The sequence below is a fragment of the Dama dama genome, chromosome 20 (genome assembly GCF_033118175.1).
Source record: "Dama dama isolate Ldn47 chromosome 20, ASM3311817v1, whole genome shotgun sequence".
In the NCBI taxonomy this organism is placed as follows: Eukaryota; Metazoa; Chordata; class Mammalia; order Artiodactyla; family Cervidae; genus Dama; species Dama dama.
The window spans coordinates 28,212,840-28,357,018 of NC_083700.1; the positions used below are offsets into that span (position 1 = coordinate 28,212,840).

Below are 144,179 nucleotides of genomic sequence, written 5' to 3' on the forward strand. Positions count from 1 at the left end.
ATATTAACAACGGCAATGTAAACTGACAAGAAAATTGTTATCAAAATTTTTAAAAATAATGCCCACTAACTCAGTGACTCTGCATCTTAAAATTTATATGACAGAAACTTGAAAGGTATGCCAACTCTCTGTATGCCTCATTTTTAACAGGAAACAATGGATACAAACTAAATAAAAATTGGACACTGGCTAATAAGTTATAATCATTTATATAATGGAAGACTTTGTGGCCTTTAAAATTATACAGTAAAGAATATTTAATAACAGGAAAATGCTTATGACATTATTGACAGAAAAAAGTAGGTCACAAAACATTACCCATGAAATAAAAGTTGTCTTCTCTGGGTGGTAGGAGTGCATCGAATTTTTACGTTAAATTTTTTTCCCATTGATTTTTTTTTTTTTACAATTAACATACTTAAATTTTTATAATCAGAGAAAAGATATAAATACAATTCAGTATTTAGAGTAGAGATTGCTCAGGGAGAGTATACAAAGTGAAAAGGGAAAAGGGCAAAGAATAGAACTCATGTGAACAACTAGATACAAATGACTAGTAATATTTGCTTGTTCTCAAAACACTAAGACCTGTTAATCAGCCTTAAGTGTGGTCCACATATTGTAACTGAATTTGCTTCCTGTTCGTTCACCTAAGGCTCCCTTGAGTTTCAATGATTTAATCACAGATGACACTCCGACCAGATCACACTCTTTATGAGTACACCTATAGACAGAAAGAATCCTCAAGAATCATTCTCCCTATGACCCAGAGAATGGTGCAAGCAGCGTTTCTCTCCCCGGCTCCCTTGTGGAGCTCTAGGTGGGAAACACACACTTCCCAATTACTTCACTTTCCCACTTACTTTTCTCCCACACTTACCCTTCCAAGCTGCTTCCAAAAGGGAAAGAGAGCAGATCTGGGGTCCAAGGCTAGAAGAAATGGATTTTATAGTCCTTCCTCTCCTCCCACCGGAAGCTCCTGTCTCCTCCCCAACCTGGGATTCCTCAGGAAAGTGGGAGGGGATAAGGGGAAGGGAGCTTCCAGATATTCAAGGAAGATACAGAAAAAGGAAATGGTCTTACAAAAGTCTTATTTCCTCATTTACATGATTAGGTGGCAAATGAACTGGGCCAGGTTGAAAATATGTTTTCTTGAAACATTTAATATAAATTTCATTTTGGAAAAAAAAAAAAATATGGCACCATGAGAGTTCACTTTCTTTAAAACATTTTTTGGGAATTTGGGGGCAGTCCAGATGTTGGTTACGACCTTGTGCTTCTTCTCCAGAGGGTGCGGGTTCGATCCCTGGTCAGGAACTAAGATCCCACAAGCCTCACAGCGTGGCCAAAAAAGTAAAATAAGACATGTTTTAAAAGGTGCGTATTAAATCCTTGTTCAAAAACCTTTGGCAGTTTCTAGGTAGTAGAATTTACTGAAGCTCTCCTATTTGGCAGCTGGAGTTTTATATACACATTACTCAATAATCAGCACAGGGACATATGATATCTTAATATTTCATGTTAAAGAAGAGGAAAAGAAAATTTTAAAAAATCTGATTCTAAAGCTGTATTATTGCAATACTGTGAAGATTTCAGAGGGTCCTTAAAATGTCTTTTGGGAGCATGTTGAACTACTCCAAAGTCATTAAGTTATCAAACAAAGAATTTTAAAGAGGAATATGAAAAAAAAAAAAAAAGATGGCGGTCCTGGTCTTTGCACAGGACTTTGAAATGTGGCTAATCTGATAAAGGGAAAGAGTAGTTACAAGAGGAAATGTTTAGGTGTCCCTTTGCTGATAGCAGCAAGCTTACTCTCCTCAGATAACAGGCTTTATTTAACCTGTTAGTTGTTGGCATAATTAACCACTATCAAATGAAACCACTTGAAGCCACTATCAAAAGTCTCAGCCTGAGACCTCACCTCTCAAGAATCTCTTCACTGAAAAAGAAATCCATTTCAGTCACCAGCCAGCTTCCCAACTTGGATCCCAGAAGGTCTCTCAGTTTTACTAAGTCCTTCTCAACTTGCTGGACTTAAATCCCACCAATTAGGCCGAAGACTCTGGGAAGACGGACAGCTTAGGAAACCCACCACTATGATCTTTGACAGCTCCAAGCTTATGAAAATGCCTGGTACACAGTAGGTACTCGGTGAATTTTTCTTGAATTTATTTGGTGGAAAGGTAGCTTAATAGTTGCTCTAAAGTGAATAATGAAAGTAATCCCAAAGACTATTCAGAACGGAGAATTTTTCCATCTTCTCTATGAGATAACTGGATTTGATCCATTAATGAGCCATACGAATCTTAATGAGCTTCTCAATCCATATTTTTGACTGACAATTATATTCCTTTATTGATTTAATTCTGGAAAGGAAAAAAAAACCTTAATGGTTCTAAAATACAGGGAGAATCATTAATTAGAATCCTTTAAATATTCTGCCTCCTCAAAGAGCCTAATCAAAATGTCTGGGCCTTGGCAAAATGCAATCTAGACCTAACAGTGCCTCTTACCAGCTGTGACCTTGAGAAAGTTACATAATGCCCCTAAACTTTGTTGTTGTCATCAACAGAGCAAGAAGTATACACCTACCTAATAGAATTGTTGTGAGAATTTTAAGACATAATCATAGACTGCATAGACACGGTGACATGATGTATGGTAGTCAGTGTATAGTAGTTATAAACACCACCATTGTTATCATCAAACAGTACATGGAAAATACAAGGTCTGCTAAAATTTAAGAACCCCTTTAGAACTGTAGTGGTATAGCTTAGTCACTTAAGAAGTGACTTCTGCAGTCAGATAATCCAGGTTTTGCCAACAATTAGTTCTCTGACCTGGGGTCCTTAACTAGGGCCTCAGTTTTCTCATCTATAAAATGGGATCCACAGTATACATTTCGTAGTTTTCTTCTGAAGATTGTATATACCAAGAAATATAAACTGTTTAGAATAATGCTCAATACATGTTCTCTTTTAACCCAGCACCAAGAATAAGACACAGCACACAGTAGGCACTCTAAATATTTTAGGAATAAATTATTTTCCCCTGTTACTTTTCCTCTTGAATATAAGAAACTAGTTAAGGAAATCTTTTGATATTTTGTGCACATCTTCCTAGGGTAATCTTGAAGCTATCTGGGGTGGTTTGAACGTAAACATGCAAAGCCTAGATGGTCACTCTTCACTGGATGTCATTTTATGACACCTTTGTCAACAAAACTTGTTAATGATTCTATACCTCTGCTTAACTTGGGCATTTTGTTCCACAAGACAAAACAACACTACCTTTGTTCTGTTTTTTTCCCCCAAATTCTCTCCTGTTGTCCAGGTCTTCAACTTTTTACCTAGTCTATCTTAATCAGTTAAATCCTTATCAAGCCTCATCTCTCTCCTGATGGACTGGATTGGGAAGATAATAAATTCTTTTACTGTTGGAAATGCATCTGCTATGTTCTGACTTTTGATATTGGCAAATCAATCATTATAGAATTCTATAGCTCAACAGCATCTGATTGCATTTTCTGGCCTTGAATTCAAGATAGTTTGGAACCTACTTAGCAATAATAAATAGTTTCTGCACATGGCAGAATGGAGAAGTAAATACAACTAGTCTAACTACCCAGCTTTCCCCTTGGGCTTTACTCTGAGATGTTTTCAGGTATTTTTGCATTCCTCTGATAAATTAAGGGAAACATAGACAACACCTGAGAGCCAGCTTCTGAATCACCTAGCAAACAGGAAAATCAAGACATTGACCCAATTCCTAATAACTTTTTTCTTAATGGGCTGAGCCCTCAAATGCCTGGAATCGAATTGACAGCATTTCTGAAACTTTTACACTTTGTTTCCATTAGATGAGTTATATTAGGAGAGCTAAATATTATACATTGATGGTTATACCAAAAACTTCCCCAAAGAATATCCTCTGGGAGAGGCCTCAGTGAGAAGAAAAGAATCACTAAATTGATTTATCCTACAACTCAGTAGGATGAATGGTGTTTTAGTAACAGGTATATAAATACATGGTCGGGGTGGGAAGGAGGCCTAAGAGGGAGAGGGTATATGTATAGTTACACAGGATTCATGTTGTTGTAAAGCAGAAACTAATACAATATGGTAAAGCAATTATATTCCAATAAATAAATACATGGATAAGATCATTATTTAATAATTAATCCTTCTTTGCTTACTTCTATTTTCAGGGTAGACATTTTAGACCTTGTTAAAAAGGGATCATTTCTCTCTTGAACATACTCTAATCCCAACTTTAACTTTGCTCACAGTGGTGATTTAGGTAATAGGAAGGTTAATGTGGAATGAAGGTTGTTTTTTTTTTTAAAGTAACCTATAAGTAGCTTTCTCAGAACTAAACACTCTACAGACCTTCTTTTCAAACTGACCTTGGGGAAGAATATCCTGTTTGAGAACATTAGCTGATAGGTCAGTTAAGCCAGTCTTGAATCCCTTGTGTCTAGGTATTCACTCATTTAAAAATTTAATGAATGCCTACCATGTCCCCAATACTGTGCTAGTTCTTAGAGGTACTAAGATGAGTAAGATACAGCCTCTTTGGTTGCTTATGAGTTCAGTGTAGTGACAGAACTCATAGTAAAGAGTGGTGAGGAATCCATGTATTTCTTAAAAAATACCTGACTGTTTGGGATGGACATGTACAAACTGCTATTATCAAAATGGATAACCAACAAGGACTAAGTGTGTAGCACATGAAATCTGTTCGATGTTATGTGGCAGCCTGGATGGGAGTGGAGTTTGGGGGAGAAGGGATACATGTATATATATATGGCTGAGTCCCTCTGCGGTTCACTGGAAACTATCACAACATTGTTAATCCGCTATGTGTGCTAAGTCGCTTCAGCCACATCCAACTCTTTGTGACCCTATGGACCATAACCCACCAGGCTCCTCTGCCCATGGAATTCTCCAGGCAAGAATACTGAGAGGGTTGCCATGCCTTCCTCCAGATCTTCCCAACCCAGGGATCAAACCCACATCTCTTACATCTCCTGTGCTGGCAGGCAGGTTCTTTACCACTATTGCCACCTGGGCTATAATCGGCTATACTCCAATATAAAAAAAAAAAGTACCCGAATGCTTAATAACACTGGGTCCAGTGCTACGGATGAACATTTAGTAGGAAAAAAGACAGACATGTACCCTGTTTTCATACAGCTCATGGCTTAATAGGGAAGACATCATCATTTATTAGATTACTCAATAAATACTATATATGGAAAAGTACAAGATGCTCAAGAATATACAACAAAGGTAGAGATAACAACTGTTTTTGATAAGAAAACTACTGGAAGTTAAGACACAGCAACAAATAAAACTCAGAGACAAAGTCTTAGTAGGCTTAAATTCTTTTGTAAGCACTTTATTCTTTTAAACAATAACTGGGAGACTTCAGGTTTAGCCAACTGTGTCTATAAACTCATTAATAAATGTAGATTTGCGGCTGTTGCCCATGGTCTGAGTCCAGCTTATCTTGATGATGACTAGGTTTTCCCATAAAAGTTACAAGTATACACTGATGATGCCAGCAGGTCCTGTCCACTTAGAAAACCTCAGTGACATGCACTTAAGACACCCGTAACAAGCTGACTGCTGGCCCCCAAAGATATTCACATGCTAATCAGAACCTGTGAATGTTACCTTTTATGGCAAAAGGGACTTTGCAGATAAGGATCTTGAAATGGAGAGATGAGTTGGAATCATCTGGGAGGGTCTGATGTAGCCACAGAGGTACTAATAAGAAGGGGGCAGATCAGAGCAAGTAGAAGGCCATGTTAGACAACAGGAGCAGAGACTGGGGTGCTGTGGCCAGGCCTAAGGAATGCTGCACTGTCTAGAAGTTGCAGGAGACAAAGGAACGGATTTCCCCCTGAAAACTCAGGGGGAAAAACAGCCCTGCTGACATCTTCATTTTAACCCCTTAAAACTCACTCTGTCGTCTGACTCCCAAACATGTAATAGAATAAATCTGTGTTGTCTAAAGTTTGTGATATTTTGTTACAGCAGCAATCGGAAACTAATACAGCATCCAATTACTTATGTAAACTAAAAAGGATCTTGGGGGCTTCCCTGCTGGCTCAGTGGTCAAGAATCTGCTGGCCAATGCAGGAGATACCAGTTCCATCCCTGATTTGGGAAGATTCCACATGCCATGGAGCCGACTAGCCCGTGGGCCACAACTACTGAGCCTGTCCTCTAGAGTTGGGGAGCCGTAACTACTGAGGCTATGTGCTGCCCCTACGAAGCCTGTGTGCCCGAGACCCTGCACTCCCCATCAAGAGAAGCCACTACAATGAGAGGCTCGGGCATTGCAACTAGAATGTAGCACCTGCTCGCCACAACCAGAGAAAAGTCCACGCAGTGACAAAGACCCAGCACAGACAAATAAATTAAAAAAAATTTTTTTCTTAAAGGAGTCTTGGGAATCTTTATGGAAAAGTTAGTTTGATTGACATTTCCTAACCATCAGTGTATTCTGCTGCTATTCTACCTGTAGAAGCAAAATACTCTTTGTCTTCTCTCTTGGTTATAGTACACATTCAGAGAAAACTACAGTGGAAAACATGATGATAATACATAGTATGGGAAGAATTTTATTTGAAAGTGAATCGCTGCTGTTACAGTCCCTCCTCTGTTACATTCATACACACATAACTGGATCCAGCTACACAACTAAATGGATGCATGCCACCTGCTATAGCAAATAGGAAAGCAAACATCCTATACATGGTGAAATGTACCTATAATAATTAAAGTGGCTCTAGGAAGCAAATGCATCTATTGCATCATCACCAGCAAGCATATCATAGCTTCTACAATTTAAAAACCATAATCTGGTGTGACAAATATTTACCAACTCTCAAATGTTTCCCAGTGCTGAACAGTTTACCTCTGTGGATCCAGTCCTCAACCTGTGCTGGGCCTAGGAGGCTGACCTGTGCAGACTGTATCAGTGGGCTTCCTTCTGCATACTGCCTTCTCTTCTGTGGTTTCTGGAAGCTCTACCCACATACTGGTAAATCATTCATTTATTATTAAATTCACCTCCAAGTTGAGTGTGCATCTTTACCTATCTTACACAGTCATTTCACCCAGTTATATTTTGAAGCAAAGTAATTCCATCAGAATCTAGTCTATTCAAAATCAATTGTTCTGCAAGGTCCAGACTGAAGTTATTTTAATATTCATTTGGCTACATCTGCCCCTGATGTTTTTCAATAAATAGCTAATCTCTTCTAAGATTTATATTACAGAGCTCTAGGGTCTCGGTTGAGAAGTGGTCTAAATGTTTTCCAGAGATGCAAAGCTCTTTTCCAAGAGAAATTCAGATGTAGAGGGAAGGGGGATAACTCTTCATTTGGGTAGGGATAATGGTGAGACTTGTATTTCTGCAACAGAACAACAACAGTCTTGACTGCAAAGTATGGCCTAAAAAGCATTTGGATCTCTTTAACTGGCAAATTCTCCTGTCACTCACTAAAGAATTTAACCATGAAATAACTTTGATCTAGAAAAGATTAGCTAACATTTGATTCAACATTGAACATCCATCCACCTCTGTGCATGGAAGTCCCAGGTTTAATTCCATTTCCTGAATATAAAATGGTATCCATACATTTCCCTACTGAAGGTATTTAATTCCATTGTTTCATTACAACTATAATGGACATCTCTGTACATGTCTACTTGCAGACAAGCACACTAGGCAAGTACTAAGGTAAATATGAAAGGTATTATGTTTCACTTCTTGTAACTGCATGCTTTTATTTGCTTATGAATTGTGAAATCATTTTTGTGTGTCTTCACCAATATTCATTTTAAAGTAAAATATAATAGCATAGAAAATACAATGCAATGCATCTAGTAATGGTATTATTGTATAAAAAATTATTGGTGATATATATGTACATATGGATATGGATATGTAGGTTTGTGTACTATGTGTGGCACGGTGTGAAACAATTTTCTTCAAAATATCTGAAAACTCTTCTATGACACATTAATAGATATAGAAGTAGAATTTCTGTTGTGTCACAGAACGTTTACATTTTTCAACCTCACTGGCTATTGACAATCAAGTTGATAAGTAAATTTATACTTCTATCAGAATGTAGAAAAATTCCTTCTTCTGTGTATCTTTAAAATGTTGTTTTAGAACTCTTCTTTTCTTCCAATCTAATGGATTTTGAATAACTTAACATTGTTTCAATTTGCATTTCTCTGATCCTCTAGTGAGGCTATAAATTACCTAAAAATACATTTTATAAGCTTCCTCCTTATTTTTCTTTCTGATCGTCACTAATTCCTTCTACATTCTGGATACTGATCTTTGTCTTTTACAGAAGTTGCCAATATTCTTTTCCTAATCTATTGCTTTGCTTTTAATTTTGTGGTATGTCTAGTCATATAGAAAGAAGTTTTAAATTTAGATGTAGTGAAACATATCAACCTATCTTCTTAAAAATGATTTGTGATTTTTACTGTCTGAAAAATCCATCTATCCCTCAAGGTCATAAGAACATTCTCTTATATCATTTTATAATTTTTTTTTAAAGTTTTGCCTTTTTCCATTAAGTTCTTCAACACATTTGGAACTTTTTTTATGGTGTGTAGAAAGGGTATAATTTTATTTTATTTTTTGATATGGAAACCCAATAGTTGCCACAACAATAATTGTTCAGTTTTTTCCCCACTGAGTTGTTATACCATCTTCAAAAAATACCAAACCCGTTATATATCCTTTGCCTTGTTCTGAGATTTCTATTATGTTTTACTGATCTGCTTATCTATTGTTACACTCATACCATAGCTTCAAAAAGTTTTAATATCTGGGAAGTCAAGTCTCTTGCTTGTCTTATGTTTTTGGGATTGTTGTATTTTTGAATCTTTATTTTTCCTTAACCAGAGTTATTTTTCCAGGTTCTGTGTTTAAAAAAAAAAAATAAAATCTTATTAAGGTTCTAATATGTGTTGCCCCTGACTGTCAACATCTCTGCTGAAACTGCCTCAGCAAAACCAAATGCCTCCATCTTTGTAGACCCCAGTAGGAAAAAATGATCCACCACAAGTACGGTCTCCACCCCACTCCCACATTCCCAATTCCATCTGAATCTGAGTGACGGAAACTTCATTGCACCTAGAAGCCTAGCTGCAAAGGGTGTTTGGGAAATGTACATCTTAGCTTTAAAGCCTCTGCAGGACAAGAAGACAGAGAAGAACCATGGATTTTTATATTCTAGTAGGTCATGACATTGGTTTAGTGGATCACAAATGGCATTTTAAAAAACAAAATGGGACAGAATATAAGCTATCTTAAGAACAAACATGTTTCATGAAAGTTTTATATACATATTTTAAAATTTTAAACATTTTCATCTAGTAGGTATTTGTAAGGCAAGAAGAAAGAAATAGAAACAGAGATTAGAAAGAGGCGGAAGAAGAAGGACGAGAAAGAATCCATTTCTTATTGTGGTCATTATCAATAAAGTCTGAAGGCCAAAGTTCTGGGAAAGTGACAAGATCTTATGTCCCAATTAACCTTATGTACTACAATACCCCTTATCCTGTGAAGGAAGTTCCCTTTTATTACTTGTCTGCTAGTAGCTTTTATTTTAAATAGGTGTTGAATTTTGTCAGGTAATCTTCATGTATCTATTGAGATGGGCTTCCCTGGTGGCTCAGATGGTAAGGAATCTGCCTGCAATGTGAGAGACCTGGGTTCAATCCCTGGGATGGGAAAATTCCCTGGAGGAGGACATGGCAACCCACTCCAGTATTCGTGCCTGGAGAATCCCATGGACAGAGGAGCCTGGCGGGCTTCAGTCCATGGGGTTGCAAAGAGTCGGACAAAACTGAGCAACTAAGCACATCCACTGAAATAACCATAAGGTCTTTCCCTCTAATATACTACACAGATAAATTTTCTAACCATGCCCTATCTTTGCATTTTTCTCCCTCTAGATATATTTTTATAGTTATCTTCTGCATCCACCAACTCCCTAAACATGCTACAGCCCCTGTCCCACACACCACCCATAGTTTCTAACATATTCTATATTTGCTCAATTTGTCAAAGATGCTACTGTATACACTCTGACATATTCTGTAAGAACAAAAGAAAAAGCCTATGTTTTACAATTCTCTATCATATTCACAAGAAGCCAAAAAAGCTGCATTTTATTTACTGAAAAAAAAAAAAATCCTTTCTAGATATCCAATTTAAGAATTAATGATCTAATAAAAAATTGTAATGGAGGAGTCACTTCTATTAGAAAGCTGCATTTTAATTCTGGTTTAGTAGAGAGAATTATTGCAATGTTTTTGTTAAGAATATAAATCTATGAGAAGTATCTTTATCAGTTTGACCTCTACAAAAATACTTGTCCAGATCACAATTACTTGGGCAGTGTCCCAGGAAAATTTATTTGCTTCTTACTTATTGTATTTGTGTTTATTTCTTTATTTTTAGATACTAAAGAATGTCTGTTATCACTTGAAATCAGCCAAATGACAAATACTGCATTTTCAATGGGCAGTGGTTTTTAATTCACTGATCAAAAAACTATAGCACAGTTTCTTTCAAGACATCTGTGTGGTGCTTAAGTTCTGGACAAGCTGTTGATAAGACCTTAGATCCTGGAAGCCCTGGGATTTCTCATGTGTCTTACATTTTTCTTGTTGCTTTTTTGGAGAAAAGAAATTTACTTTTGAATACAATAAAGACATTTAAAAGAAAACCTTTTACACATCATCTGAGCAAACAACATATGTTACCTATAAATTAAGAGTTTTCCAATAATTTAATCAACACAAATGTACTCATGTGCACAATCTCCACAATCACTATTTTTCCACAGTTAACAGCAAAAGGAAACAAAATTTGTTTTTACAAAAGGCAAATTATTAAACTTTGCCAAAAGACCATCAAGAAAGAAACACCAAAGAAATTTAGCGACACATCTGACATGAGCAGCTGGTAGTCCAGCCTTAGCAACATGTATTCAAACTGTATTTCCTTCCCACCTTCTTCTATCCTAGAGTTGGAAGAAGAGAATACCCAGGGACAGAACTAATGGAGTCCTTATTTATCTAGTCAGAGGCAGAGGGAACCCCAGTGCCAACAAAAAAGATGGATTACCAGTTAGTCTTCAAAGAGAACAAAGCCACAGCACCGGCTGTCTCTGGGTATTGAGTCTATGAGTAATACATTTTTTTAACTTCTAATTTCCACATTTTTTGATAATGGGGTTATTACTCTTATAATGCAAAGAGGCTGACAACCAGCCAAGAATCACCTACATGTTAGCTTGTTGTTTTACGTTTAACTTCACAACAAAGAGCTTCGAAGTGTCCTTGTAAGTTCTTCCTTTCTTCTTCTCTTGACGGTGGGCAGGGTCTCCATCTCCCAGAGAAAGATGCCAAGATTCCACAGCTTGGGGCTTTGGGTCAGGTTTGCCTGTGATGGACAAAAACGATACTACAGGAGTTCTACAACTTCCTTGACGGCTGGAAACAGCAATACATGTTGTGTTCTGGGCACAGCGGAGAGAAATAAACAGCAGTAGAGATGCTTATTATTTATAAAGAACCCCATACATAAGGGCATAAAGGATATAAAACACTTTAACAAATACATAGGTTCAGGCTAGTAGAGTACAAACCAAGAGGTAAATGGAAGAAGACAGGAGAGGGTTGGAGCCAATTCGAGGTGAGTCCTCCAAGATTTCCAGAAACAGACACAGTGATGACTTCTATTTCTAATGAAATTTCTTTTTCTCCAAGAGATTAGCAGAAATGGAAATTCTGAAAACACAGAAACGGTCCCAGTTGGGAAACTGACCTAAAGCAACGCTGTCCAAGCTTGTTGACTCCAAGATAACACTTCTTTTTGACATAACACTCGAGTTTCACAGGAAACACTTCCAGCACATGATTTAAGGAAACAGAGTATGACAGATTTTATTTGAAAGCTGGTAGTACTTAATGAAAACCAACATTTCCTAGGAAATTCCTGTGACTTCCATTCTAGCTAAACTCAACAGGCTGGGGCTGACCTAGGACTAAAGGAGTTCAAGCCCTTAAAGGTTGCCCAAGTCCCTCCTTGCACAACACTAAAGACAAAACAAACATAACATTGTGAAAGATAATTTTCTTTTCTTCCTTATTAAAAACAACATCTTTTTTCTCCCCTTTAAGCATCCAAGGGCTCAAAAGAAGGGCTCGACATGTCACTTTTTAACTGCCCTTCCCCTTTATAAAATGTCATCATTTACTGGGCATGTCTGGAAGTTTTGCTGGTACTAGAATCTGAGATGGAAATTTGAGTATCAGAGGGAGCTGCTGGGGGTTTGGAGGGGGTGCAGCCACACCTCGGACTCTGAAGTTACTTTGGTGCAGCTGGATTTTTCTAGTGGGTCATCTGTCAGACTAACACAAGGAGCTGGAACCAATCACTGGACCAGGGACCAAGCTGAGGGCCCAGATTTCATCTCCTGGGCTGAAGCTGGAGGGCCTCAGGTCATACAAATGATTTCTCAATGCTTTTCTTCTGGCACAAAAATGAATGCAATGCTAACATCAACTTGCCTCCAAAGATTCCTAGTGAGGAGCAACCGCTAGAGGGGCAGATGTCAACTCTGGTACACAGATTCCATCTTAATGGTGAGAAGAAATTTTACATATTTGCCTTTAGGTCACAATGAAGTTGAAAGGCAACGTAATCAAACTTCTAGAAACAACTGAGCTTACCACTCTGGCATGCAGAATTGAGCAATCTGGCCAAAGGTCATGATTCTGCACTATACCTCAATTGTAGGCAAGTAATAATAGCTTTTTACTCAAGGCAGTGATGTCCGGTTCATGGAAATCTCTTCTCCAACTTCCTTGCTGCCTATAAAACATCAGGCCATACAGAGTACCTTCTGTTTGTTCAAGCCTTTCTTTCCACAGCTCTCTGCAATTTCCCAGGAGCACCTGCCTTCAACAGAGGCACAGAAAATGATCCTCTGCTTCTGAGGAGGAACCTGAGGGTTCCTCACTTGATCATCTGAGTCTCTTCATCTGCATCATAAAACTCTTCCTCTTCGTCACTCTCGCTCCCTAAAGGGCTCTCCTTGTCCACAGACTAAAGCAGGAGAGAAGAAAAGGGCAGGGAAATGGTGTCATGACATTTCTAAAACAAATTACTGTCTAGCATTCAACTGACAAAGGTACTCTGATGACACTTATTCCCCTAAGAATTAGTCCCTAAAGTGTTCTAAGAAAGCTAATGAATCATCTTTATTTCCCCGAAAATCAGCTGCAATTAGATTCCACCTTTGTTTTCCAGCATTTTTGCTCAGTTCCATTACCCTAACCAGGTGGCTTTCCAGGTGGCTCAGTGGTAAAGAATTCGCCTGCCAATGTAGGAGATGCAGCTTGGATCCCTGGGTTGGGAAAATCCCCTGGAGAAGGAAATGGCAACCAACTCCAGTATTCTTGCCTGAGAAATCCCAGTATTCTTGCCTGAGAAACAGAGGAGCCTGGAGGGCTACAGCCGTGGAGCTGCAAAGTCTGTGTGACTGAGCACACACACATTACTCTAACCAGACATTCTTTCTTTTTATTCCCCCCAAAACTGTCATCATGTAGTAAACCAGAATGATTTAGAACAATTGTGTCATACCTGAGGGGGATCCAAGGTCTGCAAAGATAATGCTTCCTCCCCTAGCCTCCGATATGAGTATACCTGAAGGTCAGAAAATGTCTCCAGCAATGGGCTGTTAAGGGTTTCTGGCAATAATAAACTCAGGAGGCCTGAGGTCAGCCCTGTGGCTCCAAAGACAATGAAGGGTAAAGACCATTGCACATACTTCTATGGGGGCAGGGAGTGGAATGAAAACAAACAAAAACTCAGTGTTAGTTTCCTAGCAGATGACATCAGCAGTCTCATGACTGAGGACCTGCCCCGTTTACTGTCCAGGCCCTGCTTTCCCACTAGAATATACCACGCAGCCCTCCTCTTCCCACAGAGAATTACCGGGGGAAACTAGAGCCAGTCCTCAGGCACAGAGACGCAACCGGGCAGACAAAAAGGACTTCTGGTGTCCAGCAGAAGCAGCAGAGGGTCTTATGCTCAGGGTGGGGGGTGTGGGGTGGGGGCAATGCAGACACATGGCCAGGGCGCATGCTGAGCCAGACACTCAGCTTCCACTTCAGTCGAGTGGCCTGTGACACGGGGATCTCCACGTGCAGGCAACACTGCAAATGAACTTTTAAAGTTCCCAACCCTGGAACTGGCCAAACAGTCTCATACACGAGTGCTGATTCCCTAAGCACCAGAACTGAGAGGCTCAGGGGTCAAAGGTGTAAACACCCTTAAATATTCAGGACTGATTTCCTTTAGGATGGACTGGTTGGATCTCCCTGCTGTTCAATGGACAAGAGTTTGAGTAAACTCCGGGAGTTGGGGATGGACAGGGAAGCCTGGCATGCTGCAGTCCATGGGGTCGCAAAGAGTTGGACACGACTGAGAGTCTGAACTGAACTGAACACCCTGAAAAGGAAGAGAAAAGCCTAGAGAAACCTACGCAGATGGTTTCGATATGCTAGCAGGCTGATCCAAAAGACATTCTCAGGAAAATTTATATACAAACATATCATTTCAAAGATAACATCATGCTCCTTGCAGGACTTGGCGCCAGGAACTGATTATCATCCTGAACTGATTATCATTCCTGAATTCCTGCATGGGAACCACCTAGTTTTGTCATCTCTGGTTTGGGCTTCCAAATTCTGTGGCTAGTTAGAATGTCTGCTCTGGTCATCTTTTCCTGATTTTTCAAAGGTGATGACATAATGCGGGAGGAGAGGGAGGCATGGGGAGGAGAAGAGGGGGACTCCAGCCCTCTGCATGCTAACATGAGTGACTGAACCAAGGGGAACACTCGCCTCTTCTCAACTTAGCGGGACTCAGGGGAAACACCATGTTGGGTTTTATAACATTCTAGGACAGCCATCCAAAATTGGGCGTCTTTAATGATAAACACCTAATGTTGGACACATTTTGCAGAATGGAACTAGTAAGACCCGTAAGAAGGGTCTTGTGATCTAAAATTGAGTGTGAAACATGGAGAGATGTTTCAGGGAAGACTTAATTCTTACTTCATGTTGGATCTGTTTCTTTGACTTGCTTTTCATTGCTTTTGTCATTGTAATCATACATAATGGCCTGAGAACCTTGGGCTTCTCAGGTGGCGCTAGCCTTAAGGAACCTGCCTGCCAATGCAGGAGATGTAAGAGACACAGGTTCAATCCCTGAGTCAGGGAGATCCCCTGGAGAAGGAAATGGCTACTCACTCCAGTGTTCTTGCCTGGAGAAATCTAAGGACAGAGAAGCCTGGCGGGCTACAGTCCACAGGGTTGCAAAGAGTCAGACAGGACTGAAGCGACTTGGCATGCATGCAGCACACAAAGAACCTTGCTCGAGGGTGAAAATGCCTTCACTCAACTCACAGAAAGATAATCTGACCCTGCCCACCTGTGAACTGCTGCAAGGAAGAAGAGATTAGCACATCCCATCTCCAGGCTGGCCATTCTGGGAGATATTTGCAAGATTAATGGCCTTTTTATTTTATTTCTTCGTCTCCCCCGACTCTGTGTTCCATGAAAGAACCTAGCATTCAGACCCTGACAAGATGGTTCTATTGAGACATTAGTGGTTAATCGGCCTGTCACTCAGCAAGCAGAGAGAGCTCTGACTCAGTGACAGAGATACTCATTAAAAGGAAGTGTATCCTGCTTCCTCAAGAAAAGAAAAGGCCACAATGGCACTTCAGAAACATCCTATTCTAGGGCATCGTGAATGAATCGTAGGGTGAGTGATGGCATCTAGGGTGAATCATAGCCTGAGTGATGAGTGGCTGTCTGTAGAACAGGCTCACAGCCTCACGTCAAACCTAGTCACGTTTCCGCAAGTCTTGGCTGGGAAAGTCCTAGAGGAGACCAACAGAGACGTGCCCGGGGGGCTCCATGGGATCTTTCGCAGAACATGCACATTTGAAGATGGGATGGAATTTACACTATTCATATCTCCCTTTCACACATTTCTCTTGTAACCTGCTTTTCCAAGTGGTATGCTGTGTTGTCCTCATTATTTAATACAGGGTACCAATGCCTAGCACATAAGGTTATGGTGAAGACTGCATGAGATGATGTATGTAAGAGGCTTAGCACAGAGCCCAGCACACAACAGAAACTTAGGAAATGCTTGCTAATCTGCTAACTTACAAATAGGGACAGGAAGGTTCAGGCTGGCATCAGCTGACTGCAATGAACACAGTCAATCCCTGGGAAGGGTCCATCTGCACTGACAGACCCTTAATCTAAAAGGCACAGGGTTCACATCTGCATCAGGCTGATCTTCAATGGCAGCTGTCTGCTGCCTCTTTCTACTCAAGAGCACAAACATTGACAAAGCAGAGAATCAAGAAAAACAAAACTAGGGGGTACAAACCAACCAGTGAGGGGATGAAGGGAGCAATGATCCCACCAACTCGGGAGAACATGGAGCAAGTTCCAAGCCCAACATTCCTGGAAGGTATAAGAAAAAAAGAAAAATCAGTAAGTTCTAGGGGGACAGTTTTAAGGCTCTAAGAGATAGTGGGCTCAGAATAACAAATGCCAAGCTGGAAGTACAGGATACTATAAGCAATACTGCCCATTAGAACTTTCTACGATGCTGAAAATGTCCTGTAAGTTCCCTGTCCAACATGGAAGCCCCCAGACACATGCAGCTACTTGATGCTCAATGTGAGTAAAAATGAGGAACCGAACTTTTAATTAATTTAAACTTACATAGCCACATGCAAGATTGGACAGTGCAGCTATAGAGGCTGGTGAAAAAGTAAGCATGTGAATATTTCTTGTTAAATGTTCTCATGTTTTAGGTCTCCTATTAGTTCAAATAGTCAAAGAAAAGCCAGGGCTTTATGGTCTGAAAAAGTCTGTCCATTCTTTTAAACTCAACTAATTAGCTACAGAAGGATCAGGCATATAAATAGGAATTGGCTGAACATATGTTCTCAGGAAACCAAGAACACCTTGGTTACCTTTTTGGGAGTGTGGGTATCAAGGAGAGGGGAGGAAATGAAAAGGATAATGATTATAAGTAGCGTGATCATACAGCACCCTGTTATCCCAGCTGAATTGTTAACAAGTCCACTTTCACTCTAAAAAGTGTCCCAGTTTAGAACCAAATGGCCATCCTAGTTTTATAGGCAATAGCCAGAGAAAGCAGTTTCTGGGAATAACCAGCGAATGACAAGCCAATTGCGGACGATCTGATCTCTTACTGGGAAAAAGATAGACAGAACCATTGGGCTTCTTGCATGGATGAATGAAACAGAAGGATCCATTTGGAATGATCCTCAAAAAAGACTGGGAAAATGCTAAATGGGGAACCAAGACCCAGCACACAGAGCCAGTTCTGCAAAGACTAAGCTGCATCTCTTCCCTTCAAATTAGGTTTGGTTTCTTGTTTCCAAACTTATTTTATGAGGGGAAACTTGGAAAGAAATATGTTGAGGCTTTTCTCGGTTTGTTTTTGAATATGTTATTTTTGATATAAGCACGTCCTTCTCATTAAAAATTACTTTTAACATGTAAGTATAATGTTCACTTATAACTATAAAGGATTATCTTTTTTGAAACATGTATATTTTGTGCCGAAATACAGACTCTATGCTAACAGGGACCTTGTTCTCTGGTCCACTGTGTGTCTGACACAGGAGGGAGGGGTGTCTGAGTAACTCAAGTGACTGAAATAAAAGCAACTTACGAGCACCATTTGGGCGATGGGATACCCTTAGTGCAGAGTCATTCTCTCACAAGATGGACAGGGGATTCAGCCAAAGATAAAGCAACATTTTCCTCAGCTAATAGGGCAAGACTGAGGCTCCACAGGCCCTGGGTTCATGATTGCTTACTGTGTTGCTGCTGGCCCACACTGGCTGTGCTCTAGAAGTGAGGACCACGCCTCTGTCAATGCAAAAATCTACAACAAAATGCAGGAAATGGGAAGGAGGAGGCTGAGTGCAAGGCATACCTGATGACTGTGGGGTATAGCTCCGAGGTGTAGATATATACAATGTTGAAGGCAGCGCTGATGGTCAGCTTTCCTAGCAGGGACAAGGAATGGCTGTTCACCACGGCAAACACACCTGTGTCTGAGGAAGACAAGGGCCATACCTGTGAGGTCCTTGGGAGAAAACTCCCTCTGAATGACACATTTAATTCTGAAGGAGTAAGAGACGTTCATGGTGATCTCAAGCAGCAAAGAGGTCATATAACTGGACACACATGCTAGAGGTTTAGTCATCACAAACAGCACACACACAAAATTTCTCAGCATTTTGGCCAGCCCCAGGAAATCTTTCACAGTGGCTATCATGAGGGGTGATTAAACCTGCACAACCTAAATGTCCATTGACAGATGAATGGATAAAGAAGATATATGTGTGTGTGTGTGTGTATTTACATATACAATGGAATATTAACTTGTTGTAAAAAAATGCCTTTGCAGCAATATGGGTGGGCCTAGAGACGATCATACTAAGTCAGACAAAGACAAATACCATATGATGTCACTTATATGTGGAATCTAAAATATGACACAAATGAACATACCTATGAAAGAAAAACAGGCTGACATATACAGAGAACAGACGTGTGGTTTCCAAGGATGGGGTTGGGGGGAGGGAAAAATTGGGAGTTTGGGATTGTGTATGTGCTCAGTCTCTCAGCTGTGTTAGGGATTAGCAGATGCAGACAATTATATAGAAGATGGATAAACAACAAGGTCCTACTCTATAGCACAGGGAACTATATTCAATATCCTGTGATAAACCATAATGGAAAAGAATATGAAAAAGAATATATATGTATAACTGAGTCACTTTGCTATACAGCAGAAATTAACACAACATTGTAAATCAACTATATGTTATTTAAATAAAAAAAAAACTGCACTCATTCCTGAAGGACAGAGCTCCCTGAAAATGTCTGTACTGGAGTCAAGTAAGCTTCACAGAAGTCGTAAGTTCCACCTATCTACAGGTATTACCTGCCTCTCCTTTCTTCCCAACCTCATTCAACAATCAATGATGTAAAAGGCTGATCAGCATGACAAGCCCTGATACATGAGAGGAGTAAGTTCCCCCAAACTCCTATCTTCAGTTTGTATTCCTTGGCGTTCCACTGCAAAGCTAAGGAATAATCCCACTAAACTATTACCAGAAGATATACATTAACGTTCCTTAAAGAACAAGATTCTAAATATGGAACTACTTTTCATCCTTCCTCCTCCCCAACTTCTTACTTGGATTACTAATCAATAATGATATTTGAGTTTCCTAATGTAATTTTTTTTTAAACACAGAATGCAAAAATACAGTTTATGCCAGTTCATTTCCCTATCAAAAATGCTATCAATTGTCCAGTGGTTCTTTCTTTTTATTAATGCTATCTTCTCTGGGATCTTACAATGTAATTATTCTTCAAAAATATTTAACCTCTTCCCTTCAGCAACCCACTAGCCTCCAGCTTCAACACTTTTCTCCTTCTACAAAAATACCAAAAATTCTCACTGCCTTCACTGCACTTTCGCTCACTTCGCAATCAAACATCTCCAATGAATGACTGACCCTCCCTTTCCTTAAATGCATCTGCCTGTGACCCACTACAGTGTGCCTTCTAATACCATCCTCTCCTGAAACTCCTATTCTTGAAGGTCAGCAGCAATGTCCTGATCACCAAAGTAATTGCTTCTCATTCTCCTTGACATTTCTGCGTAATAGAACATGCCTGTCCCTTCCTTGGGACTGCATACGTGGCTCATCAAAACCGCTCTTCCCTTAAATAACTCAAACGCAATATCCTCTCCTGCCCTGACTTTCATGGTCCCTGTTCCCCAACCCCCACAACTGCCATGTTTCAGACACTCTTGTAGTTGCTTACTTTTCCATTTTGCCTGCCCCAAATATATTTTGACTTCTCTGAGGCTAAGGCTTTGTTTGTATCTGTTTCCTTCATGGCACCTCCCATAGTCTGATGCACAGAGGTGCTCACTAAATATTTAATAAATGGATAAGTGTAAAGACTATGACAGGGATTAATCTAAGTGAAGAGCATCTGTGTTCATGCTCTCTCAACATCTGAAGAGGGAGGCACATAATACACCCCATTCCAAAATACAAGTTTCACATTCCCAGTTTGACTATGAAATAAATCTTCATCTACTTTAAAGATGGCGTTCTAAAGATGATGTTCTGAATGCAGTGGCCCAGACACTGCCAAACTCGACCATCTGGGGCCTGCTTCTCTTCTGCCAGGCTATTTGGAAGACTATGTCAGCGATTTTAAGTACTGAATATATTATTTCAAGCCATGAGGTGCTTGCTTCTGGAAAAAGAATCATGTTCAAGGTACAGGACTGGACTTTGATATCTAAAAAATTCAAGTAAACCAATAATGAGGGCAAATTAAATTCATCAGTAATTTTTCAGGAAACTGGGCGAGTCAGGAAGTGGTCTTGAGTGGCACTGAAGCAAACAGAAATGTGCACATTTGCTTGATTGCAAATGATCTTTGGGACTGTTTTCAACCCACACAGGATGGCATCTTTCAGAACAGTGCTGGAGACACTCTACAACATCTTTAAAACAGGTTAGGGAATTGTCATCCTGAAAATTAAATTCAAATAATATGTCTGTTGCAGAAGGCGACATCTAAATACCCACAAGATCCCAAGCTGGAAGACGTCTCCCTGGCAAGGTTCAGGACACTTTCAGCCATGGTCCATCTGGGGAGCCCGGCTCCAGCCACATAACCACAGAGTGCTCCCATCAGCCTGACACCTCATCTGCTGCTTGAAACTTCCCCCCTATGTTCCTGCCAATGGAGTCTGCAGTGGCCACTTGAGTGTGGGGAAGCTCACTTTCCCCAAGGTAGCCCATGTCAATTTGAGACAGCTCTAATTACTACAAAATGATTTCTTAGCCTTTTCCCTGTGGAGCTGCTGGGCTGTTGGTCATCATGAGTCAATGATGAGGTAGGCTTTGCAGCCACTGGGCTGGTTCCCTGGATTTCTGACCTTGGTTCTTTATCCGAAAATGAAATCATACATTATTGGCTATTTATGAATGTGACTGTTGAGAAAAAAGAGTGTTTTAAAAGGAAAAATTAAGCTCAATTATCTTTGTGAGGGGAAAAAACAGAGAATTCTCAAAACATTTATATCCTTCAAAGTAATGAACTTAAAAGGCTTTAAGTTGATTCCAATGATATAGCTACTAAGGATGTCACTTTCAGAACTAGTTATCTGAAGTTTTCTCAGAGTCCGTTGGGGTCACCAGAATACATATCTCAGCATATTATAGTCACATTGCACTGACCCAAACAGTAAAAGTTCAACTTTATCATCCACTTCATTCACTGGGTGATTACAGTAAATTTCTACTATTTGCGAATATGCTAAAAATCTATTTTGAGAATATATTAAAAATCTATCAGAGAGCTCCAATGCTTCTGAGATTCATCCATGACCCTGCATGTATCAGAAGGCTGTAGTTTCTTCCTTTGTTGTTGGTGAGTAATTCATTGTATGGATATAACACAATTGGTTTACCCATTCCTCAGCTGGGGTGCATTTGGGAACTATTATAGACTATGAACATTTTAATCAAAGTTCTTTCGTGGATCTATGCTTCTGGTTCTACTGGGTATATAGGAAGTCCTATACATTCACTCTTATGCCAATACCACACTTACTGGTTTTTGTTTTTTTTTTCTTTTCCTTGTTTTTAGGCCACACTCTGGTTTGTGGGATCTTAGTTCCCCAACCAGGGTTTGAACCCTGGCTACTGAAGAGAAAGTGCTAAATCTTAACCACTGGACCACCAGGGAATCCCCCATGTTGTCTTGATTAATACAAGTTTGTAATAAGTTTCAAAATCAGGTAGGATAAAATCCTCCAACTTAATTTTTCTTGATAAAAAATTATTTTGGATATAATTTGCATTTCCATAGCAATTTTAGTATTAACTTGTCAATATGTACCAACAAAAAGAAGCCTGATAAAAATTTTACTCGGATTCTGCTGAAGATAGATTGATGTAGGGAGAACTTGACATCTTACACAGTATTTCCTGATCCTTGAGTACAGTAAACTCTTCATTTATTTTATTATTACCATTACCAGCAATTCATTTATTTAGTCTTCTTTAATTTCTCTCAATGTTTTATATTTTATAGTTTTATATAGGTCTTATACAAATTTTAAAAATTTTATTTCTAAATATTTAATATTTTTTATTTTTTCAAAATGGCATTGTTTTTGTTTCAATTTTTTTTTTTTATTGCTGCTGCTAAGTTGCTTCAGTCGTGTCCGACTCTGTGCGACCCCATAGACGGCAGCCCACCAGGCTCCCCCGTCCCTGGGATTCTCCAGGCAAGAACACTGGAGTGGGTTGCCATTTCCTTCTCCAATGCATGAAAGTGAAAAGTGAAAGTGAAGTCGCTCAGTGGTGTCCGACTCTTAGCGACCCCATGGACTGCAGCCTACCAGGCTCCTCCGTCCATGGGATTTTCCAGGCAAGAGTACTGGAGTGGGGTGCCAGTGCCTTCTCCATGTTTACTGCTAATATACAGAAATAAAACTGCACCAAAGACTGCTAAATTCATTTATTTATTCTAATAGATTTTTTTTCTAGGATTTTCTATGAAGACAATCATGTAGTCTTATGAATAAAGACAATTTTACTTCTTTCTTTTCAATTTGAATCCCCCTAATTTCTTTTTAATTGCCTCACTGTATTCACTAGCAATTTCCGTAATTTCAGTAAAATGCTCCAGAGAAGTGGCAATCCTTGACTGTTCCCTGACCTTAGGGAACAATAATTTAGCTTTTTACCATTAAGTGTGATGTTAGCTATAGGTTTTCTTTTATCAGGCTAAGGAAACTTCTAGTTTCTGTGTTTTTTCCCTTGCATTTGCACCATACTATTGTCTTTTTATTCATGTTTTAAAATCTTTAATTGGAGGATAATTGCTTTACAATGCTGTGTTGGTTTCTGTCTTACATCAACATAAATCAGCCATAGTATACATACGTCCCTTCCCTCCTGAGCCTCTCTCCCACGCCCCCATCCCACCCCATCCCACCCTTCTAGGTTGATTGCCACAGAGCACCATGTTGAGCTCCCTGCTTCATATGGCAAATTTCCACTCCAGTACTCCTGCCTGGAGAATCCCCAAGGACAGTGGAGCCTGGCAGGCTACAATCCATGGGGTGGCAAAGAGTCGGACACGACTGAGCACCTAAGCACAGCATGGCACCTTTTTACATGCGGTAATGTCTACATGTCAATGCTACCCTCTCAGTATGTGCCACCCTCTCTTTCCCCTGCTATGTCCACAAGTCTGTTCTCTATGTTTGTGTCTCTATTGCTGCCCTCAAATAGGTTCATCAGTACCATTTTTTCTAGATTCCACATATAAGCATTAATATATGATTTTTTTTCTCTTTTTGACTTACTTTATTCTGTATGACAGGATCTAGTTACATCCACCTCACTAGAGCTGACTCAAATTTGTCCCATGTTATGGCTGAGTAATATTCCATTGTATGTATGTACCACAACTTCTTTATCCATTCATTTGTTGATGGACATCTAGGTTGCTTTCATGTCCTGGCTATTGTAAATAGTGCTGCAGTGAACACTGGGCCTGGAGGAAGCACAAGCTGGAATCAAGATTGCCGGGAGAAATATCAATAACCTCAGATATGCAGATGACACCACCCTTATGGCAGAAAGTGAGGAAGAACTAAAGAGCCTCTTGATGAAAGTGAAAGAGGGGAGTGAAAAAGTTGGCTTAAAGCTCAACATTCAGAAAACTAAGATCATGGCATCTGGTCCCATCACTTCATGGCAGATAGATGGGGAAACAGTGGAAACAGTGGCTGACTTTATTTTTCTGGGCTCCAAAATCATTGCAGATGGTGACTGCAGCCATGAAATTAAAGGACGCTTACTCCTTGGAAGGAAAGTTATGACCAACCTAGACAGCATATTAAAAAGCAGAGACATTACTTTGCCAACAAAGGTCCATCTAGTCAAGGCTACGGTTTTTCCAGTGGTCATGTATGGATGTGAGAGTTGGTGAACTGTGGTGTTGGAGAAGACTCTTGAGAGTCCCTTGGACTGCAAGGAGATCCAACCAGTCCATCCTAAAGGAGATCAGTCCTGGGTGTTCATTGGAAGGACTGGTGTTGAAGCTGAAACTCCAAAACTTTGGTCACCTGATGCGAAGAGCTGACTCATTGGAAAAGACCCTGATGCTGGGAAAGATTGAGGGCAGGAGGAGAAGGGGATGATGGAGGATGCGATTGTTGGATGGCATCACCGGCTTGATGGACATGGGTTTGGGTGGACTCCGGGAGTTGGTGATGGACAGGGAGGCCTGGCGTGCTGTGGTTCATGGGGTCGCAAAGAGTTAGACATGACTGAGCGACTGGACTGAACTGAACTGAACAGTGGGGTACATGTGTCTTTTAGAATTGTGGTTTTTTCAGGGTATATGTCCAGCAGTGGGATTGCTGGGTCATACAGTAGTTTTATTCCTAGTTTTTTAAAGAAATCTCCATACTGTTCTCCATTGTGGGTTTATCAATTAACATTCCCACCAACTATTCAAGAGGGTTTCCATTTGTCCACATCCTCTCAGTATTCATTGTTTATAGATTTTTTTGATGATGGCCATTTTGACCAGTGTGAGGTGATACCTCATGGTAGTTCTGATTTGCATTTCTCTAATAATAAATGATGTTGAGCATTTTTTTAATGTATTTATGAGCCATCTGTATGACTTCTTTGGAGAAATGTCTGTTTAGGTCCTCTGCCCATTTTTTGATTGGGTTGTTTGTTTTTCTGATATTAAGCTGCATGAGCTGCTTGTACATTTTGGAGATTAATCCTTTGTCAGTTGCTTCATTTGCAATTATCTTTTCCCATTCTGAGAGCTGTCTTTTCATCTTGTTTATGGTTTCCTTTGTTGTACAAAGGCTTTTATGTTTAAGTAGGTCCCATTTGTTTATTTTTGTTTTTATTTCCATATTGTAAAGAATGGGTGTTGAAGTCTGACAAGTGCTTTTCCTACTTGCATTGAAAGGATCATATGGTTTGTTTTTCCTTTTGGTCTTTTGATATGGTGAATAACACTGATGAGCTTTTGAATGTTAAGCCAACATTGCATTTGTGGGATAAGTCCTACTTGATCATAATGCATAACCCTTTTTATTTATTGCTGAATTGAATTTGCCAATATTTAGGTAATGATTCTTGTATCTACATTAATGAGAGATACTGATCTGTAGTTTTCTTACGTCTTTGGTTTTAGTATTAGGGTAATTGCTGGCCTCACACACTGGGCTGGAAGAGTATTCTTTTTTTTATTTTCTGAAAGAATGTGTAGAATTATATTATCTCTTCCTTATGTGTTTCATAATTTACCAGTGTTTTTAATTATGTGTTTCATAATTCCAGCCATCTGGGCCTGGAATTCTCTTTGTGGAAATGTTTTAAACTACCAATTAGATATCTTTACTGGATAAAGTAGCTATTCAGCTTATCTTTATTTCTGTATAATTTGGTAGTTTGCATCTTTCAAGTAATTTATCCATTTTGCCTAAGTTGAACTTATTGGCATAAAATGTTTATAATATCTCCTTATAAAAGCCTACAATTTCTATAGTGATATTCCTCTTTCATTCCTGATATTGGTAATTTATGTCCTCTTTCTTTTTCCTTTATTAGTTTCAGTTCAGTTCAGTCACTCAGTCATGTCCGACTCTTTGCGACCCCATGAACCACAGCACGCCAGGCCTCCCTGTCCATCACCAACTCCTGGAATCCACCCAAACCCATGTCCATCAAGTTGGTGATGCCATCCAACAATCTCATCCTCCATCGTCCCCTTCTCCTCCTTCCTTCAATCTTTCCCAGCATCAGGGTCTTTTCCAATGAGTCAGCTCTTCGCATCAGGTGGCCAAATTATTGGAGTTTCAACTTCAACATCAGTCCTTCCAATGAACACCCAGGACTGATCTCCTTTAGGATGGACTGGTTGGATCTCCTTGCAGTCCAAGGGACTCTCAAGAGTCTTCTCCAACACCACAGTTCAAAAGCATCAATTCTTCGGCACTCAGCTTTCTTTATAGTCCAACTCTCACATCCATACATGACCACTGGAAAAACCGTAGCCTTGACTAGATGGACCTTTGTTGGCAAAGTAATGTCTCTGCTTTTTAATATGCTATCTAGGTTGGTCATAACTTTCCTTCCAAGGAGTAAGCGTCTTTTAATTTCATGGCTGCAATCACCATCTGCAATGATTTTGGAGCCCAGAAAAATAAAGTCAGTCACTGTTTCCACTGTTTCCCCATCTATCTGCCATGAAGTGATGGGACCAGATGCCATGATCTTAGTTTTCTGAATGTTGAGCTTTAAGCCAACATTTTCATTCTCCTCTTTCACTTTCATCAAGAGGCTCTTTAGTTCCTCTTTACTTTCTGCCATAAGGGTGGTGTCATCTGCATATCTGAGGTTATTGATATTTCTCCCGGCAATCTTGATTCCAGCTTGTGCTTCCTCCAGCCCAGTGTTTCTCATGATGTACTCTGCATATAAGTTAAATAAGCAGGGTGACAATATACAGCCTTGACGTACTCCTTTTCCTATTTGGAACCAGTCTGTTGTTCCATGTTCAGTTCTAACTGTTTCTTCCTGACCTGCACACAGGTTTCTCAAGAGGCAGGTCAGGTGCTCTGGTATTCCCATCTCTTTCAGAATTTTCCACAGTTTATTGTGATCCATGCAGTCAAAGGCTTTGGCACAGTCAATAAAGCAGAAATAGATGTTTAGCTAAAGGTTTATTGATTTTATTTATCTCAAAAAAACAGCTTTTGGTTTCATTGGTTTTTCTCTATTATTCTCCTGTTTATATTTTATTGATTTTTACTTTTATATTTATTATTTCTTTCCTTTTGCTTTCTTTGTGTTTAATTTTTCAGTCTTTTTTTTTTTTTTTTAACTTGCCTGCTATTTTCTTAAGGGAGATGCTTAGATAACTGATTTGAAAACTTCCTTTTAAAAAATTTATTATTTTTGGCTGTGCTGGGTCTTCACTGCTCATGTGCACTTCCCTACTTGCAGTGAGCTGGGATAACTCTTGGCTGGAGCATGGGCCGTAGGCACGCCAAGCTTTAGCTAGTTGTGGCACACGGGCTTAGTACCCCCGTGGTACGTGGGATCCTCTTGAACCAGGGATTGATCCCATGCCTTCTGCATTGGCAGGCAGAATCTTAACCACTGCACCATGAGGGAAGTCCCCTCTGATACATTTTTTAACTACACTAATTTCCCTCCAAACACTGCTTTACTGCACCCCACAAACTCGATACACTGTACTTTGATTGTTTATTTTAAAATATTTTCTAATTTCCTTTGTGATTTCTTCTTTGAGCCATGTTTTTTTTTGAAGAATAGTTTTTAAAATCCAGGGATCTGAGGATTTCCTGATATCTTTCTACTACTGACTTCTAGTTTAATTCCCCTTTGGTCAAAGAACTCATTTTTGTAAGAGTTCAATCCTTTTAAATTTACTGAAACTTGTTTCATGGCCCAGAACATCGTCTCTCTTGGTACTTGTTCTGGGTGCACTTCAGACAGAATGCACGTTCTGCCGTTTTAGGGATGTGTGTTTGACAAATGTCAGTTAGTTCATGTTGGCTGTTTAAGTCTCCATATCCTAATTCTTTTCTGTCTACTTTTTCTATCAGTCATTGAGTCATTACAAATATCCAATTGTAATGTTGGATTTGTCTATTTCTCCCCCCAGTTCTGTCCATTTTGCTTCCTGAACTTTGATTCTGTTATCAGATGCACACACAATCAGGACTGTAACATCTTTCTGATGAACTGACCACTTTTTCCACTAAGCATTTACAGTTCTCATCAAATCTGGAAAGTAGTCGACCATAATTTTTGCAAGTATCTTTTCTTTTTTTTTCTAACTTTCTCCTTCTTAGGTTCCAATTGCATACATGTTGGGTTTGGTGTTGTCCTATAACTTTTATTTCATTGTGGAGTGTATTTTGCTATGATTTCCTCACTGATTTTTTTAAAAATTTAATTAGTTTATTTTTGGCTGCACTGGGTCATCATTGCGATACTTGGGCTCTCTCTAGTTGTGGTGAGCAGGCTTCTCATCATGGTGGCTTCTCTGGCTGCAGAGCACGGGCTCTAGGTGTGTGGGCTTCAGCAGTTGCAGCTCACGGGCTCAGTGGCTGTGGTGTATGGGCTTAGTTGTTCTGCAGCATGCGGGAACTTCCCAGACCAGGGGTTGAACCTGTTTCCCCTGCACTGGCAGACTCCTGACTGCTGGACCACCAGGGAAGTCCCCTCGTCATTCATCTTTTTTCTGTTTTTCATCTCAGTCACTGCTTTTATTTTTATATAATGTATGTTTCATCTCTAGATGTAACGTGCGCCTCTTTTTCTGTCTTCTATTTCTCTGCCCATTATGATCATGCTTTCTTCTGTCTTTGTAAATACATGGCATACACTTATAATGGCTGTTTAAAGGTTCCTGCCTCCTCATTCTATTATCTGTGCCATTTTTGGTTCTATTTCTATTGACATTTCTCCTGGTTGTGGGAGATACTTTCCTGCTTATTTGCACACCTGGTAAACACGGACTAATGCCATAGGTTATGAATGTTACACTGTTAAGTGCTAGATTGTATCATATTCCTTTACATACTGATGCTCTTCTTCTTAGAATGCAGTTAAGTGACTTGGAATCACCTTATACTCTGAGTGTTTTAAGCACTTTTAGATCAGGCTCTACTATAGCAGAATAGCCTATAATGTTGGGCTACTTTGACCCAGGAAGTCTCTACCCAATGCTCCACATTTGGCTAAAGAGAACACAAACCAGGCAAGGCCCTATGTTCCAAGATTTGTTCTACTTGTCCGTTCTGTTCCAGCCTCAGGTGCTTCCTCGAATGCATCCCAGACCAGAAAGCAGCCAAGGGCTCAGAGATCTTCTGCAGATCTCTGGGGTTCTCCCTAAATAGATCTTACTCCTCTCCAGGATTTTGCTCAGAAAATTCCAGCTATATTGGCCTTCCAAGCTTTACTACCCATCTTCTCAATTTGGCTCCTGCTTGGCAGGCAGATTCTTTACTGTCTGAGCCACCAGGGAAACCCTTAATCAAGGACGGAGATCTGGTAAAATGTATGACGACCAATCTGTGGAAGAAATTAGTAACTACTTGCTAACACTGCCCCCAGAGGAGAACATCTACTTAGAGGCCAACCAGGGTGCAAATAGGTACTGAACAGACACTTCTGTCTAATGATGATCAACCACAGGCTAAGGAATGCCAAGCAATCTATTTTCTAGCTTACTGGCTGTCTCTTCTACAGGCATACCAATGTCCGTGCCTCAGACACTGAGCACCACGATCATACGCAGATGCTAAAAAAGAGCTGGGAGGTAGAGGGCCACCTAAGTTGGCAGAAAGGAAAGAGTGAATGTATGCCTGATAAGGAAAAGTGAGGGCAAATGAGCATAAAAGCAGTAAGACAGTGAGCGGTCACCAAGCTCACGCACAAGATGTTAACACAAGTTTTTGAACAGCCAGGTCTCTTTCTTCATATACGTTTACTGGAACTTTCATAACAGGTAGCCTAAACCTCGGCCCTTTGAAAAAAACTGAGCTTTATAAGAAAGCCATCAGAATATTTTAAAGAGTAAATATGAAAGGTTCAAAGAAAGTTTAAAGAACAAATATTTTTAGCTCAAAGTAGAGAAGACTCAGGAATAGCTTAGATGACTCCCTGCAAAGACAGAAAGGATTATGCAAAAAAGGGGTGACCATATGTTCACTATCTCTAGTGATGAATAAAATGAAAGGAAATGGGCTCAGTTGTAGTGGAAGAGGCTCATTCTAACACTGTAATGGCTATTAAAAATAGAGACAATTTGCTAAGGAACATTATGGAATGTCTTTCTCTGGAAATCTTCAAAAATAGACAACATCCACTTTTCTAAGTATGTCAGAGGAATCCTATTCCCGGGGCACATCTGTGGGTGTGTGAGACTCTGCTATGTTTGTTACTCAGCGTCCACCAAGGGCACGTTCCATGAGGGGCTCAGCTGCTCTCTTAGGACAGACAGGCAGGGAGCAGACAGTGATGACCAGTCTAACCCGGAGACCACAAACCTGCATTCCCTTTGGCTCTGTGTAGAAAGGGCTGTGTGTAGAGTCCCACCGTGTGGGCTACCTCGAATTCAGATACGTGGGAGCGAGGAAAGACATGAAGTGGCCAGGCTTGCCAAAGGTGTGACAGTTTATAGATGCATTTAGAGTAACAAGGAAAAGTTTCTCTCTATAAGAGATGATTACAGGTAGAAAACACCTGAATTTCCGGGTTGTCTATGAGAAACAGAATCTGTTGAACTGAAAACTGCAATGATTTGAAGCCCATCAGTGTCTCATTCCAGACAAACAGAACTGGGCACTTAGTTCACCAAGCTCAAGGCAGGGCAACGGTAGAGAAGTTTCTCCTTTTGCTAGCAGTAGCACAGGTGACAACTTTCTTAGAGGTGAGAAGTAGGCAAACTTATTGAATTCCATGAAAATCACTATAAGGCTGCTCTAAACACTGAGTAAAATCCTAGCTAGAACCAACAGTGCTCTGGTTTTAAGGCACAGAACCTCAGGCAACAGCCCACAGCACAGCAGGTGTACTGGAGGCGACAGAACTAGGACTTCAGTGACCCTTGAAGAGAAGCCATCACCAAAGCAGCACTTAATACGTGATATGCTCTGACAGGAAATGAATACTTCAGCTGCATTTCTAGCAGTTATCAAAACTTTGTTAGGGTTAGCCTGGATGCGAGGGGAGTTTGGGGAGAACGGATACATGTATATGTATGTATGGCTGAGTCCCTTTGCCGACCACCTGAAACTATCACAACTTTGTTAGTTAGTTATACTCCAATATAAAATAAAAAGGCTTTAAAAAAGAAAATAAAATTACTTTCAAGCAATAATCACACACAAAAAAGTTTAGGTTAGAGAGTTCCCTGGCAGTCCAGTGGTTAGGACTCAGAGCTTTCACTGTTGGTGCTTGTATACCAAGTGGCTCGTGTCCGACTCTTTGCAACCCTATGGACTGGAGCCCTCCAGGCTCTTCTGTCCATAGGACTCTCCAGGAAATACTGGAGTGGGATGCCATGCCCTTCCTCAGGGGATCTTCCTGACCCAGGGATCGAACTCGTGTCTCCTGTGAGTCCTGCACTGCAGCAGATTCTTACCGCTGAACCACGGGGAAAGCCCAACCTGCTGGGCCTGAGTTCATTCCCAGGTTGGGGAACTAAGACCCTATAAGCTGCCCAGCTTAGCACCCCCTTAAAAACATTTATGTTAAACCACTTCACAATAATTCTCACCTAAAGAACAAGCTCCATGATGGAGTCCTAACAAAATCCAAAAGCCTCTAAAACAGGGTTTTCATTGTACCCTATGCCCCAGAAACAGAGAGTTTATTATGACCCATTTCTTATCTTCGAAAATCACTGCTAAAACCACAGTTTTTGATGCAATAGAGGGCATGCCTCAGGTGTGCTACTGCAGAAAAGAAGTTGAGAAATAGCATTATCAATAGAATTTCTACAGAAGAGTAGAAATCATGTTAGAAATGAATGCCAAAGGGACTTTTCTTTAAAGCTGTGTTTACATAACAATGTGACAAATATAAAAATAGCGACATTTCCTAAGGATGTTTTATTCACACTTTACAAAAGACTGAGAGAAGGTCAATCATCACCAATATTATTCTTATTCTGCTCTTGCTATTATCAGGGTGCCTTGGAAGTACTGATGGAGACGCTGAGGGGTGCCAAAACCACCGTGGAGGACCAGTGCCTCTCATCTCCAGTCTTGTGATTGGCTGGACCGAGGCGGGTAATCTGCAGCCTTGGACAGAGTTTCCTTCTGTGCAGAACTAAATGGCCCTCATCATCATCAAATAAACAACTCTAACAACACCAGTACTGCAGTCCAGACACCCCAGATGGTAGCTTAATCGCCTGAAAGAATTAATAGTGCACCTCTAAGCACATTATTCACCCAGAGAATAGTTTAGGCAATGGAAAGAATCTGGCCCATTATACCCCACACAATTGCTAAATAATATGCAATCACAGAAATGAAGCATGGCATATGGTAATCTCTCCACTATATTGAGATTCATTGTAATAAAAGTGCTGTTCAAAACCCTCATGTAGAAATTGGAAAGGCATACCTTTCTTTTCTGGAAGAAACATGACAATAAGACAAGCCAGTCCTCCGAGGCATAGAAATGCTGCCAATGTCCGCTTCCGACCAAACCTAAATAAAACAAAGAACTTCATGTTTCTCTCGAGAAACTTACACATTCATTTCCTCCATCCCCCTAACCTTCCTTTTTAAATGTCCCCACTTTTATTACATGTTCATCTTTTCTTAAGGAGTGGGTAGTAAGTGTGACTGACTAAGACATGACTTAAGTAACCATCACAAAGCAAAGGAAAACCAGCAGGATTAAATGATGTGTGCGGGACAAGAACAGAGAATCATCCCATCTACTTTTGTGAGTGCTTACTATGTTCTAGGCACTATTGGAAATGCTTTCTGTCTTTACCATCTTACTTAATGCTAATAATCAACCTTTAAGACATGTGCTTAAAGATTCTCCATCTTCTAGAAAAGAAAACTGAAACACGGAGAATTTTAGCTCACTTATTCATTTTCTGGTTATTTGCATCTCAAGCAGTTAAAATTTTATATACCTTTTTCGACAAACAGAAGGAAATTTCTTGTTAGTGTATCAGAATTAAGTGAAATTCATTGCACACTTTCTCAGGGGAAATAATTTTCAAATAAGAGCTCTAGACTTGAAAGAAAGATATGAACATTCATAAGCCTGCCTTTACTAGGCAATGTGCTAGGTCTTCTGTGGGGAGCTTCAATGTTACTTGGTACTTTTATGATAATTTTTCCAGGGGACTTTCATAATCCCTGGTTAAGGATAAATACATCAAGGAATGTTAACTTCTCAAAGTCATTAAATTAACACGTGGCTAGGACAGGTCTGCCTGACCCCCAGTGCGGTGTTCCTTCCCTCTGCTTCAGGTTTAATCCTGACTCCAGTGGTGGTGGCTGGGGGACAGGGAAGGATGCTACTCTCCAGGTTACTGTGCTTAATTTAACAGTCAGTATCCAATGTCCCTCAAATGACAGGCATCATTCAAGGCAGGTATTAGGGATTCAAAGACATACAGGACACCCCATGGACTATGTCCTTGTGACACTTTACATGGTTGTCAGAGGAGGGCACAGGAAGCTAACAACAGGAAGAACACCTGAGGGGTGTCTGGCCCCCTGAGGATATTGGGACAGATTTCTGAATACGTTGCCTCACTCAGCCCTTGGACCATGATGTGAGTACAGTCATGAAGAGAGGGGCCAGCAGAGGCATCTGGGACCAATCCCCAGAGAAAAGCCCATCAACTGAATGGAATCTAAAACTGCCCTTTAAACTAAGCTGACCGACGATGACAGCATCCAGTGCATGCTAAAGGAATGCTGTTTTTTTTTAATAAAAATGATGACTTCTAGAAAATGAGAAATGGTATAAGCCAATTGATTCCGAGCTCACAATTTCCAACTGAACTGGTCAGGGGTTCAGTATTAGAAGGAATCTGAGAAAGCCAAGGAATGAGTGCTCTATTAAAAAATATTTCAAAACTGTGCTCACTGACTATGATTGGCAAAAGGAGGATCTATTCTTCCCGTCAACAAAGTCCGGTGGGACTTGAAAGAAAAGTCTTTCTTGTTCCTCCAGTTCTTTGTCTTGTGTGAGAGTTTCTAAATGACCATGACAGGGTCATGAAATTCTGATTGGGTCGTGGAGTTCTATATAGGTTGAGCTGATATTCCCATGTGTTGAGATGAATGAATTACATACAGCCCGCTCAAAAATAGTCGGGTGGTAACGTCTTTTAATATTGGATTAAAAATCTAAGAAGACCTAAATAGACATTTCTCCAAAGAAGACATGCGGATGGCCAATCAGCATAGGAAAAGATGCTCAACATTGCTAATTATTAGAGAAGTGCAAATAAAAACAACAAGATATCACCTCCCACCAGCCAGAATGTTCATCATTTAAACTCAACAAACAATAAATGCTGGAGAGGATGTGAAAACAAGGGAACCCTCCACACTATTGGTGGGAATGTAAATTAGTATAAGCTGCTATGGAGAACAGTATAGAGGTTCCTTAAAAAGGTAAAAATAGAGATACCATATGATTCAGCAATCCTGGGCATATATCTGGAGAAAAACAGAAAAGATACCCTGCACTCCAATGTTCACAAAAGCACCGTTTACAATAGGTAAGACATGGAAGGAACCTAAATGTCCATCAACAGATGAATGGATAAAGATGTGGTACATAGGCTGATTCATATCAATGTATGACAAAATAATAATAATAATAATAATAATAATAAAATAAAAAATAAAAAAAAAGAAAAAAAAAATAAAATAAAATAAACTGGTAAAAAAAAAAAAGATGTGGTACATAAATACAATGGAATGCTACTCAGGCATAAAAAAGAATGAAATAATGCCATTTGCAGCAACATGGATAAACCTAGACATTATCATACTAAGTGAAGTAAAGTCGCTTAGAGAAAGGCAAATATGATATCACTTATATGTGTAATCTAAAATATGATCCAAAGAACTTATTTATAAAATGTGAACCTAGATATGGTCATACTAAGTGAAGCCAGTTACTTAGAGAAAGACAAATATCATGATATTACTTACATGTAGAATTTAAAATATGACACAAATGAATTTATCCACAAAACACAGACATAGAGGACAAACTTATGGTTACCAAAGAGGAAGGGTGGGGAGAGATAAATTAGAGGAGTTTGAGACTGGCAGACACAAACTACTATATATAAAATAGATCAACAACAAGGTCCTACTGAGACAGTAACAGGCACGAAGGCTGCTGCTGCTGCTGCTGCTAAGTCACTTCAGTCGTGTCCGACTCTGTGCGACCCCATAGACAGCAGCCCACCAGGCTCCCCCGTCCCTGGGATTCTCCAGGCAAGAATACTGGAGTGGGTTGCCATTCCCTTCTCCAGTGCACGAAAGTGAAAAGCAAAAGTGAAGTCGCTCAGTTGTGTCTGACTCTAAGCCACCCCATGGGCTGCAGCCTACCAGGCTCCTCCGTCCACGGGATTTTCCAGGCAAGAGTACTGGAGTGGATTGCCATTGCCTTCTCCTGGCACCAAGGCTAGGGGTCTCCAAATGGAGGAAATAGGCTGCAAGTGTCAGACATGTTTTATCTCTCTCTTAAGTGTCAGGAGGAAACAAACTACAAGTCTCAGATTTTTTCCCTTCGCTATACAAAATTAAAAGGAGGTTTCTCTTAAAATTCTGTGTTGCCATGATGACACCTGGTTCCACCTGAACTTAACATTTCTCAAACCTTGAGCTAACCCATGCGTTTTTCTTATGCAAATGTTTTTCTTAAGCTATGTTAATGAACTACATATTTACCCTAGACTCTGTCTTTCTTCAAGTCAGTTCTACTTAAAACTCAGAACAGATAAGAGCTCAACAAACCAGTATGTTTGACTCATACAATCATTCTCCTAATCTATGTTAATGAAACTATATATTTGCTTGGAAACCTGCCTTTCTTCAAGATTCATATCAATCATTTTATGGCACGGGATGATTCACCTTGGTGTAGTCAATAAAGCAGAAGTAGACGTTTTTCTGGAACTCTCTTTTTCAATGATCCAGTGGATGTTGGCAATTTGATCTTTGGTTCCTCTACCTTTTCTAAATCCATCTTGAAGTTCACGGTTCACATGTTGTTGAAGCCTGGCTTGGAGAATTTTAAGCATTACTTTGCTAGCATGTGAGATGAGTGCAATTGTGCAGTAGTTTAAACATTCTTTGGCATTGCCCTTCTTTGGAACTGTGATGAAACTGACCTTTTCCAGTCCTGTGGCCACTGCTAAGTTTTCCAAATTTGCTGGCATATTGAGTGCAGCACTCTCACAGCATCATCTTTTAGGATTTGAAAGAGCTCAACAGGAATTCCATCACCTCCACTAGCTTGTTCATAGTGATGATTCCTAAGGCCCACTTGACTTCACATTCCAGGATGTCTGGCTCTAGGTGAGTGATCACACCATCGTGGTTATCTGGGTCATGAATATCTTTTTTGTATAGTTCTTCTGTGTATTGTCGCCACCTCTTCTTAAAATCTTCTGCTTCTGTTAGCTTCATACCATTTCTGTCCTTTATTGTGCCCATCTTTGCATGAAATGTTCCCTTGGTATTTCTAATTTTCTTGAAGAGATCTCGAGTCTTTCCCATTCTATTGTTTTCCTCTATTTCTTTGCCCTGATCACTAAGGAAAGCTTTCTTATCTTTCCTTGCTATTCTCTGGAATTCTGTGTTCAAATGGGTATATCTTTCCTCTCCTCTTTTGCCTTTAGCTTCTCTTCTTTTCTCAGACAACCATTTTGCCTTTTTGCATTTCTTTTTCTTGGGGATGGTCTTGCTCCCTGTCTCTCGTACAATGTCACGAACCTCTGTCCACAGTTCTTCAGGCACTTTATCAGATCTAATTCCTTGAATATACTTGTCATTTCCACTGTATGATTGTAAGGGCTTTGATTTAGATTATACCTGAATGGTCTAGTGGTTTTCCCTACTCTCTTCAATTTCAGTCTGAATTTGGCAATAAGGAGTTCATGATCTGAGCCACAGTCAGCACCCGGTCTTGTTTTTGCTGACTGTAGAGAGTTTCTCCAACTTTGGCTGCAAAGAATATACTCAATCTGATTTCGGTACTGACCATCTGATGTCCATGTGTAGAGTTTTCTCTTGTGTTGTTGGAAGAGGGTGTTGCTGTGACCAGTGCGTTCTGTTGGCAAAACTCTGTTAGCCTTTGACCTGCTTTGTTTTGTACTCCAAGGCCAAATTTGCCTGTTACTCCAGGTGTTTCTTGACTTCCTACTTTTGCATTCCAGTCCCCTATAATGAAAAGGACATCTTTTGGGGGTGTTAGTGCTAAAAGGCCTTGTAGGTCTTCATAGAACCATTCAACTTCAGCTTCTTCAGCATTACTGGTTGAGGCATAGACTTGGATTACTGTGATGTTGAATGGTTTGCCTTGGAAACGAAGAGAGATCATTCTGTCATTTTTGAGACTGCATCCAAATACTGCATTTTGAACTCTTTTGTTGACTATGATGGCTACTCCATTTCTTCCAAGGGATTCTTGCTCACAGTAGTAGATATAATGGTCATCTGAGTTAAATTCCCCCATGCCAGTCCATTTTAGTTAACCAATTCCTAAAATGTCAATGTCCACTCTTGCCATCTCCTGTTTGATCACTTCCAATTTGCCTTGATTCATGGACCTAACATTCCAGGTTCCTATGCAATATTTCTCTTTACAGCATCAGACTTTACTTCCATCACCAGTCACATCCACAACTGGGTGCTGTTTTTGCTTTGGCGCCATCCCTTCATTCTTTCTGGAGTTACTTCTGCATGATCTCCAGGAGCATATTGGACACCTACCGACCTGAGGAGTTCATCTTTCAGTGTTTCAGAAAAACATCTACTTCTGCTTTATTGACTATAACAAAGCCTTTGACTATGTGGATCACAACAAACTGTGGAAAATTCTTAAAAAGATATGGGAACACCAGACCACCTGACCTGCCTCCTGAGAAATCTGTATGCAGGTCGAGAAGCAACAGTTAGATCTGGACATGGAACAGACTGGTTGCAAACCGGAAAAGGAGTACATCAAGGCTGTATATTGTCAGCCTGCTTATTTAACTTATAGGCAGAATACATCAGGCGAAATGCCAGGCTAGATGAAGCACAAGCTGGAATCAAGACTGCCGGGAGAAATATCAATAATCTCAGATATGCAGATGGCCCCACCCTTATGGCAGAAAGCAAAGAAGAACTAAAGAGCCTCTCGATGAAACTGAAAGATGTCAGTGAAAATGCTGGCTTAAAATTCAACATTTAGAAAACTAAGAGCATGGCATCTGGTCCCATCACTTCATGGCAAATAGATGGGGAAACAATGGAAACAGTGACAGACTTTATTTTTCTGGGCTCCAAAATCACTGCAGATGGTGACTGCAGCCATGAAATTAAAAGACACTTCCTCCTTGGAAGAAAAGTTATGACCAAGCTAGGCAGCATATTAAAAAGCAGAGACATTACTTTGCCAACGAAGGTCCATGTAGTCAAAGCTATGGTTTTTCCAGTGGTCATGTATGGATGTGAGAGTTGGACTGTGAAGAAAGCTGAGTGCCAAAGAATTGATGCTTTTGAACTGTGGTGTTGGAGAAGACTCTTGAGAGTCCCTTGGACTGCAAGGAGATCAAACCAATCAATCCTAAAGGAAATCAGTCCTGAATATTCATTGGAAGGACTGATGCTGAAGCTGAAACTCCAATACTTTGACCACCTGATGCAAAGAACTGACTCACTAGAAAAGACCCTGACACTGGGCAAGATTGAAGGCAGGAGGAGAAGGGGACAACAGAGGATGAGATGGTTGGATGGCATCACTGACTCAATGGACATGAGTGTGAGTAAGCTCCGGGAGTTGGTGATGGACAGGGAAGCCTGGCATGCTGCAGTCCATGGGGTCGCAAAGAGTCGGACACGACTGAGGGACTGAACTGAACTGACTCACTTTGTGCCAATGTTATTTCAAAATGCATGTTGTGGGTGAGGGACCTGGTGCCACTCTGAGTTTTGAGACATTTCCTTTCTCTAATTAGCAGCCTGCTGATCGGTATATAACACACTACACTGCTAAAGGCTAGCAGGTGGGGCACTCTTTCTGCCCCCTTCTGATGTCTATGTCAGAAGCTTTGTCTTATCTCTTTTATACTTTAATAAAACTTTATCACACAAAAGCTCTGAGTGATCAAGCCTCGTCACTGGCCCCATATTTAATTCCTCTCCTCCAGAGGCCAAGAATCCTGGTGTCTTTCATGGCTCAGCAACAACCTTTCACTATTGTATAGCACATGAAACTATATTCGATATCTTGTAATAAGCTATAATGGAAAAAGTTATGAAAAGAATATATATATTTATGTATAACTGAGTGGCTTTGATATACACCAAAAACTAACACAACACTGTAAATCAAGTATACTTCAATTAAAAAAAAATCTACACAATAACTCATAAACTTGAAACACAAGGAATAACACACTAAAAAATGAATTCTCACGTGTGTTTGGTCTGAAAAGAATTCTAATCACCAAGGAACACTTATCAGATACTGCATATGGACAAAGACAGTAATATTTAGGTATTCATGCATGTTAGTGTATGTATCCTCCACACAGTACATTTCATATCCACCCATACTCACCATCTTTGGTTAATCAAGTATATGCAGACAGGGTAAGATGGAATCTCTATGAGGCCAGACAGGGCTAAGTTGGCATAAATGTTTCCACCTAGATCACCTGCACTCAGGGTGAGGCCATAATACACCAGGCTGCACACAAACCTGCAATTGGGGGTGAAAGACAAGATAGACAACGGAAAAGTCCATAAGAATTTGCCAGAAAAGTTAAAACACTGGTTCAAATAATGCCCTCTGTCTCAAAGAGTAAGTGTGACTCTCTCATTAGACTTTCTATCCTAATATAATTTCTATACTAGGACAAAATTAAAAAAAAAAAGGGGGGGGGGCCTTGGAAATGATGTGCTGCTGCTGCTGCTAAGTCGCTTCAGTCGTGTCCGACTCTGTGTGACCCTATGGACAGCAGCCCTCCGAGCTCCTCTGTCTACAGGATTCTCCAGGCAAGAGTACTGGAGTGGGTTGCCATTTCCTCCTCCCGGAAATGATGTGAGCTACGTCTAGATGCTCTATAAAGCAAACGAGTGGCCAGGTCCTGGCAGAGGAGATGTCGTGTCGTTAGTGCCCTCATTACACACTTCTGCATTTATTAGAAGACAAAGACTCTATTTTAAATTTATTTAATTCAACTATTTATAAACACTTGCCCTAAGCAGTCATTGTGATATTATGAAAATGACTCTAGAAAAGAAACCCTAGGGAGCAAGCCAACAGGGGATGGTGTTGAGAACACATGCTAATAAGTGCCTGAGTTGCCAGTGGGTGGCCTGCAGGCCAGAGTGACAGGGACTCTAATACCAGGCCAGAGTCTTAACCCCTCGTGGCATTCAGCAGGTGCATATGCTGCAGACAGCCAGAACAGGGAAGAGAAAATGAGGCCATGGCAGAGGCAGGCTCCTCTGGGACTATTGAAGCCCGGCACTGATTTCTGCGCAGCACTGCCGAAACATCGAGGCAGCACCCCTTGCGTGGCAGATATTGTGCCGGGCATGGAGCCTATGTCTAACAGCCCTGAAGCTACGCAGGAGAAAGGGCCATCTTGAAACTCCAAACTGGGGAGTAATAGGAACTTCTTCCAGAGTGAAGGGAATATAGCACTCTCTGCTTATCCACAGGGGCTACGTTTCAAGACTCCCAGTGGATGCCTGAAACCATCCATAGTATCAAACCCTTTATACACTATTTTTTGCCCTAGACATCCACCCCTATGATAAGGTTTAATTTCTAAATTAGGCCCAGTAAGAGAACATCTGAATTGCTGGCATCACTACTCTTATGCTTTGGGGTCATAATTAAGTAAAATAAGGGTGATGTGAACACAAGCACTGGGATGCGGACAGTCGATCTGATAAGTAAGACAGTGACTAAGTGACTAACAAGCAGGATGTGCTGGACAAAGAGATGATTCATGTCTTAGGTGGGATGGAGTGGGAGGGTACGAGATTTCATCATACTACTTAGAATGTCATGCAATTTAAACTTACTTTCTGGAATTTTTCATTTAATATTTTCAGACTGCAGTTGACCTCAGGTAATTGAAACCACAGAAAACAAAACCTTTTGTGCCTAGGAAACTGCATTATTAAAAATAAAACGAACTAGAACAGAACATAAATAAACCCTGAAACTAGGCTTTGTTAAACATGAATGCATTTTGTAAACCAAAAATTTCTGTACAACAGTAAAACACTTGGGTTTTGGAAATTCATTAGTTTTTATGTTTATACAGTTCATTTTGACAAGTGTTAATTACGAGGAAACTCCCACTTGCATACCTTTTCCTTAGAAAACGTCCAATAAGCTACAACTATGAAGAGATCAACAGGAAAGGCAAAGCTTTCTTTCCATCTCTGCCAAAAAAGTAAGGGGGGCCAAGTGCCCTAGGTTATTATTAAGAATGGGCCACAGGAACCAAGGAGAGCGCAGGCGAGGGAAGAGAGGTCCCTGGAGATGGCCTGCTTAGTGACTCATCCCTCTCTGGCAAATGAGCTCCGGCAGCAGCTACTTTCCATTACTTCGTCCTAGGTGGAGCTGTCATTCATAAACTATGGATGATGAGCAGAGTCACAGCTGGGACATCACGGGTAAGGATGCAAGGCAACAGTGAATTGTCTGTTTTCCCTGCCCACTAGTACTTTGCTGTGAGCAGCAAGCTATGCAAACTGAAATATTTTCCTAATTTTTTTTTCTGCACCCCACACAGCCTGTGGGATCTCAGTTCCTCAACCAGGGATTGAACCTGTGCCTCCTGTATCAGAAGCACAGGGTTTTAACCGCTGGACTGCCAGGGGAATCCCCTTCCTAAAATATTTTAAAAATCCTTTCCATCTGCAGTAGAGACTCTCTTACTTAATGCTATTCCTAATGTATTTATTGTATGTGTCGGTATGTATCCATTCTGCATTTAAAATAGAAATCCTAGTGAAGTATTCCAGACACAGAAATACACATGCATATTTAATTCAGGCTGTGAAGGCAGAAAGAAGGACACAAACAAACAAAGCCAGTTCAAGACACTAGAGGAGCTTAGTTACCAGCTGGTGGTAAGAAAAAACAGGGAGAACAGGCAAGGAAGGCCTCTGGTCCAGAGACGGGTACTCCACTTACAAATTTCCTTGATGGAAGAGTTGGTCATTTGGATGCATAATTACAGCTATTAAAATCATTTCAATCCTCTTTATGGGACGCAAACAAAAATTTTAAATGCTTGCATAATATTTAACAGTATACTTAGGGCACCAAGGAATTATTTTAAAAGGCACTACTGTGGGAAATAACCAAAGGAACAGATGTTAAACACAGAGGTATAATTTGATTCCCCAGTTAAGGCTTTCTTCAATGACAGATGCACAGAAAAGATTTTAGAATTTTATAGCATCTTCAAAAAGAATGGCACTATGTAGAATGACACTGTCTCTGTTATCATGTATTTTAACATTCTGAGCCCTGGGGCAAGAAGTTTATTTGAGAAGAGCTCCTCTGGCTGTGTAAAACATAAAATGAAACAGGAATATTCTCCCTGACTCTGGGTCTAGTTTGTCTTTTTTTTTTTTAATCCCCTGAAGTCCAGAACCCCAAAGTTAATATTCTGGGAAAAAACCTTAAAAACTGTAAGTAAGTAACTCCTAAGAAAGTAGATGCTTCCTTCAAGGCAGAGGGTTTGACTGACTATCTACATGACATGCAAATGCAGTTTTATGGAGCCTTAAGTACCTGAACATACTTTTTAAGTATTTCCTTTACAACTGATAGAACCTCAAATTAGTAGCTCCCAAGGGAAGGACATAGAAATTGGCACACTGAGTTAAGTGAGTCAGACAGAGAAAGATAAATATCATGTGATGTTGCTTATGTGTGGAATCAAAAAAAGGGTGCAAATAAACTTATCTACAAAACAGAGGGTTACAGATGTAGAATGAACACGGTTATCATGCGTAAGGGGGTGAGACAAATTGAGAGACTGGGATTGGTAGATACACGGTGTGTGTGTGTGTGTGTGTGTGTGTGTGTGTGTGTGTGTGTGTGTGTGTGTGTGTGTGTGTGTGTGTGTGTGTGTGTACGGTTATCATGCGTAAGGGGGTGAGACAAATTGAGAGACTGGGATTGGTAGATACACGGTGTGTGTGTGTGTGTGTGTGTGTGTGTGTGTGTGTGTGTGTGTGTGTGTGTGTGTGTGTGTGTGTGTGTAGGTGGGGGGAGGGTGCAGTGTGTGCTCAAACTCATTTGCTAAGTCATGTCTGACTCTCTGTGACCCTATGTACTGTAGCCCTCCAGGTTCCTCTGTCGACAGGATTTTCCAGGCAAGAACACTGAAGTGGATTGCCATGGGATCTCCTTCAGGAGATCTTCCCAACCCAGGGATCGAACTGATGTCTCCTGCATTGGCAGGCAGGTTCTATACCACTACCACCACCTGGGAAGCCCCCATACACACCCTACTACATATAAAATAGATAACTAACAGTCCTTCTCTGTGCTACTGTATAGCACAGGGAACTCTGCTCAAAACTCTACAATGGCCTATATGGGAAACGAATCTAAAAAAAAAGGATATATGTATAAGCATGGCTGATTCACTTTGCTGCACACCTGAAGCTAACACGACAGTGTAGACCAACTGTATACCAATAAAAATGTAACAGTAATTAATCAATTGATTATTTAAAAAACAGGTTCCCTTACTCCCTTAATCCCCACGCCTCCACGCTTGTGTCCTTCACTCAACATTTCTTACGGATCCATGATATTCCAGCAGCAAACTGGCTCAGTGAGCTGGTGTGACCTGGCCCATAACCACAGAGGTGGTAGCCAGGGTTTGATTGGGTGGGAAAAGAGAATCATGCTATAGAAAACTATCTTTGCAGCTTCTTATTCTCAATCTACTATTCTTTTTAGCTTTATATATATATGATTAACTTCATATAAAATGACTCACCTCTACTTCCCATGTGAAAAATACAAGTTTCTACGTAGCCTTTTTTTTGTTGTTTATTTTTTTGTTTATTTACTTATTTTCATATCTTTTTTTTTCATTTATTTTTATTAGTTGGAGGCTAATTACTTTGCAATATTGTAGTGGTTTTTGCCGTACATTGACATGAATCAGCCGTGGATTTACATGTGTTCCCCATCCTGAAGCCCCCTCCCACCTCCCTCCCCATCTATGTAGCCTTCTTGCCAAATACGTGCAAACCACAGCACAATCATCCTTTAGGGCAGTAGATATGATGTTCGTGTCCAATCCTAGACCAAATTACACTTATGGCACTTTAATGGAATGAACAATATTAAAACACATGGGTACTCTACAAATTCTACGTATGGATTATCCATTTCTCCCTTTTCCACAATTTTATTCTTTCAATGGAACCATTCTGAACCATTCAGTGCAATCTACATTAATGCTAAGAACATTCTGAGGGCAGGTCAGACTCAGCCAAACTAGAAAATCAGGTTTGGAAAGTGCTAACCCATTCACTCACTGACTGGCACCTGGGCTTTGAGGCTTTTTTGAGGCTGCCATGTGGCACCAGGACAGCCCAAGGATCTCATTCATAGGAGGGACAACAGTCAGCTCACTTGCTGAGTCAGTGAGTGGGAATGTTCAATTAGAATGTGCTACCTGCCTGCAGCCAAAACCAAGGGGAGGTGCTTCAGAGTCCTCCTTAGAAACTCTTGTCCTTGGTGTGCCTGCTGCTTTCCTTCTTTTTTGGAGGAGGGTTGGGGGACTTAGGTCTGTCTAGTCAAGGCTATGGTTTTTCCAGTGGTCATGTATGGATGCGAGAGTTGGATTATAAAGAAAGCTGAGTGCAGAAGAATTGATGCTTTTGAACTGTGGTGTTGGAGAAGACTCTTCAGAGTTCCTTGGACTGCAAGAAGATCCAACCAGTCCATCCTAAAGGAGATCACTCCTGGGTGTTCATTGGAAGGACTGATGTTGAAGCTGAAACTCTAATACTTTGGCCACCTGATGCGAAGAGCTGACTCACTGGAAAAGACCCTGATGCTGGGAAAGATTGAAGACAGGAGGAGAAGGGGACCACCGAGGATGAGATGGTTGGATGGCATCACCGACTCAATGGACATGAGTTTGGGTAAACTCTGGAGTTTGTGATGGACAGGGAGGCCTGGCGTGCTGTGGTTCATGGGGTCGCAAAGAGTCGGACACGACTGAGCAACTGAACTGGGGGATTTAAAATTTACATTAGATACTTCATAAGCAAAGATGTGTTTCTGACATCTATAAGTTCAGTAAACCTCCAGGCAGGCACCATTATTTCCTCCTTGAAAGGGAGGATGCTGAGAAAGCTCAGGTGAGTACAATGCCTAAGGGAGGCAGGGGAGGCTTGTTTTTTTTGAAAAACGATCTCATGCTGAACGAAAGAGTGAAATTTTCTGTAACCCTGAAGAAAGAAGAGATTATCAATAACCTGGGTTGCAGATCAATAGAAGAGCCCTTAGAGAGAATTACCAGATGAACATCAGGGTCAGAGTGTGCCCCAAGAGGACCCGGTAACGGAACAGGTCCAGGAAGCTGCCGGTCTCCTTGCAGCTCCTGTTGGCCGGGTGTGTTAGTGAGAAGGTGCACTTGAGCTGGCGGTTCCTCTTGGCGATGAGGTACAGAGCCGCTTCAGCCTCACGCAGTCGACCCTGGGAGTATAACCAACGAGGTGATTCAGGAATGAATCTGAAAGAGACGTCATCAAAGGCTGTATATTCGTATAGGTACATATGCGCCAGAAGGAGACAGATCCCCCACGCAGTACATGGTCCCCAAACCACAAGTGGATTCCATGTTAGGTTTAAAGCTTGATTCTCCCAATGACACGTGGAAGAGAGAGAGGGCTACACAGGGCAGTTGTCAACAGCTGCCAACATTAATAATGGCCTCTTTTATGAATGGAAACCAAAACCATGCTTCCAAAGCTGTAGCCAAAAAAGCAGACTATGCATTTACTTTCTTTTACTTATTTTTAATTGAAGGATAATTGCTTTACAGTATTGTGTTGGTTACTACCAAACATCAACATGATGCATTTACTTTTCATCAAATTTTAATATATAAATAGCAATTTATAATTTACAAATTATATAAGTAATATATAAATAGCAATACAATACTGAGTAATTCGTCATAAAACATGCATCAGAGATGAGGCTCCAAATCATGGTCAAGTATTGTTAGAATAATATTAATAAACATAATACAGAGTTTTTAAAGTTCTTAAAAAGCCTCACAAAGATTAAAATCTCTATTATACATCAGAAAAGAATTTTTAAAGTGTTTTTAACATAGTGATGCTATTTAAAAGGTAGAGATTATTTTAAGACTACATATAAAAATGAAAAAGAAGTGATCACATTTTAGCAGCTTTAGAGCTTTTAAAGCTTTAATATTCTCCAGTCAGCTGACACATGCACTTTAACATGTCCTGAGGATATTTCCTGATCTCCCAAGTCCTTCAAGAATCAAAGCTTACTTTCTGGTTAACTTTCATTTCCAAAAAACAATAGTTATTTCTTACTGTAGCTATAAAAGTATCGAACATTTCTATTGCCACAGCTCTCTCTCATCAGTTTCAAGACAGGTATTATGCATCTTTTCTCCTCTTCATAGCTCTGCATATTTTTAGGGGACCTTTCAAAAACCAAATGGGGGCAGGAACATGGACATCTTGTTTATAAAACACAGCATCAAACCTTTTGACCTAATTTGATATTATTTGACTAAAATGAAACTTGTATGCATTTACTTTTCTTTGATTTACTTGTTTTTAATTGAAGGATATTTAAAGTGCCTTTTAGAACTCTCCATACCTTTCAGTAAGGAGAGTGAAGGGCAACAAACCCCACACAATTTGTAACTTCATGGAGAGCCAGTTCCTCAATAACCATTTGAGCAGGTTCATTTTTGCATGAGCAATGTAATAGGCGCTGAGAGGAAAGACAATGGAAACAAAAAAAGGCAGGCATTTTCCCAGGAGTTCTGCTCTGGGGGAGAGACTATTCAGGCACAACATTAGGTTAACAACAAAAGCAGGAACAAAGGCCTCTATAACCTCCTGAAAAAATTCCTTTATCCACTTTTTCACTGCTATCTGATTACTGTTATTAATACACAAGTAAATAATCAAGTAAAATGCCATTTTGTTGGAAGTTAGGCCAGTCGATGATTATCATCAGATCAACCGGTCCTATCCACAGGGCCATATATGAGGTACAATGTAAAACTATCTGTTCAAGCCTAAATACAAATAAAAAGAACATAAGACTGGGGGGGGGGGGGTGAATATGGAGAGTATACGTGGGATAGAAATATAACTGAAATAACAGAAAATCTATTATAGTAAAAATTAAAGTTGAGGAGGACTAAAGGAGTAGAAAAGGACCAACAAGGAAATAGTCAACATATTAGCAGTCACTATTATTATACCTTGACTACTTTATTTCCCTCCTTCCTATTAAGGTTCTCTGTGTTTTCAGAATTGTTTACAAGCAATAAAGTCACTTTTTAAACCTTATAAATCATGTTTAAAGATGGTATTTGACAGATACTCAGGTTTTAGAAATTTGATTCTGTGTTAATAAAACTATTTCCACTTGGATTTATTTGGATGATTTAAATTTAGGACCTGATATTTCTCCACATTTTGAGAAGCCAATAAGCTTCTCAACAATGAAGCCCCACCCAGTTGCCAATGGACAGATTTAGGAATATGAGTTCTAACGCAAGCTGATTATTCCCACAAAACGGCAGGGCATGTTTCTAAAAGGAAAAGGGGGCCCTTGAATACGCTGCCCTCTACAGTGTCCTGATCACTTTTAGAAGCTATACTGCTAATTTAACACTGAGGCCTCTGCTCAAAAATGTCCTGTGAATTTCTTTCAAGATGGAAAACCTTTTTAAATTAAGGGGGCACGGATTTCTAAAATAAAACTGTTCTAATTCAAGTATTGTGAAAACGAGGAATTTTTGAGCTAAGTAACAAGGTCTCTAGTAAAACAAACAAGGTATGTCTCTAAAATGACATGACTGTTTCTGATGCTGCTGATGGTTAATGAAGGCTAATTCTAAAGGTCTTTGTGCCAACATCTGTCCAATGGACAGGAGGCATCTGGTCTATGGAAGGGCCCAGGGCTTTGGTGCTGGGAAGTGCAGCTGAGCAAAGAGTCGGGGCTGTTCAGAGCTCGTTTTATAAAGAGGTTAGGCTCCGTGTGAGGCAGAAATAAGGGACCACTGGAAGGGCGCCAGGTAAGTACTGCAGGATTCAGACAAGAAAGTGAATGACTGGGTATCTGACCAGGAAAAGCTTGGAGCGGGTGGCATTTAAGCACACTGGGAAGGCTACTAATAAATAAGAGAAATGTGAGACGGGCCCTGAAGGAGCTGGCCACAGCATTGAGTAGGAGGCGCTGAGGCAGACCAACCTAAGGGGTAAACTGACAGTGAGCAGCTAGTATGCTGATGGGAACACAAGATGGGACAGGAAATAAACTGGAGGCTGACTGCAGCAAGCCTCACTTTCCAGGCTTGATGGAACACACAGTGTGATTTTACGTGCTTTCTTCTGTTTCCCATTTTTCACGACCAGGATTAATCTCTCATCAAGTCAAAGTCCCCACCGAGCACTAAGCAGTAACAAACAGAATATACATTCTGAAAACTACAAGAATGCCTCAGATCAACCAGTGAAGTCACTCTACTACAGAAGAGTGGGTGAGAACCAACCTGGATTAAAAAGGATGCCTGCATGCTCATTCACTCAGTGGTGTTTGACTCTGCGACCCCATGGTCTCTGCATCTCCTGCACTGGCAGGCAGATTCTTTAGCAACTGTGCCACATGGAAAGCTCTAAGAAGTATGCAGCTTATTAAATATTTAAAAATAAAATTCATTTATTTACTAATATGAACAAGAATGCTTATTACTTCAAGGAATCGTTTTTTTTCCAAAAATTTACAATACACAGTATAATAAAATACGGCTAGCTTTCTTTTCTAATAAAATTATCTCACTCTAGTTCACATAACTGAATGCATTTCATAAATTTTACCTTTCTAATATAGGTTGGGGGCTTCCCTGGAGGCTCAGTGGTAAAGAATCTGCCTGTTAAGCAGGAGACATGGGTTCGATCCCTGGGTAGGGAAGATTCCCTGGAGAAGGAAATGGCAACCCACTCTAGCATTCTTGCCTGGGAAATCCCATGGACAGAGAAGCCTGGCGGGCTACAGTTCATGAGGTTGCAAAAGAATCAGATATGACTTAGAGACTAAACAACAACATCAATAAATATAGGTTAACTATTTCTACTATATTCATTTCTGCACTTAACAATTCTCCTAATTTCAAAGACAGAATGAAAACAGATTTCAGCTCAATCCCCACCAAATCTCAATTAGTAGAACTTATATGAAGAATTACTAAATTGAATTGCTACCTCAATGAAAATACTATTACAGGTATTTCACTTTACAGCACAGAAGAAAGCTGGCACCACTAGTTGAAAATTTTATTTATCCCAAAGATTTTGATGTTTAGGATTAAAGGTCTGTTATTTGGGGGGAGAAAACCTTTCATAAGCACAGTAAAACTTCTGGGGAAACAGGCCTAAGTTGGCGGCTCATCTTATAGCCGTAACAGGAGCATGGTGTGATATCTTGCTGTGACCAGGGCATCATCCTTGTACTGCTTTGAATCCATGCACTCTAAGGATTTCTCCCATATCTGCGCATCTTCCTATGTCCACCTTTAGAGGCCCTGAGATGACAGTCATCTGTGGAATGAGGAGGTATCACTACATATTCAATGTGCATAGACTGGTCTATAATATTAGACTTCGGTCACACCCCTAGTACGTTATCTGATCCAGCCTGAAGATGTTTAAGCTTAAGGCATTAGGTTAAAAAAGAAACTGGTACCCTCCCTTGAGAATTTGAAGGTTAAAATGCAGAGGTTGAGAGGTTACTTTAAACAAGGGATACCTGCATTCTGAATTAATTAAGCATCTCTCTTCCCAGGAGCTGCCAAGCATTGGAGCGCTTGCGGAATTTAGTTCTTCACCAAAGTCAGTTCAGGCAAACTCCTGAAAGGGAATAATGCTGCTCATTGACCCGCATCCTCTTAAGACATTCCTTCTGCTTATTAAATTAAAAGTCTAAGAGGAAAAACTACTTACAAAGATAAGAGAAAGACCACTGTTCCCTGCAGGTTAACCAGTATGGCTAGGGTCCTCCAGGAACGGATGAAGTATCCCAACAGGGCATATTGGGCGATGCCGACTGCGAAGAAGAGGCCACCAATTGACCCTAATTCAGGAAAAGAGACTTGTTACTGGAGAAAGAACCATCTGCAACCCCATTTCCAACCCAGGTCATGGAACCAATTCTTTCTTTGTAAGATGTCAACAGAAAGAAAAACCTACACAGATATCATCGAGGATCAGATGATAAAACCAGAAGAGAGGCCAGGAAATCAGTGGGAAAGAAGGACAGACGGATGAAAAATACAAACCACATGTGGTCAAGATAAATTTTAAGGGCTGCCCAAGTGCTTTCTGCATTGATGTTACACTGACATCTGCCTGAACTTGTGGCTGAGGTTTGGAAATATTGTTTGCTGCGTGGTGGGAGGTTTTTAGGTCCTGAGACTATGGCAGTGGTGGGGCTGCATCTCCATCACAGAGGCTGTCCCTGGAATCCTTATCCTGAATCACAGCCTACTCCCCAGTTCTCCATACTGTCCTTCCCCATTTATCACCACCAGATACCTGACATTTTATATTTGTTTCTTGTCTTTCTCTTCCAAGTAGAATGTAAGTTCCACAAAGCATGAATTGTTGTCAGCACACTGACAGTAAAAACATTAACCATGGGGTTGTTAAGGATCCTGTGATTTTTGAAATAAATAACGAATGAGTACAAACCCACTGTGCTGCCCAGTATACTTGCAAATTCTGTACCTCTGACATGCTTTCTATAACTGCTACTATTAGTAGCAAAGTAAGTCTATCACTATTTACTTATATAATAGATACTATCTGTTAAGTATTAGACTTTATAAACATTGCCCTATAAAGCCAGTACCACTGTTAGCTATCTACAAAGGAAGGAAATAGCTCAGAGAAAGTTAGGTGCTGTGGTCTAAGACATGGGGCTGCATGTGGCCCAATCAGGAGGCGCTGTCCCCCGGTCTGACTGGACAGCCTGCACTTGGTACCGTTCCTGTCCCCGTCACCCTTCTAGGGAAAGGTGGGCTCCTGTGGGCATCCCACAGAAACACGACTTTGTTACAGGGATTTTCTACAACAATTCTGCAAGACAAACATTTCTCTTATTGCTGATCCACAGATTATCAACCTGTAACAAAACACAATGACTTGTTTGCTGTCTGCCCTAGTGAGGAAAAGGGGGATGCAGAGGGAAGGCTAATGTGACAGTAAGTTCAGCACCAACAGAAAACCAGTCAGGGCATGTGGTCTGGTAAGTAAGGGAATGGGATTTCCATTCCCCGTGATTTCCCTGGAAACTTAGATAATCAATAGCTATTACAGATTCATTACAGTGCACCAAATGGCACCTGGTTTCCAAGAACAAGGCTTTCTGTCATTGCTCAGAACAGTTCCGAGTACTCGGTATCCATTGACAACAACGTGAGTAAAAAGACAAAGGGCCACAGGATGGGACCACTTCAGCGGGACCAAGTTCAGACCCCAGTTCTTCTATACACTGCCATGTGATTTTGTGAAGATCACTAAATATCTGAGTCTCTGTTTCCTCATAAATGAAAGGGAAATAATAATACCAACCTCAAAAAGTATAGTCATTAGTTTCAAATGAAACAATGCATGCTGTACAAATGTTAGCTATATGGTCCTACTGTAAAAAGGGTATAGCCCCTTTATCTACTAACCTCCCCAAAAATGCCACCTGGAAGCCTCCTCTGGTGAGTGTCTGTTATAAAATATTGCCTACTTAGCACTCCTTTCTAACTCCAAGAATCCTTTCCTTTTTTTGGAAAGATGACCTCCCCATATTTCATCCCTGTGGTTCAAGGGGGAGATGTCAATCGTGGTTCCCCCATGTTGACCCCAGCTGAGACAATCAGAGCTCCTACCAGTATTTCAGGATTTTCAAATACTGAACTTGGCCATGAAACCAATGACCTGCTGGGCCTCATCCCTAACTGAGCAGGGGAAATTTCTCAGAGACAACGGGAAACAGAAATGAGATGCATCTAACTTCCTGGTTCTAAGCATTGCCAAGGCCTGGCTCTTCTTGGTTTGGTTGTGTTAACCAAATGATTTCCCTTTGTATCTAAGCTCATCACAGTTGAATCTCTGTCACAGAAAGACCTGGTATCAGCTGGATATGGTAAACAGGAGGAAAGAATTCAAAGTTTCTAGCTTCATGACTTAAATACCATGATGACATGGCCATAGATAGAAGTCTCAGAAAAGGATGTAGATTTTAGGTAAAAGAAAGCAATACCTTTAATTTGAGGGGTCAACAGACATCTGTATGTGATACCCAGCCAGAAGTTGCACACATATACCCGGAAATGACAACAGGAATAAGGTGAGGAGATAAAGATGCTCTAGGCTATTTGGTTAAAAAATTTAATTTAAAAAAATGAACAATTTAAATCACCTCTGCCTGCCAATGCAAGAGACTCAGGAGACTCGGGTTCCAACCCTGGGTCGGGAAGATCTCCTGGAGGAGGAAATGGCAACCCACTCCAGTTTTCTTGCCTGGGAAATCCCATGGACAGAGGAGCCTGGCAGAGTCCATGGGGTCAGGCACAACTGAGCACACACACACGCACCCATGGTCTTTGGTTATTTATGTCTATTTTTCAGATTTCTTTTCTGCTTATTTTTAGTTAATTTCAAGTCTGCAACCCTTGGTCAGTTTGCACTAGTAAAAGTCAAATTTCAGCAGGTGAGAATATAATGTACAGTGATGACTTCATTTTTATGGGTGGCACCAATGATCCATCCAGCTTTCGAGCAGAAGGCCACGAAGCCCCCTTGGTTCCTTTTTCTCTTGCCTTCTCTGCTGATTCTTCAGCAGGTCACCACGCACGCTCTTTCCTCCTGTTCCACTACTCCCACCTGGTGTAAAACATCTGCAGGTTCCACAGGGGTAACCGCACCAGCCTCCTGAATGGCCCTTTAATTTCTGCTCTTGCTTCTCTACGATCCATCCTGCATACACTTACCAGAGTAATCTTTCTGTAAGATTCTATGGCTCCTCTCTTTAATTCAGTCACAGGCTACTCACTGCATTCTGAATTTAAGAAAAAAATCCCTAATCTGGCCCATCATGCACCCTACATCACTCAGCCCGTCCAGTCTGATCTCAGCCCAGCCTCTTCCTGCCTTTCCACACTGCATCTTTTAAGGTGCTCAGAGAAGCTCATTCCTGCCCTCAGGGGCCTGGTTCTTGCCACTCCATCTGCCTGGAATGTTTGCTCAGAAAATCACACCCCCTAAGTCTTCTGCATCATTCACATCTTTGATTAAATACCTACATCAAAGTTTTCTCTAACTGTCCTATTTAATGTAACTGTCCCCTGCACTTACTGCCTACTCTATTATCCTGTTTAATTTTCCTCACTGCACTTAGAGTTTTCAGAAATTACTTCATATTGGTTATGCCTCTCCTGATTAAAACATAAGTTCCTTAAGAGCAAGGACCTTCCCCCACCCAAGCCTGGTGTGTTCACTCTTTTATCCCAAGTGTCTGACTATAAAAGCAGTATCTGGATAACATTAACATATATACATACACAACCATGTGTAAAATAGATAGCTAGTGGGAAGCTGCTATATAGCACAGGGAGCTCAACTGGGTGCTCTGTGATGACCTAGAGAGGTGGGGTGGGAGGTGGGGGGAGGGCGGGGATATATCTATACATGCAGCTGACTCAGTTGTATAACAGAAACTAACACAACATCATAAAGTAATTATATTCCAATAAAAAAATAATAAATGGGAAAGGCCAACTTAAGAGATTGGGATTGACAGACGACAGCTAACTAACAAGGACCTACTGTGTCCTTGACTCAGGGAACTTGACTCAGTCCTCTGCAACGGCCTAATGGGAAAAGAACCTAAAAAAGGAGTGGATATATGAACACATATAACTGATTGACTTTGCTGTCCACCTAAAACTAACACAACATTGTAAATCAACTATATTCCCATGAAACGTTTTTTAAAAAGCAGTATGTCTGGTCCACGGCAAGGTCTGTTTAATAAATGAATGTTGCAGAACAGATATGCAAAGGAGAAGCTCTGGAAGGACACACAGCCATCTGTTTACAGTTGTGGTCTTTGGGTGAGCAGGACTATTATGTGTTCTTTATGTTTCACGTCTATATGCTTCTTGATTTCTTTTTACAATGAACATCAATAACTTTTGATATAAGGTATTTATATAATAAAATCTAAAATAAATATATTAATATGACATTTTTCCTAGCTTTAGTATTTTATCTTTTCTACTCTCAATAATTTTCAATCAATTATACTTATTCTTGTTAAGCACTACACTGCAACTGGTTAAAAATAGATGTTTTCAATTTGCACTTATACTTCGTTATATGTACTTTATTTAGTATCTTATACATACTGCAAATTTTATTTGTAATCAGGCACAATTTTTCAAAAAAAATTTTTTTTTTACTGCTAAACAATCAGGGTGCTTTGCTGTGCTAAGACGCTTTAGTAGTGTCCGACTCTTTGCAACCCGTGGACTGTATAACCCGCCAGGCTCCTCTGTCCATGGGATTCCTCCAATTAATCCCCTATTGCTAACCATTTAGGTTTTTCCCCCTCAATTTCTTTCAGTCTGAGCGTATCTGAAGTTATGGGAGTATAAAAAATCATGGAGAGCAACATGGATGGACCTAGAGAGTATCATACTGACTGAAGTCAGTCAGGTAGAGGAAAAGATCTTATGACATCCTTTATATGTGGAATCTAAAAAGAAATTATACAAATGAACTTACTTACAAAACATAAAGAGACTCACAGACTTACAGAACAAATGTCTGACTGCTGGCGGGGGAGGGATAGTTAGGGAGTTTAGAATGGACAAGTACACACTGCTACATTTAAAACAGAAAACCAACAGGGAAGTACCATATAGCATATGGAATGCTGCTCACTGTTATGTGGCTGCCTGGATGGGAGGGGAGTTTGGGGGAGAGTGGATACATGTATATGTATGGCTGAGACTCTTTGCTGTTCACTTGAAGTTATCACAACACTGTTCATCAGCTAAACCTCAAAACAAAATAAAAAAGTGTTTTGTTTTGTTTTTTTTAATTGTGCTGGAGAGAACAGCCTGGAAAGAAAGGTCAAGGACAAAACTTTCGGGAAGACTACTCATGGGAGAGGGAAGGAGGAAGCTTCTCACAAAACAGTTTTAGGAGCAGCAGAAACTTATTTCTGTCCTGGGTGCAGGTCAAGTGCACTGGCCTTCCAGGAACTCTCTCAAGCTCCTTCTGAATTTCACATTGAATTTGGAAACCATCTGGTACCACTGTTGCAGGTTTTTTTTTTTTTTCCCCTATCTCCCTTTTCCCTTTGCTATAAAAATTTTAATAGCCTTACTTTAACTCAGCCTCAAGGACAAGAACAGAAGGAGAAAGTGCTTTAACAGAAATCTTTTCACTGGCTTCAGGCAACTGGAAAGGGAGCAAGAGACCAAGAGGTCTTTCTTTTTGCTGAAGATATGCAACGGGACAGGAATCATCCTAAAGAACTTGGTAGGATGGGGGAAATATACATGTCTTGTAAGAAAGCATCTTCTTCATGGAACAACTAGAGTCAAATGGGAATATTTTAATAGAGGAATGTGCCAGGAACATGAAAAACATGTACTCATGATGCTTTGCCTGAGCAAGATTTTGGACTCAGGGAAACCAAAACCCCAGGAGAGGGTGCTTTTGTGTCTTCCCCTGGATAATGTGAGCGGTCATGAACACCATCATCACTCATTTCTGGCAAAGTCTGAGCAAGTCTGAACCCACTATTTGCAAAAATGACTTTAAAAGTCTCAATGCAAACTGAAGACTCAAAGGATGTTTTCTCACTGATCCTAACTTAGGACCTGGGCTAGGCGGGAAAAAAAAGCCCATCTCTAAAGGCTTTTCTGAAAGCTATTATAGACAAAGTGAATTATGAAGCATGATGTGTAAGAGGCAGGCAAGAAGTCTATCCTTCAAGGATGGAGCTGGGGTCTCCTCCTCCCCAGTTTAGTTATAACTTGTCCAACCCTCTGTGTCCTTTAGCTTGGTGGACATACGAATACAGCAGAGCTTATTTTGCCTCTGTCTTCCAATTCAATACATTGCTGCTGCTGCTGCTAAGTCGCTTCAGTCATGTCCGACTCTGTGCGACCCCACAGACAGCAGCCCACCAGGCTCCCCTGTCTCTGGGCCCTTTACCAACTCCGGAGACATGACCAGTGACAAAAAAAGGCCAAGCAACCAGTATTCATATGAGGTGACCCATGACAATACCCTAATGGCAAAAAGCAAAGAAGAACTAAAGTGCCACTTGATGAAGGTGAAAGAGGAGAGTGAAAAAGCTTGCTTAAAACTAAACATTCAAAAAAACTAAGATCATGGGATCCAGTCCCATCACTTCATGGCAGATAAATGGGGAAACAATGGAAACAGTGACAGTTTTTATTTTCTTGGGCTCCAAAATCACTGAGGACGATGACTGCAGCCATGAAATTAAAAACGCTTGCTTCTTGGAAGAAAGGCTATGACAAACCAGACAGCATATTAAAAGGCAGAGACATCACTTTGCTGACAAAGGTCCCTCTAGTCAAAGCTATGATTTTCCTAGTAGTCATGTATGGATGTGAGAGCTGGATCATAAAGAAGGCTGAGTGCTGAAGAACTGATGCTTTTGAACTGTGGTGTTGGAGAAGACTCTTGAGAGTACCTTGGACTGCAAGGAGATCAAACCAGTCAGTCCTGAAGGAAATCCACCCTGAATATTAACTGGAAGGACTGATGGTGAAGCTGAAGCTCTAATACTCTGACCACCTGATGTGAACAGCTGACTCATTAGAAAAGATCCTGATACTGGGAAAGACTGAAGGCAGGAGGAGAAGGGAGCGACAGGTGATGAGATGCTTGGATGGCATCACAGACTCAAGGGACATGAGTCTGAGCAAACTCTGAGAGATGTTGAAGGACAGGGAAGCCTGGCATGCTGCAGTCCATGGGATCGCAAGAGTCGGGCACGACTGAGTGACTAAACAACAAATGGAAGCTACAAGAGGGGAGTCCTCAGGGAAAAGTGGGATGGCGTGGGCCTGGCATCATCCTGGCCCTGTCAGTCATGAGCTGTGTGAAAACAGGCACACAACCTCTCCTTTTGTTAGGTGGAACACACTGACCAAAACCACCCACTCTGGCCAGGCACCAGTAACCATGTGCAGTATTTTATGACACGAGCTCCTAGTAAGGAACACGGAACTAACAAGCCACCAGAAGAATTTGGGAAAGGTCGAAAGGAGACACCTGGTGTCTGACCACCTCCCAGAATTCTTCCCACTGGCATCCATCTTGGCTGAGCAATACACGTGCCACTAGGAAGGACCCCGAGTCAGAATGACTGGCCAAAGACAACCCGGAAACTAATCCCATCACCATAAAACCAAGACTGCGAGCCACGTGGCAGAGCAGTTCTCCTGGATTCCCTGACTCTGCTGCTCTCCACCCGGGCGCCCCTTCCCAGTGAAGCCTCTAGCTTTGTCCGCATGTGTGTCTCCTCGGACAGTTCACTTCTGAGTGTTAGACAAGAGCCCGTTCTCCGGTTCTAGAAGGGCTCCCCTTCCTGAAACATTTTCAGTGGTGAAGCATCCTCATTTGTAAAATGAAGGTAGAAATTCTTAACTTGTAGGTTCTGGGAAGATTAGAGGCATGGGCCAGATGCGAAGCTTGGTTGCTGGTACATAACAGATGCTCAGCAAATGGTAGCTGGCACTCTCTCACCTAATCCTCATGCAGACACATTTCTACAGTTGTACAATCAACTTGTTCCCATATTAGTACAAGAACATCTATAGTACTCAATAACTTTTAAATGAATGGAAAGCAAAACAAAGTTCTCACTGCAAACCTATAGTCCACAAAGTAGAATCTTTGTGCAATCGCCCTCCCAAGACATTAAGTCAAAGATGCTTTTAAAACCATTCATAGTTCTTGAGAAGATGATGGGATGGTTAAAAATAATACAGAACATGGCCTCCATTTGGAAACTTAAACATCACTAAAGAAATACTACAAGAGTACTACCTGCTGATTTGAAGAGAACATTAAAAAGGTCTATGAGACAAAGATTTAATAAAATACAATACCAAGGCACTGAGAAAAGAGTTTCTAGTATTTCCTCTGCACTATTTTTCACTTTATGGTAAAAAGCAGTTAACGAATACCTTCAGGCAATCTGTGAGTTTAGGGACAAGGTCACTATCTGTAGGCCCCAGGGGAGACTACCAATAGGGGAATAGAAATAAAATGACTAACGACTCATTCAAGGCCACACAGAACTCAGGAAAGGAAATCTAGGGATTTCCCTGGCAGTCCCATGATGAAGACTATGCTTCCAAGGCAGGGGATGCAGGTTGGATCCCTGCTCGGGGAACTAAGAGCCCATGTGGTCAAAAAATTTAAAAAAAAAAAAAAAAGGCCAGAAAGAAAGAAAGCAAATCTAGTATTTGGATAGAGCACCTCCAGTCTAGCTGGTTCCGGCATAGATCTCTGGAGCCCCTCCCCATCTCCAAGTCTGCGGGGATTGAAGCAGTACCTGCGAGTGCCCAGTAGGCGGTGCCCACACATTCGTTCAGCAGGACAAAGGCCACCAGCGACATCCCTCCATTCATCATGCCCACCAGGAAGCGAGTTATTGCAAAGAACTCATATGAGGGGGAAAAGCCATTTGCAATAGCAAACAAGATGTCAAGAGCAAAACCTAGAAAGAGAAGAACAGTATGCAATAGTCCAGAGGCAAAACACACTTGATGAATGTAATATATGTGTTAATTTGTAAAGATAAATCTTTGTGAATTTAAATTTTCTAAGCTATGGTTTGTTTTTTTTAAAAAATCAGTTTCTCTTAAAGATTATCAAGAAAAACTGAGGTTTTCTTTGTTACAAGTTGATTTCTGTCCTCATGTGCAGTTTTCAACTATTTCCAATAATGCTGAAAATTGAAAAATCCTAGCTTGTGCTCAGCTTGTCAAATGGACGATGCTGAGTCCTATGGAGCTCATCTGAAATGAATCAACAAACAAGATATAAGTAAAAGGATATAAGGAAATGGATCTAGCAAACTGCCTCAATCTTTGTTCTCCTCAGAAACATGGCATGAATTAAAATTCACAGATTGTAGAAGGCACCACTAGGAAATGCTTATAATGCAAATACCTGGCCTTCCTCAGGTATGTTTTAAAATGCTTGGCCAGAAGCACTTGGCCTCTCACCAGTGAAATAAAAATCAGTTCTGGGTCCACACGGCAATTCCCTGAGAAACTTAAGGAAATGGTCTCCTTACTATTTCTCTGGGAACCTTAGGAAAATAACTTCTCTTATTCAGTTCATGAATACTAACAGATTACCTGTGAGATAGACTTTTTTCCTTCCGAAGCGATCAGAGAGTTGACCAAAAGTGATAACTCCCACAAACACACCACTGAAGAAAAAAGAGCTTGCTGCGCTCACTTTGTAAGATCTGTTGGCAATTAAAAACCACTAGAGGAAGAAAAAAACAAAGGGGAGACATTTAAGTCACAGAAAAGATGGATGGATGGAGTTAGCTATTTAAAAAAAGCATATGTACAACAGAAACTTGTATACTAGAATTTCTCCACTGCATTACCATTGCTAACCAGAATTCAACAGAACATCCATCCAGGACAACACCCAAGGAGATTCTGTCTTCAGAAACCCCAGAAACTGTTACTGCAATGTGCTCCCACAGTAGTCTACAAACACCCTGTTACAGCACTGAACACAGTACAGTATGTAACAGCTAATCACTCACCCATCTGTTGACTATGGCCTTCACTCCAAGTCCCTGCATTTCCAGACAGGAAGAGCTGTATGCCATTAGTTTCCATTTCTCTGACACCTAACTTACTATATGACATATATGAGGCCAAAAATGAACGGCCCTTTTCTCCAATAAATTAATGGATTTTAAATCCCTTGAGTATTTTCCTTGAAAAACTATACACACAATAACAATTTGATTGGGCTTCCCAGGTGGCTCAGTGCTAAGGAATCCTGCAGTGCAGAAGACTTGAGTTTGATCCCTAGGTCAGAAAGATTCCCCAGAGGAGGAACTGGTAATACACTCTAATATTCTTGCCTGGGAAATCCCATGGGCAGAGGAGACTGGTGTAGTCCACAGGGTTGCGAAGAGTTGGACATGACTTCACAATTAAATAAAAACAAAACATATGATGCAGTGATTCTGAGTATATATACAAAAGAACTGAAAGCAGGGATTCAAACAGGTATTTGTGTGCTAAAGTTCATAGCAGCATTAGTTACAACACCCAAAAGGTGGAATGAACCCTAATGTCCATTCACAGATGAACAGATAAACAAAATGTGGTATATACATCCAATGGAATATTATGCAGCCTTAAAAAGGAATGAAATTCTAGCAAGCTACAACATGGATGAACTCTGACCTTATGCTAAGTGAAACAAACAGACAAAAAGAAAAAATATCGTATGATTCCATTTACGAGTGTGACACTGCAATTTATAATAAGAAATATATATTTGGTTTTCAACCATTGTTCCTATAACGTAGCTCTTGAAGCCCTTGTAATTTCCTATGTAAGAATTACAGGGGTATCCTTTAAAAAAAGAAGACTTTGTATACTATATTGGGGTAGAGCCAATTAACAATGTTGTGTTAATTTCAAGTGAAGAGTGAAGGGACTCAGTCACATATGTACATGTACCTATTCCCCTCCCGTCCAGGCTGTCATGTAACACCAAACAGCTCCACGTGCCGTACAGTAGGTTCCTTTTGGTTACCCATTTTAAACACAGCCGTGTGCACACGTCCATCCCAAACTCCCTAACTTTCCCCTCAGGGGGTATATTTTCTTATAAGATTTATTTTTCCAGTTCCTGAAAAAGCTTCAGAGCAATAAAGCTGAAACAGGTGTCTTTTATTATTTATAACAAGCCCCTTTCAATGACACTGAGCTTATTATGTTACTGAGGTGACTTTTGGAAAGCCTCATAGATGGGGTGGAGAAGGCAATGGCACCCCACTCCAGTACTCTTGCCTGGAAAATCCCATGGACGGAGGAGCCTGGTGGGCTGCAGTCCATGGGGTCGCAAAGAGTCGGACACGAACGAGCGACTTCCCTTTCACTTTTCACTTTCACGCATTGGAGAAGGAAACAGCAACCCACTCCAGTGTTCTTGCCTGGAGAATCCCAGGGACGGGGGAGCCTGGTGGGCTGCCGTCTATGGGGTCGCACAGAGTCGGACACGACTGAAGCGACTTAGCAGCAGCAGCACAGACGGGGGCTGGTTGTCAGGGGAGCCAACCATGTACACAGAGGGTTGGAACTTTCAGCCCCTCCCTACAGGCCTCTGGGCAGGGGAGAGCGATTGGAGGTTGAATCAACTGCCAAAGGCTTAATCAATCATGCCTTCATAATGAAGCTGCCAAAAAATCCAAAAAGATGTGGTTTGGAGAGCGTCCAGGTCACTGAACCTGTGCTGGTACTAGGAGGGCAGTTGAGCTCTGAGGGCATGGAAGCTCTGTTCCCTTCCATCCATCTACACCGCGCCCTGTGCACCTCTTCCACCTGGCTGCTTTGGAGTTACAGCTTTTTATAATAAATCAGTAATCTAGTAAATAAAACGTTTGAGTTCCGTGAAATTCTCTAGCAAATTAATCCAACCAAAGGAGGAGGTCAGAGGACCCTCGGATTTACAATCAGCTTATCAGAAGCACAGGAAACAGCCTGAACTTGTGACTGGTGTCTGAAGGGGGCAGTGGGGGCAATCCTGTGGGATGGAACCTTGACCTGTGGGACCTGATGTCAACTCAGATAGACGGTATCAGACCTGAACCAAACTGTAGTACACCATGCTGGTATGGCAGAACAGCCTGATGTGAGCCCCGCCCTGCCCCCAACTCCCACCCACACGTATCTGTTGGCAGAAGTGTCTGAAGGGAAGCAGCTGCCAGCAGAGGAGACACTGGAGGAGTGTTTTTCCTTCGCCTAGTCAAATCCCCAGAGACAAAGTAGCACAGTGGTTACCAGGGGCTGGGAGAATGAGGAGTTACCTGTTGGTGTGGGATAACAACAGAGTTGTTGAGGTGGATAGTGGTGATGTTTGCACAAGGATGTGAATGTATTTAATGTCCCTGTACTGTACCCTTTAAAATGACCCTTTATGCTATGTATGTTTTATCACAATAAAAAATAATCCCTGGAGTACTGTGTGTGTTAGTTGTTCAGTTGTATCTGACTCTTTGTTACCTATGGACTGTAGCCCCCCAGGCTCCTCGGTCCATGGGATTTCCCAGGCAAGAATACTGGAGAGGGTTGCCATTCCCTTCCCCAGGGGATCTTTCCAACCCAGGGATTGAACCTGGGTCTCCTGCATTGCAGGCAGATTCTTTACCATTAGGGAAACTTACAAGCTCAAAGAGAAAGTAATCACCTTCTACTTAAAATGCCATTATCTTTAGACCTAGGTAGTGACATTACGTGACCTTTGCTTACAGAGATGAAAGCCAACCTGTGTCTCAGATGTGACCTCAGAGAACCAAGAGACTGCTCATCTCTCCCCTCCACAGCCCCTTTCCTGGGCTCAGCAAAGACAAGTTTAAGAAAGACCCTTTTCGAAAACTTGCATGGAGACACCCCTTACTTGTCCCTTATCTATCCTTCAAACTGCTCCTATCCCATGCTTTGACAACCTGTCGTTATGGCCCAAAGTATATCTAACTTCTTTCCTTCTCTTGTATTTCCTGCAAGACCAGATGGATAAAGATCTTGACAAGACATCTTTAGGCAACAACAACACACACAAACATTTAGGCACTGGAAAATAAACAAGGATGAAGCCCCTCACTAATGCTGTGCTTTTCTACTTCTGAGTTCTTCTATCCTTCACATGCAGTTCTTAACAAGATTAATTAACTATTTTCCTAGCCCTTCATGGATTAGAAACAATAGCCTAGGGTGCTACTGCCCTTAAAAATAGTAATCAGGCAGTTACTGCTCTTGGTGGCAGTCGTAATTTAAGTCAGAGAGTGATGGAAGCTCTATGACCAAAAACTGAACTATACGCCAGGTTTTTTTCCATCTCAGTATTTAATAAGTATTTGATTAGTTTCTACTAGAGGTTAATAAAATTATTCTAAACACTGGGAATAGTTTCCCTAGTGGCTCAGATGGTAAAGCGTCTGTCTGCAATGCAGAAGACTGGGGTTCGATCCCTGGGTTAGGAAGATTGCCTGGAGAAGGAAATGGCAGCCCACTCCAGTATTCTTGCCTAGAAAAGCCCATGGACCGCAGAGCCTGGTGACTACCATCCATGGGGTCACAAAGAGTCGGACACAACTGAGTGGCTTCACTTCACTTCCCTTCAAACACTGGGAATACAGATGCAAATGAGCTAGACTTGTCCCTGCCCTCATGGAGTGTAAGTTCTAGTAGAGTGAGACATTAAACAAGTAAACATATAGGGACAGACTGGAAGAAAAATCTCTTTAAATAAGGTATCCAGGAAGGCTTCTCTGGAGAGGTGACATTTGTGACCTGAATGATGAGGAAGTGATCAACACCGAAAAGCTGTTTGGGGAACATGAGGGTAAGTGCAATGGCCATAAGGTCCTTGAAGACACGCCACAGTGCCTTTTGCAGGGTGGGATGTAATGAGACCAGAGAGCTGGGCAGGCATCAGGTCATGCAGGCCCTTGAGTCACAGTAAGGAGCTGGGATTTCAGTCCCGTGCACAGGGAAGACATTCCATTCCTGGACTTACGTTTCTAAAGCTCAGCATTCACACTTCAAGAATGCAACACAACAGGGAAAAGTGGGAGCAGGGAACCTCCTACAATAGTCCAGGAGATGATGTGGGCTTGGATGGAAGCAAGAGTGATGGATCTACATGAATCACAAGGACGTGGGCGGGATCTTGAAGGCAGAACTGGCAGGACTTGCTGATGAATGAGATGCGGAGCGGGGAGGAGAGAAAGGGAGAGTGAAGGATTTAACCCAGGCTGTTAACTGTAGCCATTCAGTAGATGGTGGTGACATTTTTTAAATTTTTATTTTTTTATATTGAGGATATATATTTTTTAAATTAGAGGACAACTGCTTTACAGAGCTGGGTTAGTTTCTACTGTACCACAATGCGAATCAGCTGTAAGTATACATACATCCCCTCTCTCCTGAGCCTCCCTCCACTCCCATCCCACCCCTCGAGGTCCTACAGAGCGCAGAGCTGAGCTCCCTGTGTTACAGAGCACCTTCCCACTAGCTGTGTTTTGCACACGGCAGTGTATACATGTCAGTGCGACTCTCTCAGTTCGTCCCACCTTCTTCCCCCACTATGTCCACAAGTCCGTTCTCTACATCTGTGCCTCTTCTCCTGTCCTGCAATAGGTTTATCAGTACCATATATGTGTGTTAATATACAGTATTTGTTTTTCTCTGACTTACTTCACTCTGTATAACAGAGTCTAGGTTCATCTACATCACTATTAAATGACCCAATTCATTTCTTTTGTGGCTGAGTAATATTCCATTGTATATATGTGGTGGTGACATTGTGTGGTAGAGGAAGCTGCAAAAGGGTTATCAGGTACATAGTGGGGAAGTAAGAGTTCTGTTTAGACACATTTTGAGGATGAGATGGAGATTGAGATGCCTATAAAAACATTCATACTGAAATGCTCATCAAGCATTTGGATGTGTCTTGAGCTCAAGGGAGAGGAAATGAGAGCTTATGAAAACAGAGATGAAGGAGGAGGCGCAGGACAGGAGCCCAGTACACGTCCACGTTTGGTGGCTGAGTAGAAGAGAACTACCACAGAAAACTCACTGCTGGTAGGGGGTCAGCGGAGAAGGCAATGCCAACCCACTCCAGTGCTCTTGCCTGGAAAATCCCATGGACAGAGGAGCCTGGTAGTCTGCAGTCCATGGGGTTGCAAAGAGTCGGACACGACTGAGCAACTTCACATTCACTTTTCACTTTCATGCATTGGAGAAGGAAATGGCAACCCACTTCAGTGTTCTTGCCTGGAAAATCTCAGGGACGGTGGAGCCTGGTGGGCTGCCGTCTATGGGGTCGCACAGAGTCGGACACGACTGAAGCGACTTAGCAGCAGCAGCAGGGGGTCAGAGAGAGCAAGAAACAGAGGGGAGGGTGGTGTCATAATCACTACAAGAAGAGATGTGATTGAAGGAGGAAGCGGGTAATCAAGTATATCCAATTATGCTTTAGAGGTCAAGTTAAGATGAGGACAGAGGTGTACAGTTATATTTGGAAACAAAATGGACACTTAAAAAACAGCAATTTCAGTAGAGTGCTAATGGCAGCTGGGTTGGAGAAGGTTGAAGAACTGGACAAGCTTAAGGAACTGCAGGCAACAGATGTACACAGAATGGGTTCCATAAGTTTTGCTGTGAAGAAGAGTAAGGAAACAGGACAGTATTTGGACAGGGAGGTGGGGATCAGAGATAACTGACATGTGTGCGCATTAATGAGAGACAGTAGAGAAGATATCCTTGTAGGAAAGTACTTGGAAAAGCAAGAAGGAAGGGGCTTGAAGGTACAAAGTAGAGAGGGTATGCTCAGTCATGTCTGACTCTTTGTGACCCCATGGACTATAGCCCACAAGGTCCTCTGTCCGTGAGATGCTCCAGGCATGAAAACTGGAGTGGGTTGCCATGCCCTCCTCCAGGGATCTTCCAGACCCAGGGATGGAACCCACATCTCTTCATGTCTCCTGCACTGGCAGGCAGGTTCTTTCCCACTGGCGCCACCTTCAGGAGAAACAAACCTGGAGAAGCAAACGGAAGGGTCCTGAGTGCACAAAGTAGAGAAGGGAGCCTCTCACAGACGTGAGGGACTTCCGTGCAAACGGGAGGAAGACAGAACGTGGATTCAGAAGCAGGCAGTAAAGGGACCTTGCTGGATTGCTTCAGTTCTTCTTCACTGAAATCTCAAGTGAGGTTGATGGTTGAAGGGAGTGTGAGCGGAAGGGGAGCTTAAAGTTTAAGGAGGAAGAAGACAGGCCCTTCTCAAAAGGGGACATGGCCCATTCAAAGGAAATGTCACAGGGCACGGTGACTGCACACTTGAGTTCTGTACTTACTCACTCTGTGCAGAGAAGGTGGGGAGGAGTCAGGGGTTTCCCAGGAGTACTACATAGGGAAGGAGGCACCAGGAAGTTGTGGGCATTTGCAAAGGAGTGTTCACTGTAGTAACAAAACCGATGCTGAGAAAAGGAAGACATAGGGGGATGGTGGGTGGTGAAACAATGTCCCACCTGCAGGAAATCCCCTACTTCTTTAACTCCTCTGAACTTTCCATTCTCGCTCTTACTGAACTTTGACTGTTTACAGAGGAAATTCACTCACTCAACCAGGTCCATTTTCCTTTTTATCCAAGGACCTGAGAACCTGAGATGCGAGCAGATAACCAAACTCCAAAATCATCAGCTTGTCTGAAGACCACATCATTAGACTGTAACCTACTAGCTTTCTGGGGCAGAAAATCTAGCCTGCTTTGAAACAGCCACTCTTCCTTTCTCTCATAGAAATAGAATGCTTAGCTGGGCATATGGCTCCCCAGAATAAAGGCTAAATTTCCCAATCTCCCTGACAATCAGGATGGCCACACTATCAAGTTCTGCACAATGAACATAATTGGAAGCATCACGCGGCTGTGTCCAGGAAATGGTCTCAAGAGATGGCTGATCTGTCCTCTCTCCCTTCTTTATTTCCACTAATCTACTTAGAATGTCTATTTGAAAGCTAGATCTCTAAAAAAACAAATGTAGGGTTATCATATTATCCCACAATCCCACTCGTGGGTATATATCTGGAGAAAACCATAATTTGAAAAGACACGTGTACCGCAGTGTTCACTGCAGCACTATTTACAGTAACCAAGACAGGGAAGCAACCTAAATGTCCATCGACAGATGAACAGATAAAGGAGAGGCGTCATATAAATACAACGGAATATTACTCAACCATAAAAAAGAATGACGTAATGTCATCTGCAGCAACATGGATGGGCCCAGAGATTATCACACCAAGTGAAGTAAGCCAACAAAGACAAATACCGTATGATGTCATTTATATGTGGAATCTGAAAGAAAAAAGAGAGATACAAATGAATTTATTTACAAAACAGAAATAGATTCACAGACATAGAAAACAAACTTATGGTAACCAAAGGGGAAGAAGAAAGCATTAGTTGCTCAGTCGTGCCCAACTCTTTGCAACTCCATGGATTGCAGCCTGCCAGGCTCCTCTGTCCATGGGATTTTCCAGGCAAAAATACTGGAGTAGGTTGCTATGCCCCTTTCCAGGGGATCTTTCTGATCCATGGATAAAACCCGGGTCTCCCACATTGTAGGCAGATTCTTTACTGTTTGAGCTGCCAGGAAAGGGGGAGGGATAAATTAGGAAGATGGGACTAACATATATACACTGCTGTATCTAGAACAGATAACCAAGGACCCACTGTATGACACAGGGAATGCTTATATATATTATAGTTATTTTGTTATAACTATAAGGGAAAGTAATCTAAAAATGTTCTTCCTCACCCGGAGATCAAATCCATGTCTCTTATGCCTCCTACATTGGCAGGGGGTTCTTTACCACTAGCACCACCTAGAAAGCCCATATATATACGTGTATATATAAAACTGAATCACTGTGCGGTATATTCCTGAAACTAACACAACAGTGTAAATCAACTATAATTAAAAAATTAAAGATAGAAAAGGTAATGTGTCTATGTAAAAAAGAAGAAAAAGAAAGGAAAGCTGGGGCTCTACCTGAGTCCATGATGAAGAGGGTCGCATGTGAGTGATGGTAAAGTCAAAGGCTGAATCCCTGACCACACTGCGGTAGAGCCCAGGCACCGCATGTTTTTAAGTTCTCCAGATGATTCTCACAGGCAAGAATAGGTTAAGAATACCCTAACCCCCTCCTCTGGACCATGTCATCCTCAACAACAGCATCACCTCTAAAATCTTGATTATGCACATTCCACTCTCAGACCACCATTCCCCAGACTCCCACCCACTTCCTCCAGGGCTCCTACTCCAAATATCATTCAACCTCTTCAAGACCTCCAGTTAACCAGATACTTCAGGAAGCATGGCCTGAGTGGTCAAAAAAATTAAGTGATGCTAAGAAACTGATTTAAGGATCTGTAAGGAATGAGTAAATACATTTTAAACTTCACATAAAATAGATTACAAGTTTTGGAATTTGAAGGAGAAATTCTGTTTTGTGAAAAATTAATTTATTTTGAATATGGATAGTTCTCAACTTACAAGGAATGCATAGGGGGACAATTTTCAGGTTGAAAAATGAATCGAATATTAAATATCAGGTTGGTTTATTAGAGAAGAAAGGGCTGTATTTGTCACAGGGGTATATCCCTTCTCTTACAATGGACAATAGAAAACAAGTGCAATCAGGTCTTGTTAACACCCCGGAGTTCAAACTCGTGCTTTTATGTCTTTCATATGCTCGATGTTTGTTTTGGTGCTCTCATGCCTTTAAAATCTGGCCTGCAAGTTTAGCTTTGATTATCCTGCACTTCAATTCTGCTGTTCTGTTTACATGGCCAAGAGGTTCAGACTTGCATTGATCAGTTTTACGTTTAATCAGTAAGGAGAGACCAACATGGCTGCTCCATCACCAACTATCCTGTGAACCACATTTGCAGAACTTCTCAAACTCATCAAAAAGGCTGTAATACTAACCTTCCAGCCACTGGACAGCTATCAGATTGGATGGCAGTTTTAGGAAGACATGGCCCAAGGGATGTTTCACCAGCAAATTTCAAATTCTAATTCTCAGGCTGCTAGTTCTAAGTGTCAAAGTAATTTCTTGTAATTTTTCTTCAGGTCAATGCCGGCTGGGCTAATGCATCTTCCTACATCTCTGGAAAACAGTTAAGAACTGATAGAAAAATTGAAAAGCACTGCCAGATTTTTAAAAAGCAAATTAGAGAATGTGACAACTGGAACCTGGGAGACCCCACTGACAAATCTAGGGGAACTAGGGATGGCTGACTCAGGAATACCAAGTCAAGTGCTTAGGAAAATGTGTTTACAAGTCAGTTTTCCACATTCCCTGTCCCCTGAACTTATGCAATTTTGGTTTGAATGTTTTGTCCTGTTTTCAATATTAAAAACTTTCCAAATATAGTTTACATGCTTATCACATACCTACTATATAATCTAAAGAGTTTTATTTTGTCAAAGCGCAGACAAAATACACTGGGAGAGTGATCCCCACAGTATTTGAGAAAATTTATCAGGAGATGACCTATTTTCACAGTTTTGTTTATTTACTTGCTTTTGGCCATGCCAGGTCTTTGCTGCCGTGCCGTCTCTCTCCAGCTGTGGAGGGTGGGGGCGCTTTTCAGTTGCGATGCTCGGGTTTCTCACTGTGCTGGCTGCCCCAGTGGAGCAGCGGCTCCGGCATGCCCGGGCTTCAGCAGCTGCGGCGGTGCCCCGGGAGTTGTGGCTCCTGGGCTCTAGGGCACGGGCTCAGGACTGTGGCACACGGGCTTAGCCGCTCTATGGCATGCAGGATCTTCCCAGATCAGGGATGGAACCCGTGTTTCCTACACTGGCAGGTGGATTCTTTACCACTGAGCCACAAAAGAAGCCCTTACAGTTTTAGAAAGAGGTCACCCACCAAGTTAGACTAAATTACCCACCAAGTTAGACTAAATTACTAAATAATTTTCTTGCCCTTTGGCCAATACTTAGCACCAAGGCAAAACCCAAACCAGGGTATCAGAAATTAAATGCTAAGAAACCTAAATATGATGACTGTGACAGTCTTGAAAAATGTGTTCTTTATGCGGCTTTAAATTTTAAAAGTCATAAATTTATAAGTCACTCAAACCCTTAATTGGCTAGAGATTATAAGTGATGACTCTCCTCTCATTTTTAATGACAAGCCAAATTCTAAAGCTACAGAATATTCCTTTCTATACTAATTCATTTCAAATTGAAAAATCACTTGCAAATTGAAAAGGCAGGAAATCTACTTTTCTTTTCTCATACAGAAAAGAATGTAAAATTAACATATTTTCAGTTCATCAGTTTGACCTATCTATTTTCATTTCATAACCAACATCTGTATTTCTATTCATATGCTTACCACAATCACTGTATTGAGTTCTTAAGTTAATAATACTGTGTTCTTAAGCTAATAACACTGCATTTTCAGAAAGGATTTAAGGGGCCTGGCATTAACAGCACTGGTACGATCATTCACTCTTCTAAAGAGGGCAGACCTGAGAGAAAACTGGGCACACCTGGGAACAGACCCCAAAAGCAGGCATCTTGAAAGGAACAAAAAAACGGTAAATAAGAGGTTGAGTGCAGGGCCAGGTGGCAGGCAAGGTCTCCAAGCTCTCAAAGAGGGTAGAGAGGCAGGTACACAGAAGTGAAGAGCTGAGACAGAACCGCTGACTGGGTATTACGGAAGCAGCTGGGAGGTTTCTGTTTAATATTAGGATTCTCACTGATTAGACACTGAGAATGCCACCTTTCAAAAAGGGATAAAGTATTACTGTATGTCAAGAAAAGTTGAACTAGTATTTACATACAGAATGGATAAATAGCAAGGTCCTACTATATATGGCACAGGGAACTATATTCAGTATCCTCTGAAAAACCATAATGGAAGAGAATATAAAGGAGAATATGCATGTTCTCCTTCACATTGAATCACTTTTGCTGTACAGCTGAAATTAACACAACTTTGTAAATAAACTATACTTCAAGAAAATAATTTTTTTTTAAAGTTGATTTAGCTGCAATCCAAAGAATGGAAGAGTGATAGTAAGCATGGGTATGGAAAGACCTGTCAAGGTCATTGCAGTGGTCCAGGCCAGTCTGGACAAGGTGGAGACCTCAGAGAAGAGAACAGATTCAAGCTGGAAATACTTAGGCTGACTCATCCATGAACAAGTATTATCTGATACCATTAGTATGGATGAGATCAATCTCAAATTGAAAGGAACTAGAGATAAGTTTTAAAGGTGGTAACAAAATATGTTTTAAGAAATTCCCTTGATATCATCAAACCTTATGTCTTAAGGGACCATTACAAATCAAATCAATCGTTTTTTTTTTTTGACATGGCAGCAATATAATTTGAAAAAATAAATTATTGCTTTAAAATGGATTGCATGCTTATATAATCCTAAAAACAAAATTAATACCTGAGTAATAAAAATATATATCAAAGCTATGTCACAGACATACAGATCAACAGAACAGAATGACAGCCCAGAAATAAATCCACATGTATATGGTCAGGTAATTTACGAAAGGAACCAAGAATGCATGATGGGGAAAGGACAGGCTCTTCAATAAATGTTGCTGAGAAAACCAGATACAAAAGAATGAAACTGGACCTCTATCTTACAACATATACAAAGATCTTTTAAAAAATCAAAACAGATTAAAGACTTGAACATAAGACCTGAAACCATAGAACTCTTAGAAGAAAACAGTGTTGTTAAGCTCCTGGACATTGGTCTTGGTGATAATTTTTTGGATTTGACACCAAAAAAAAGTAACCAAAGTAAAAATAAATAAGTTGGACTATATCAAGCCAAAAAATTTCTGCATAGCAAAGGAAACAATCAACAAAATGAAAAAGCAATGTACTAGACAGGAGAAATTATTTGCAAAGCATATATCTGATAAAGGGTTAATATCCAGAATATATAAATAACTCATACAAACTAATAGCAAAACCCCCAAACAATCCAATTAAAAATTGGGCAGACAATCTGCCAAATTTCCAAAGAAGACAGACAGATAGCCAATAGGTATATTAAAAGGTGCTAGAAATGCAAATCAAAGCCGCAATGAGCTATCATCTCATACCTGTTGGAATGGCTGTTATCAGGAAACAAGTGTTGGTGAGGATATGAAGAAAAGGGAAACCTTATGCACTATTGGTGGGAATATAAACTGGTACAGTCACTGGGGAGAACAGTGTGGTGGTTCTTCAAAAAATTAAAATCAGAACTACTATATGACCCAGTAATTCTAAGTATTTTTCTGAAGAAAATGAAAACACTAACTAGAAATCCCATGGACAGGGGAGCCTGGCAGGCTACGGTCCATGGGGTCACAAGAGTCAGACACGACTTAGTGACTAAACCACCACCAACTAGAAACGACACATGCACCCCCAAATTCACTGTAGCATTATTTATAATAGCTAACATACAGAAACAACCTAAAATTCATCAATAGATGAACAGATAAAGGAAATCTTATATATATATGTGTGTGTGTGAATATTATTTAAGTTATGAGAAAGAAGGAAATTCTGCTATTTGCAACAACATGGATGGGACCTGAAGGTGTTATGCTAAGTGAAGTAAGTCAGACAGAGAAAGACAGATAGACAAATATTGCATGATCTCATTTATATGCAGACTCTAAAAAATAAAAAAAGCTCATAGATACAGAGATCAAATTAGTGGTTGCAGAGAGGGCAGAGGAGGGGGGGTAAATGGGTGAAGGGAGTCAAAAAGCTCAAACTTCCAGTTATAAAATAGATAAGTCATGGGATTGTAATATATAGCATGATGTCTATAGTTAATGCTAGACAGCACGTTTGAAAGTTGCTGAGACTAGATCTTAAAAATTCTCATCACAAGAAAAAAATTTTTTATAACTATATATGGTGAGGGATGCAAGCTAGACTTACTGTGGTTGTATTTTCACAATATTATTGCACAAATATTGAATTATTACATTGTACACTTGAAACTACTATGGTGTTGAATGTCAATTATACCTCAATTAAAAAAAGATGTATCAAATGGAGGTATGCTGCTTAGAACCAGATAATGAGTAACCATCCAACTTTTATATAATATTCTCCTCTAATCTCAAATAACCACCTTTCAAAATAGGTATTTGCTATTTCCAATTTATAAATGACCCAACTGCAGCTCAGACACAATCTCATTAGAAAGGGCAGTGGATTACGATCCTAATGCCAAGACATCTGCCTCAAAATCTTCCTTGAGCATTACATGCTCAAATTATTTAAAAGTTTTAGAATTCTGGAGCTAACTAGTGATAAACGGTATATTTGAGCGTGTTAAACGACAAGCACAGAGATTACAACATGCTGGGTAAAGGCTATTTTTTAGCATGTGTTCCATTCAGGAAACTATGGGAAAAAATTAACTGATCATTAGAAGGAATACTAGAAATAAGCAGGTCCTTGTGGCTTAGGGTAACAGCACCAGGGGTTGGCAGAAAGGAGAGGGAAAAGGTAGAAAAGGAAGATGGCATGTCAGATTTGGAGTGGAGGTTCTGTGGCCTGGCTACTTGGGAAATGAGAAGAAGGCTGGGGGTGAGGAGATAGGAATAATTCATTTGAAAGTCAACTTCCAAGTTGGTTTTGTTTATTCATTTATTTTTTTAAGAGTAGATTTAGCTTGTTCTATAGTGCATGTTTTAAATACAGATACTTAATAAAATTTCTAACTTTTAACTGAACTTTTATCCTTTACACACTGTCTGACACCCTGGTATAGCCACGTGGATACAAACAAACCATCCCCAGATTGCTTTCTTGTCTTCTTTCCTGTGAATAGGGCTGTGCTGCCTTAACCTTCCTCACTGGCCTAGAATGCGATTATAAGAGATATTTCTTAAATTGGTTACACATATTAGGAAGACTTCTTTAGAGCAAGAAGGATCTTCAGACACACAACCAGCCTCTGCTCTGAGCAACTTCTCATTGGCTGTCAATGTCACGAGTTTGCCCGCCTCTGCTTCAGTTTCCTCCTGTGACCTGAGCTGCCCCTTTCTCCCCACTAATGTATGGTGACATTTCATGAAACAAGGGTTGAGAAACGTGCTGTAACCACAGACCACTCTAATGGAAGGGGTGGTGCATGGTAAACAAAGGCCCTTTCTCCTAAGCTTTCTGGAGCGTGGGTCATGTACCTCCCCGAGGAGGCTGTGACCTTCTGGTCCTCCTTGCTTTTGCCATCGGTGGGTGAATGACTCTGCATTAGCCACACATGAATAATGTAGGACCGAGCCTTGCAGGTGAGCTCCCCAAATGAAAACAAACATTACTCACTCCACTGTTGCCGAGAAGCCTGCCACCTTAGAGAAACTGACTACCCTTAGGGCGGGCTGTGCCCCAGCCTCGCATACCCACCCCCAACCCCACCTGGTCCCCTGGTGGGCTCCTATTCATCTCTCCTCCTCTCCTGGGAAGTCCTGCCTGACTTGTAGGAGCAGGGATGACCACTCTAGTCCTTCTGCCATCTCTTTCCTATTTTTGCTTCTGTTCCATAGGGTAGCAAAGAGTCACACATGACTGAAGCAACTTAGCATGTGATGGATGTATGGTGAGTTACTGGCTTACTTGTCTCTCCCCTATGATGCTGTGAGTCTCCTAAGCGCATATTTATATCCCAAGTGCTTAACTGACAGTACCAGCACAAATTAAGTATCTGATGAATTATCTATATAATAGGAGTTTATATACACTATCTCATGAAATGTTATAGTCTTACAGCCATCTTCATATACACTATCTCAAAGTCATGACTTCAAGCATCAAGTTGTAAGTTGATGGACAGGCGGGGAACCACCTAGCTTGTCATCATTTCCTTGGAGCCACTGAATGGCTTTCTTATATGAGAAAAGATTTGGTGTATGAGAGAGATTTGGGATTTGAGGGGTTTTCTTTTCTCCTAGCACCAATCTGATACATGGAACATTCTGGTTCCAGCTTAGTCCTACATCAATGAGAAAGAAAGCTAGGAAGAAATGTAAGTATGGTAGCGTACTGGAAACCTGGCTGAAAAAGCTGTCAAGGCAAAATCTGCCACTGAAACATCTACTTCCCAATGCCCCAGTGACTGAAGCAGTATGGCCCTGAAAGCACCTTCCCTGGTCCACAGATACCCCCTGAGAGAAGCACAAGGATCACACAGCCGTAAGGACAGTGCCGAATATAATACACAGAACGTCAACGAGCCCACAAGCCAGGCAGGGGCCTCAGCAGGACAGAGGGAGGCATTCAAGCCCCCCCCCCCACCTGTTGTGTCCCTTTCAAAAGGCACACTCACTCACTGGCCTAGAGGAGATCACTGATCCAATGTAGCCTTCCCCAGAAAGGAAAATGAACCCATGGCTACTTGGGGACACTGCCTGCCTGACCATAAAGAAAAACTAAGGCTAAAGCAGCTTCCATGGGCTGATTGGGTGGCCAAACAAGACTGGGCATGTGTTACTGATTGAGCTCCTGTCACCCAAAGTCCTGCTTTGGTGAAAACTAAGTCAGACATCGTATTAAAAAGCAGAGACATCACTTCGCTGACAAAGGTCCATAGAATCAAAGATATGTTTTTTCCAGTAGTCATGTATGGATGTGAGAGATGGATCATAAAGAAGAGCACTGAGGAACTGATATTTTTGAACTGTGGTGCTAGAGAAGACTCTTGAGAGTCCCTTGGACTGCAAGGAGATCAACCCAGTCAATTCTAAAGGGAATCAACCCTGAATATCCATTGGAAGGACTGATGCTGAAGCTGAAGCTCCAACACTTTGGCCACCTGATGCAAAGAGCTGACTCACTGGAAAAGACTCTGATGCTGGGAAAGACTGAAGGCAGGAGGAGAATGGGGCAAAAGAGGATGAGATGATTGGATGGCATTGCTGACTCAATGGACATGAGTTTGAGCAAACTCTGGGAGATAGTGAAGGACAGGGAAGTCTGGTGTGGAGCAGTCCATGGGGTCATGAAGAGTTGGACACAGCCTAGCAACTGAACAGCAACAACAAAGAAGTCAGATTACCAGCACCATAGCCCCACCCAGACTGGCTCAGTACCTCCAGGCTCTGGGGCTGAATCAGACAGTGGCTTCCCCTACAACACTACAGCACGTCCCCAGGGCTCAGCACAACTGGTGTGCTGGGTACTATGCTGAGAAAAATTCTGAACGGTTCTGGTAACAATTCCAACCAAACTTCAGCCCTCCGCTGTCCTGTATATCCCACAAAAATATAATACTTACGGCTTTGTACACAGGAAAATCTCCCTTCAGTAGAAAGTCAGGTCCTCAGGGGCCTCCTGTGATTAGGGAGTGCTTGGACAGGGTAGTTCAGGAACAGTTTCATGGTGATTAACTAACTTGCTTCATTTCAATGTAGTTGTCACTCTGAATTACCACTTAATGGGTGAAGTGTGTAGCCGATAACAATCAGTAGTACAGGCGTAAGGAAGCAAGACATTAAAAAAAAATTAGCCCCTAAAGCAATTATTGCAGTGAATTTTTCCAATAGTTTTAACACTCTGTCTTTTGACCCCAGGGTATGGCTTGGGGAAAATATATTAATCTCCAGATAATAATCAGTCAATTTCAGTTCTTCAATATCCACAATGATATTAAAGATTCCAACCTTACTCTTTTTGGTGGCAAACATTAATTAAGCATGATAATTGTGTGTCTCCGTGATATTTGGTGCTTTCTGAACGAGTCAGAGCTCGGGGAATAATTTGAATACAGCAGACAGCAATTTGCTACATAAATTCACCCCAATGGCTATTAGCTCATTTTAAAATAGTCAAGACTCCTAGATTAGAGGGTTTTTTTTTTGCATTAATACCAAGTTAATCACATCTACATAACCTTTTATTCACCCTTCCTCAAAACCCTCCATGAATAACTTCTGCAAAGCCTGACCTGAATGTAATAAGGGTAGGAGTCTTCAAGTGCGTGTTTTTAAGACAATCTCCTTAAACTCGAGTTCTGCAGACTCTGCCTTGATATTTATTTTCAAGTATTTTACATGAGAAGACAAAAAGACTTTATACTTGCTTTTTTACATTTTTATTTATTTATTTATTTGGCTGAGCTAGGTATCAGTTGAGGCACACGGGATGTTTGATCTTTGTTGCAGCATACAGGATCTTTAGCTGCGGCATGTGGGGTCTAGTTCCCTGACCAGGGATTGAACTGCGGGGGACCCTGCATTGGAAGCCCAGAGTCTTAGCCACTGGACTTATCTACCAGAGAAGTCCCTCTACTAGCTTTTTTAACTCTCATTTTATATCAAATAATTTCAATATGTACTATATATTGTCTACAAACACAGACTGTATACCAAGGATATTTACCAACTTACTGGCAAAGTTTGGGTGCTGCTTTTACTATTATCACTTTGGAGTTTGGGAAGAATAACTGAAAAACCAGAGTAGTAATCAAAACTAAAGTAACTAAAGAGCTAAAGAGGGGGACTAAGATCCCACATGCCAAGCGGCAGTCAAGAGAAAAAAGGAATCTTAAGCCTTTATGTGGAACGCTTGGCTGGGGTTGTACTCCACCACTGTAACTGTGGATGAACCTCGGAGTGAGTGCAGAGCAGCAGTTTCTAAAGGATACTGGCTAAAGAGTGGCCACCACCACCATCCCTCCTGGCACCGCTGCCCCCTGATCATCATCTCATCATTCTGCCCCTGCTGCTGTTGCTCCACTAACTCTCGTCACGCTGATAGAGGCAGCAACAAAACTGGACGCCACCCATACCACCTGCTCCTGTTCCAAAACTTGGAACATCCCCCGACCTGGGCTCCGGGGCCCAAGGCAGAAGTGGAGCCTGTGAACCCACATGGAACTCACACACTCTGAATGCTGGACATGAGGGTGCATGGGGGACATTTTCTTTGGACCTCGAAATAAATGACTTCAGGGAAAATAGGAGATTCTGCACTAAAAATACACAGCAGACATGCCCCATCTTGGTACTCTATGGACACATGCAAAGAGATGGGGTGACCCTATGAACACCAGGGCAGCAGGCACTGAGTTCTGAGTATGCAGGTGAACGGCGGAGCGGCACGGGAGTTATTGCTCATTTTAGTTGATTCTTCGTGATTTTTTGTTAGATCAGGACACCTGTAAGTTTATTGGGGCTTGACAATTATGAAGGCTGAATGGAATCATTACTACTTCTATAGTACTTGTGTGATTTGTTTGTGTGGGACCACTCGCCAGGCTCCTCATGAACTAGATACAAATATCCTGATAGCCACATCACTTTGGAGAAGACAGACCAGGACAGATTCCGAAGTGGGCTGACTCCCTGCCTCTGTCACATGCCACTGGAGAAAGACCACGGAAATCAGCGGCCACACACCTCCACTCGCCACTGTGACACTAAGTCGTCCTGCTACTGTGAACCTGTGCACTCTTACATTTTTAATTTGCCAGCCACAATACAAACATTACAATTGTTTGCTCTCTCCCCTAGAATTTACTCTGTCAGAAGCAATTTCAAGCAGGCGACTGGCAGCTGGGGGAGATGAGAATCTATGTTGCTTTCAGTCCAACACATGTGCACCCACGGTCCCCCCACGCATCTGCTCTCTCACTGCCCCACACACCCACACTCCCACGCCTCCTCCCAGACAGAGCCAAGCTCCTGCCCTGTTCCCACTGCTGCGGCACTGGCAGGGCTGGCTGGTGGCGGCAGAGCGTTGGGCCCTGGACTCTGCTCCTCTGCAATGCAACAGCACAGCACCCGGCTCTTTTCAATATTGAAATGTCAACCGAGATGCCATTCAAAACAAAAGCCTTCTGTTTTGTAAGAAAAAAAAAAAAAAGGAGTCTGAAGACCACTGGTACAATGGGAAGAATACGGGCTGGCTCACTGAGTCCCAGATCAGTGGCTTATTAAAAAGGGATAATGTAAAAAACTCTCTTCAAGTCAGTTGTTGAATGCACAGCGTGGGGCTGCTGGCAGGAGTAAGCAGGCAGCACACAGGGAAGGCTCCTGGGGAAGAGCCTCTCCGAGGACCCGCCAGGAAGCAGTCGGGGTCATCTGCCTCTTGACTCCCCTCTACTGACTAAACCTTGTAAGACTCGTCATCTCACCCACAAACTCCCTGCAAAGCATGAACAGTCTTGCTGCAGCTGAGGAGCCTGTGGGGAGCATGGACTTCTGTCTCACTGTGCAACCAGAGATGCCACCTGTGGCCCTCCATCAGCAGGGCGGGCAGGCCACAGCCACCCTTGAGAGCATCACAAACTCACACAGGCTAGGAGCATAGGTTGAGCATCTGAGATGCTCTCAGAGAACTCATCCTAAACCATGACCCCACTGTCTCCACGGAACATCCCCTGGGAAACACACGGAGCGGTATATTGGTATCAACAAGCTGCGCAGCTGGCTAGATCTCCTGCCCCCCTTCTCCCCAGTAGTTCTGGACCACCAGGTGGAGACTGAAGGTGACTTTCTGCACAGGGGATGTTTGTGCCTTGAGACACATTTCTGAGGTGGAGAACTGTTCTGAGCTTCTGACGGCTTGGCAATAGCATGGGAACAAATATATGCCTCTACACCATGAGGGAAAGTATTGTGTGTCTATAAATCTACAATGATATATGTATAATCAGGATGGATAATGGTATATGCAAGTATGTACATCTCAGTGTACATAGGTGGGAATGGGAAAGAGGACAGGTGAGTAACCAGGGAGAGGAAGAGAGGGCAGGGAAGAAAGAGTGAAAAAGGGAAAGACACATGGAGATACACACAGAGACATCAGAGAAAGAGACTGAAAGACAAGTTAGAGACAGCCAGTGAGACAGAGACGCAGACAGATGCAGAGATGAAGAAATGGTATAAATACAGAGAGACAGAAACTGAGATGGGAAAGGCGGGGATAGAGACTCAGAAAGACCAAATGACAGAGACAGAGGGATACAGGACACAGGAGAAAGAAAAGGAGAAGGGAAGGAAGGAAAGCAGGAAGCAGACAGAGTTACAGTGTGACAAAGACAGATGGCAGGAGAGAGAGTGACTCACAGACACAAGCAGTGACAAGAAGAGGAGGGACCTGAGGCTACTATCACGGGAAGGTGAGGTACAGGGCCATCTCAGTCAGCTCTTTATCTCCTCTTTCTCCAAGCTGCTCTAAAGACCTTCAGCACTTGCTAGGGAAGATATTTAATCCCATTTCTCCTGCATCTACCAACTCTCTATTCTGGGAATAGCAGCCCTCTGGGGTCCCTTCCCTTCTTATTCAGTCTCTAGTCAAGTTGTGCTATAGGCGAGCTTCCCAAGAGCCAAGGTGCCAGCCACAGGAGACCAGCTGTTGACCAAGTGCCCATTGCTGCTGTCTCAGAGGATAGGTCTAACAGTACTCTCCTTCTTTGTATCAAGGCTTCCTCTGGCACCAGGCATGCAGTGGTTGCTCAATGACATTTGCTAAGAATGGTGTCCCTCAAGTGATATCTAAAAGGGCTCCTAATTACAGATTTCCTAAGTACTAATTTAATTCAATCCCACTGAAATTTGTTGTGTGTCTATGATGCTGAAGCATGGCGTCACTGTGTTATTTAATTCACTTTAAAGTATTAAGCACATCCAGTGGGACGTTATGCATCAGTATTACTTAGGTCAAGCCTTCGTCCTGGTACCACAAACATTCTGATCAAGGTTGCATTGTCCAGTGGTGGTCAGCTGGCCTTCTCTTCAGAAAGCCCATTCTCCATCATTGTCTCTATCAACAAAGGGTGCTTTGCTTATTCTTGATTAAAATAGTGGCCTGTTGACTAGCAATGATGAATATAAAAAATGGGCCATCCCTAGTGAAATTAGATAGTCAAGATACACAGATTAGCTCAACATATTTGAAAGTTACTCACACCTTCCATTAATTTTTCAGATAACCCAGTATGTTTTGTACTCTATAGGGGAGATGCCCTAGGTTAAAACTCCTGCTTGGTCTTGAGCCAATATGAACTCTGGAAAGTTCTCTGTGTTTGAAGTTGTGGGAAGGTAGGTATCTGTACCCTGACTATAGAAAATGGGGGTTTGCCTGTAGTGAACTGCCATGTAAGCAATGTACAGAACACCTATAAAACCAGAGTTTAGACTTTTAAAGCCTGAAAGAAAGATTATTTTGAACTTCTCTGAGAATAAGAATTGAGTTAATAAGTTAATAAGTTCATTTATACTTGTGGTGAAATCTGGTCTGAAATCTACTTTCACTATAATGTGGTTAATGGATTTGTTGGAGAGCAGACTTATGGCTTTCACCCATTTCAAAATCATATGGGGGCAATAAATAGAACCAGAGCTTTTTAGAGAAATGCCTAGTCCCACAGTTAGAGTAGGAAGATGCAAGATAAACCCAGACTATCTTGTTATGCCAAAAAATTTTAAAGTGCTCATAAAAGAAAAAAAGGTGGGCATATCAAAAGGACACAGGATTTTCAGCTCCAGGAAGATGGAGTAAACATACAGTGATATTGTGATTTATAGGGAAAATATGTATCTGGTCATTCAGATGACCAATGCGGATGTATTTGTCACATATTCAGTCTTCATTCACAGTTCCTGGTTCACAGCTCCAACCCCTTGGAATTCCCGGGCTTAGGATAAAAGCAATGGAGTAATTGTCTCTTGTCCTTCATTCCTGAAAAATGCTTCAGGGAAGGTGACTTTTGGGTCCCACCCCGGAGGAGGAAATGGCAACCCACTCCAGTATTCTTGCCTTGGAAATCCCATGGATAGAGGAACCTGGCAGGCTACAGTCCATCGGGTTGCAAAGAGTTGGACATGACTAAGTGACTAATACACACATAAGGGTGGAGGCTGGTTACTGAGAGAACAAATCCCGTGGTTAGAGGGTTAGATCTTTTAGTCTCAACCCCTATCCCTCCTCCTAAACTCCAGGGAGAGGAGAGGGGATGAAATTTAAATTAATCACCAATAGCCAATGATTTAATTGGTCATGGTAACGAAGCCTCCAAAAATCCAAACTAAACTAAAAGATACAATGAATGGGTTCAACAGCAGACTAGAGGAATAGAGGAGATAGAAGAAAAGAATCAGTAAACTTGAAAACAGAACAATAGGAAACACCCAATGAAAATAAAAACAGACTGAAAAAAACAAACAAAAATTCAGGGATCTCTGGGGCTAAAACAAAAGAACTAATATTTCTGTCACTGGAGTTCTAGAAGGAAAGGAGAAAGAAGGAAATATTAAAAAAAAAAAAAAAGAAAGAAAGAAAGAAAGAAAAAGTACATGAATAAATAACAGCAGAAAACATTCCAAGCTGTCAAGAGATAAAAATCTGAAGATCCAAGAAGCTCAGTAAATCCTAAGTAAGGTAAGTCTGAAGAAATCAATGTCAGGAAACATCACAGTCTAACTTCTAAATACTAAAGCCCCAAAAATAAAAAACCTTAAAAGTATCAAGAGATACTTGCCAACAAAGGTCCATCTAGTCAAGGCTATGGTTTTTCCAGTAGTTATGTACAGATGTGTGAGAGTTGGACTATAAAGAAAGCTGAGCACCAAAGAATTGATGCTTTTGAACTGCGGTGTTGGAGAAGACTCTTGAGAGTCCCTTGGACTGCAAGGAGATCCAACCAGTCCATCCTAAAGGAGATCAGTCCTGGGTGTTCGTTGGAAGGACTGTTGAAGCTGAAACTCCAATACTTTGGCCACCTGATGAGAAGAGCTGACTCATTTGAAAAGACCCTGATGCTGGGAAAGAGTGAAGGCAGGAGGAGAAGGGGACGATAGAGGATGAGATGGTTGGATGGCATCAGCAACTCAATGGACATGAGTTTGGGTAAACTCTGGGAGTTGGTGATGGACAGGGTGGCCTGGCATGCTGTGGTCCATGGGGTTGCAAAGAGCCAGACACGACTGAGCGACTGAACTGAACTGAATACAGGAGGGAAAAAAAATAATTCAAATAATACCATATTTTTCATCACAAACCATAAAGGCTAGAAGAAAATGGAACAGGAAATTTTAAATGCCAAAGAAAAAGATTCTAAACCAAGAGTTTTCTAATCAGTGAAAATAAGAGATGAAGAAGAAATCAAGATAGTCTTGAATAAGAGTAGAATGGAAACATTTACACTAACATACATAAAATAGATAGCCAGTAGGAATCTGTTATATGACTCAGGGGACTCAAACCAGGGCTCTGTGACAACACAGAAGGGCAGGACTGGGTGGGAATGGGAAGGAGGTTCAAAGGTGGCGGGGGGGGGGGGGGGGGGGGGGCGGGGGGGCTGGTACAGATGTATACCTATGGCTGACTCATGTTGATGTACGGCAGAAACCAACACAATATTGTAAAGCAATTATCCTTCAATTAAAAATAATAAATTTTTTAAAAAAGATAGTATTGGATAAAGAAAAACTAAAAAAAAAATCTGTCACCATCAGAACTACACTAAAACAATGGCTAATGGAAATTTTCTAGAAAGAAAAAAAAACAGAAAAGAAGGGATTCTGAAACATCAGGAAGAAAGAAAAACGTAACAAAAAATGGGGATAAATGTAACAGACTTTTCTTCTCATCTTGAGTTTTCTAAATTATGTTTAATGGTTGAAGCAAAAATTATAAACTGTAATACGGTTCTAAAAATATATAGAAAAATATTTAAGACAACTATAAATGGGAGGGAAAAGGGATATAAGATGAGGTAAAGTTTCAGTTTGTTACTCATACTGGTGATTTGACATTAGTAGACTGTGATAAGTTTTTTATACACACACACACACACACACACACACACAAAATGTAATGCAAACAGCAATCACTAAAATAGCTAGCCAAAGAGATACAGTCAAAAACACTATAGATAAGTCACCAGAATTCTAAAAAATGTTCAAGTAATCTACCAGAAGGCAGGGAAAATAAAAGAGAAAAATAAACAAAAACTCAGAGAACAAAATAATAATAAAGTGAAAGAGGTAAGCCCTAACATACAAAGAATTGCGTTAAATGTAAATTATTTAAATACACAAACAAAGACAGAGATTGACAGCCTGGATTTTAAAACTTGATCCAGTTATATGCTATCTATAAGAAACTAATTTTATATATCATGATACAGGCAAATTGAAAGTAAAAGGAGGAAAAAATATATATCATACCAAAACTAATCAAAGAAAACAAGAGTGGCTATAATAATATCAAATAAACCACATTTCAGAACAAGAAAATGATCAGGGGAATTATAAAATAATAAAAAGGTCAATCGTTCAGGTCAGGATTCAAGAAGACATAGCAATCATAAATCCACATACATACAACAAACAAAAGAACTATAAAATATATGAAGCAAAAACTGAGAGTAGTAAAAGGAGAACACAGCACATCCATAATTATAATTGAAGACATAAACACTCCTCTCTTGACAGTTCATAGAAAAACAAAACAGAAAATCAGCAGGGATACATAAGAACTCAACAATACCATCAACCAACAGGATCTCAATAATATTTATAAAGTACTCCACCCCAAAGGAGCAGAATATACATTTGGTTCATGTGCCAATGGAACATACATCCAAGAGAGACCAAATCCCAGGCTATAAAAGAAAACTCAACAAATTTAAAAGAACTGAAATTATCCAGAGAGTGTCCTCTGACTATAAAGGAATCAAACTAGAAATCAAAAAAAGAAAGCTAACAAAAAAATCTCCAAACATTTAGGAAACTAAAGAGCATACTTCTAAATAATCATTGGGTCAAAGAAGAAATCTCAAGAAGAAAAAAAAAAAAAACACATTGATCTAAATAAAAATGAAAATACAATATCAAAATTTGTGGGGCATAGCTAAAGCAGTCCTGAGAGGGAAATTTCCATTACTAATTGCCTATATTTGCAAAGAGGAAGACTCTCATCAATAGGCTACCACCTTTAGAACCGAAAAAAGAGAAACTCAAAGCAAACAAAAGAACATACATTAATAAAAGTGAAAACAGAAAAAAATAATCAATAAAACAAAATGTTGGTTCTTTAAAAAGATCAATAAAATTGACAAAATCCTATCATGACAAGTAATTAAGAAAGGACAGAAATCACCAGTACTGGTATTTTGTTACCAATACTATAACAAAAGAGGATATCATTTCAGACTCTGCAGACATCAAAAGGATAATAAAGTAATACAATGAACAACTCTATACACATAAATTTGAAAACTTAGATGAAATGGATCAATTCTCTGAAAATCACAGACTGCCCCAACTCACAATACAATGTAGATCATTTAATTAGTCTTACATCTTTTGAGAAAACTGAATTCATAATTTTAAAACTCCCCCAAAAAAAAACTAAATACCCAGATAATTTCACTGAAGAATTCTTCCGAATGCTTTAAGGACTACCACTAATTCTACACACTCACTTCCAGAAAACAAAAAAGGTGAGAATGTGTTTCAATTCATTTTATGAAGCTTGTATTATCCTGATAGCAACACCAGACAAAGTATAAAACAAGAGAAAGCTAGAGACCAATATCCCTAATGAATACAGAAGCAAAAATCCTTAACAAATTACTAGCAGTTAAAACTCAGCAATACACAAAAAGAAGTACCTACCACGCAGAGATGTAAGGCTGGTTCAGTATTTGAAAATCAAACAGTGCAACCCACCACGTTACAAGGTGAAGAAGGAAAACCACATGATCACCATAACTTATGTAGAATATTACAAAGTGGTATACTTGACAAAATTCAATACATGTTCATGATAAAAACTAATATAATATTGGAGTGAAGGGGTTTCAACATAACAAAAAATATCTACAAACATGAACAGCTAACATTAAGCTTAATGGTAAAAGGCTGCAGCCTCCCTGAAAGACTGGGAACAATGCACGGATGCCATATATCCAACAGAGTGCTAGAAGTTCTGGCAGAGCGATAAAGCAGCAAAACAAAACACAAAAGCCATGCCGCCTACAAAGGGAAAAATAAAACTGTCCTTATTTTTTATAAAATTATCTAGAAATTTCCAAAGAATCTTCAAAATATTCCTAGAATTAATGAGTTCATAACTACATAGAAGTTAAACATGCAAAAATCAACTGTATTTCTACAAACCAGCAATGAACACACGAACACCAAAATTTAATATACAATACCACTTACAATCGCTCAACAACAAAAAAAGAAGCATTTAGGATAAATCTAACAAAACATGTACAGGACTTAAAAGCTAAAGTCTACGAAACACTGAAATCAAAGAATCCCTAAATAATACATACAGTGTTCATATACTGGAAGATGTAACAGAGTAAAGATGCCATTTCTCCTCAAACTGATATACAGGTTTTATGCAGCTCCTATCAAAATTGCAAGATTTTCTGCAGATACAGAAAAAAAGTTATCCTACAATTTACATGGAAAGCCAAAGGAACTAAAATAGCTAAAGCAATCTTGAAAAAGAATAAAGTGAGAGGAAACCAATCTATCTGCATAAAAGACTTATCATATAACTAAAGTAATATAACTAAACCTAGTGAGTCTGCAGAGAAGTAAGCTGAGTGAAAAACAGCCAATCCTAAAAGGCCACATGCATGATTGCATTTTTATAATATTCTTGAAATGAGGACATTAAAGTATAGGAGAATAGATCAGTGGTTACCAGGGAAATTGGATAGCGTTTGGGAGGGCGGAAAGTGGGTATGTCTATATATAAATATACATGGCAACAGACTCTTGCAGTGATAGACATGTTCTGTGTCTTAGCCATATCAACATCATTATCCTGGTTGTGATATTATATTATGATTTTAAAAGATGCTACCATTGAGAAAAACTGGGTAAAGCATTCATGGAATTTCTCCATATTATTTACTGCAACTTCATGTAAATCTACAGTTATCTCAAAACAAAAATTGTAATTACTAAAGAGCCAACTCAAAGAGGTTCCTACTGGTAAACTGGGAATAATTTGAGCACCAAAATAATTGAAGGCTATAATAAATTATAAATAGTTGAAAAGACTCCATGGGATTGCAAAGAGTTAGACATGACTGAGTGACTATCACTTTCCCTTTCTTTCAGGAAGCCATTAGTATATACTAATGATAGAGAGAGAAAGAGAGAAATGGAGATAGACAAGCAGACAGATGGACAAGGAAGAAGAGAATGGCTCTTATTTACAGTAGAATCCAAAAAGATGAAAAACAAGAAACAAACCCAAGCTCCTAGATACAGAGAAGAGACTGGTGGTTGCCAGAGGTGGGAGGTGAGGGGACACATGAAATGAGAGAAGGGGTCAAGGTATAAGCTTCTGATTATAAAATAAATATGTCACAATGATGTTACATATAGCATGGTGATCACAGTTAATACCCTATTATGCATTTGAAAGTTCCAAAGAGAATAGATCTTAAAAATTCTCATCACAAGAAAAAAAAAATTTTCTGTAACCATGTATGGTGAGGAATGTTAACTAGATTTATGGTGATCTCACAATGATAGAAATAGTGAATCATTATGTTGTATACTTGAAACTAATATAATGTTAAATGTCAACTGTACCTCAATTAAAAAAAAACAAAAAACCAAATGGCAAAGATGGAAGAAGCACTAGAGTTAAGAATTTATCATTTTGTAACCATCACAGTCTAGCTTGGTTTATGAAGCTTGATCAACGGAGGCTAAATTGGATGGAGGGGGTTCTGATACACAATAGTAAATTAGCGTAATCTTAGTGACTCAACTCCTCATAGATTGCTTACTTCTTGAAATTAAAAACAAAACAAAACAAAAAAACAGTAACTGTACAGGGGAGAAATCAGGTAATATCTGGCATGGATGGTCAAACTTAACATCACCCCAAAAGGGCAGATGAATCTTGTGTATCTCTATATGTGATCCCCTGTGGACACAACATTACTTATGTGCTTTTCTAACTGTGGATGCACACCCTGAATGAGGAATCATCAGACAGTTTGAAAATGAAGAACACTCTAACTATTTAAAAGGAAGGTATCATGTATTCTTCAAAAGTATCAATATCATAAAACTGAAAGAAGGGCTGAAGATAAAAAGATACTAAACAGCTATGACAACTAAATGTAGTATGTGATCCTAAAATGAATTCAGTGGAAGAGGGGAAAACTAGTACTATCAAGGATATTACTGGGTCAAGTGGGAAAACTGGGGATGGATAGCAGATTTGATAAAACATCAGCGTCTAGATAGTAGATTTGATAAAACATCAGCGTCTATGTTAAACTTCTTGAAGTTGATAAGTGTACTACAGCTTTGAAAGAGAATGTCCTTATTTTTAGGAAATACACACTGAAGTTGTTGTTTAATTGCTAAGTTGTATCCGATATCCGACTCCTGTATGACCCCGTGGACTGAAGCCCACCAGGCTCCTCTGTCCAAGGGATTTTCCAGGCAAGAATACTGGAGGGGGTTGTCATTTCCCTCTCCAGGGATTGAACCTGTGTCTCCTGCACTGGCTGACAGATTCTTCATCACTGAGCCACCTGGGAAGCCCACATACTGAAGCATTTGGTTGTAAAAAAACACCAATGCATGCAGCTTTCAAGTAGCTTTTAAAAATTAAGAAAAGCAGATAGCACCAATGAGGTAAAATTGGTGCTATCAACACCAACTAACAACAGAGGAAACTAAAGGATATAAGAGTAGTCTTTAAACTATTCTTGCAATTTCTGTCATTTTGAAATTATTTCCAAATAAAATAATTTTAAAGTCCTTCAGCTTTTGTTAACCAATCAAAAAGAAGTAAGATGTGGATACTAATTTAGATTGGATCAGTCAGTTTAGTCAGTCAGTCGTGTCTGGCTCTTTGCGATCCCATGGACCACAGCACACCAAGCTTCCCTGTCCATCACCAACTCCCGGAGCTTGCTCAAACCCATGTCCATCGGATCAGTGATGCCATCCAACCATCTTATCCTCTGTGATCCCCCTCTCCTCCCACCTTCAATCTTGCCCAGCATCAGGGTCTTTTCAAATGAGTCAGCTCTTCACATCAGGTGGCCAAAGTATTGGATTTTCAGCTTCAGTATCAGTCCTTCCAATGAATATTCAGGACTGATTTCCTTTACGATGGACTGGTTGGATCTCCTTGCAGTCCAAGGGACTCTCAAGAGTCTGCTTCAACAACACAATTCAAAAGCATCGGTTCTTCAGCGCTCAGCTTTCTTTATAGTCCAACTCTCACATCCATACATGACTACTGGAAAAACCATAGCTTTGACTAGCTGGATCTTTATTGGCAAAGTAATGTCTCTGCTTTTTAATATGCAGTCTAGGTTGGTCATAACTTTTCTTCCAAGGAGAAAGCGTCTTTTAATTTCACGGCTGCAGTCACCATCTGCAGTGATTTAGATTGGACAGGCCCCTAAAAAGCACAATATTAAGAGCATAGGCTTCTGGGTTAAGACAAATTTGGGTTAAAATCCTAGCTCTGCCCTTACTAGCTGACCTCAAGATGTCTCAATTTCTTCACCTATAAAATGGGGGAAATAATGCTTACTTCATAAACTGAGAGTTAGATGAAACAAGGGCTGTAAAATGTTACTATGCCTGGCCCATTGTTGTCACTGCACAAGGCTACTTGCTATTGTTATAGGTGAGTAGTGGTGATATGCGTGGTGATGGCAGTCATTGCTGTGGTGGCGAGTAAGCCATGGAGACACAAAGGTGACCAAAATAAGGCTTCTGAGCTCAGAGGACTTAAAAATATAGAGTTGAACCATAAACTAGAGTGTGTCACGTAAGTGCAAACAAAATGTTACTGGAACAGAAAACAAAAATGCATTTACTTCTGAGCAGTTGGTCAGAAAAGACTTACCAGGGAAGGTGATGGCATGTGAGCGGGAGAGGGTAAGTCAAGATGTCACCAGGCAGAGGAGCAAGTGAATGGCGGGGTTGTCCTAACCAAGGTAAGAGGTGCAGTCTGAGAGCTTGGGGCATGTGTGACAAGCAGGGGAGGCGGAGGGAAATACAGAATGTGGCCGGAAAGTATACTCAGCATTAAGCTGGGGAGGTTAAAGGCCCTGAATGCAACATATAAGGTTTCACTGTGTGTGGTGGGAGAACCACTGGAGGTTTTGGGATAAGGGGTGCTGGACTGTTGTCATGAACACCCCACTGGGCCAGAGTGTCAGTAGGCAAATGGATAGCTTGTGGGACCAGGCAAAGGACACTGAGGATTTCAACATTTTAACAACCAGCTGTGTCCAGGCCCTGCCCCTCTTATTCCAAAGTTTCTCTGCACCAGACTGTGGGCTCAGTTGCTCAGGCATGTCCGACTCTTCGCGCCTCATGGACTGAATCCCACCAGGCTCCTCTGTCCATGGGGATTCTCCAGGCAAGAATACTAGAGTGGGCTGTCATTTCCTTCTCCATATCTCTTGCATCTCCTGCATTGGCTGGGTGATTCTTTACCACTTAGCGCCACCAGGGAAGCCCTCACCCAACTATGTAGACTCAGCTTATTTACCTCAGGCTGGCCCAGACGGCACTTTCGTTACCAGAACCTCCTGGCTATCAAAATCCCCTTGAAGATAAGGCTTCCTGCCCACACTGGGTGGTACCATATCTATTTTCGTTTGTTGTACAGTCAAGGAGCCCCAGGTGTTCCACACACAGGACTGCACTTAAACATGAACTGTTTATATTAAAGGTGAATCATTACACTTCTCTCTTTACTCTGTTGATTTTTGTTGATGTAAGAAAAAGAAATGAAAGTTTTAATTCACTATTTTTTAAAAGACACGCTAGTCAAAATGGGGTTCTTCTAGAGTTCATGCGTGTGTATTCAGTCACTTCAGTCATATCCGACTCTTTGTGACCCTATGGACTGTAGCCTGCCAGGCTCCTCTGTCCATGGGGATTCTCCAGGCAAGCATACCGGGGTGGGCTGCCATGCCCTCCTCCAGGGATCAAACCCACATCTCTTATGTCTCCTGCATTGGCAGCTGGGTTCTTCACCACCAGCGAGTGCCACCTGGCAGGCCCCTTCTGTTCATGTCTTACTTAATCTAACTAGTTTGGTTAGGACTCACACTTTCCCCATTTGTAGTAAGAAGGAAGAAGAACGTGTTTTCAAAGGATGTTCTTTAACTCTCCAATTTACTAAAAAGCGATTTGAAGATGGGCTAAAATTTAAATCAACCAGACCACACAGTGGCTCCTGGTGGACCATTCAGTGGTCACAAGGGCCTGTTCCCACCTCCTGCAGTTACCTCAGAGGCGATGGAGGTAAAGCTGCTACTGAAGTGCACATGCTTGTGCATCTCGCTGCCGTTGGCCGTCAGGAGCCAGGCCCCAAGGGCCTGGTCTTCACCAGCCGACTGGTTGCTGTGACTCTGGTTGGGCAGGAGCTCCGCCAGGTCCCAGTGGTACGACGGTGTGGCCCCGACCAGCGCAATGAGGATGGCTTCCGTGGCCACGTAGAGCTGAAAGAGGAAACACACAGAACCATCTAGGCTGAAAATGCAATTAGCAAGCTTACAAACCTTGAATGAGCAGTCTTGCTTCTGTGTCTATAGGAGCTACAGAAATGAGACACTTTAGAAAGAAAGGAGAAAATGGAAGGAAGCTTCCTGATCTACTACAAACGGAACCGTCAGCTATCACATCTGTAAAGCACCCTGTACTTCCTCCAAGGGTTTTTTTTTCTGCATTTGAGACACATCAGATGTGAGGACACAGCATAGAATGGTTCCACACTCACAGGGAGGAGGGGAGGAGGGATATTACCTGCTCTGACTTAGACTAACATTCTAGTTATTTTCTCCTCAACACCACACATTAGTCCAGATAAGCAGTTACCAGGGCACAGGAGTGTCCTGGTCTTGGATTCATGATCTAAACAAGAAAACATGTTGTGGCATAGTTAATGTTTCCAAAAACTGTATGTGTGTGTACATATATATAAATCAAAAAGACCACACAGTGGCTCCAGGCGGATCTCATATATACACGAGAGAGTTAACTCAGGCAGGTTGATAAGAAGTCCAAGTCTAAGGCCCCTTTAAGGAGGACGCAAACATTCTTTTGCCTTAGACAAGTAGGCCTCATGGGCAGCAGTATCTCTTGTTCAAGGACATGCCTTTTTTTGAGCTTTGGATGTACGCTATGAGAGAAGGTCTGGGCAAAATTTTCACAGCCTTAAGGTACTTTTTTCCTATTCTCAGCAGCTACCAGAACAGTACAGAAGGCTCCACTTAAACTAGTGAGGCGGGTCCTCTCCTGCCCACTTCCAGGACCTCTTACTGGAATCTTTCTCTATCCCTGTTACTTTAATAAAATCTGCACAAAGCTCTGAGTGATTGAGACTGCCTTTGGTCCCGGCGTTAAATCTTCTCCTTGGGAGACCACGAATCCGGCAGCACTGATCACCGTTCACCATAAGCCATTGTCTGTGTGTGTGTGTTTACACATACACACACATGGGGGAGAAGGACACATGCTCGATTAAAGCAGGGAAGCATTATATGCACTTGAGTAGGTACTAAAGTATCCTACACAACTTACAAGATGTAAACAACTCAAAATCCTAGGTACTCACCCAGGCTTTTAGCTGTAATTGTTGTTTAATCTAAACATAGCTTCCCTCTAAAGAAAAAATATTTCATTCCTTCAATCAGTGATTATTTACTGAGCATATATGAGATTTGTCACTGAATGTTTTGGGCTTTATGGCTATTCAGAAAGCCATATCGGGTCTGTAAGCTGTTGAGCCCTGTGCAATCTTTTTATGCTATAGATCCATTTTTTTTTCCATTTAACAACTTTTTATTTTATATTGGAGTATAACTGATTAACAGTGTTGTAATAATTTCAGGTGGACAGGGATGAGACGCAGTCATACATATTCATCTATCCATTATCCCCCAAACGTCCCCCTATCCAGGAGACCGCATAACATGGAGCAGAGTTCCTGTGCTATACAGTAGGACCTTGTTAGTTACCCATTTTAAATATCGCAGCATGTACATGTCCATCCCAAACTCCCTGTTCCTTCCCCCCAGTCCTTCCCCGTGGCAACCATAAGTTCATTCTCTATGAGTCTCTTTCTGTTTTGTAAATAAGCTCATTTGTATCATTTCTTCTCAAATTCTGCATATAAGGATTGTCTTATATTTCTCCTTCTCTAGATGACTTACTATAGATCCATTTTATATTACTCTCGTGATGATTGTTTCAAGTTTAAATTTTATTAGGAAAATAGAGGAAGTCTGTTCCATTGTGAAACAATCTTATTCTAGTAGAATACTACTAGAATAAGTAGTAATTATCACTACTTAAAAAAAAGTTTAAGCTAAAAAATTACTGCTATTAACTTAGAACTTAAAGTGTTAAAATACCTTTAAACAGATTAAGTGTTTAAAAAACAAAAGCGTGTGATTTCTGTATAGTACACAGTAACACCTAACTGGATGGATGAGTTGACCAAGGCATAAAAAGGTGGAGAGACTTGCTCACAGATTTATCTCCACTGCCAGGGAACTCCCAGCTCCTTCCACACCATTCTGGAGGGGCATATTCAGCTGTTAAGTGGATAAGCTGAAGCACCAAAGGCAGAGTAATTTATCACAAGCAGATGATGGAATTACTGTCAAGGAAAGAGAAAAGAAGTCATGACATTGTGTGTGCCATAACAGAAAGCTAAAACCCAAGATGTGGTTTTTCCCCTGTCTGCCAAGGCAGCGAGGATGCAAGCAGTCCCAACCTATCATGAGTCCAACGACTGTGGGCCTCTGGAGATGCACAAAGCCGCCACAGGTCAGTCTGTGTGTGATTTACTGTAAATGCAAAGGAAAACACGTTTCTAGACTTATATTGCTTCTTGGCCCCTATTTGCACATTATTAAGGAAGTTTTCAGAACAGGAGGCAATCAGCTTACAAAAATGAAAACCTTAATAATTGCAAGAACAGACAGATTACGCATTTAGCAGCAGCTATAATTACAAAGCCACTTGCACCCGTTTTAGTAACCGCCCTTCCTGATTACAACCTGCTGAAACTTAATTCATGGGTAAAGAAATGAAAAAAATACAGCAAAGGGAACTCAGGAGATGAGGCAAAACACATGTTCTGGTAATGCACAGCCTCCAATCCAGCAAAGCTAACTAATGGTATTTTCTCTCTAAATATGCTCTTTTCTGCTTTGATTTGTACCAATGACTTTTCCTGGAAAGCAGTTTCTCCTGCTGTCAATGTCTGAATCTTTCCCCACCTCTGAGATGTAACTCAGATACCCCTCCTCCACCCCACCTCCTACCACCTTTCCTCCAATCCCCTAGAAGCCTTCTCCTGCTTCCACTCACCCTGAAAACTCAATCCAGACCTTTCTTAGAACCCATATCATTTTCTTCACTGCACTATATATTTATGTATTTGCTTTAGTTTTTTCTATTGAAATACACTCTCTGAGGGCAGGGTCTACATCAGATTCACCTTCAGGCTCCTGAAGCAAGAAACTAAGGGCCCAAATAGATGATATCACACATTCAACAAGTCAATGGATGAATGAATGACCAGAATGGGAACACTAATAATAGCAGCAAGCACTTCTCTAACTATATAACAGGCACCATTCTAAGTGCTTGTTGAAAATACATTAATGCATCTTATTTTTATCCAGATTATTCTAGGATAAGTAATGTTCCAGGTAAAGGAGGAAATCCTCCAAAGGGTCCTCTAATCTGAGGCATATTTCACTGTGGAGGCTATCATTCCTGGAAAAAACTACAATGTGCAGAAAAGAGTTAAAAAACAAAAGAGGTACAGCGGATACGTAACACAGGGATGTAACACAGGGGGCAGTAAAACCTGGTTAACTGGTATTGTCTGTATCATTCTTATCATTCTGCAGGTTGATGAAATACTTCCCCCTTTCTCACTTTCTCTGCCCTCCTTCTACCACTCCACAATGTTTTCGTCACCCCCACACGCGCACACACACATCCCTCAGGGAACACACAGGGCCACGGCTCTGTGTCACCAGAGGGTCAGAAACACGCAGCTCTTCCTTCGGTGCCACTTCCTCCACCCCACCTCCTACCACCTTGTCTTCGCTCCAGTTCCTCCAGAAGCCCCCTCCTGCTTCTGCTCACCCGCTAAAGATGCATCTAGGCCCTTCTTAGAACCCGTATCATTTGCTTCACTGCGCTATACTTACGTATAACACGGTATCAGCCTTTCTGTCTTTGACACAGATGGCCACCTGGCTTTGCTGAGTAAAAGAGACCGAGTAGCCTGGCAGCTACGACACTGCATGATGCATGCTAACTATGAAAGGTGACAGGGATACAAGGATTAGGTAAAAGTGGAGATGCCTAAACTCTGCATGTAGATTACTGTTAGGTCCTTTACACGAGAGCCACAGACATGGGACACATGGTCCTATGAAGTCAACGATGGTTTAGCCCTTAGCTATTCAGAGGGATGTGCCACCTACACAAGAACACAGAGTGGTTTTCCTCGGTTTGCCTTCTTCAGCTGTGACAGTGTCCCAGAGCTCTCATCCTGCTTCTTCCCCAGGGGACAAACACTCTCCTGTCTTCCCTCTGCTGTGACACGGTACACATTCACCATATAGCCTTGTCTAGAGAATCACACCCATCTACAGATGGGCCTTAAGGCCATGATGAAAAACCACCATCCACTCTCCCTCGGAGTGGGACTAACAACATCTCAAATAAATCATTATCCTCACTAGTGCTACCTCCAGGGAAGGAAAACAAGTGCCACAGATGGCGGGATTGTTGTTTCCCTCTCAGTATAATTATAATTAGAAAAGTGACTAAGATGCACTGGGGGAATTGAAATTTTAAAAGTTTCAAAAAGTGAACGTTTTAGAAGTAATTTTATACTAACAGCATTATAAGCTTTTATCATGCTCAGGAAACAAAAAATGTCTCCCATAAATTATCTCATCACAATATCTTGTGCTGTGATGTCATGGTAAATGTGATGTTTATGTTCTAAGTAGGAAAGATGAGCCACAGGACGATTATGTAACACACTAATGGCAAAACCAGGATGAGACTGGGAGCCACCCAACTTTGAGGCCAGAACTTTTTTCAGAGAAAAAGTTGGGAGAGGGGAAACAAAGGTGACTTCATGGTGGTCATCACTGTTAATATTTTATGCACTTAGTACTCAGTTATCTAATTGACTCCACCAAAAGCATTATACGAGCATGACCACATCACGAAGGCAGCACTAAATGCCCATGGCCCAGCACAAAGTAGGTGTTCAATAAACATCTGTGGGGTGGCTTACTGATAATACTTTTTTTGGTCACACCACACAGCTTTGTGGGATCTTAGTTCCCCAACCAAGGATCAAAACAGTACCCCCTGCACTGGAAGCAGAGAGTCATAAACAATGGACCACCAGGGAATTTCCTAATACTATTTTTTAAAATGTTTATTTTATTTTTTGGCAGCACTGGGTCTTCATTGCTGCATGAGTGCTTCTCATTACGGGGGCTTCTCTTGCTGCAGAGTGTGGGCTCTAGAGCTCGGGCTCAGGAGTCGTGGTGCACCTGTTTAGCTGCCCTGAGGAATATGGGGTCCTCCCGTGCCAGGGGTGGAACCTGTGTCCCCTACAATGGCAGGCAGATTCTTAACCACTACACCACTAGGGAAGTCCCACTGACACTATTTTTTGTGTTTAAAAATTTTAATTATCCTCTAAATAACTGGTGTCTCTAAGTCCCATTTCTTCCCCAACGCTTATCTACATAATGCCATCAGACTGGTCTCCTTGACACAGTCTTCATGAAACTCTTCTGGTTAAATCATATTAATGGATAAATAATAGATGTCCGAGCATCCAGATCTCCACCACTTTGCACAATTGCTACCTTACCCACATTCGAGCTTTCTGAACTAGCCTGTTGAATTCCCCAAACAGGACTTTTCATGGTGTGCTGTGAAAAGTATATGGAATCTGTACACTTGAGTCTGAACTGCAGCTCTCGTAAACTTCCAGCAAATCAAAACCTTTCTAAACTTCATGTTTCCTTCTGGTAAGACTGGACACTGGCAGTACATCTTTATCTAACTCATTCATATCTAGCTAGCCTATTCTGAAGGTCAAAGGGGATATTTCTTTAGCCAACAATGTAGAGTAAATCATATAGCTCCATCCAAATAGCACCTATCAGAGCCTCCCAAACTCTACCTTGCAGAGACTGATTCTGTAGGCCAGGAAAGGACCTGAGATTCTGTTTTTCTTACAAGCTCTGGTGACGTCACTGTGGATGGCTTGGGCCACACCTTGTGTAAGTGGTCTAGGGGTCTAGGGTCTACGGTATGCCCTCTTCTATACTTTCTCCAATGCTATGTCTTCCCACCTGTAATGACCTTCCTGCTTCTCTCTAAACCCAACCTTCAAAGTTTAGCTTGAGCTCAGTCCTTCCTCTGAAGTTTCAACAAATCACTCTGGACCACACAGATGTCTTTTTTTTAAATTAATTTATTTTTTAATTGAAGGATAATTGCTTTATAGAATTGTGTTGTTTTCTGCCAAACATCAATGTGAATTAGTCACAGGTATACATATGTCCCCTTCTTTTTTTAATGTCTAAAGCATTCAATGGCTCTATTAGTTACTGGGAAAATATTATTTTGCATCATTATTTAAAAACAGTATAGATAGTTACATTTCCCTTTGCTAATGATTGATCATCTTCTGAAGAAAAGGAACCCTGACTTGTACTTCTATATCCTTTTAAGAAAACCAACACACAAAAAAAAAGAAAACAAAAACCAACACACTACTGTGTGTGTAACAGTCTAAGATATATTTTGTTAATGAAATCCTTGCATAATGTGGCATAGAAAATGACAGTGGGTTAAAAACCAGTAATTCTGAGACCAGCCACTAATTAAGATTTTGGACACATATTTGATATGCATCTGCTTGACTCTCAATCTCCCAAATTAAATGGAAATGCCACCACCTGACCAACTCCCTTCTGTTACTTTAGTTTACTTTTTAAAAGAATGTTAGTGAGCACCAACACTTCGCAACACAGTGTACCATGAGCCTTGGGTGATCACAATGATGAATAAGAAACAGTTGTTTTCTTCTGAGCACATACATTCAGGTGAGGACAACAAACATGCCCAAAAATATAAATACAAGGCACATCTAGCAAATGCTCTATTAGCTAGAGTAGAAATGAAATTAATGAGAGCACAAAGAAAGCAGATGTGAATTCTAACTCAGGGAATAAGAGAAAGGTTGCAAATGTGACATCTGAGCTAGGCAGGGAAAGACTGGGAGGGGTTTAGTCAAAACAAAAATCAAGGAAGAAGGATTCCCTGGTGGCTCAGTGGTAGAGAATCCACCTGCCAATGCAGGAGACACAGGTTCTATCCTTGATCCCGGAAGATCCGACATGCCTCAGAGCAGCTGAGACCAAGGGCCACAGCTCCTGAGCCTGCGCTCCAGAGCCTGGGAGCGACAACTCATAAGCCCACATGCCGAAACTAGAGAAGAGCCCGAGCAGCAGTGAGGACCCAGCACAGCCAAAATGAAAAATAAAATTACTGTTTAGAAATCAGGGAAAGAATTCTTAAGCCAAAGAAGAAGTCCAATCAGAGCCAGGAAAATAAAGAACATATTTTTAGTGTTCTTTGAAGAAGTAGTACAGGGCAGGTTCAGCTTTTGCCAAACTTCAGTCATCTGAGGAACCCCAGCTGCAAGAGTGCTACATGACCATTTCTGTTTTTTATTATTTACTTAAGGGTCTGCTTTTAAAGTGACTCAAATTTTTCAACTTAAGTAAACTCACAGAGAAATAAAATTGCATATCAATACAAATATAACCATCCAGACACAACTATAAACACCCTGTTACAATGTAAGTGTTAACTAGTATATTTTTATTTAAGGTAGGACACAAGAGATATTTGGGGGCAAGTGTTGGCAGGGAGGGGTGAAGGCAAAGGAGCAGCCATTGGTTTTCAGGCTCAGAAGGTTGGGGTCAGTGCTTTTGTGCCTCACATCCACTGTCACGTCTTTGTTTGCCTCATCTGGACCTGCTTCTGATCTATACTCCCCTGGACCCTCCTTCAGCTGCTCTGATTCCTGGGCCAGACGTGTGTTTCGTTCCATGATAGCATTTGCTTCATCAAGGTTGCAGGCCGTGAGAATGACACTGATTCCAATCAATTCTGATGGGCTCCAGGCTGCCTTCCCTGCAGACTTCAAGCTCCAGCTTCAAACGCAGAGACAACAGCCTTACAGAGACTGCCAAATCAGCTCCCACAATGGTATACAGTCAAATCCTCAGAACGAATTATTCACTGATACATATATAATCGTATACATATATACAACACAGATACACGCATATATACAAACATATATCCCTATTTAGGAGTTCTGTTTCCTGTTTCTCTGGTTGAACTATGACCAACACAACCTTAGACAAACATGGCAAAATATAGGCATTTACTAAACCTGGAAGTAAGTATACGTGTGTTCGTGATATTATTCTCTGTATTCCATTTGAAATGTTTCATAATTTTAAAAATTTTTTTTTTTTTTTTTTTTACAAAAAATGAGTAATAGGAGAGTTCCCAGGTTGCCTAGTGGCTAAGTGAAACCTAGGCTTTCACTGCTGTGGCCTGGGTTCAATACCTGATGGGAAACTGAGATCCTGCAAGCCACATGGCATAGCCAAAAACAAAAAAAGAAAATGAATAATAAATGCAATAAAAACAGAATAATGCTCTACAATCCTAACTAGGTAATGTTTTTATACAAAGTCTGAACGTTTCTTAATTCTGGTTCAGTCCCTTTGTTAAAAGAGGTATTTGCTAATGTTTTGAGAAGTGCTACCACTTTATTCTTAAACAAAAGGATTCAAGGATTCAAAAGGGAGTAACCCTCTTATTTTATGCGTTAATGCTATTTAATAATATTTCCATATACCACCTAAATCTACCATGCAGTCCATTCCTTGGGATGTCAGAGAAGGCAGAAAGCTGGAAGATCAGAAATAAATGATACAGTGGTTGCCAGGTCTTAGGAAGGAGAAATAGGCAGAGCACAAAGGATTTTTAAGGCAGTAGAAAGACTAAATATGATACTATAATAGTAGATACATGTCACTATAAATTTGTCCAAGCTCATAGAATGTACAACACCAAGAGGGAAACCTAAAGTAAACTGGAAACACTGGGTGAGGATGTATCAGTTTAGTTTCAGCAGTTGTAACAAATGTACCACTCTGATGGGGGATGCTGATAATGGAGAAGGCTGTATATGTTCAGGTCTTCCCTTGTGGCTCAGACTGTAAGGAATCTGCCCGCAGTACAGGAGACCTGAGTTCAATCCCTGGGTTGGGAAGACCCCTAGAGAAGGGAATGTCTATGGCAACCCACTCCAGTATTCTTGCCTGGAGATACAGGGGAAACCTTTGTACCTTCTGCTCAACTTTGCTGTGAACCTAACACTTCTCTAAAAAATAAAGTCTACATAATTCTATGCTAAAAAAAATAACTGATGTAGAGTAATACAGAATCAAGAACAGAAGTGAGAGGATATCCCTGAAAAGAAGGCAGAGGTATGTTTCCCTCTTGGACACTGTGGAGAAACATAGACAAGAATAAAAAACATAGACAAGAAAAAAAATTAATTCTGAAGTTAAAGGAAAGGATGTTTAGGAAGTTTACACCCGTAACCTCCATCTCATCCATCAAGCTGAGACAAAGAACATCTGGGGGAAATGAGAGGAACCAAATCATCAGAAATTTGGGCTTAAAAAGAGTGGTAAAACTGACTGGAAGAAGTGAAGGCCTAAGACAAAGGATGACCCAAAAGTCATGAGTTCCAGAACACTGAAAAAGGAAACCAACCAATCTACATTTGCAACAAAAGAGAACCGAATAAGCAAATTATGACATGGCAACACATTGGGACACCATGCTGAAGCCATTAAAAAATATGGGGTTGTTCATCTGTGAGTGCAGCAAGATATTCACAACATTGAGAGATGAAATCAGGTCCAAATAAAAATTTTTGCACAAAAGACAAATGTACATGTTTATATAATACAAAGTAGGGGAGCTCATCTATATGCCAAAGGGTAAGCATATTTTACTTCTGGGTGGCAGAAGTTCTGGTAATTTTTTTCCTACATTTTCTCTTTTTTCTACAGCCACCATATACTATTTGTTGAGCACCATACAATTCCCATTAGTGCAGTCGTTAGTTTCTGCTTAAGTGTTTGGTCAAGGAAATGAGAAAGGAGATTTCTGAGCTGTGTGTGTCTTTGGATTTGATGGCTCCTTCTTCTAAGGCTGGAGAAGGAAATGGCAACCCACTCAGGTATTCTTGCCTGGAGAGTCCCATGGGCGGAGGAGCCTGGTGGGCTACAGTCCACGGGGTCGCAAAGAGTCGGACACGACTAAACTACTTCACTTCACTTCTTCTAAAGCAGCCTCTAGCTGTGGGGATGAATCAAGCCAGTATCTGACAATCCCAAAGTCAACACTAACACAAAGCCAACTAATTGACGGGCACAGGGCAATTTTAAGAGATTCTGACCTTGCAAAACAAATGAATTAAACTTTCATGACCCAGCCATTTCCAAGAGCACAAGGAAAGCTGAGGGGTCAACGGCGTGAGTTGACTCAGCCACCTCTCAGCAGTGTCACAGCCTTCAAGTCTAGTGTTTATACTATCATATTCACATTGCCTGGCTTCATATATTAAATGACTTTTCCGTGCTGTCTTAGAGTGTAACACCTTCTCTCAGGGCGTCCATCAATCAGCTGCAAGTAGCCCTGGCCAGCAAGCTGCTGGGGGCTTGGGTGCTACAATGATGTCAGTTGCTTCCCAAGGCGCATCCTAGCTCTTGAGATGCTCCAGGCTCTAAGGAGCTCCCTTGGGAAGTTCCCCTGGAGAAGGGATAGGCTACCCACTCCAGTATTCTTGGGCTTCCCTTGTGTCTCAGCTGGTAAAGAATCCGCCTGCAATGCAGGAGACCTGGTTTCGATCCCTGGATTGGGAAGATACCCTGGAGAAAGGAAAGGCTGACCACACCAGTATTCTGGTCTGGAGAATTCCATGGACTTTATAGTCCATGGGGTAGCAAAGAGTGGACACAGTTGAGCGACTTTCACTTTCACACCTTCTGGAGGCCTCCTGGTATCTCCATATCCTCCCCAAATGGAAACAGGAGGGTCTGATAATCGGCAGCTTCCTCTGCTTTACACCAGGGGGCAGTGTCTGTCTGTAGACAAGTTTTTCTGAGCTCATACCGGGGACAAGAGTAACCATGGTCTCCTTGACCTACCATCACCCATTCACCTAAACTGATGGAAGGAACACCAGGCAAAGTTCCCTAGATTATCATCCAAGCTCTCAGCCATTGTCTCAAGGCAGACAGAACTAAATTTGAGGGTAAGTGTGGCATAAAACTGGCTCAGACTAGCAGAGATCTCTGATAGATGGTCCCATGTCTCAGGAGTCCTGACAAAAGCTCTAACTAATGCCACAGGTTCTCATCATGGCTGAACACCAGGGGGTGGTGAGAATTCCTTGGGGCCTAAGGGATGGTCTTAGTGATTGCAGTCCAACAAGGTCTTCACTAAGGTTTATGACGTGGACTGTATCACTCACTTATGGCTGAGAGGTTAGAACCATAAGCTATCCACCTCAGTGACCTCATGGAAAGGCAGTCTTCCTATGAATCTCCTGGGGAGAAGGGACATAAAGATAAATACTAGCAGGTAGGAGCCATTACATGAGATGATGTTCTACACAAAGTTCAATAAAGCATCCTGAACAAAACCCACTCTTCCTCCTGAGTATTTACTTCTTGCTCAGTTGCTTTAGTCACATCAGACTATTTTTGTGACCCCACAGACTGCAGCCCACCAGGTTCCTCTGTCCATGGGATTCTCTAGGTAAGAATACTGGAGTGGGTTGCCATGCCCTCCTCCAAAGGATCTTCTTGACTCAGGGATCGAACTCTGGTCTCCTGCACTGCAGGCAGACTCTTTTACCACTGAGCCACAGGGGAAGCCCGAAGCCCCACTCCTGAGTAGTAAATGACCACAACTCACAGTCATAATGGGTTAAAGGAAGAGCAATAAAAGAGTGAATTGTTATTCTCATATTGCAGCATCCTCTCCTAGATATGCAGATCTTCTTTTACATTTTAATTTTTTAAAAAAATTTTTAACACAGAAAAGTGGAACAAATAAAAATGATTCATGAACCCACCACCACAATTAACTAGTGGCAATTTATCATATTTGTCTTAGATTCTAATAATACAATATTACAGATACAGAGGAAATCTCCTTTGTATCCATCCCTTCTCACATCCCCTCCCTTCCATCCCAAGAGGGAAGGAATTGTGTGTTGATCTTTCTACTTCATGTTTATGCTTCTACATTGTTCATATACATTCATAAGCCACATAGAGTATTGTTTCCTAATTTTTAAAAATTTGTTATGATAGTATGTTTCACATTGTATATATCACACTGGTTTTTTTTTTTTTTTTTTCATTTCACATTGTGCTTTAAAAGATTCATCCAAAAAAACAAATAAATAAAAGATTCATCCATGTGGCCATGTGTAGACCTAGTGTGTTCATTTTAACTGTTATATTCTATCAAATTTATATCACATTTTAATTATCCAGTTCCTTTTGTGGAATCATTTAGAAAGAAAAGAAAGAAAGTGAAGTCGCTCAGTCGTGTCCAACTCTTTGAGACCCTGTGGGCTATAGCCTACCAGGCTCCTACATCCATGGGATTCTCCAGGCAAGAATACTGGAGTGGGTTGCCATTTCCTTCTCCAGGGGATCTTCCCGACCAAGGGATTGAACCCAGGTCTCCCGCATTGCAGGCAGATGCTTTACCCTCTGAGCCACCAATCACTTAGGTGGTTACTAGTTTTTATCATTACAAACAGTGCTGCAATAAACATCCTACACATATCTGCTAATGCACAAGCTCAAGAGATATTATCACACATATACCAAGGAGTCCAACGCTGGTTGTAATTTTACTAAACAGAGCCAAATTGTTCTCTAAGTGGGATACTTTCTACTTCTCATTTTCATCACACTTGTATTGTTAGATTATTAAATATTTGCTAACCTGATAAATGTGAAATCATATTTTATAGTTATTTTAATATGCCTGTCCCAGATGACCTCTGAAGGTAGACATCTTTTTATGTGTTGACTATTATAGTTTCCTCTTCTGCAAAATATCTGTTCGGTCATTCCACTTTCTAAAGCACCATGAAAAGATATTTATTGCATGAATGATATGAAAATACTGGCAGCTTTAGGAGCTGAAAAGTATCATTGAGGTTATTAAGAGTTTATATAAAAATAATGCACTCCAAACACCAGAGTACTGTATCTCAAGCTGAGGTTCACAGCAGTATCTGAATTCTGCAGGTGAAACGAAGGCTTATTACAGGTTACATGTTCCTATTGATTAATGGGTGTTTTAAATTCTGTGCAAATTATACCACAACCTATGATTCATAATCCTGAGCAAAATGAGGGAGCTGAAATCTCTGACTCAGAACAAAGAAGTAGGGTCCTTTTCTACTTTATGTCCAAAGGCATCAAGAAGCAAAGATTTGTATTCCAACTTTCCTCCAAATGGTCTGGCAAATAAGCACACACAAACACAAAACAGTGATGACAACATCAACTTTGAATCATGATTAGAAAACAGAAATGGTAATAAAGTAAATAGAATTACTCATATTTTAATATTACAAATATTTACCGCCTACCCAAAGGAGGGTGAGGCTTCCTACATGGCACAGTGGTAAAGAATCCAGCTGCCAATACAGGAGATATGAGAGACGCAGCTTGGGTTGGGAAGATCCCCTGGGGTAGGAAATAGCAACCCACTCCAGTATTCTTGCCAGGAAAATCCCACGGACAGAGGAGCCTGGCGGGTTACAGTCCATGGGGTCACAAGGAGTTGGACACGACTGAGCGCACACAAAGGAGGGTTTGTATATTTCGGGGGTGGGTAAGCATTTTTCTAGCTAAAAAAGTAGAAATCTCATTGCTTGTTTATAACACAACTAGTTTCACAAAAGGCAATTTTTCTCCTCTAGATTTCTGCTTATGAAAAAGTGGGCTTCCCCGACGGCTCAGAGGGTAAAGATTCCATCTGCAATGCAGGAGACACTAAAACCAAATATCCTCATTGTCAGGGCATGTGATCCCATCATGATGATAAGAAATCTACAAAATCTGCATTTATTCTCTATGTATTGGATAGTTGACCACTATGGGGATTCCAGAGATTGTGTTTGCAAAGCCAGTGAAGGTAGGTCTCCCAGCCAAAGGAAACTGGATATTGAGAAAATGTTTGAGGAGTTACATGATGGTATCTACAATCTAAGAAAACAGTTAACCTAAAGACCTTTAGAGGTGGTTTATAATTTTGTTTTGTCCTCTCAGTTTTAACTTGGATGTGTTTGAAGTACAGGGAGTTCATTAAAAAAAAAAAAAAAAAAACCTAGAAAGAAGAAAATGCAAAAGGATCTGTAAGGTTTCCATCTTTGTCCCTCTAGCTTGGTGTTTCTTGGATGGAGCTGGTCATCACCAAACCACAAACACAGAAAAGACTCCTGCTGAGGCAGTGGCCCCTTCCCCAACCCCACCCCAGTCCCTCTCCCTGGCAGTCCACAATACGCAGTCCTAATGTGCAGGACTCCCCGTCTCGGGCAGGGCTGCTAAACCATTGGTCTGTACCCTCGCTGAGCACCAGAAGACAAGGGCTTCAGTTTTAAAAGCAGACAAGCCATCAACCTCCTTCCATTAAAGTCAATCAACTCTAAAAATGGCTACTTTTCCCTCTGGTAGAGAAAGTGAACCCCACAAGAATGATGAAAGCATCACATTACAACTGTGTTATGGGGCTCTCCAGTTCTCACACTCTGCAGGCCAGCTCCCCTAGCCCAAATCATCAAGTCTACCAACTAGACTTGGTAGAATGGGCTCTGGGAAGCTCCACTCTCATATCCAGGATAGCTATGAGTGACCCTAGGACCATTTGGATGATATAGCTCTATGGGGTAGTTAAGTCCTCACAAACAGGTAACAGCTGTGAAGAGTTCACTTTTGCTTGGATGGGCATTTAATGTCTTTTGGGATCAGCACAGCTACAGGGTACCTTCCCAGCCCATACCCACAAGATAAACAGGTACTCATGCCTAACACTCTAAGAGCTAGTTCTTCTATGATGAATGCTGACCACACAACAAGTAGGGTTCAATGAACAGTCATGGGCTTAGATCACTCTGGTACCAAACTCTAACCACCTGGGTCAACCACCAAAAAAAGGTTAAAGTGAAGTTGCTCAGTCATGTCTGACTCTGCAACCCCCATGGACTGTAGCCTACAAGGTGCATCTGTCTATGGGTTTTTCCAGGCAAGAATACTGGAGTGGGTTGCCATTTCCTTCTCCAGGGGATCTTCTAGACCCAGGGATCAAACCCAGGTCTCCTGCATTGCAGGCAGACTCTTTACCGTCTGAGCCACCAGGGAATCCCCCCAAAAAAGGTAAGTGGTGGAAATTTAACAGGTCCTGAACACAAAATAGTGGCCTTTTTAGTGCCACACTCCACTCAAGACAAAGTTATTTAAGGTCAGTGAATACCTGGCTAGTCAGGTGAGAAGATAATGACACAGGAGGTAGAGTGCAGGGATGGGGAGGTAAGGTTACTCAGAGAGGGGGTCATGTTCCTGAAATTCCTGATTAGAATAGGAAAAGAATTTTCTCAAAGAGAAAATATTATACTGGGTTTTTCCCCAAGTTGCTATGAAAAACCTGAACAAGCTTTTTGGCCAACCCAGTAAGCACCCATCAGGCATCATGCTTACAATTCTGTTTTTGGCATTAAATACTCTTTTATGATTTGGCACAAACACTTTTTCTCCACAGTAAACTGCATTTAAAGCTAAAACAACACACTTAAAGGAACTTCAGAAAATTGCATATTTGTGAACTGAGAACTTGTTTTGCTAGAGAAAGAACTGATTTAATCTATGAGTGCATCATTTAGATGGTTCTACTGCCTGATGATGAAATCAACTGAACTTTCAAACACTTTAATGGAAAAGAGAATCACTTAGTCAATCCTCACCTCTAACCCTCCCAATCTTCCTGTTGAGCAGTTGACTTATGCAACGTTTAAGCAACTGGTGGACTGGTACTTATATCCATGACCACCCTGTCCTTACCTCAGAATAACTAATTCCATTAACCATCACAGGTTAATTATAATTATTTAACTGCCTGCCTTCTGTGGGAGACATGAAAGAAGAGGGTTCAATCTCTGGGTGGGGAAGATGCCCTGGAGGAGGGCATGGGAACCCACTCCAGTCTTCTTGCCAGGAAAATCTCATGGACAGAGGTGTCTGGCGGGCTACAGTTCATGGGGTCGCAAAGAGTGGGCCGCGACTGAAGCAACTTAGCACACACTGCTTCACCCCACTGCCACAAGAATGCAAACTTCACAGGAAAGAGACTTCGATTTATAAACATCGCAGCCCCTGCTAGGCACACAGTAGGCACTCACTAAATATATGCTGAATGAAGGAAAAACTAAAATGGCCGACTCATAGTAGATACTAAAAAGGATCTATGAATAAAATGCCACTAGAATAAAAGTGGTGATTAATGTCAAAAAGGGCCATTTAAGAAAGCAAAGAAGAGTAACTCCTGCATGGCAAAGTGTATTTGTAGTGACCTTGAGCATACAGAAGTCACATTTCTAGGATGGGGTGTGCAGGCAGTCTGGGAGAAATCTGTACCATGAAGAACTGATTCCCTTTTACACCACCCGTTGCAGATGGTACTATGGACTTAAAACAGTGTCAAGCCCAAAGTGGCTCTGGGCAGAATGACCCAGCAGAACTTAAACCAGAAAGAAAGAAAGAAACCCAATGCATTGAAAGCCCCTGGAACAGGAAGCCCGCTCAAATCTAGGAAAAGATAGTAAGTCGACACCAGAAGCTAGAGGATGGGCCCTTTGGTCCGCGGGTGATCAGGGCACCCTCTCTGTTCAAGATTTCAAGGGGACAGCGCCACAGGTTAGAAATTCCCTTTCCGTAACCACAGCGTATTCCAGCTAACAAGGGTATTTTGCATCTCTTACTAACCAGCTCGCCAGATCAAGCATTCATTCCCCACACATTCCTTCTCTGCTCCAGGTGAGGGGAGCAGGGCGCCTACGGGGCCAGGATCCGAGGCTTGGGCGGGGACAAAGCTTGACAGGCCGGCCAGCGACCTTGGCTTTCCCGGGCGCAGGCCAAAGCGTGGCGTCTAGCCCAACGCCGCCCTGGCGCGGGGTGGAGGTGGAGGCGGGGGAGGCTCGCCACACCTGGGGGTTTGCAGAGCCTTGGCAGCTGGGCCGGGCTTTGGGGAGTCGGGGGCTGGGGGGTACGCCTCGCCCCAAGCTGGGTGGTCAGGAAGAGGGAGCGGTGGGAGCTGCGGGAGACTCACCTGCAGCAGCACGGCCAGCAGGAAGCACAGGTACATCTGGTAGATGCCCATCTCGCCCACCGCCTGGAACGCCTCCTCCACCTCCATGGCGGGCCGAGCGTTCGGCCCCGGCCCAGCACCCAGCTGGATCCTGGCAGCGGCCCCGGCCCGCCCTCCGCCAGCCCGGCTCCGGCGTGGCCCGGCGTGGCCCTCCCCGGCCGGCCCGGTGCGCTAGGCACCCGCTCGGCCCAGCCAGCGAGCCCCGAGGCGCGGCGTGAGAGCGCGGGCAGGGCGGGGCGGGCGGCGCGTTGGCGCGGGCGGGGCCGAGGGCCGCGCGAGCTCGCGAGTCTGGGGCGGGAGGCCGGTTCCCCGGGCCTCGGGGCTATCTGTTAAAGATTTCCTTCTGAGAGGGTGGGTTAAAACGGAGGTTAAAGCGGCTTAAAACGAGAGGAAAGAGGAAGTGGGTTCCGGTGTAGACAGCCTCTCTGATGGAGAAATAAGGCGAAGGGCGGCCTCCGCGTCTAAGCCACGGCCTGCCCGCCCCCCGCGCCAGGGGCTCTGGGGCGCAATGACGGTTGGGAGACCCGGTGACCGCTGGTAAAATTTGTCCTTTTGTACAAGTCGTTTAAATACAGGAAGTGGAAGTGGGTTCTAGATCCTACGGAGAAGAGTGCTGTTTAACATTTCTTTCCTCCTGCTCCCTGCTAGCTATGTGGTCAGGCCACAGGTAACCAAATTCTTGCAAAACCCTGAGATAAACTTGGTTATGTAAAAAGGCACGAGGTTAAAAATATGAAAGCTTCATTTGTGGGACAGGACGTGAGGGCTGCTAAAATGTTTGAAGGATAAACAGCGATTTGAAAGGCTGGCAATGGAGAAAAATGCAGCAGGACCTAGAGACGCTGGCCACCTGGCTTAAGTCCCCTCATTTCCCCACCTCCCTAGGTTGGTTTTAACAACTGCATAGTATTCTACTCTGCAGGCCATGCCGCCCAATACGATATTGAACAGAAAAGGTGACTAGCTAATGCTTTATCTAGAATTTTACACATAAGAGAGTGAGATAGGCCTATCATTTTCTTGTTACAGTTCTTGTCTAGGTTTGGCTGAAAGATTATCGTAGCCTAGTAAAATGAGTTGCAACTGTTTGGTAAAACTCTTCAAGCCATCCAGGCTTGGCTTGTTTTGCAGGGGGAGCCTCTTTATTACAGAGATGGATAAAGATATAAGGAGATTTTTGTCACATATGTTTTGGACTTTTGTTTTTGAATCACTTTTGGTTTTTTTCTAGAAGTGTTACTGTTTTATCTACTTTTCTGTTGTTTTGGGAATAAACTTGTTCATCTTGTTTTCATAGGGTTTTTAATTATGCTCTAGCTGTATTTATGCCCTGTTTTTTTTTTATTACTCGTTTTTATTGTCCTTTTCTTATGGGTCTTGCTAGAAGTTTGTCTACTTTATTATTTTCTGAAGAACCAGTTTTTATTTTGTGATTTTTAAAAATTTATGGCTGATTCATATCAATGTATGACAAAACCCACTGAAATGTTGTGAAGTAATTAGCCTCCAACTAATTAAAAAAAAAAAAAGAAAGTGAAAAAAAAAATTTATGTGTTTTCTGTTTTATGGGTTATATGAATTATTTTTGTTACTTATTTTTGCTAGTCTCTAATTCTTTTACTACCCATGTGACTTGAAAGTTTAGCTTTTTGCCTTCAATTTTCCTTTTATAGGAATAATTATACATAAGACTTAAGCATTTCTCTCTCAGTACTACTTTGCTCTATCCCACAACTTTGTCATGTGGTGCTTTCATTGTCTTTAGTTTTAAATATTCCGTGACATTGTAATGTCCTCTCTAACCAATGAGCTATTTGTTAGTTCATATCTCTTTAGTTTCCAGTTAAAGGTTGTTGCTCTTTTTTAACCATGAAGATGATCTGAAATCTTGGAAACTGAATTTTCTTGTGACCTAGACATTATCATTTTTGAGTTTTTATCAAGTTGTCTTTTTCTTTGTGAAAGTTTATAAAAGTACCAATTGAATTATTCCTGTTAAATCATAATAAAATACCTCTTTTTACTTTTAATGCTTTTTGTCTTCTTTGTTTAGTGTTAATATTGCTGTATCAGGGTTTTGTTGTTATTTACCTTGTAATCCTTTTATTTATTTCATATTTGCAGTTTTATATTCTAGACATGTTTATGAAAGGAAAGCTTTTTCAATTTGTTTATACAATTCTGTAATCTTTGTCTTTTAACAGGTAAGTTAAATCTATGTATATTTATTGTGAATGATACATTTGGACTCATTTCTAGTATTTCCTGTTTAATGTTTACCATCTTCTTTCTTTTTGCTTCCTGGCCATCTATTGGAGTCTTAAAGACATTTTTATATGATCCTTCTCTCTTTCTGCTACTTTTGGGAGCTACAGATTGCACTGTTATTGTTATTATTTTCATAGTTACTCAACATTTTAACATCTACAGAACTGAAATACTGTTCTACCATGTTGATAGTTGTTTAATATATCTGTTCTCTTTTTAAACTACCCGAGATTCCAAGAATGGTTTATCTGAGAAAACATAGGAGGCATAAAATGTTATGTTCTGGAAAACTTTGTTAGGTGACTCAAGAAGTAACTATTGTGGTGCCAAAACACTGATAAAGAAGACTAAGGTGAAGTGTTTGTGTTTTAATTAAAAAAAACTATTGGTAAGGAAAATTATCCTGCATTCAGAAATAAGAAGAAAGCAAGAAGAGAACTGCATGTCCCTTCAGTGTAGTAATGAAGCATTATTTGACAAGCCCACCCCCAGAATTATTTAATTATTTAATTCAGTAGGAAAATTTACCTGTATTTGACCTGGCTATTTGCTATGAATTTGACTCTATGTAACCTCATGGACTGTAGCCCACCAGGCTCCTCTGTCCATGGGATTTACCAGGCAAGAATACTGGAGTGAGTTGCCATCTCCTTCACCAAGATACTGTGCAGTTACATGTAAATTTGTAGATTTTTGTTTGGTAGAGATGTAAATAACTATGTTTAATAGGAAAGATAATAATCTATTATTTCATTGCCATGTAAAACATTAACTTGTTTTATATCTAACCTAGCAATATTTTTTTTTTCCCCCTAGAAATGACCAGTTTGTCAAATGCTCTTGGAACCAGCTTTACCATCCTACCTGTTCTTTCATCAATTAAAATAAAATCATTGACAAGGGTTCATTCTATGTAGGTACAAGAGTCATATTTTTAACTTTTGAAATTTTCCTTTGAGATTATGATGTGTGAAAATGAAAAATTATAAAGCAATATTTATGATACACAGCTAAATTAAATTGTTAAGTAAAAATTGGGTTATTTCATCTTAATTAAATTTTATATATTTTAAATGAGTCAGAAACTTTTCTATATATTCAGTGTTAATTCACATTATACTGGAACATATATGCTAAAAGCAATTGGTTATTGTGAGGAAAGAAGATACAACCTAGGGAGCCTCAGAAATGAGGTCTGTGGGTTGATAGAGACCAGGTATGCAGTACTAAGGAGCTTTAACTTTTTCCTACAAGTGATGGGCACCACTAAAGTGTTCTTTAAGGTTGAGTGGTGTGACTTGTAAAAGATGATTGGCAGCAGTGGAAAATGCACAGGACACCAGTGGAGAACACAGAACACCATTACTTGCCTGGTGGCTCAGCGGTAAAGAATCCTCCTGCAATGCAGGAGACACAGGAGATGTGGGTTCAATTGCTGGATTGGGAAGATCTCCTGGAGGAGGGCATGGCAACCCACTCCAGTAGTCTTGCCTGGAGAATCACATGGACAGAGGAGCCTGGCGGGCTACAGTCCGTGGGCTCACAATGAGTCAGACACGACTGAAGCCATTTAGCACGCATGCAGTAAAGGCCCAGGCAGGACCCAGTGATAATAGTGATTGAGAAGTGAAGTCAAACTTAAGGTAAAATCTGCAAAAATTGATATTCATTTTGCAGACTCATGAGAGAGGAATCAGCAATGATTCTTATGTTTTTGAAGTCAATAACTGGGAAAATGGAGGTAGTATTATTAACTGAGGTAGGGGAAACAGAAGGTGGAGTCCGACAGAGGTGATAGGTCTAAGGGCCTCAGGCAAATGGTGGGGCCAAGAGGCATTGCTCGTTTAAATGGCCATTGCCCCTTTAAGATCCTGCCCTTCCCCCGCGTTAACCCACCAAGGCCCCTGCTGGATTTCCTTGCCCTAATTTACAGTCTGTGCCAGAGCTTCTGAGCATGCGCTGAAGGAAGAGCTGGCCTAATTAAGGCTCTCCTGAGGCTCAAGGTATTGCATCTGTGGCTCTTAGCAAAGAGTTCCATTTTGAGAGCGTATTTTCCCCATCTGACCATTCTTTACTCATTTTTCTTTTTCTCAAGTTCTTTTCTACCATAATTTTATATGGTACCTGCATTTCCTTTTATAACTCAGAAGTAATGAACATCTGGGGTTTTTTGAATAATAAAAAATTAAAATAATGTTTAAAATACTGTGTCTATCAAATATACACTTGTTGGGATGTGAGGAAGAAAGGTAACTTATCTGGTAAATTATAGAAAGCCTTGAAGCAAATATACCCAGATATTATTATCTTCTTTCTTTTCTTACACTTAACCACTGTGTCATGGCTTTTGCTTCTTTGGTAATTTGATGTCCCAGAAGACTACTAAAATTTGCTTTGCAAGATAGTAGGCTTCAGGTGTGTTAAGTGTTGCTTCAAATCCTTGGTATCAGTGTTACCAGCCCAAATGTACCCAGAATGAGTCTTTTTTTAAAATCTGAAGAACATTTTTCCTTTTACATAGACCTTCATGCTGGATAACTATGTTAGTATTGCACAGCAACATTCCTTAATAAAGATAGCCAAAGGGCAAATACCTCTGTCAACATTAAGTTGGTATAAACACAGCGAATGTGATGGGAGTGACCAGATCACAAGGAATCCAGATTTTGAGGGCAGTTGTCTAGGAGGAAGGAGCAAGAAGACAAAGGGAGGAAAAGCAAAAAGAAAACGGAATTAGCAGTGAGATGGACGTGTCTCTGTCATCTGGCCTCCCAAACCAACAGCTATCATTCAAAAATCATCCATAAGTGGGTGAAAGCGTATAGTAAAATAGAACTAAATTTAATATGGAGGGGTTGGCCATTTCCATGTCTCAAACCTTAGCAATAAAAGAATATGAATAGAATTAGGACTAAAATTCAGGAGGTTACAACAGAGAAAGATGAAATATGAGGGAAATTAGCCATTAATTATGTTTGAATTTAGATCGTAGAGTGTTTTGCTTGCTAAGAGTCTAATTTTACATGCTGTCCCAAGAGGCACTGAGCTTAGATAATAGGACATTCATTTAATTCAACAGATTGGTTCCTGAGTGCCCAACTCTAATGAAAATGTCAGGGGTTGTTGTTGCTGTTATCATCGCTGTGCTACTTACATAGGAGAGTTCTACAGCAAGGCAATACAGACCGAAATGATGAATTTGCCATACTCATGGGGATCGATCAGCTGAGGCTGTGATTCAGTAGGAGGGAGAAAAATTTGCCAGTTGCCCCAAAGTTCCCCAGGATTGAAGTCTGGATGCTATTGGAATTGCCTGAAACACTAGAGTTGATTGAATATCACAAAAACATGATGGTAACCTGCAGATTAACAGTCTGAACCCCCAACCGGGCTTTCCAAATTAAAACCAGAAATTTACATTGTCTTCAAAAAGTAGGAAGCCAAAGTAGATTTCAGAGAATCAAGTTTGATCCACTGGATCTACTCAGTCTCAGAAACAAGTCACCAATCCTGAAACCATTCTGAAAATTGTTAAGCATGAGAATTCACTCAACAAATGCGTTCTGAACAACCACTCTGTATTGGGCACATTGTTCAAGGTGTGAGGAATACAGTGTGAAACCAACAACGCCTCTCCCTCTCCCTAGTGGCCCTTGCCTTCTGGTGAAGACTTTATTCTTTGTTGCTGTACTGGATGGGATGGTTGGGGTGAGAGTAAGGAGGAGGAATTGTAGTCTATGGAAATTGAATCCTTGCTTTCTTTACTATCTGATCATGAGATGGACTCCAAATCAAAAGATAACAATGTGAACCAAATAGATTATAAAGAATGATGGCATTCATTATGTCTTCTTCAGTCTAAAGGCTCTTCTCCCTATGTTTATCTGCCTTAAGAAGAATTAGCCAAATCTTATTATCTCCCTACAGTAGTGAAAGTCACTTAGAAAGTTACATTAGTGCATAAATTCACATGATTTTCAGAACTAAGTGCATCCTTAAATTACTGGCATCTAGCTATTTGAGCCAGAAGATCATATTGCATCTTAAATTATATGAATAAGTCTTCATCAGTTTTCATTTGAATGAGATGAGTATATTATTCTCAGCCAAACAGAGCAAATCAAATCCTCCTGTTAATTATCTGTTCCGGCACAAGATTTTGAGTATTGTCAGTTTTATTTGCCCCTCTCACTAGCCCTGGGATTCTTCCTTCACCTTTAAAAAAAAATTTTTTTTCTATTTGTTTGGCTGAGCTGGGTCTTTGTTGCTGCACAGGCTTTACCTAGTTGTGGAGAGAAGGGGCTACTCTCTAGTTGCGGTGCATGAGTTTCTCATTGCCCTGGCTTCTCTTGTTGCAGAGCACAGTCTCTAGGCACACAGGCTTCAGGAGTTGTAGCATGCAGGCTTTGTGGTTGTGGCACGTGGGTTGTAGAGTACAGGCTCAGTAGTTGTGGCGAATGGGCTTAGTTGCTCTGCAGCATGTGGGCTCTTCCTGGATCAGGGATCAAACCTGTGTCTTCTGCATTGGCAGGCGGATTCTTCAACTAAGGAAACCCCCTTCACCTTTCTTTTTTTAATAAAGAAACTTTAAAATTGAATTATAATTTATTTACAATTTTATGTTAGTTTGAGGTGTACAGCAAAATGACTCATATATATATATTCTTTTTCAGATTCTTTTCCATTATAGGCTATTATATGATATTAAATATAGTTCCCTGTGCTATACAGTAGTCTTTGTTGTTTATCTGTTTTCTATTTAGTGGTATGTATCTATTAATCTCAAATTCCTAATTGATCTTTCCCCAGCACCTTTTCCACTTTGGTAACCATACATTTGTTTTCTATGTCCGTGAGTCTGTTTCCGTTCTGTAAATACGTTCATTTATGTCATATTTTAGATTCCACATATAAGCAATATCACACAGTGTTTGTCTTTTTCTCTCTGACTCACTTTACTTAGTATGATAATCTCTGAGCCAATCCATGTAGCTGCAAATAGCATTATTTTTTTCTTTTCCCTTTACCTTTTTTTTAGTCATAGGACCTTGTACAAACCCAATGAAATTAATGGTTTTTCTCAGGAAAATGAGAGTACTGGAGAAGGTATACTCACACACACACAGATTTTGAAAGTCATTTTTTAGAAATCACTGAGCCCACTCCCCATGTTATAAAAATGTTAAATTAGGGCTGTGGGAGGTTAGATAATAGGTTTAAGATGGTTCAGGGACGCACTGAAAGTCACGTAGTTGGCACAGCAGGACATGAAACAAAGTTCTCCAAAGTTAGTGGGTTATTTTTTTTGGTTTTTTTGTTTGTTTGTTTTTATTCACAGAAGCTGTTCTCTGGTACAGGTCCCATCTCAGAACCACTTTTTTCTTACCTGGAAATGTTAATACAGAACAATATTATCTTTGTTAACACATTTGCACTCTGATTCCTTTGTAAACAGAATAAATGTGTCCCCGGATCCATGATTTTAAGGTTGGGGCTTTAACTGAATAGGGCCCTCCCTCCCTGTCTCCGAGGCCAGACACTCTAGTTGGGCATAGATAATAACTCAGCAACGTGATTGCAATCTCTAACATGTGCAAAAGGAGTTCTCATCTGTTGTGTTTGAAGCCAGAGAATGGAATAGCGCCGTAACTTTCCTTAGTGGATTATTCCTTACTCAACAGCCACTTTGCTTTTAACCTGAAAAACTGGGCCACAGAGATCTTACACCATCAGGCATCTCTCTTATTGGGCTGTGAAAGTCTAGCATATGGCTAATTACAATTTACACCTCCTTAAGTGCTCTAACAATCCGCTAAAGGATGTTTTGTCTCTTTGGTTTACTATTTGGAGCACTTTTTGCAGACAAAGCAGTAAACAGTTCCTTTGGAGGTACTTTTTAATTTCACATGATGATGAAAGATGATGATCTTCTGTCTGGGTTCTTAATGATGTATTCTCGGCCTGGTCTGTTACATGACTGTGTTCCTAATGATGTGTCATTGCCATTTACAGCATCCCAGTGACCAGCTTGCCTTCTCCTCACTATCTTCTTCCCAGGGTGGAGGCATGAGTTATGGCCGTTGAGGATTAAATGATGAACTAAAGTAAGTGAAAGAAGAGATTTTAGGAGCAAAATGTCTTTATGGTATAAAATAATATAATGAACAATAAAGATATTTGATAAAAAAAAATACCTGAGTTGTTTTGTGTTTATGTTTTTGGGGTTTTTTTTGGGGGGGTTGCTTTTTAATTAAAAAAGCATATGGGATCTTAGTTCCCTGACCACGGATCAAACCTGTGCCTCCTGAATTATAAGTGCAGAGTCTTAACCACTGGACCACCAGGGAAGTCCCTAAGTTTTTATTTTTTATCATTGCTCTTTTCAGCTGTGTGTATGTTTGTGATATAAAAACACAGTCTGTCGCCAGGAGACAGGTGTCTCTTGAAATAACATATAATGGAAAGTTATTGCACCAGACTGAAAACTTTAGTTTTTAGTTTGTTGGATATCAAAATACAAGCTGATAATGAGACATCACTTAAGCAGAGAAGTTTTCTGTTCAGTGAAGTGATTTGCACATAGAGAAGATGTGCTGATGGATATGTTTTATTTGAAGCTGGATATAGAAGGTAAGGATGGATTTAGTCCTGAAGCTTTCTTCTGGCCCTGCCAGCAAGTGACCGGCTGGCTCAGTCACTCAGTCATATCGAACTCTTTGCAACCCCACAGACTGTAGCCCACCAGGCTTCTCTGTCCATGGGCTTCTCCAGGCAAGAATACTGGAGTGAATTGCCATTCCCTTCTTCAGGGCATCTTCCTGACCCAGGGATCGAACCCAGGTCTCCTGCATTGGCAGGTGGATTCTTTACCACTGAGTCAACTGTGTATTTTCTCAACCCCAGAATTTTTTCAAGCTCCAGGCTCCCAGACTCCTCACTACCAATCACTTCTTATCTTGAATATTTCAAACATATCATGTTCTAAAGTGACCGTGTGATTCCAGCCCATTGCTCTGCACCTGCTTCTCTCCCAAGGTTCCCGCCTCATTGAAAGGCACCATCTGGTTTCTCGTGCAAAAAAAAAAAATCTAGGAGTCATTCTTGAAGCCTCTTTCTCAACGTATATAAATCATTAAGTACAAACATTTTTCCTTCTAAATATCTTTCGAATCTGTTCCCAATAGCTAACAAGAAACGCTAAGCATGACTCTAGAGCAGAAGAGAGATACGTGGCATGTTGATGTGGCAGGGCCGAGATGGCCTCTGAGTATGGTCCACAGCCAGATTGTTTGGGAAGAAGCAGAACATTTTCCCTTGGAGAACAGTTTAGACACATGTAAGAATCAGTGGACGTAAGGAGGTATCAGTATGGGACAAGGATGGGAGGGAGGCCCGAGAGGAAGGGAAATAAGTGTACTTATGTCTGATTCATGTTGTATAGCAGAAACCAACACAGCATTGCAAAGTGATACGGACATGAGGGTGCAGCAGAAGCCTGGGTGAACCTCTGACCACAGGTCAGATGAGACCAAGGATGTGTCGGTGGGTCTCAGAGCAGAACACCATCAAGGGGACAAGATGGTTCACCTGTGCAAGATTTCGGCATACCATCCCCCCACGTTCAGATCCATACCAAAGAAGAGATGACGAGACCCCCTAAAGCGACTGAAGTAAAACTTACAAATTCTATAAGAATGCAGCTTGAAACTGAAATTAACTTCACTTATATAAAAATATTTTGCTACTTCTTTGCAAAGGAATAAAAGTTCTACTCAGTATCTGGCTAACTTCATTGATAAAGACTTGATATTTAATGTAAATTATAAATAAATGTAAATACAAAGATTAAGTAGGCTCTGCAATTAGGAAATTTTCATCCTCATCCAAGCCACTATCATTTCTTGCCTAAAGGCCAGTAATCACCTTCTGAGTGTTCTGTCATTTTCACTCTTATTTACTTCCAATCCCTCTCTCTACACCAAAACGTGGATGATTTTTTTGAAATGCAAACTTGAGCCTATGACTCCTCTGCTTATGACCCATTAACAGCTTCTCTTTGTTTTTAGGGTAGAGTCCAAATTCATTTACCAGGGCCCCCAAGATTACTACCCATGTGGTCCTCTCTCCTTTAGCCTCACTTTAAAAAAAAAATGTTTACATATATATATATATATATATATATATATATATATATATATATATATATATCTGCTCCCAGGTCTTAGTTGCAGCACACAGGATCTTTAATTGCACCTGTGAACCCTTTGTTATAACACTATGGGACATAGTTCCCTGACCAGGGATCAAACCTAAGCCCCCTGCATTCAGAGCTCAGAGTCTTAGCCACTGGACTACCAGGGAAGTTACCAATCCTCGTTTTCAACCTCTGTGTACTGAACTTCTAGTAGTTCCTCTAGCATGCTAATTCCATAGGACTCTAGACAGACCTGGAATACACCTCTTCAGTTCCTCCCTGTATACACACTAACTGGCCAACTCCTATTTCTCCTTCAGTTTCCTGCCTAAGTGCCACCTCCTCCCTAAAGCCTTCTTCTTTTGCCCAGATCATTCTGGGGAATCCTATGAACCACTCTTGTTTGCTCCCTGTGATTTTCCCTCACAGCACTTTACCACTACTGTGCTCCAAGAGAGCAGGGATAGGCTCTCCCCCTTCCTCCACACACACGTAGCACGCTAAGCAGAACTGTCTGGCACAAGAAGGCAATGAAAGAAATGAATGAAAGAAACAAGTCCAGAAAACTTATTCCCACCACCAACTCAATGCACAAGAATTTGAGTAAACTCTGGGAGATAGTGAAGGACAAGGAAGCCTGGCATGATGCAGTCTATGGGGTCGCAAAGGCTCAGACACAACTTAGTGATGGAACAACAACAAAAACAACTGAAGTATTCATTGATAATGGTTTAAAAATGCTTCCTGGAGGATGGAAGATTTCAGACAAAATTTCCAAACCGAAAGGAATGTATCTCTACTGGTAAGGCTTCCATCACTGGCATATGTCTTAGCTAGAGGCTTTCTATCTCCTGATACTTCCTTGCTGTTCACCAGGAGAAAAGGGACCAGTTATGTCTGCCATTACCCTTGAATCCCTAGGTCATCTGTCCCCTGCTGACATCACTCTGGTCTCTGCTTCTGTGGTCACATTACTTTCTCTTTTGTGATCAGATCTCCCTGTTTATCTCTTGTAAGGACACTTGTGACTACATTAGGTGCTGTCTGAATAATCCAGAATCATCTCCCTAACTCAGGAGCCTTACTTACTCACACCTGCAAAGTCCCTTTCGCAATATAAGGCTGTGTTTCCAGCTTCCAGGGAATAGGATGCTTGTATCTCTGAGGGCCATTACTCAGTCTATCACGTGTGCTTGTGCACGGTCACTTTAGTTGTGTCTGACTCTTTGTGACCCTATGGACTGTGGCCTGCCAGGCTCCTCCGTCCATGGGATTCTCCAGGCAAGAATACTGCAGTGGGTTGTCATGCCCTCCTCCTGGGCATCTTCCCGACCCAGGGATCAAACTCGCATCTCTTACATCTCCTGCATTGGCAGGCAGGTTGTTTACTACTAGTGCCTCCTGGGAAGCCCAGTCTTTCCTGGGTCCACTTCAAATTTGAATTTTTTATCATGTTATCTCTTTAAAAAAACAAGTGCTTTATTTGTTTGTTTGAGTTGCTTTATTTTTATAACTCAGGCTCTTCATAATTGTTCTTTTCTTCATTTCTCATAGACCAAAACTTTGTTTTTATAAGAAAGAGGAAGTATATCTGAAACCAACAAAACACTTCAGCTTTGTTTTCTGTCAGGTATTTCTTTTGAAAGGCACCTCCAGTGAAACTGTGCTTAAATAAATATTTATCTGATTAAAGGTTTGTTTTAGACAGGACAAAAAAGAAAACTTCCAGAGATTTCTGTTAGGCAAAGTCCTGAGCAACATAGGTTTTAATGTTTCTGCTCTTAACAGATCTAGTCCCACCTATTTAAAATGGAGAAATTTATGGTAGGGACGTTTTTGCTATTCTGTTTTGACTTCACCGTTGTGGTGCTTAAAAAGCAACTTAAGTGGAATTTACCCTTTAGACCACTATCTCATAACCCTGAATACCTGTTCAACCACATATCCCCAGGTTAAGTCAAGTTTCTAATGGAAATAGTTTTAATTATAGCTCCCTGAAGGCACATAATTTGAGCGCCTGCATGCAGAGCCTGGAGTTACTCTCTGATGGAGGCCTTTAGTTTCAGACCTAGATCAGTAAGGAGGAAGCTATTCCTAGAAAGAACGCAACTTCTCAGCTCAGTTGCCATGGACATGAATTAGTTACTTCCAGCCCAGTGCTGTCCAAATAGAAATATAATACATTCTATTTAAATATGTATTTGACATTTTTCTAGCAGCTATGTTAAAAACAGCACAAAGTAAGTGAAATTAATTTTAATGATGCAGTTTACTTAACCCAACATACCAAAATATCATTTTAATACCAATCAATAAAATAAATAATTATTACACAATTTTACATTCTTTTAACTTTTTTGTTTTCATATTAGGTCTTGATTCTGGTGTATATTTCACACCTCTGAAGCATCTCAGTTTGAACCAGCCCCATTTCAAGTGTTCAGTAGTCAATATGCTCAGCAGCTACTATGTGGGTTAGATAGTCTTTCTGGATGACTAACAAAACTTTGGGTTTCCCAGGTGGCTCATTGCTGAAGAATCCACCTACCAATGCAGGAGACATGAGTTTGATCCCTGGGTCTGGAAGATCCCCTGGAGAAGGAAATGGAAACCCACTCCAGTATTCTTGCCTGGAAAATCCCATGGACAGAGGAGCCTGGCAGGTCACAGTCCATGCAGTGGCAAAGAGCCAGACAAGACTTAGCAAGTGAACAACAAAACAAGTCAATAGTGGCTCTTTGCCATCAATGACGTGCTCTTTTACTCCTTTATATACATCTCTGATTTTGTTGTAGTTTTGCTTATTGGTTTTCTTATTAGCTGTAAATCTTTGTTTTTAAAAAACAAACCTTTGTTTCTAGAGATTAAAAAAAAAATTGTGTGTGTTTTTTTTTTCCCCAGTGGGAATCAAGAACTTCTTAATGAAAGTCGGAGGATAAACCATAGGATAACCCCTATGTTGCTCAGGACTTTGCCTAACAGAAATCTCTGGAAGTTTTCTTTTTTGTCCTGTCTAAAACAAACCTTTAATCAGATAAATATTTATTTAAGTTTGGTTTCACTGGAGGTGCCTTTCAAAAGTAGTAAAAATGAGATAAAATGATTTTTATTTCCCTGGTTAGCTTCACAGATGCTCTCTGAGCCCTTCAAAATATCTCCTCCAAGACTTAGAATGTGACCTTGGTCTGAAAGACGCACATGGGAAATGGTGATAGAGCCATATCACAGCTGCTCTAGCAAACACTACGTGCTTCCCAGGATGGCAGTAACACCTTCTCAGCACAAGGTCAGGACCAGACTGTGAAATAAACTTGTTACATCTGGGATTCCTCTATCAACTTAAAAAACAGTTGCAACCGGAAAGTTGAGAGTTTTGCTCAGTGGAAACTTTTAGGACTTAGCCTGGGAGACAGTATCTCAAGTCGCCTTTAGAGAACTGCTCCAAGGAGCCGAGGGAAGGAGCTAGGTTATACAGAAGTCTTACAACAAAGGGCAGGTAGTCTGAACATCAAAAGATTATTGTCAGCTGAAGAAATCCAGATATCTCAAGTTAAGGAATTTAGCACTTTCCTGTGAATCCAGTTCAGTCGCTCAGTCAAGTCTGACTCCTTGTGTCCCTATGGACTGCAGCACTCCAGGATTCCCTGTCCATCACCAGCTCCCAGAGCTTGCTCAGACTCATGTCCATCGAGTCAGTGATGCCATCCAACCATGTCATACTCTGTTATCCCCTTCTCCTCCTGCCTTCAATCTTTCCCAGCATCAGGGTCTTTTCCAATGAGTCAGTTCTTTGCATCAGGTGGCCAAAGTATTGGAGTTTCAGCTCCTGAGTTTCTTTGTACGGGAAGATGCAAGAGTCTGGGCTCACTGTAATCATTCCTTTCATATGCATCTCAGCTGCCTGGGGCCAGTATCTCACATTTTTTCACATCCTGAGTTCCTCAGCGTTTACCACAGGGAGTGGCTGCAGCCTTGTGGCTGCCAGATGGCAGGTATTGTTCTCCATCCCAGGTGCCCTCAGTGCTCAGAAATTCACATTTGGAGGGCTGGAATCACTGATGACTATGGCATCCTGGCTTACTGATATGGCAGGAAATACTCCATTTCTCACCTCAATCTCTGCTTGAAGAAAAAGCCCTGAGTTGAGATTGGACATTTCTTTCTTAACTATTGGGAGACCTTGGAAAACACTTTAATTCTCTGAGTCTCGGAGCACTCATTAGTAAGCTGGGGGAGTCAGAATAGATCAGTGGTTTTCTAACACTAAGCAGTGAACTCATTTTACAAACAAAACTTTACAAATCCTGGTACATTGAACAGATCCAAGTGGAGCTTCTCTGATGGCTGTCAGGGCAGGGAGTTGTAGGAGACGGAGGTTCAAAAGCAGGGTGAATCAGAGCCCTACTCTCTCAACCTTTCTTTTGCATCTGAGGCACAGTTTGAAAATCTGAATAGATGGTCTCCTCTGTAGTTTTCAGCATTAAATATTCTAATTCTCTGTTATTCTCCATTGTGCTCTATCAGCCAGTGGTCTCAATCAACAAGCTGTAAACTAAAACCAAAGTAGGTGGAAGTCCGTTTCCAAGAGGTTCAAGACTGACTTACGACTTGCACATGTTCTAAGTACTTTTCCTTTGGAGCCCCACTACCCTACTTCATAGCATATCAAGCACACAATTTTCCTTTGGTATTTGAGAGACAATCTTTTTTTTTTTCAGGTCTCAAGCACTTCTGAAAGTCCAGAAAAAACTCAGAAGCTGAAGGTAGAATGCTTTCAGTGCTTGATGGATAAGTAGCCTAGAGGAAGGCATCTCAATGTCCTGCCTCCACAGGTCCAATTTTCTTTATTTCCAATGATGGAATGTGATGGAGCAAAACTGGTTGATGTGCAACACTGTCCATTTCTTTCAGAAAAAAACTCTTTTTAACCCTAAATAATCCCTATCATGGCCTTTCCCAGTGGTAAAGGCTCAGCGGTAAAGACTTCGCCTGCAAAGCAGGAGATGCAAGAGACGAGGGTTGCTGGGCCAGGAAAATCCCCAGGATGAGGAAATGGTAACCCATTCCAGTATTCTTGTCAGGAGAATCCCAAGGACAGAGGAGCCTGGTTGGCTACAGCCCATAGGGTACAAAGAGTCAGATGTGACTGAGTGACTGAACACATACACAATCCCTACCTTGTGGCTAGGATATTAAAAGAACTAGTCTAGTACATCAAAACTGTGAACCAATGAATGAAGGGAAATGGGAGCTATGGAAAAATTGCAGTAAAACTGAAGCTCAGTACATATTAAAATACCTGATCTGAATCTGAATATTTCAGGGTAGTGACCATTGACATAATAAATAATATCTGACTTAGATGTTACTAAGAGGAAAAAATACCTAATAATTTGGTGAAACAAGTAGGAGAATAAAAATAGAATGTATAACTTTTTGACTCATTATTACAGTCTCTGATTCAGAGATTCAGAATCTCTGCTGAAATTCTCTCATGCTTCTTGTCCTCTTTTTTTTTTTTATTAGATCCTTTAGCATATGAATCATAGTTATTTAAAGTCCCTTTCTGATAATTTGAATATCTGGGTCAGATTCTTTGATTGCTTATGTCTTGACACTGTTTTTTCTCCCCCTTAATTTTTGTGTGCCCTATAATTTTTTCTTTTTAGTTCTATGACTTAAAAAAAGTTTTTTAATGTGAATATGACATTTTAAAGTTACTTTCCACTTATTACAAAATGGAATAACTGTATTCCATTTATAGTTATTACAAAATATTACCAAATATACATCCTCTATGTTGAACAATACATCCTCGAGCCTACCTCATATTCAATAGTTTGTATCTCAAACCCCCTCCCCCATTTGCCTCTCACCCCAATCATTAGTTTATTCTCCATGAGTCTGGTTTGTTTCTGTTGTTTTCACTAGTTTGTTGTACTTGTTAAACTTCACATATCAGTGATATCATACAGTATTTGTCTTTCTCTGATGTATATCCTATCATTTTTATCGGATGTTGGACATTGTGTGTAGAAAAACAGGTGAGACTGGAATAGGTAGTATTTATGTCAATAGGCCAATAGATATGGAGGGTTAATCAGTCTAGTCAGGAAGTGGGCTGAGTATACCACAGGATTTCTGTTCAATAAAGAAAATCTAAACATAGGTAATAAAAAGGTGATGAATTGAGAGAAGATATTTCCAATATCCAACATTAATAAATGCTACATCTCTAAAATATATACGAAACAACTTCAAATCAACCACAAGAAGATAGGATGCCCAATAGAAAAATAGTCAAAATGTACCTATAGGCAATTCTCAGAAAAGATATAGGATTAGCTAATAAGTATGTGCTCAATCTCACTCTCTTCAGAATTGAAAATTAAAATACTGTTTTTGCCAATCAGGTTGGCAAAAATTTTCAAAGTCTGATGACACTGGATGTTGACAAAGAAAACACAAGAGCCCTCATGTGCTGGCAGTGTGAACTTGTGAGCAGGTGACCAACGTTCAGTGAATTTAGGTAAGTAACTCATTCCTGGCTATAAGAAGAGTTAGTTTCCCAGAGTTTAGTTTACATAGGACCAAAGAAAAGCATTGCCTATCATACCTTAGGCACTCAATAAATGTATATTGAGCAGACCTCTGAAGGTGTTCATCACAACATTGTTTTTGATAAGAGGAACTGAGGCAACCCAATCATTCATTGTTAGAAGTACAGGAAAGTAAAACATATACCAGTTACATTTGACAGTAGCTGCTGCTGCTGCTAAGTCGCTTCAGTCGTGTCCGACTCTGTGCAACCCCATAGACGGCAGCCCACCAGGCTCCCCCGTCCCTGGGATTCTCCAGGCAAGAACACTGGACTGGGGTGTCATTTCCTTCTCCAATGCATGAAAGTGAAAAGTGAAAATCAAGTTTCCCAGACGTGTCTGACTCTTAGCAACCCCATGGACTGCAGCCTACCAGGCTCCTCCGACCATGGGATTTTCCAGGCAAGAGTACTGGCGTGGGGTGCCATTGCCTTCTCCGTTGACAGTAGCTAACACTGGCTAAATTGTTGCAGTGTGCCAGGCAGTCTTTCAAGTGCTTTCACATAATTGTTCTCACAACAGTACTGTCAGATATTTATTTCACAAAGAACAGCTTAAGTCAGATTAAGCAGGAGGTCATGCAAGCAATAAGAGGGTGACCTGGGTTGGAACCCAGACACCTGGCTCCAGCAGCCAAGTACGGAGCCACCTGTGACCAGGGGCTGCCTGCCTTCAGTCCCGTGCATCTCTACTGGAGACCTGCCCTGGGGTGGGACCATTCCCACCTTCCCAGACAGCCCGTTCTCTCAAGGGTCTTCTTTCCCTCTTTGTTTCCTGTACAGGAGATGGGAGCATATCTTAACTAAGCTCAGAATGATTCTTCCCTTATGCAGTTAGCGAAAGGGTTTCCTCCCAGGCTTTTCAAATCTTTTAAGGTCCTGTCATGAGGAGCTGGAACCTCAGGCAGGTTCTTTCCTAGTCTTGCCGTTCATTTTCAAATTACCTGAGACAATACAGTGATTCCCTCCTCCATGTCCCTTTCCCCTGGGGTTCAGGCACGTGCAGTCCTAACAGGATATTTCAGAGATATTCTTTGTGTTTCTTTGTGTGTTGCCAAGGGGCTTTAGACATGTCAATGTTAATCATTACACGAGACTATGAGACAGTGAATCCCTCAGAGGCAACTTAGGTCTGGAGAGCTATTTTTATGTACAGTAAAAGACCTCAGGCTACTAAACTTCGGCATTTTGTCTTATTTTTATAAAATGTTCTATTTTCTCCTTCTTTATGTATTTATCATCTCTTTCAGCCCTGTCTCCTTTCTCACCTGTCAGTGAGTTTCTTCCTTTGTAGGTCTGGTGTCCTGGTTTGAATTTTGCCTGAAGAAGAGGTCGTTAAGTCCTGAGCCCAGCGTTGAAGGGTTGTGTGTCTGAGCTCAGTGGAAACTATTTTCAAGTTCAAGCACTGCTTCAGTCATTATGTGCCACACGCTATATCCTGCACTAGGCTGTTTTTCTTACTTCATCCTCACGACCACCCTGTCAGCCGGGGATAAGTATCCCCATTATGTAGACACTGAAGTTAAGCAAGGGGAAGGTCTTGCCAAAGGTCAAGCAGTTAAAAGCTTGCAGCCCAGGTCTTTTGGCAGAACCACCTCAGAGTCCTCCATTCTTTTTCCCTGTTGCTGATTTCCATGCTCTAAATTGCCAGTTAATTATCCTCTCTTTAAATGGTGCATTTCTGTGTTTAATTTCCTTTTTTTCCCCTAAAAACAAGTTGCCTGTAATTTGAAACACTGTCTTACTTTAAAAATGTTCAGTGATCTAATAGAGATGAATTAGCAAATGGAAATTTCCTGCGAGGGGAAAAAAAATCACTTTAAAACCTGAAACACAATTCAGTTCTTCTCAAGCCAAGCTCTGTTTTCACTAGCCTGGCTGTTGTGTCGGGGAGGAGTCATCTCCTTTCCTTGGAGCATGTCTGTTTAACGATTTAGCAAAAAGCACATGGTGCATCATGTATCTGGGACTATCCTGAACCTTTTATAGATGTTAAATCCCTCAGTCCCACAGTGGAAACAAATCTCATCATACACATCTCACAGATGAGGAGACTGAGCTTCAGAGAGCGCTATCTATTTTTAAGTGGCACAGGCAAGATTGGAAACCTAGTAGTTCTCGTCTAGAGTCCAGGAGCATAAGCACTGCACCACGGGCCTTCTTTGCTAACTCCTGCTCTGCCAAGCAAAGTAGAACTACAGCACGTAGGAGGTAAAAGAACTCAGCGGGGAGCCTGGGAGACCCTTCTCTGTGGGTTGCTTGACAGAGATTTGACGGCCAAACAGCCTAACATGAAACTATCCTTAGTGCTTCTATCAGCTGGGCTGTTTCAGTGGACTATTGCTGTGGGCTCAAAAAGGAAGAGGGGCCCCTCAGGCATTGTTAACTGACACGGCTTTGGTCTGAAGCAAATCAGTGTGAAGGAGAAACGAGGCAGTCTTTTAGACCACGTATAGCGAAGTGACTGCCCACTGTGGCTTCTCCTACTAGAACCGCCTGCCTGGCATTTTGGAAGAGTCCAGGTGTTTAGAATACCTTAGATGTAAGTAGAGCAAATTGTTAAATCAGAAAGGAAAAAAAAAAAAAAAAGATCATTTGTAACGAAGTGGATTGACATGTTTGGTTCATAGTCCTAAAATGGAAGGAGGAAAAAAAGAATTGCATTTTGCTTCTGCTTTTACAGTTTATAGGATGAAAAATACTCTCAATTCTGCCTTTATCCACAGAGGGGAGCAGAGCAGTTATAAAAACCCAAGTCTCAGCACAATGTAATCAGGTTCCACCATTCAGAGTCTGAGGCTTCTGTCTATGAAATACCCTGACGTCTTGCTTCCCATTTCACTTTTCTCTTGGTTCTAGGCTTTGGATTAGTTAGGTCACAAGAGGAAGAACGGGATAAGCGACCCATGGACTATACAGTCCATGGATTTCTCCAGGCTGGGATACTGGAGTGGGTAGCCATTCCCTTCTCCAGGGGATCTTCCCAACCCAGGAACTGAACCCGGTCTCCTACATTGCAGGCAGATTCTTTAACAGCTGAGCTATCAGGGAAGCCCCTAAAACTAAAACGATGAAGGACTAATTCACTCACAAATTTCCTTTTTAAAAAAAGAAAAATTTATTTATTTTTGCCTGTGTTGGGTCTTCATTGCTGCACGGGTTTTTCTCCAGTTGCAGTGAGTGGAGGCTTTTCTCAGTTGCAGTACATGGGCTTCACATTGCGATGGCTTCTCTTGTTGCGGAGCATGGGCTCTAGGGCATGCAGGTCTCAGTCGTTGCAGCTTGCTGACTTTAGAGCACAGGCTCAGTATTCATGGCCCACAGCCTTAGTTGCTCTGTGGCATGTGGGATGTTCCCAGATCAGAGATCAAACCTGTGTTAGTGCCCTGGCAGGCAAATTCTTTGTCACTCAGCCACCAGGGAAGCCCCCAAAAGTTTCCTTTTTAAAGATTGGCGAGAAAGAGTTTTTCAAACAGGATCTTGTAGTTGTATGGAATAGAGACTCACCAAAGTTTCCTGGGAAATTCAGAAAACCCAGGAAATCCGAAGGCTGGGTCTCTCTTAGCATCTCTGCTTTCCTCCCCTCCATCCCTCAGCCCTTCCACTTTCTTCTTCTGTGTCTCTGAGTATCTCTGTGTCTTTCTGTCCATACTCCGTCTACTTCTCTCCACCAGCCAATTTTCATGTCCTCTGTTTTATAGAGCACAGACTTTACCTCCTTTTAGCATTAGCTTTAGTGGGATTTTTAAAATCAGTCTCTCAGTTTCCCAGTTTCTGGTTCCCATGACAGCTGTTTGCATGGCCCATCCTTTTTTGTTTTTTTTGGGTAGAAAATTCCTTTATTATAGTGCAAATAACTTTCAGCAGTGACATCATAATGAAAGAAAACATTTAGCAAAATTTGACACCATGCAGTAAATAAGAAAGTGTTTCTTTGAAAATATGTCATCATGGGAACATTATTTCTACATTAATAATGTAGATGGAAAATGCCAAGGCTGTTTCTCTGGAGGCAAAAGGGCTCCCTCCCTCTTTTTGGATATTTTCTTTTTAATACGAATGAAAGGATTTGCCATTTTAGCAAATCACCAATTCTAAGAGCAATCTCTTTGGAGGTTTTGAACTAACATTGGCATGATTTGAAACGGGGTTTCAAATTAAAAGAAAACAACAATTTTAAGACAATTCTGGGATAGCCCAGAAAGTAGAAGTCACTTCTATTAACTTTTAAGTAGAATACATACATTCACTCCAATTTTGATGTAGAAATGAACAGATTGTCTAAAGCCTGCCTATTATTCCCTCAGAGCCTGATTGTTATTTATGTCCCTTAGTTTTGGTCATATTGCAGAATTAGGGCTCTGGTCAGAAATAACACCTTACACACCCAGATGCTTTCCTATGAAGCTTAAAATTGTACTTTTCATCCTGAATTCCCACCTTAGACCTCACATGCTGATGAGAGGATGTGAACAGTTTCCAGTTTACAGGTAATAATTAGTACAGCTGGATTCGCCCCCCACTAACTTAATTATACCTAAATCAGACCATCACATCTTTCAGATTAATTTCAGTAGGTTTAACCGAGAGGTTCTCACTGACCCCGCAGAACAATGAAGGGTTTACAGTGTATCTCTACACAAAGCTGCCTAAGGGCTTAGCTGCCAACCAGTTCCTGATAGGTAGAGAGAACAGTGTCAGTTCCAACAGCTATACTCCCAACTCTAGTTTCTGCTGAATTATGCAGTGGGTGGGAATGGATGCCCACTCAAAGAAAACCTCCTGTTGGGGGTGGGGGGTGTCTTCTACCACAAGGAGAATCAAAACCCCTACCGATATATTTCAGGGTGCCCTCTAGGTCTCTTTAAAAACACGATAAAGTCTAGTGGCTGCACAAGGTTAGTCATGGGCTCCAAATACCCAGAGCCAGAGCACAGACCTTCTGGCTGAATATGGCTGGTTAAGTCAGCTGGGACATAAAGCTTTTCAATGCTCAGCCAGTCTTGTTGGATAAAGCATCTTCTTACATAACGCAATGGAACTGTGCTAAATAGTTTCAAAGTTGAGAAGAATCCAAATATATCACCTATTAAAAAAATTCACAGTTTGAGTTTGCTTTTTCTTATACTTTGGTACTGAAACACTGTCTACATTCTTGACATGTGACAATGACATGACCACTTCAGTGCCTCTGCATGTTGTGTAAAAAAACTCAAAAAGTAAAGCAGGACAAGGACGTGTCATAACAAGACACAGTATGCTGTACAAACAAAACCTAAACTGTATATAAATACACCCCCACCCCTGGTGGCTCAGATGATAAAGCGTCTGCCCACAATGCGGGAGACCTGGGTTTGATCCCTGGGTTGGGAAGATCCCCTGGAGAAGGAAATGGCAACCTATTCCAGTACTCTTGCCTGGAAAATCCCAAGGACAGAGGAGCCTGGTAGGCTACAGTCCATGCGGTCGCAAAGAGTCGGACAAGACTGAGCGACTTCACACCCCCACCCCAGCACCCCTTTCCCCTGCCACCACTAGCTGACCAGAGTAATGCCAAGGGTCCTTCTCTCCAAGGCCAATGCAGTTTATGAAATCCAGCACCTAGGACTCCAGCCATCCCTTGCCTTGTGATGACATGTGTATCACTGCAGGCTTTTCCTGGAGACTCCCTGTGGTCTAATCAGTTCCACAAGTACAGGGAAAATCCCAGAGCTTCACTGGAGCATTCACATTCAAAGACCTAGAGTCCTGGGAGTTAACTTTTCAGATAAGCTAAGTGGATCATTTCCTAGGTTGGATCCTATCTTATCATACTATCTCAGCAGAGCCCACTCAGTAGGAAGCATCTTCTACTCTGAAGCTCCAAAGTCATTGCTTAGGGATGGGCGAGGGTCACATAATAAAAGTGACACAATGAGCTCACAGCTTAAGTTGATATAAATTCTGTCCAAGTAAGTTCTTTGGGCCCATTTACTTCTGCTTTCCATTGCATTCCCGAATCATTTTCATACTATACCTTAAAAAATGTATATAACAGTCCATTTTTAAAACTGTCAATGCAATTACCTGTTAATCTGTTTTCAATTAGATTAATAACAACTCGATGAGCTATTTTGTAGATTTAGGGGAAAGTAGTTAGTCTTAATGAAGCCAATACTGTGCTAATTCACAGTAAGGAGAAAAAGCAATGTAAGTAGAATTTTACATAATCATCAAAAACTTGAAAAGCAGTCTTACTGAACTGTTGCAAAGTTTTCCCAAAAACACTTACAGCAATTTATATCAAGAGATCCTAAGTTTAGGGGTAGGAGGATAAGACTCAACTCTTTAAGGTAGAAATTCACCTTTCTCATGACCGTAATAGGTAATTTCCCCACTCAGACCTAAGATAATTGTACATTCAAAAGTTCATAACTAACTGTTCTTGAGACATTAATCATTCTCTAACACATACACTGAGTAGAAATAACTACAAGAAAGCTTAAAAAATCTAAGTGAACATTATGCTGCGCAAAAAGAAAAGAAAAAAAAAAACAAACTTGACCAACCTACATTCAATGTTAAATACCCTGACTAAAATGTTAGTTATGCTACACAATTCCACTTCAGTACAGGTATGAGTTGATTTCTGTGTACCATATTTGTTGTTGTTTTAAGTCTTTAGCACTTTTGTTCTAAATATCACCTTGCTTTGAAAAGATGAATAGCTTATTACCAAATCACAAATCCATTTCAGTTAAATCTGAATAAAATCCAGTACAAATGTATTACTTTGTTCTGAGAATAATGGCTCCGTGTCTTAGTTCTGACCGCTTCCTAAGGGCAAACCACCATTGAAGTCATTTGGGTTTAAACTGCACAGAAAGAAGAGACAGTGAAGTCTGCCTTTTTTTTTTTTTTTTTTTCTTTCTAAGTCTTCAGACCTTGCTAGGACAGTTCTTTCAGACCAACAGTCAGACAGTTGTGGCACCTGATGCTCTGAAACAGATGTGGTTTAAACAACATCAGCCAAGCTTAGTGATCTGGAGGTCTCTGTTGATCTTTATGGTGTTCACTGCAGCTAACCTTTGAATGCAGTGGTAAAAATAAAAAAGTTGGTATCCATCCAAAAACACTCTGAAACCTGGGTGCTAACCAAGGACTTCCATCCTGAATGGCTGGTCTGGGATGAATGGGAAGTAAGGGATCGCTACTGTTCTTCACCCCTTTCCCCAGATATACAAGAATTTCTGAGTAGCTGCTGGTCTGTGAACACTGCTTTGAGTTCAACTGCCACCTAGCCGGGAGGATATTTCAAATCACCACAGATAAAGCTGATGGCAAAGCTCACTGCGTTGAAGTTTACAATGCCCATCACTAACACCTTCTTGCCTGGTCTCATGCCACCTTTAATGTGCCTACAAAATGGCACGATCAGTCGTGGGAAGTACATGTCGGGCTTGAACTGGAGAGCCCAAGGAGTTGTTTAAATGTGCATTATCTCGTTTCACCGCTGCATCACTGTCAGCCACCGACCCCACGGTCTTCTAGCTCAGCACGTCGGGGTGTGCAGCTGGCGGCTGGGCGGCGGGACTGCATGGCCCATCTTTTTAAGACAGGTTGCAAAAGCCATAGGCAAGTCTCCAAACCTGTGGCCTTCGAGCAAATCGTCCAAGGCTCATTGGCAGTGGCAATTAATATAATAAGTGTCTGTTTCAGTTACAGGGACTAGATGGAGGTGGGTCTTTCTCTTCAAGGGCTTGTGGGTGGACCAGCTTCATAAATGAGTCCATTTCAACACAGGTGAAACTCAGTTAAAATGAGTACATTGCCTGGAGACATACTTTAAAGGTCATCTCAGCATTTGTGCCACTGACCTTACTCTACATTAAAAAGTGATCAATGTCTTTATGGTCCTTCTAGAACAAAATCCTTTGGATGAACTCCAAGATAGATGCTTTTGATATTAATGCCAAGTATGGCTGAGTTGTATTATGGAGATTTGGTAGGGTCAAATCTATAACTTTAATTTCTGATAGCATAAGTAGGTGAAAATAATGACCTTGTACACTCAAAAGATCTGGTCAGACCTTGGTTATCAGACAAAGATCTGGGTTATTTGTCATTTGTCACATGTGACCAGTCTTCAAACCAGCTTCCTTATCTGCAAAACATTGGTTCAGAAAATAAACTTTACCTCCTAGAACCACACTGCAATCTCACCTGCTTTTGTTTCTAGTGAGGCTCCATGCTGAGCTTTTGATGGACTGTTCTCCTCTGTCATAGGCAGTGTGCAATGGTGGTTACCAGTCCAGTTTAAGGGTTAAACAAGCTGGCATATGTGCTGTTCTTAGAATGTGTGTGTGTGTGTGTGTTAGTCGCTCAGTCGTGTCCGACTCTTTGCGACTCTATGGACTGTAGCTCTCCAGCCTCCTCTGTCCAATGCTAGAATGGATTGCCATTCCCTTCTCCAGGGTATCTTCCTGACCCAGGGGTTGAATCTGGGTCTCCCACATTGCACGCAGATTCTTTATCGTCTGAGCCACCAAGGAAGCCCAAGAATACTGGAGTGGGTAGCCTATCAAGAGATAGGCTTCTCCAGGGCAGCTTCCCGACCCAGGAATCGAACTGGGATCTCCTGCATTGCAGGAGGATTCTTTACCAGCTGAGCATACACACTCATTCATACAAACACTGAAACTGAATCTCATAATTTTCATGTCATAAAATCTTCTCGACCATTTAAAAATCTAAAAATCAGCCATAGCTTGCGGGCCATACAAAACAAGCAGAGGGATGTATGGATTTGGCCTGTAGACCAGAGTTTGCCCACCACCAGCATAGAATATTATGTTTCACAAAAGACTTTTATATGTCCAAATGTACCTCATTTGTTTCTGAGATCAACTCACTGAAGCAGGTAGGGAAGAAATTACTAGCCCCATTTTACAGAGTAGGAGAAAGTCTCAGAAGGATTAAGCAAGGTACTAAGGATCATAGTCAGTAAGAAATAGACATGAGATCTAACCCTAGTCCCCAGGATTCAACTGCTATTTTACTATACCTTTTTCATCTTTATGACAAATTTTAGGAAAAGCTATCAGCTCCTGGCTATGTATACCCAAAGAAAGGACTGCTCCCACTGGTGAAGCAAGAACTCTCATAACCAGGATTTGCTAGTACTTTCTAAAATTTGCTAGTACCGCACTTTGCTAGTTAAGGAATGGTTTGTATGCACTGTGAGGAAGACAGAGAGAGAGAGAAAGAAATATGTCTGCTGATACTCTGCAACCCCAGAAACTTGACCTCAGGAAGCAGGCCCTGAGGGATTTGAGTCTCCTCTGAAATCTCTTATTGCGGCAGTTAGCATGTATCCAGCATCCCCTGTCTCAGAGCCCCATGGCCTCTGTTTGCTTTTCTGTCTGTTATGTGTCCCAAAGGCCCAATACAAGGAAGAAAGAAAGAGAGGAAAAAGAAGAGAAGGTGACTGCAACATGAGTTTATGTCTTAGCTATAGTGTAGAAACTAGAATTTCTTCTTTGGTATGCTGCCTACATGTTGGTATTATGCCACCACATTGACTGTAGGGCCCTGGAATTGGCCCTATGTTCTGAGTACCAATTTCTCCTTGGACATGGACTTCTGAGTCATGGAAAATACTATGATTCTCATTCAACTGGCAAGTTATTTCGCATTTAAAATTAACTAATTTTAAAAAAATTAAAATGATCAATCTATACATATACATATATGTGTGTGTGTGTATATATATATATATACACACACTATTGTATAACTATACAAGTTACAAGGTGGCTCAGACAGTAAAAAATTTGCCTGCAATGCAAGAGATGTGGGTTCGAAACCTGGGTCAGGAAGACCCCCTGGAGAAGTGAATGGCTACCCATTCCAGTATTCTTTTTGTGTGTGTGTGTAATAAAGTTTTATTAAAGTATAAAGGAGATAGAGAAAGCTTCTGACATAGGCATCAGAAGGGGGCAAAAGAGTACCCCCTTTACTAATATTAGCAAATGGAGTTATATACTCTCCAATGAATCCAAAGAATGTCTGGAGGCTGCAAAGACCTCACCAGACCCACTCCCATAATTTACATTTTAAGATAACAGAGTTGGCCAGAAGGTTTAATCCAAAGATTGTCCTCAGGCAGGATACATCCTTGTAAAGACCAGACCTACTCCCATAATTCATGTTTTAAGATAACAGAATTAGCCAGAGGGTTTAGTCCAAAGACTGTCCTCAGGCAGGATACATTATTGTTATATAATCCTAAGGAATGTAGAGGAAAAAAAGTAAAAAAGTTTGTCCTTTCTTCCTCCTTGAATATCCCAGACCTCTCTCCTTGGGGACCCCTAGACTTCTTATCAACCTGCCTAGGAAATGACTCTCTCATTCCCCCCTTTTCTTTTAGGAGAATTATGTTGCCTGGGGAAAAGGGGCATCGTTCTCATTCCATAACTGCTTCCGAGCTGACAAAGGGCGTTGTCCCTAAATTGGTGAGGCAACATATTCTCCTAATCCTCGTAGTGAGGATGTCTGATCCAGGGGCTCCAAGTAATAGTTGGAGGAGGCTGTGGCACTCATAGGAGCTTGGACAACTATTTGTAAACTAAAAGCTTTTAGACGGTTAGAAAACCCCATTATACAGTTACAGATGTAAGGCAAAATAGTCATTAAACCAAGTTAAAATCAAATAAGTCACATTATGTCCATAGTTACATCAGTCCATCTTAAGGTTGTTAGATGTCATCAGTTTAAGAAGAGGCATCACATGCGATTGTTGAAGGTATTTGCAGACTTGGAGAAAGTCCTTTCCTTGAAGTGGAGATGTCCACCACGGGAAGCCTTCCACTGATGAAGAGGGGAGTGCTCCGCAGACCCAGCAGTTAGACCGATTGTGGAATGCAGCATAGGAGTGAGCCCAGGACAGGAAGGCATTGTCTTGAGGATCAAACGGCAGACTCAGGATTTCTGGAGTCAGCAGAAGTAGGCTCACATAGATTATCAGGCCCATCTTGTCCTGAAGGATCCCGGACGAGCCCCCAAGATGAAAGGTTGTTGCAGAATGATAAGACGCGGGATTCTTGGCCTCCGGAGGAGACGAATTCAATCCGGGGTCAGAGACGAGGCTGGATCGCTCAGAGCTTTTGTGTAATAAAGTTTTATTAAAGTATAAAGGAGATAGAGAAAGCTTCTGACATAGGCATCAGAAGGGGGCAAAAGAGTACCCCCCATTCTAGTATTCTTGACTGGAGAATTCCATGGACAGAAGAACGTGGCAGGCTATAGTCCATGGGGTCATAAAGAGTCAAACATGACTGAGTGACTAAAACTTCAAGTAGAGTAAAATTTAAAGATACATAAGGACTTAGTCTGTTCAGCTTGCCATAACAAATACTACAGACATTTATTTTTAACAATCTGGAGGCTGAGAAGTCCCAAATCAAGGTGCCAGGCTTTTTGTTTCCTGGGAAGGACTCTTCCTGGCTTACAGATGGCTCCCTTCTTCCTGCATTCTCACATAATCTCTTCTTTGTGTAGCTGGGGAGAGAGAGAAGGCCAAATTCTCTAGTGTCTCTTTTTATAAGGGCACTAATCCCATCAGACCAAGGCCCCACACCTATGCTATCATCTAACCCTAATTACCTCCCGAATGCCAATGCTTTCTCTCAATTCCATCATGTTGATGGTGGGTAGAACTTCAACATATGAATTGGAGAGGGACATAAACATTCAATCCATCACAAGTATCCTTTTCAATAATATTTATAAAATTTCCTCTTTTCTCAAATATATGGGGGAAAGTTATCCATCCCTTCATTGATTTGCTAGTTATTCTAATAATTTTTGAGCACCTACTGTGTGCCAGGTCTGTCTCTTTCAGGGATTGAAAGCCTCAGGACTCATAGACCTCCCTGCAACCCAGAGTAAACATCCCCCGTCTGCCTTTCTCCCTGGCTCTCATTATCATCTATTCCTTTTCATGTGGACTTATTGAATAAATTTCCCAAGGGGTTTGAAATGCATTTTTGTTGGCTCTCCACCTTTCTTTTCATGTGGCTCAGCCAACAGAAGACGATAACTGCTAAGTGCACCCCATGCTTCACAGTGTGACTGCTCAACAGCTCTGTGTTTGCAATTAGTTTTTACCTCCTCAAAGGAAAGGGCCTCTCTGCCCATAGGTACTATACTTGGCTTTTAAATATTTAATAATTAATTGCTTGGATTTGCAATTTTTCTCCTTCTTAAATTCTTAGCCAGCATCTAGGTCACTTATAAGATTGATTCAGATTTTTAAATGGTCATACTCTCCCCCCTGCAAAAATGTACATTTTAAACACATATCTACATAACATTAAAAATAATGTTTAAAACAGAAATATAAAGTGATTTCCCATAATTACCATCACCTTGATAGAAACAGAGTCAGAAACTCTAAATTTCTGGAAGGATAGTTAAAAGGATTGTCGAGGCAGTCATACACCAATATGAGAAGCAGGAGTGCATGTCCATGGCATAGCACTTCTTGCATGCATATACCACTTGATCCATTCTTTCTATGCTCACAAGTCTGTAGGGGTCACCAGTTCTAGTGGTGTCAGATCACACAGATGAACAGAATCAGTTGTGGGGAGTGCCATGGGTACTTGTTACTTATATGACTTTTAAGTATACAAACAATTTACATCTTCCATAAATTAAGGCAAAGTCAAGGTTTTTCCCTCAATCCCATTGATACAGGAAACAGGAGGCCATAAGGCACCAGGGGCCTCAAGGCACTGGTTTCATATTGCCTAGGCTCACAGCCCAGCTCCACAAATGATTAGCTGAACTTTGGTCAAGGTGCTTAAAACCATAAGCTTCCATTTCTTCATCTATAAAATGGAGGTTATGATAGGTTTTAGGTTGTAAATTATGAGACTGAATTGAGAATATGAATGAAAGAGCAGAGTATTTGGCATTTAGGGTAAGCACTCAGTGGGCTTTCTAGGTGGTGCTGGTGGTAAAGAACCTGCCTGCCAATGCAGGAGATGTAAGAGATGGGGGTTCTATCCCTGCCTTGGGAAGATCCCCTGGAGGAGGGCATGGCAACCCACTCCAGTCTTCTTGTCTGGAGAATCCCTTGGACAGAGGAGCCCGGTGGGCTACAGTCCATGGGGTCACAAGGAGTTGGACACAACTGAAGTGACAGCATGCACACACTCAATAAAGGTATTAAATACTCAATAAAGGTAATAAATAAAATAGCAGTATTTTCAAAGCTATTACTACTAATTATTATTAGTAGTATCATCATCACTATTATTATCGAGAGGTCATCTATTGTAGTAGTTAAGAAAGAGACCTTAGGTTCAAATAAACGTAGCCAAGATTTAGCTCTGCCACTTACTAGTTCTATGATCTTGGGCAACTTGCTTTACTTCTCTCAGCCTCACTTTCATCATATCCAAAAAGTATAAAGAGCATTGTAGATGTTAAATGGGCACTAAGTCATGGGCGTAAGAAAATACAAAGCACATAATAAATAGTAATTGTTGAATAAATGTTACCAATGAGGATGACAGTGCTTTCTTAAATATAAAAGCAAGGGAAGAATTATGCTTAAGAGTGTTAGATCCATGATTCACTGGGTCAAGAAAATGTATTATTATTGATAAGGGGGTGGTGGTCCTAGCTGATTTGAGAAATAACAAGTACTTAAAAACACATGTTCAACTCTTCTCACGTAATTCCAAACCACTAGAGAAACCTACAACCCTGAGACAAACTGAGATTGCATATGCATAGATCAAATTGAGAGTTAATTTTTTAGTGGTATAAAGAACACACAATTTTGAAGCAAAGAAGACAGAAAACTTAGAAATGATATAGTTCAACATTTTCATTTTTTTAAATGAGAAAACTGAGACTCAGGGAGAGAAAATTATTTGTTCAAGTTCAGGATCAGGCACTTGATCTTAATATGTAGTCAATAAGGTTTTGCTAAAAGAATGAATAAAAGAAGGATGTATTTTGCATCTCTATATTTCTATGTTTATGTGTTGGTGTGACTCTTAAGTTTTTGATTGAAGATTGTGTCTATAGGTCAACTGAAAACTAAGAGACAGTCATCAGAATCTTTCAAAACACCTGTTTCATCTGTGATTTTATGTATACAAATTATGAGAGAAGAAAATTCTTACTAAATACTCACTAAGAGCCAGTCACTTACATAAAATGTCTCATGGAAATGCCATAATAATCCTGGGAAGAAATCTACCCATCAGGGTTCAGTATAGAAAACAGAAACTATGCTGGTTGTTTTAAAAAGAAAAGGAATTTGATGCCTACAAAACTACTGAAAGGGCTAGATGGCCAAGCCTCAGACAAGACCTTCAGGAAAAATGGCTCCAAACATCACCTTGGAAGCTGTCTGCCAAGGGAACTGCTCCCTCTGCTACAGTTTACGTGCTGAGTCTAGAAAACGCCACATCCACTGCAGACTCTGAGATCATACCTTCAAAGCCATGCATCAGGGACATGACTCCAACCAGGACTGCTGTCCCCAGAGCTATGCTACAGCTGCTATTATCCAGGCCAGCAAATGTTGTTGCCCTTCTAGCTACTGCCTATTTTCCCACTTGACTTAGTTTTAAAGTCAGTTTTCATAGTATTCATCTGATTGGTTGAAGCTAAGTCATCAAGAATCTTATGGGGCTTCTCTGATGACTCAGTGGTAAAGAGTCTGCCTACAATGCAGGAGACATGAGTTTGATCCCTGGGTCAGGAAGATCCCCTGGAGGAGGGCATGGCAACCCACTCTAGTGTTCTTGCCTGAAGAATCCCATGGACAGAGGAGCGTGGCAGGCTACAGTCAATAGGGTCACACAGAGTCAGACACAACTGAGGCAAATTAGCACATGCACAGTTATCACTGGGATAAGCATTGGAGAATATAATGATGAAACAGACAGAGGTCTTGCTATGGAGAGTTTTCCAGTAAAAAGCATAAATAAACAAATAAGAATATGATCACAAAACTACAGGATGTGGTCTATTAGACAGTCAACACTGAGTGCTGTGGAAGAACCTAGCAGTGGCACCTGGCTCAATTTGGGGACAGAGTAGACACTCATTGCATATTTATTTTTGGTTCTTACAGATGAGTGAAAAGTTCAGCAATTTGGCCAATGTCACTTGATTGTTGGGACTAATATAATTTCTCATGACTCTCATCTGAAGGCACTGTAATAAAAGGTGTTTCATTTTCACAGGTATTTTTGTTTATCTCGTTGGCCTTGTTTTGTGTACAGTGAAAATAGCAGTGCATTCTCAACAGTGAGAGCTAGGGATTTGTGACCAAGCCACTAGGCTTTCTGCAAGCATCATTTTCTGAAACAGATTAGCCTACTTCCCCACCCAGTAATTCTTTATTAGAATTCTTAAAAAGTAGAATAAATTGTAGAGTAGCTAAAGTTCAATATCAAAAAATACCATACTGGAAAGATACATTTATAGAGTAAGACTTCAGGAAAACAAATATTGAGATACAATGGGACACCTTTCTTACTTGTTTTCAATTATTTCAATCATGAATAATCCAACAATTGTCTTCCCATCAAAACCTCAAGGAGCACACAAATCCCAGAACAAAAGTGACCTTTGGGCCAATGAAATGGCTGCTTCAAGAGGGTTCTATGACCTCTCAAGGAGTCCGAAGTGTCACAGGTGGAAACAGTACATCAGAAAAGTTCAGACATGATTACTAACCCTTATTTTCATTAAAATACATGTTTGTACATGGAAGCAAGACCAGCAGTCTTGAAGTCCTCAAACAGGCAGTGCAGTTTTAATTAGTTGAGTATGGAGACTCATTAATATGCAAATGAGGAGCTTACCAATATTAATCATCTGTTTTACTAGGCAGCTTTTACTAAAGAGTTTCTAACGAGTTTGCAAATTAAGTTTCTTTGACATTAAAAATCAGCTAAACGCCTGTCTGAGAATAATCTCTTCTAACTCCAGGGCAGGAAAGGGGGATTTTTTTTTTTTTTTTTTGGATGAGAAACAGCCATGTTTAAAACCAATTCCCATGTTGGCAAGCACCGAGCAAGAGTTCTGCATCAACCCTTTCCAGGCTCTAATTGAAACCATTTCTGCAAGAGAGAACCAGAAAAATAGTTGGAACAAGAGACAAATATGAGTCATGGTGATTTAAAGATACATGACCTAGAAAGCTTCATCACAAAATGTGTTTACATAGGTGACTGGCATTGTTAAAACACAAAAGAGGTTATTATATTTTTAAAAGTCCCTTCTATGGCCTTCAGCATACACCTGTGGTTCTGTTTTCTTGGAAAAGTTGAAGATAGGGTTGGATTCCGATTTATCAAGGATGATTAGAAATATGGGGATGCAGTTCAAGGTTCTCTTGCGATCACTTTAATTTCTGAATTTGTTTTCATTAAGTTTACAAAAAAGTGTATGGGCTTGGGCTCAATCATGTAAATCATTTTCAATGTCAGCTAACTCCATTATTGTGTCATTTGGCCATCAAAACAAAACACATTCATACATTCCTTTAGGTTCCCTACTTCGAGGAAAAATGTCAGAAAGGAAATTCTGTAAAGGAGAGAATAGGCTAGATGCACATCACCCAAATTCTGCTCCATCAATTGAAGCACAGTTGACCTTTAAATTTTTTCTCTCCCCTTATAATCCTACGGAAAGTCAAAGGAGCTTTGAAGTGATACACTTTCAAAAAGCTCACGATTTGTGTTTCTTCTCAAAATTTGAAACTCTTCCCCATGCCCTCCAACTTCCTACAGCTATTAGCTAAAAGTTACCAGGCAAGACAAATTCGTCATCCATAATCTTCTTATTTATTCATTAGTTTGTTCAGTAAATGAAAATGAATGAACTTTTTCGCCAACGCAATATTTGTTGATGGAATTGAACCAAGGTTCTGAGAAACTCCTACTGTATGAGGTACTTGTGGGATACAAATATGTATTAGCAGTTTCAAGGGACTTAGAGTCTACCAAGAATATAAAATATGTTCCCAATAAGCCCACTTTGAAGAAGTGTGTGATTAAAACAGTGAGAATTGTCTATCTCGTGTGTTTTTTTACAAATGACTGAAAATCTTATAAAAGATATCCCATCTCAATCTCATTCTTGATATAGTAAAGATAGTCCTCATACATCAGAGAAAAGGATATGATTGGTGATGTAGTACTTTTAAGTTTTATAAGTTTATACAAAGTTAAGTGGCTAATGCAGCAAATACTGGGGATTATTCCCATCTTTCCATCTTAGAGGAAGAACTTCAGTCTATGCATAGGTTTACTTGCTACAATGATGCAGAGTCAATGAGTGGCATTCACTTAAAGACATCAGCCCAGGAACACCAGACTGTACTGTTCGGTCTCTTATAATCCTGGCTTGTCCAAAGCCTTCTTTCTTTTGGTCAATGCCTATGCTAAATATCGTGGCGGGTGGAAAACACTGTTAGGTTTAGGCTCATTTAAATTCATGGCAAAAAGAAAGAAAATCCTTAATCAAAGGCACAAGATAGACTTTGCAAAGAAGTAACGGCCAGAAAATTAATCCAAAATGCTCTTTGGTTTGGGCTTCTGTGTGAGCACAACTTGGCGGCAGGTCTTGACTGGAGGTTCTGGGAGTTGCAGGAGTGGAAAATGGAAATGGCTCATCTGCACCTGCCCTTTCTCTAGAGATTAGACTCATCCTCTCCCATGACACTCATGGCCAGTTCTCACTCTGAGAAAGAAGGCTGCAGGCCACCTCCTCACTGATGCCCAGGCCCCAGCAGGCTGGTCCTACAAGTCACTCTCAGCGGAACTATGCACGTGTGTCTGCTCAGTCACTTCAGTCGTGTCCGACTCTTTGCAACTCTTTGGACTGGAGCCCACCACACTCCTCTGTCCATGGGATTCTCCAGGCAAGAAGACTGGAGTGGGTTGCCATGCCCTCCTCCAGGGGATCTTCCCGACCGAGGGATCAAACTCCCTTTTATTTTGTCTCCTGCATTGGCAGGCAGGTTCTTTACCACTAACACCACTCGGGAAGACCCAGTGAAACTATATTGTTCTACAAAACAGATGTTTGGGTATGGGATGTATTTCTGTGGCCTGTGTGGGTTTTAATCTTTTGCTATAGAACAACTTAATCCAATAGAACTTTCCATGGTGATAAAAATGTTCTATAAATCTTCACTGTCCAATATAGTAGCCACCAATCACAGGTAGCTATTGAGCACTTAGAATATGAAACTTAATTCTTAATTTTTA

At 41.0% G+C, this 144,179-nt stretch overlaps 1 protein-coding gene across 8 annotated transcripts; it reads right to left on the reverse strand.

The window, feature by feature from the left end:
* Positions 1-10,555: 10,555 nt before the first annotated feature.
* On the reverse strand, positions 10,556-108,960 carry SLC22A15 (solute carrier family 22 member 15). Of its 8 annotated transcripts, none has more exons than XR_009689050.1 (13): positions 108,794-108,960; positions 91,501-91,713; positions 59,787-59,919; positions 58,976-59,140; positions 50,317-50,446; positions 45,612-45,827; positions 39,647-39,787; positions 32,447-32,532; positions 18,121-18,241; positions 16,535-16,607; positions 13,702-13,890; positions 11,878-13,161; positions 10,556-11,493 (listed from the first exon to the last, which is right to left on the reverse strand). XR_009689050.1 is itself a non-coding variant. In XM_061121071.1 (13 exons), exons 3-13 carry the CDS (start codon positions 67,527-67,529, stop codon positions 13,072-13,074), a joined length of 1,449 nt encoding a protein of 482 aa, XP_060977054.1. In that variant the 5' UTR covers positions 67,530-67,542; positions 76,513-76,667; positions 108,794-108,832; the 3' UTR covers positions 10,556-13,071. The 8 variants fall into 8 exon arrangements, 4 of the variants coding, with proteins under 4 accessions (XP_060977054.1, XP_060977053.1, XP_060977052.1 ...); XR_009689051.1 differs by having other exon boundaries at positions 10,556-11,569; XR_009689052.1 differs by having other exon boundaries at positions 10,556-11,569; positions 11,699-13,161.
* Positions 108,961-144,179: the final 35,219 nt, after the last annotated feature.

Excerpts from the sequence above, each read along its gene's own strand:
- SLC22A15 (XM_061121069.1), bottom strand. The coding sequence starts at position 108,880 with ATGGAGGTGGAGGAGGCGTTCCAGGCGGTGGGCGAGATGGGCATCTAC. Across the intron at positions 59,141-59,786 it reads GAAAAAAGTCTATCTCACAG|GTTTTGCTCTTGACATCTTG; the intron begins GTAATCTGTTAG and ends TTCTCTTTCTAG. Across the intron at positions 18,242-32,446 it reads GTTTCTTCCAGAAAAGAAAG|ACACAGGTGTGTTTGCCGTG; the intron begins GTATGCCTTTCC and ends TGTCTTCCTCAG.